The sequence below is a fragment of the Dendropsophus ebraccatus genome, chromosome 8, assembly GCF_027789765.1.
Source record: "Dendropsophus ebraccatus isolate aDenEbr1 chromosome 8, aDenEbr1.pat, whole genome shotgun sequence".
NCBI classification, from domain to species: domain Eukaryota; kingdom Metazoa; phylum Chordata; class Amphibia; order Anura; family Hylidae; genus Dendropsophus; species Dendropsophus ebraccatus.
This window is the reverse complement of record NC_091461.1, coordinates 30850731-30980579: the sequence shown is the minus strand read 5'-3', so window position 1 is coordinate 30980579 and position 129849 is coordinate 30850731. Positions and strand designations below refer to the sequence as shown.

Genomic DNA, 129849 nt, shown 5'->3' with positions numbered 1-129849 from the left:
AAACTAAAGAATACTAACCTTCCCCCAGTCCCTCCCTGCTGCCATTCTGACAGTCTACAGTGCTCCCTCCAGGAACTGCCTGCCTAGCCAATCAATGGCTACAGTGGTGACCTGCCTAAGTCATTGATTGGCTAAGCAGGAAACTCCTGCAGAGCCTTCATGTCATTAAAAGCAGAAGGAAATGGAAAGCAATGGGTTGTGCAATTTCTGCACAACGCATTGTCTTTTGTTAAAAGGTTGTCCCATCACAGTGAAACCTGAGACTTCTGAATGATTTTGTAAGTAGAAGGTTCAGCCAGCTAAGCACTATTACACTTACGTACTAGAAGGTCAACTTGCTGGACTATAGCTCTGAACTGAAAGATTCTCCCTCAGGAAGATTCTTCTTTATTGTAATGGACGGCAATTAAAAGCATAGTAATGCTCTGATAATAATAAGAACTTGCAAGGGTTTTCTTCCTGTAGCAATTGTGAGTTATTTCCTCCAGAGTTGTTGAGATTAAAGGGGTTTTCCCATTAGATCACACTGAGTCCATCAAAGCAGGAGCCTGTCTCTGGAGTGACTCTTACCTGAAGTTCTAAATATCCAAATATTTAGATTTGTGGTTATGCCACATTCTCTTAAAGGAGAAGTCCAGTGATTTAAAAAAATTGTCAGGTGGCAGGGGCAGGGGGAACATAAAGAAAACATGATTGCTTGCCTCTCCTGAGATGCGCAGCGTGACAGGCTCAGGGACCCCCGCCAGAAGTGACATCATCACAACTCAGGGGCAAATACTTGACTCGGCTGTTGGATTGCCCGCTCAGCCAATCAGTGACTGCTGTGTCATCCCTCCCAAATCGAGCAGGCAGTCCAATAACCAGGTTGTGATGTCAGCTGTGAAGGAGATTCCAGAACCCTGGAGAGGCATGGGGAGAGGTGAGTAATGATTGTTTATTAGGTTCCCCCCTGCCCCTGCAGTTTGAATTTTTTTTTTAAATAGTTGAACTTCTCCTTTAAACTATAGAATTGTTCAAACATTGAGTTTTCTGTAAAGTGCTGGAATAAATAAATGTAATAAATAGCCCAGTAAAAATGAAGAAATGATGTGAAGCATATTTAGTTGGGTCAATCTGGTTCTCTAACCGTTTTTTTTTTTTTTTTTTTTTTAGATTTTAGTTACATATTTAAAATAATAATTCTAAGATCAAGGTGCTCTACATTTAGAATATATATAGAGAGATATAAGCACACTGGCAACTTCTTGGGGGATCAAAGAACATTGGAGGCCACCCTAATCCAAGACCAAATCTTTCCAGCCCTAGAATAATTGCATACATTTTACAGCTATGTTCACACTTAGTAAGAGACCGGCCGTTCCGTGACCCGGCCGGTTCACAGAACGGCCGGTCTCTGAAAAGATCATCCCGGCCGGTACTGCAGTACCAGACGGATGATCTTTGGGGCCGCAGAGTTCTGATGTGAGCGCATCCTTGCACGCCTGCATCAGAACTCTCCACTGCACACTATGGAGCGAGCGGCCGGAGCTGCTCGCTCTATAGTGTGCACTGACAGGGTTTTCTGCGGCTGCTATTCACTGAATAGCGGCCGCAGAAAACTGACATGTTAGGGATCCCGGCTGGAGCGTATACTATGTGTATACGCTCCGGCCGTAAGCCATAGAAGGCAAGGTAACGTATATTCTCGGAATAATCACAGCCGTTGTACAACGAAATGTTGTATACGAAAATAGACCTTGTGTGAACATAGCCTAATAGTTTACCACCTGCTTTAAGACAACCAGATAGCACTAGGCTAAGCATGTGTTGAAAATTGTTTCTTAACCCTGATGTGAAGCTTTGCAAGGGGACATATCATGTCTCCCAGTCTTCAGACCAGCAGCACCTCAGCAGTCCGCAGACCAGCATTGCCTCAGCAGTCCCGCAGCGCCTCAGCAGTCTGCAGACCAGCAGCACCTCAGCAGTACGCAGACCGGCATTGCCTCAGCAGTCCTGCAGAGCCTCAGCAGTCTTCAGACCAGCAGCACCTCAGCAGTCCGCAGACCAGCATTGCCTCAGCAGTCCCGCAGCGCCTCAGCAGTATGCAGATCGGCAGCACCTCAGCAGTCCACAGACCAGCAGCACCTACGCAGTCCGCAGACCAGCAGCACCTCTGCAACCCCAAGCCCTTTTGTCTTTCCTCCAGACGCTTGCATCCTACTGTACCAGCCTCAGGCCTACTTGTTTTCTACAATGGCCTCTGCATTCTCTATTAGACTTTATTGTGCTGGTACAGTTCATCTTTGTCCCCACGTGTCCTTTTTCTGACTGCCAGCCCAGAATTTATTTTTCCTTTTACTAAGCTATAGCAATCTAATATGGATTTTCATGTACATATTAATTACTGCTTACATTGTTAATATAACATCTACCTTTTTCTAGGGTCTCTACCTTTTCAGATGCACATGTTATTTCCTTCTTATAATATATAGTCTGATATGTTTGTAACTGTAGGCCGGAACCAACTACTAAACTGAATATATATGATGGCCTCTGGTACCATTTTTGAAGAAGACCAGTATATCTTTAGTTTTACCCTAAATTGATACTAGAAGTATATTGGGAATTTATTCATGCAATTCTATACCCATTTAATTACTTAGTGTAATTGAATGGTTTCCATGCTGGGTCTCGTAACTGTACAGCAGCTGGTGAGCCATCAGATAGAGACCTTGCTGTATCATGTTACCTGTAGGCCTTGTCCTTAGTACAGAGACTGTATTAAAGGTACGGTGAGCAGATTGTGGTGTGTAAGCAAGGCTGAAAGTCACCTAGCAACATGTCCGCGGAACCTACAGCACAGGAACACAATAGAATTAACCATTCCCTCTCTGGATAGAAAGCGTTACTATATAACAGACCTACTGTGGTACTGTACTGTATGTACATTTCCTCGAAATGGAGACGGAGGTGTAAATAAAAGTGTTACTGTTCAGCACAGAACAAGAACGTCACATAGAGATGACGGCCCTCCTGGATAAGGCCTTGACCTAACATACCGCACAGCAAACAGGTTCACCCTCTGGATTGTGAAACCATGGGAAACTACAGATAGAGGGAAATGCCTAGATGCAAAGCAGCCAGGCTGACTCACGTAGCAGTGACGTAATACTCTCTTCACAATTCACAATGTATATTCATGTGTTTCAGTCATCTGACGACTTTCCTTATATAGACTCATGGATCACCCTTATACACTAGTCATAGACATATACACAGTGTTGGACTGGCCCACAATACTGACTGAAATATACGTAGTGTGAACCTAGCCTAAGGCTGGGTTCACACACAGTATATTTCAGGCAGTATTTGGTCCTCATAGCAACCAAAACCAGGAGTGGATTGAAAACACTGAAAGGCTCTGTTCACACAATGGTGAAATTGAGTGGATGGCCGCCATATAACAGTAAATAACTGCCATTATTTCAATATAACAGCCGTTGTTTTAAAATAACAGCAAATATTTGCCATTAAATAGCGGCCATCCACTCAATTACAACATTGTGTGAACAGATCCTTTCTGTGTTTTCAATCCGCTCCTGGTTTTGGTTGCTATGTGGACCTGACATGAGGACCAAATAATGCCTGAAATATACTGTGTGTAAACCCAGCCTAACTCTGTATTATGAAATGCAAAAAAATTTATGAAATGTAGATACAAAATACGCTGGTGTGAAAGCAGTTAGTTTTGCAGATCCATAATTTTCATGGATAAAACATCTGTAAGGTCTGCAAATCCGTAAAGAATACAGATGAGTAATCATATTAAAAAATTCCATCTTATTTAACACCTTCCCCTTTGAGCTAGTTGACAAAACATACAGATTATGGATGCATTAACCCCTTCCCCCATAATCACCTACCGGCACGTCCATTTCTGCACAGCGTTCCGGCAGATGGATGTGCCGGCACGTCACAGGGATGACACGGCCGCAGGAGCTGCACCCGTGTCATCCGTAGGGAGGCCTGGCTATCGGGATAGCCGGGCACCTGCTGCAACTGCCGAAATCCAAGCCGAGCCTGGATCTCTGCGGTTAACCCTATAGGTGCTGCAATCAGTGCGATCACAGCACCTATAGAGCTGCAAGAAGGGAGAATCCTTCCTTCATCCCCCATCGGGACTGTGCAGTGAGATCGCACAGCCCTGACAATTGTACAGTGAAGTCCCCATGGTGGGACAATAAAATAAAGTGTAAAAAAAAGCAAAAACACTCACCAAAAAATTATTTATAATAAAGTTAAATTCATATATAATGCATATCCACATACTCAAATGGCAGTAACCCCTTACTACTACTGCACCTGACTCTCCTGATTCATCCTTTTCAGGATTGAATTCTGATCATACAAGCAACACTTTGCCGACCACAAGAGTCCGACCTCCGTGCTCCCAGGGATCTCTAGACCCACAGCTCCATTTTTTCTCTATGGAGCTGCTGAAGACAGCTGAAGACTACTAAACTTGGTCTTTAATGATACTTTCTTCCTATTCCAAAACCAATCTTACCTCCAATTGCTGGGGACCGCTATGGGGACTAATTTAGCCCACTTTACGCAAATTGTTTTATGGCCAACTTTGAAGAACTCTACCTTTACAACAATGCTCTCTTCACTGACCACATAAGCATATGTAAAAGATATATCGATGATATCTTCTGTGTATGGGAGGGACTCCAGGAAACATTAGATACCTTCCACAATGTTCTCAACTACATTTTAGAATTCACACTTGACAAAGACAAAACTAGCTTCCTAGACAGCCTCTTTTTGAAGGGCAGGGATGGCAACCTCACCGTAGACCTTTTTTTAAAAAAAAAAAGTATCACAAAAGCCTTCTTTTATGCTACCGTCACTACATCTAGGGGGACACGCATTTCAGAGATGACAGACAAGTTCAAGGCTTCTTTTTGCTTTCTCAACATAAATCATCCATTCAGCCCCCACCATTTTCACCAAGCACGCCACTCAAGTGCTGGACCATGTTCTCCTTGCAGAGGTGATAACTGCCTGATCTCACTCATGAGGAGGGAAGCATATTGGATTCATTTGTTGCAGACCATGGAAACCAAATGGTCTGAATTGAGAATAGGAAGTGAGTTGTTTTCTGTAAGTGTCTATGTAATTCTTTCCTAGGACTGAAATGTATGTTTACATTCTATATTATAGGTGATGCGTATGTCCACATTCTGTATTATAGATGACACGTATGTTTATATTCTGTATTATAGGTGACGCGTAGGTCCACATTCTGTATTATAGGTGACGAGTAGGTCCACATTCTGTATTATAGGTGACGCGTATGTTTATATTCTGTATTAAAGGTGACGCGTATGGTTATATTCTGTATTAAAGGTGGTGCGTATGGTTATATTCTGTATTATAGGTGATGGGCATGTTTACACTCTGTATTACATGTGGCGAGTATGTTTACATAGGAGATCCTACAGTGACCTCCTTCTGTGTTCCCCCCTTGTTCGTGCCTCACACAACCGCCTCCAAGACTTTGCCCGAGCCTCTCCCATACTCTGGAACTCACTACCCCGACACATCCGGCTCTCATCCACCATCAGGTCCTTCAGAAGTAACCTGAAAACCCATCTCTTCAAAGTAGGCTACAACCTACAATAACTCTGCATCACACTTGACTGGCTGCACTTTACCTCCTGTTTCTCTCCCTATACCTTATAGATTGTGAGCCCTCGCGGGCAGGGTCCCCTTCTCCTATGTACCAGTCTGCCATTTGCCTTCATGTAATGTGTTTTTGATTTTGTATTGTTCTTGTTTGTTACCCCCTATCTCTTGCATAGTGCTCTGGAATTAAGGGCGCTCTATAAATAAATAATAATAATTGTAGGTGACGCGTATTTTTACATTCATTGTTGTCCTTTCCCTTTTCGTTTTAGCTCAGATAACCCGGATCTTCTAGTCCTTTCCTCCAGACAGGTAGCAGCCTCCCCCCTTCCTTCCTTCCCTCCCTTTCTCTGCCTCTGCTCCTCTCCTCACTACACACAGTTATCATTGCAATGGTCAGGCCCAAGGGCGTTCCTCTCAGCAGTGTCTGTGAGCACACTGGCAGCTGTCCCCTCCCTCCATGCTCTCAGCCTTACACAGAGCTCTCTGCCCCCCCACGTGCGCTCTGATCAGGTGACTGCGACGTCACACACGGCCACTTTTTCCAGCACCGGTGCCTTCCCTGTCACTGCGCTCTTTGCATGGGCACAGCACACTCTCTCCAATGATCTACACTACAGCACTAGCAATCTGGTATGTATCCTCCACAGCTTACTCTTCTTCTCCTGGACATCTATAGCAGCTGCCTCTACCTTACACTACATCTTACCTTATACTACAGCCGCCTCAACCTACATGGCATCTCCCTCTATACTTAAAGGGATATTCTCATCTCAACTAATCGATGAACGTGTAGGACCTACCAAAGTAAATATTTTTGCAAATACAATCATTTAGAAAACTTGTCTCCTTCTCCTGATAGGCTGCTCTTTCCTCTTATTGTTGACAGCTCATTGTCTAGGTTACAGACCACCACTCTGCTCTAAAAGCAGTGGTCCAGGTATATATAGATATAGTTTACACACACATATATATATATATATTATACAGTAGCTATTCATTATATCTATATACATCTACAATATAGATGTATATATTATATACACCATCCAAACCACTGCTCTCAGAGCCGAGTGGTGGTCGGTAACCTAGACAATGAGCTGTCAACAATAGGAGGGAAAGAGCAGCATATCAAGAGAAGGAGGCAAGTTTGCTAAAAAATTGCATTTGCAAAAATATTCAACTTGGGGAGCCATAGAAGTATAGCTATATTTGCTGAGATGATAATATCTCTTCAAAGGGGTTGTTCACCAATTTTTTCTTCATTCAAACTGGTGCCAGAAAGTGCCAGAGATTAGTAATTTACTTCTATTAAAAAAAATCTCCAGTCTTCCAGTACTTATCAGCTGCTGCATGTCCTACAGGAAGTGGTGTATTCTTTCCAGTCTGACACAGTGCTCTCCGCTGCTACTTCTGTCCATTCCAAGAACTGTCCAGAGCAGTAGTAAATCCTCATAGAAAACCTCTCCTGCTTTCCAGACTGGAAAGAATACCAGGACATGCGGCAGCTGATAAGTACTGGAAGACTTGAGATTTTTTAATAGAAGTAAATTACAAGTCTCTAGCACGTTTTGGCACCCCTATATATGACATCTTATGTGTAGTGTATCTATAGTATATCAGGGTATCATACATATTCTAATACATGGTATCTGCATTGATCCTCTTTCTAATTTTGCTTATGTATATGCCGTGCTTCTTCCATAGATATTCATTGATCTTTATGTTCATGTTTACAGAACGATGAACGTCTTCACGGCCGAAACATCATACAATATATAGTATCGTGATTGCTTTTATGGATAAATCTCACAAGCATCTCCTTCTATATTGACGGGCTCATCCCTTCTCCTAAACCTACAACACGGGCCTATCTTCCGTGGATCCATACTGATCCATATATACAGCGCAAAAACCAGGATGTTCACACTCAGCGCATATACACTACCGGCGTGACACAATCCTGGAGCCACCATGGGCAGCGATGACCGGGAAGTTAGTGAAGAAGAGCCGGAGATTATAGATTTAGAGGGCCAGGGTACTCTGGATAAAAATGGCTGCCCGCGGAGATCTATGTGGGACGGTGACGGTCACTGTGAGGTGTATACAGAGGAAAACAGTGCGGATCCAGGCGACAGCCCCTTCTCCTCTGGATATCCCCCAAGTGGAGACGCATCAGACAGCCGTCCCTGCTGTCCCTGCACATCCTGTGCTGCCCGTCTGATGGCGAAAGATGAGAAAACGGGTGAGAGGCTCTCTGTATAGTATTATATAGTCTGCTGGTGTGGGCCTATAGGACATTCTTCACACCTGGAACTGAAATGAACAGTATATAGGGGGAGATTTATCAAACATGGTATAAAGTGAAACTGGCTCAGTTGCCCCTAGCAACCAATCAGATTCCACCTTTCATTTTCCAAAGAGTCTGTGAGGAATGAAAGGTGGAATCCGATTGGTTGCTAGGGGCAACTGAGCCAGTTTCACTTTACACCATGTTTGATAAATCTCCCCCCATAATAGAGTATACAGGGGCGTATGACTAATACAGAGTATACAAGCATATAGGACCAATGTAGAGTATATAAAGAATTAGGACTATAATGTTGAGTATACAGGGAAATAGGAATGTTATATATAGTATACAGAAGTAAAGGACTGTATATAGTGTATACTATAATGTATATAGGGAAACGAGTATAATGTAGATAGAGAAAGAAATATATGGCTAATATAGATTATAGAGGAAAAAAGAACTATAGTATGTAGAATAGAGAAGTGTAAATAGGACTATAATATACTACAGGAATAGGAATATAAGATATAGTATACAGAATATATAGTAGTAGAGTATACAGGGCGAATGGACTATAATGTAGAGTATACAGGGAAATAGGGCTAATTCTATATATATAGTATACAGAAGTAATGGACTGTAATGGAGAATATATAGGGAAAACAGAGCTATAAAGTAGAGAAACAGATATATGACTAATGTAGAGTATACAAGGAAATAGGACTATAATATAGGATATACAGACTATCGTAGTCTATAATCGTAGGCTATAATGTAGCATATAAAGGGAAACACAACTATAATGTAATGTATACAGGGAAATAGGACTATAATATATAGTATAGAGCAGTATATGACTATAATGTAGAGTATAGAGGAAATAGGAAGATATTAGATAGAATAAAGAACGTACCTCCCAAGTGTCCCTCTTTTAGAGGGACAGTCCCTACTTTTGACTCACGTCCCTCTGTCCCTCTTTGTCCCTTACATGTCCCTCTTTTTGACCTAGTAATTACATTTGCATTGATAAACTTTTTATGTTGCTCTAGAAAGTGTCTGGTTTCTTATTGTATAATAGACCCAAACTTGCATATTATTCTATCATGTGGTGCACGATGAATCCTAAAGCATGTGACATTATGGCCCCTGTCACACATCATATTACACATGCAGATGATATGGCCCCACACACATCTGTAGGTGTTACAGATCCATTTTGGGGACATGATCCATACCACAAAACAATGATTAAGCCATAATGTGTCCATGTCACCTATCTGACAGTGGTCCCTGCAAATGCAGAGAGTAAGGCCTAGTTTACAAATATCTGGCGATCCGGCAACGTTTCCCTCCGGTGTAGTAGAAAAGCACTGGAGGGAAACACATCTCTGAACTGGTCCCATTGTTTTCAATGGGACAGTTTGGATGATGCGTTCTCACATTAGTGCCGCAGGACTGACTGCGCGTGGGAATGCTGCTTGCACATCCGGCACCACATCTATTAAAGTTTATGCAGCTACAAGAAGAGCTATCCCTGTCCCTGCCCCCCCCCCCAATTAAGACTTGTGACCCTGGCCCTTGAGCAGAGTGTCCCTGCCCCCAGTTCCTTTATACAGTGCAGCACCCTTTAGGAAAGGAGTAGGGAACCTTGGCTCTCCAGCAGTTGCAAAACTACAACTCTCACCATGTCTGGGATATCCAGGCATGATGTGAGTTGTAGTTTTGCAACAGCTGGAAAGCCAAGGTTCCCTACCCCTACTCTAGGAGATGTCCCCATGTCCTGCTGCCCACAGTAGAGGGCTGCCATGTGCTGCTGCCCCCTAAATAGATCGCCCCCTGTAATGCCGTAGAGGGAAAAAATCATGACAACTGATGGAATAAACGTATAGCAACTGATATTAACTGATAGCAACTGATAGTTTTTACTGAAAAGAGGATCGAAAACCTGATGACAACTGATGCCTTTTTGGCATCAGTTGTGACATCAGTTCTGGTAAATTTTATACAAAAAAAATTGAAACAGATGCAATTTATGGCCATGTTCACATGGCGTATGAGACCGGCCAGGTCACGGAGTGGCCGGTCTCTGCAAAGATCATCCCGGGCGGTACTGCAATACCGACCGGATGATCTTTCGGGCCGTCAGCACGGGCCCGCCTGCATCAGAACTCCTCATGGCACACAACGAAGCGAGCGGCCCGAGAAAACTGACATGTCCATTGTTTGCGGCGCCGCTTGGAATCCCCGCCGGACCATATACTATGTGAATATGCTCCGCCGGCATCCCATACAAAACTAAGCACCATTGCAACAACGGCTGTACTTTTACGTTGTGTGAAGATAGCCTATATATGTAAACAAGGCCTTACTGAAACACATTTCTAATCCTGTCCGTGGTTCCGCAATGACAGACAGGGTTACTGATGTGTGAATGGAACCCAAGGCTGCATTCACACATACAGGATCTGCTGCAGATATTAATGTAACTAAATGTATCAATCTGCAGCAGGTCCTGGATGTGTGGATACATCCTTGAATTAAAAAGTATAGAAAGGTCTGTAAAATTTTCCTAGAGTGAATCACAAGTGTCCCTCTTTGGCCGTCCAAAAAGTTGGGAGGTATGTAAAAAAGTATATGACTATAACTATAATGTAGAGTATACAGTGAAATGGGACTATAACATAGGGTATACAGATTATAGACTGTAATGGAGAGTATATAGGGAAACAGGACGATAATGTAATGTATACAGGGAAGTAGGACTATAATATATTATATTCAGAAGTAAAGGACTGTTATGTGTATAGGGTAACAGGGCTATAAATTAGAGTATACAGGGAAATATTACTATGATATATAGCACAGAGAAGTATATGACTATAATATATAGCACAGAGAAGTATATGACTATTATATATAGTACATAGAAGTATAATGTATGACTATAATGTATATACGGAAAACAGGACTATAATATAGGGTATACAGAAGTATATGATTATAATGTAGGGTATATAGGGAAAACAGGATTATAATATAGGGTATACAGAAGTATATGACTATAATGTAGGGTATACAGGAGAATATGACTATAATGTAGGGTATAAAGGGACATCGGACTATAATGTAGAGTATAAAGGGACATGGGACTATAAAATAGAGTATACAGATGCATTATGACTAGACTAGGCTAATATAACTACAATATAGCATATACAGAGATACATGATTTTAATATATTTCATATGAACACATAACTTTTCATATGTTGCTGCCCATATTGTTATTATCAGTCTCCCTCTCCCAGTTCTGAGCTACTGCTTTCTGCTGAAGACACAAAAATCTGTGTGTGAGCTTTTCCCTCCCTCTCCTCACCCTCTCTTCTGAGATGGCTGATGTAAACATGACCCTGGCAGGCTTTATCTAGCTTTGTTTACATGAGCCGTCTAGGAAGGGAGGGTGGAGGAGGGTAAGACGTAGAGAAAAGCTCACACACAGTTTTTTTGTGTCTTCAGCAGAAAGCAGCAGCTCAGAACTGGGGGGAGGAGACTGAATAGATAATAACAAGTATGGAATGAATTGTTAGTCTCACCTGGGCAGCAACATATCTAAAGTTATCTTTGAGCAAAATACCCCAGATTGTCAGAGTAAGATGTACCTAATGTTTTAGTAGACACCACTTAAATGGGAACTCCGGCTTTTTTCTTTCAAATTAACTTTTTTCAGAAAGTTATAGAGATTTGTAATTTACTTCTATGTAAAGATCTCAAGTCTTCCCAAACTTATCAGCTGCTGTATGTCCTACAAAGGAGTGTTTTCTTCCCAGTCTTATACAGTGCTCTCTGCTGCCACCTCTGTCCGAGACAGGAACTGTCCAAAGAAGGAGAGGTTTTCTATGGGGATTTTCTACTGCTCTGGACAGTTCCTGCCACAGATAGAGATGGCAGCAGAGAGCATTGTCAGACTGGAAAGAATACACCACTTCCTGCAGGACAGACAGAAGCTGATATGTACTGGAAGACTGGAGATTTTTAAGTGAAAGTAATTTACAGATCTATATAACTTTCTGAGTATCTCTTTAATATATTTGACACATCTGTGCATAGCAAACTAAAATACAATACTGACCTGCCGAAATCCGATAAAAGTACAAAACACACCTAGCTAAAACCAGGAATGGCTCCAATACACAGGAAAGCGGCAGAATACAGTGTTTTTAATACCTCAGACTCCCTGTAGGCACAGTAACTAAGCAGCAGTCGGCTCTGCCCCAATGGAGCATATAACCTGAGATAACAGCAGTATGGTCTACGTCACTTTCATTCCTAAGCTGAATATGTGAATAAATGTTCAGAGCAGATATACTGTAACCGGCATGTATCTGACCTAAGGGCACCTGTATTGTGTATCCAGCCGGGGCTGTAGAAACCAGATATAAGGGAAAAATAGAGTATCAGAGTGACTGTGCATAAAACTCTCCTTATGCAATAATACAGCAATCCGTGTGGAAAGTACATGTGATTCTCATTGCTCACAATCCAAATATTCTGTGTCATTGACTGATCTTATCTGATACCATTAGTACGGGACTTTCACCATCACCGACTATTATATAACCTAGTGCAGCCCTCAGTACAGAGCATAGACCAGTGCTGCAGACATCATTCATACATAGATAAGTCAGTGTGTGTGGAGTTTCCTAGAGCTGGAGATAAGTAAGATAAGATAAGATAAGTAGGAATCATGAGGGCAGATATATTTTGGATTTTTCGTCACTCTTTTCCAGTACTACAGTCTAAAATTTCTCACTGCTGAGAACAATAGGTTTTATTCATCCATTTAGCTCAAGCAAATGGACTGTAATAGTAGTACCTGTAGTCTGAAGTGTAATATATGAACAAAATATTGCAATCACCTCGCTGAGTCAGACGGTCACAGTGTGTTTAGTCCCCATCAGGAAAGCAGCAACATTGGTGCATCCTCAGGGGCAACAGACAGAGACAGCATGGGTGAACTAAGTACAGGTGCAGGGACTCCTGTCAAAAGGCATACCCTGTCTGGGGTTGTCTGGAGGTAAGCCACAATGCTGTATGGGTCACCACTTACACTCATTACATAGCTGGGTGCTCTGCACCACCCAGAAAAATGTACATTGTATGCCTGGATGCTCAATGTACAGGAGAAGGGACTTCTGTCTTTTGACAGGAGTCCCTGCTCCTGTAGGAATCTGATTGAATTGTCCAATCTGCATTGAATCTGACTGATTTAAAGGGGAACTATCAGCAGGTTAAATGAGTGAGGAGGAAGGTATGTCTTTTCCCTTCCTCCTCGGCGCCGGCGTAAGTTGGTGTAATCTTCAGGTGGGAGCACTGTTAGAAGCACTGCTCCACCCCCACAGCGTCGTCTGGCCCACCCACTCCATTCATAGTCATGGAGGTAACTCCATGGTTCTTGCAAAACTGATAATAGGGCTCCTCATACCTCCCAACTTTTGCTGAGAGGAAAGAGGGACAGTCACGGCAATGCACCACGCCCCCTATAGCCACGCCCTCCCCATAACCACGCCCCCATAGCCACACCCTCATATCCACGTCACCTATTACCATTATATAAAAAAACAAATATCACCACATCATGACTTATACCCCCCATACCATTACTACATAACATCCACTACACAAAGACCAGTATCTCCCCATACACTGACCCATATGGAGGTAGATACAAATGCTGCACAGGCTCCTTAAACCACATACATGATTACAGTACAGCTACATTCAGTGACTCACAGGGGGGTCTTCTCTGATCGGAATTGCTCACTTTTTCTCTTCTTCTCCATCTGGTACAGTCCATCATGAAAACCACTCCTGGCAATGCCTCGTCCCTGAAGAATCTGCCAGACAAATATTTTAGGTTTTTTGCTTTTGCACCATCCTCACCATCTATACTAAGTCCCCATCTATATTGCTCTGCACTGTAACAGTGCTCACTCTATGCCACCATGTAGTGTTTAGGCCTAGTATGGACCCTCAAATAGAACTTAGGCCCCTCTGTGCCCTCATATAGTAGATACACCACCTCTGTGCCCTCATATAGTAGATACACCACCTCTGTGCCCTCATATAGTAGATACACCACCTCTGTGCCCTCATATAGTAGATACACCACCTCTGTGCCCTCATATAGTAGAAATACCACCTCTGTGCCCTCATATAGTAGATACACCAGGATAAGCACAGGGGCACAGAGCTGGTGGAGATAAGCACAGGGGCACTGAGAGCTGGTGGAGATAAGCACAGGGGCACCGAGCTGGTGGAGATAAGCACAGGGGCACTGAGAGCTGGTGGAGATAAGCACAGGGGGCACAGAGCTGGTGGAGATAAGCACAGGGGCACAGAGCTGGTGGAGATAAGCACAGGGGCACTGAGAGCTGGTGGAGATAAGCACAGGGGGCACAGAGCTGGTGGAGATAAGCACAGGGGCACAGAGAGCTGGTGGAGATAAGCACAGGGGCACCGAGCTGGTGGAGATAAGCACAGGGGCACTGAGAGCTGGTGGAGATAAGCACAGGGGGCACAGAGCTGGTGGAGATAAGCACAGGGGGCACAGAGCTGGTGGAGATAAGCACAGGGGCACAGAGCTGGTGGAGATAAGGACAGGGGCACAGAGCTGGTGGAGATAAGCACAGGGGCACAGAGCTGGTGGAGATAAGCACAGGGGCACAGAGCTGGTGGAGATAAGCACAGGTGGCACAGAGCTGGTGGAGATAAGCACAGGGGCACAGAGCTGGTGGAGATAAGCACAGGGGCACTGAGAGCTGGTGGAGATAAGCACAGGGGCACAGAGCTGGTGGAGATAAGCACAGGGGCACTGAGAGCTGGTGGAGATAAGCACAGGGGCACAGAGAGCTGGTGGAGATAAGCACAGGGGCACAGAGCTGGGGAAGGAGAGGGGATACGCACCATGCACAGCTGAGGGACACCTGACAGACCCCCCTCCCCGGAGCACTCACCTCTGCTCTCCCTCCCTCCAGGCTGATGCAGGTCATGTGCTCTGGACCCCGGCAGCCTCCTCCTCCAGCCCCAGCTGTCACTGGCAGGTACTGATGGTGTATAGGGGGCGCACCACAGAGCTGTGATAATCCGGCCCTGGGAGCTATGGGAGAGAGAGCGGCCTCATGTGGCTGGAGGCAGAATGACGCCTTCGGCCACAAGAGTTTTAGCAGAGCAGAAAGCTGATGTTTCCTGCTCTGCCAGTGTGCGGGGGGGGTGGGGGTGGGGCGGGACACACGGGGGCTGTACCGGGACAGCGGGACGTGACCCCAAAATCGGGACCGTCCCGCTGAATCCGGGACAGTTGGGAGGTATGGGGCTCCTCATCTAAAGGTGGCCCATGCTGCCTACAATAGCTGTAGGCCAAACAGCCAATAACTTTTTCAATCTCCCCACACATATGAACATTCAGTACAGCTAAACCATCATGTGTTAGGGAAAAGAGGGATGGCCTGCTATTAGGTGGTTTTGACACCAGCTTATCTCTCCAAGAACAAAAGGGTTGGGTAGTTGATATCCAACATGTCCAGTCCTATCTCCCTAGACACCATTTGTCGAGGAAAGTCAGAAGGCTCCCATATACTTTAGAAAGTTGGCCAGCCACTAAAGTGTATGAGGATCATAACATTAAGGGGTACATTTATCAAGCTTTGTGCCTAGCGCAAACGTAAAAATAATTGCAAGTTTTCGCAGAAAAACATCCTATGTGCAAACATGGGGGAGATTTATTAAACTGGTGTAAAATGAAACTGGCTCAGTTGCCCCTAGCAACCAATCAGATCCCTCCTTTCATTTTCCAAGGAGTCTGTGAAAAATTAAAAGTGGAATCTGATTGGTTACTAGGGGCAACTGAGCCAGCTCTACTTTACATGAGTTTAATAAATCTCCCCCATGGTGTTATTTTTTTAATTTATGCCTTGTGCACCGTATGGACAGAGATGGGGCATGGCGTGTTCTCCCCATGTGCAAAATTAGCATTTTCGCCCATAATAGACCAAAAAATGTTTTGCTTCGACAGCAGAGAAGGGAGAGAATACAAGAACATGTATTAAGAAATTCATCATTCTGTAATAGTGCCAGACCTGTAGCTACTGTAGTTTGGCTGTTTTATTGAAATTCATTAGAATTTGATTCGCGAATCTTAACGTGTTTGACCCAAAATTCGCAAACCTGGAGAAACAAGTTTTCGGCTGCTCATTCGCTCACTCTAATTAGAACCTAAAAACTGGAAAAAAAATTTGGGCAGAGCAGTTTAAATCCTTTTTTTTCAGCAATTCTCAAATGCAATTGTGGGAACACAGCTCAAGGCTAAGTAGAAGTAAGATTCTGTCCTTAAAATATATTATTTTATAACCATATGAATTATAATAGTTTAATCATTCATAACCATAAAAGTGTGTGCCAGGCTGCCCTACCTTATTTCACGCGCGCTAAATGATTATACCTGACATCACCACCTTCCTAGTAAAGGGCTGTAAATCAGAGCTCGTAACAAGGGTCACATACAGGTAACCAAGACCACAAACAGCAGCCTGTATCCTGCTAATGGATTTGCTGTAAGGGCCAGTTCACACTGACTAAAGACAGTGTAATTCCGCGGCGGACCTTTCCGCCGCGGAATCGCGCCATGCTCAGTGTGCTGCTGTAAGTGAATGGAGAGGCCACGAGCTCGTCCGCTGCCTCCGCTCTCCACTCAAAGAACTAACATGTTAGTTCTTTGAGCGGAGAGGAGAGGGAGCAGACGAGCGCGTGGCCTCTCCATTCACTTACAGCAGCACACTGAGCACGGCAGGATTCCGACGATCTTGCTCAGTGCGAACTGGCCCTAATAGTCAAATCAATGAACCAGGTACTATAGTGGTACTCCAGACAAAGGTTTATAATCCAGTGATGAGCAAACCTGATGATCAACCTGGAGACAAGTGACTGTGTCAGAATAATTTATTTAAAGGGAATGTAACACGTTGAATATGCAGTTTAAGGGGGAAGTCCCGGGTCTGCCTTTTTTTCCCCAAAAGATCAGAGGAGGAGATGGCTAAACATAACAACATGCACCTACCTCCCTGGTTCCAGTGCTGGGGTCGGTTGTCCTCTGCTCCAGTTTCTGGTCCCCCGGCCGCTTCCTGGTCTAAGCTGGGACCCAGGTTGTGATGTGTTAGGCCCGCTCAGCCAGTCAGCGTCTGTAGCGGGGTCCTGCCGGACTTCTCCTTTAATTTGTAGACGGTATGGTATAAAGCAGGAGGAGCGGAGTAGATTGATTTATATCTTGGTGAGAGATCCAGGATAGCCATAAATTATCATTTAAATCTGTTCTTCTTTTGAGATTAGGAGTCCAGTAGGTGGAGCTACTTTGTGATATCCATTGAGAAGACTGCTATATTACTAGTAGTACAGAATCCAAGCCATCCCCCCCCCCCCCATGCTTACGTCCCACAGAGATTCCCTTTACATTTTCGTGTATTGATGTGCAATATTTTGAGGGTAAGTTCATGAGTCCTTTTCTGTAGTGTATTTTGCTGCATATCCCCTCTCCCCTGAAAAAAATCCAACATGTGAACCCTCAAAAGTACTAAAACTACACAAGTACTTAAACTGCACATAAAATACACTAAAATTTAAAAGATACCATGTAAGTGAAAGTCTACCAGGGAATAGGTCACAAACACTGATAACATTCCAGCAATTGGGGACAATACAAAGTCATGTTTACTGATAACACCGCCTCTGCATTTTGCATCACCATTTACTTATTGTTCCACAGGTCAGAGTGATCGCTGCTTTCATAAGGTTGTGTGAGTGTATAGTGTAAACTGTTCCTTTAAGATATTTATAATGTAATTGGCAACTAAAAGCAAAAACAGTTAAGGAAGTACTCTAAAAAAAAATGTAGTGTACATAATAAAAACAAAAAAAGATACCTGGGCCGAGTCTTGTGACTAAGTGCAGTCTATTTACAAGTATAAACATTTATTTATTTTTTATTTTTTTGGCGGGACTGCACTTTCATGTACTGTAAGAAAACTGCATAGCCTGAAGTATCTCACTTTCCATTAATATCAATGCTGCTTTACCTTCTTACAGGGAAATGGAAGTGCATATGTCCGGGCCTTGGCTTACTCTACACCGTTTTCTCCGCTTTCTTCTTCTCATCCAGCCATGTGCTTGTTAAGAAAATTGAAGATATACATTCTGTGGAAATCAGTGCCATCCGCTGTGTTTTCCAGATGCTCTTTGTGCTTCCAGGTTTAATTTATTACAAGTAAGTTACAGGATATAATATACATTATACATAGAGCATAGCTTGAATACACTTTGTGGGTGGACCCCTTCACATGACATGTTAGGGAATAGAATAATAACTTAAAGAGATTTCTTAGATTTCTTTAAGAAATAGCATGGTGCATATTGCACTTACCTAGCCTGGTCTGCCCCAATCCACTTACCCTGATGATGCGCTGTCCTGGCTCTCATGATGTTCCAAACACCCTGCAGTCTTAAGCCCCTATTCCACGGGCCGACAGTGAGGAGCAAACGAGCGCTGTCAGCGCTCGTTTGCTCCTTGTTCCCCGCTCGCTGCCACCGCCATTACATGCGGCGGCAGTAAGCTGGTGAGTGCGGGAGGGGCCGCGGGGGGGGGGGGGGGGGGGGGGGGAACGGGGGGGGGGACTAGCGATCACCCGGGCAGCCCATAGAGGATAGCAACAGTCTGCTGCCTCCGCTCCTATTCCACAGAGTGACAGTCGTTTGTTTTTTAACATTTTTGAAACACAAACGACTGCAACGATTTGCCGACATGAACGATGACGGCCGATAATCGTTCCGTGGATTAGGGCCTTTAATGACAGGAGTGATACAGTAATGTATGGCTGCAATGCTGGAGCCTCAATGGCAGCGTAAAAGCAAGTGCCAGATTATATATTCCACAGCCTAACCCAACCCTTCTTATTATGCCGCTAAATAGTAGTGGTCACAGCAGACTGCCACCTTGTTTTTATTACTGCCAACATAATTACTGACATTTTTTTCCTGGACCATTTTGGCTTTGACAGGACATGGTTTGGTTAGGCATGGCTTACTTGTAGGGGTATAGGTTGCCATACTGCAAGTTTTGGAAAAATACTACTGTCTTCCCTATGAGGACCTTACATAAGAACAGTATATAGGAGGTTATTACCCACAACAGTGGGAAATCAACATTTTCTAAAAACTTTGATAACTGGATTAAGTTCAGATGCCAGTACCAGATCCAAGTACTCAGACCAGTGCACACGAGACCCAGACACGACATGGGGCAAGAAATAACGAGATTGGCGCTGGTTAGCAGTGCCTTTACACGGCACAATTAATCAATTGGTTGATTTAATAACCAAAACAGAATTGGTGGTGTATTTAAGGGGGGGATAAGGGGGCAATGCCAATGTTCCTCCTAAATCCACCACTGTGTTTGCAGAACAAATAGCTGTCAGGACATTGTGGACTATAAGTGCACATTAGTGTTGAGTGAACTTCCAGTTTCTGTTCAGGTTTGGCAAATTCTTGAACACATGGCTACATGGGAACATATAAAACATGGCTACATATTCATGTTTTCCATAACTCCCGACTTTTCCAGAAGCGGTGAATCGAATGCTGTGTGTTCACGTTTGGAGAATTGTTCACTTTGCAGAATCCAAACAGAAACTGGAAGTTCACTAGTGCTTAGTGTTCTATTTTTGAAAAAGTTTTGGCCAAAGTCTACAGTTTTTATGTTAATATTCTATTTTTTCTCATTAACAGACTTGGATTTTTAGGACCCAAGAATCAAAGGATTTTTCTTTTCCTAAGAGGGTTTCTAGGCTCCACTGCCATGATACTGCAATATTACGCTGTCCAGTCCATGCCCTTGGCAGACGCCACCGTTATCACGTTCAGCAGCCCGGCCTTCACTTGCATATTTGCCTGCATATTCCTCAAGGAGAAGTGTACAGTCTGGGACATTGTGTTCATGCTCCTCACTATAACAGGAGTCGTTCTTGTAGCTCGGCCCCCATTTTTGTTTGGATCACTCAATGACGGCCTTGATGAGGAGTACTCCAACCATATGAAGGGAGCTATTGCTGCAGTGGGCAGTGCTGTCGGTGCTTCATTAACCATTGTGGTGCTGAGAAAAATGGGCAAGTCTGTGCATTACCTACTGTCCATCTGGTACTATGCTATCATTGGCCTCATCGAGAGTGTCATTGCCATGTTTGTCATTGGTGCCTGGAGTTTACCTAAATGTGGACTAGACAGATGGCTTCTGGTATTTATAGGCCTTCTGGGCCTGGGAGGCCAAACCTTCTTGGTAAAAGCGTTACAGATTGAGAAAGCAGGGCCAGTAGCCGTCATGAGGACCATGGATGTGGTTTTTGCATTTATTTTCCAAGCCCTTATCCTTCACCGTATACCGTCATGGCTGACAATAGGTGGAGCGCTATGCATTGTTGCCAGTACAGCTGGAACTGCCATTGTCAAGTGGTATACAAGCTCAAGGGAAGGAAAGAAGAGTGAGTTATAGATTATAAATTGCAAAGTTCCTCTAAATATGTAACTCAATACCATAATCCACATCTACAATAGGCTCAAAAACAATATGTAACCTGTGATGAAACTGTAAAGAGCAGATGTATCCACGTGGGCATTTATAGCAACTAACCCAGGGCTGTATGACGCTACATCATTGCAAGCACACAGTTTTATAACCTGCAATTAGGAAAGTACCATTGATTTTCATGTGAGTTATATATATCATTTATAATAACAGGTTTTCTTTCAGGGCTGAACATAGACATTAGACAGCTGTATGTGATCCCTGATGCCCCTAGCAACACGCACATTGAGTCTGGGCAGATATGAATGTTTTCTCCATACAATAGGGAGGAGAATCCCTTTTTTAAAAAACTTTAAATATCAATAAAACACTTCAAATCTGCCAACAGAATTATAAAGCTATATTTTAGCAATAGGTCAGCACCCAGAATGCTGACCCTGGCCATTTAACCCCCTGGATGCCACAAGCTTAGTGATCTTTGCATCTAGTTGGTTAAAGAGAAGGAGCACTCACTCAGGCCCCCTATTATTGCACTGGCAGGTTGTCTCACAAACAGTACGGTATATAATTCTGATATATTATCCATGTTTTGGTCAAAGGCAAAGGAAAAAAATGATTACAGAATGTATTGTGCGTCTTTTATGTAATATTGCTTATAGTAGATTAGGTTAATGAATAGATTTTATATATATTTTACATATTTGTAGGTTTTGGAAAGAGGATCCTGTACATTTCTAGTCACCCAATATAAACAAGAGCCCATAATAACCCCCCCCCCCCAATAAGAAAAATAGCTGCTGACAGAATGAACATTCAGCTGCTGCCTCCTGAAGCTGGATGGGCTGATGAATGATTCTGATGACCTGAGGGGCCCATGTGCCCCATACACTAACTTATTTATTAGAAGATGAACTTATTTCTTATTTTCCTAGATGTTAAATTGGATCTAAAAATCTTTCATTTTGAAAATGTGCAGTCTTTAGAAACTACTAGGATAGCTTGGTCGTTCCCCCCCCCATCCTAGTGTTTTATTGATACAGTATGTATCAGTATACAGTTTGTAATTCCTTCGGGGGAAGGAAAACTAAGGACAACTCATTTAATATTTTGAGTGCCTTGGGTTTTCCTTAAGATTTCCTTAGGTTTTTGTTTATAATAATTTATATATTTTTAAAAAACTGTTAAATTAATTTATTTTATTATTATTGTGATACAGATTGCACGGCCTTTGGGCCCATCATACCAGGTTCAGTTTACTATCTCTTTTTTTGACTTGTGAGATGAAAGTGCAATTCTATATATGGGGAAATGATGTGTATTGGTGGTTGGTTTAGAAACATTTCTTGAATACCCTATTAGGGTATGTGCACACTATGGAACGCGTGCAGAGACGCCAAGCGGATTCCTATGCTTTAATTACGCCCGTCCCATAGACTCAATTCATTGGACGAACAGCGGAATTAACCAATCAATATCATTGAGTCTCTGGTACATGCAGAACTTCAAGTGGGGGCCGCACAGCGGAATCCGCTTGAAGACTCTGCGCATATTCTGTAGTGTGCATGTACCCTTAGGATATTTTAAGCTAACATAGTAACATAGTAACATAGTAACATAGTAAACAAGGTTGAAAGAAGACAAGAGTCCATCAGGTTCAACCTAGGAAAATCCTACTGTGTTGCTAGTGTGTGTGTGTGTTAGGAGGGGGGCTTTAATTGAACACTATTATTTATTATCCAAGGAAGGGAATAGCTACAAAGAAAGTCTCTTTTCCTATGGAGGATTAGCACTTACTTGCATTACATGGACAGCCCACTCATTTAAAAGAAACACCTGCAATGCATCATTTCCCCTGTGGTGGTGCTGCAAGGGAATCAAACACTTGCTGTTAGAGTCCACCACACTGAACGCTGAGGGTCCCATCAGTAAGTTTTAACCAGCTTAATATTTGGGGATCCTTCCAATTAAAAATGTTGGCCCCCTTAGGCTATGGTGCCACTTCATAATACCGTAACATGGGCAGAAGGAGGCCATCTTGTTAAATAGACGGCTGCTAACAACGATGATTATTGGTGGTCATCTATCTTACAAGACGGCCGCCTTCCCCAATATTTTCCCGAAGTGGGAACATAGCCCTAAACTGAACAATAAATGTAGTCAGAGTTCCCCTCTGAAGCTCTTGGCCCCCAACCTAAGATATGTTCCAGGGCCCCTCTATGGCCCTTATACACCAGGCCTAGGGGCATCTACAGCTCTGACACCGTGTAATGGAAGTAGTTGAATTTATTGAATTGGATTTTGACTTGAAAAGGTCTCCTAATACTTTATGCTCTATACATGGAGCCCTGCAGTTAGTCTATGTCTATGGCATAAGCATTTATAGCTGAATATTATAAAGGGTTGTGTTCACTGTTACAGTACAGTGTCTACATTGTAGCAGCCAGTGCTTGCTATCTCGATGACATATCATGTGTCACACTTTGTCTCTCTTGTTCTTTCACTATGAGTAAAGGCTTCAGTAGGCGACTATACAAGTAACATGCTAACTAAGCTTCTCTACAGATAAGCTAGAAGGATCTATTATAGAGGGGGCTAATAAAAAACTGGGTGTTGATAGACTTTTATTATATGTTCTATCATTATTAGTCATCATTAAGGATGAGTTGAACTTCGGGGTCGACATTTTTCCAAAACCGAACACTTGGCATTGAAATCACCACATCTGGAAAGGTTGGCAGCCTATGGATGTATCCATGTTTTCCAGGACTCCCGGGCACGGCAACCAACTTTTTGTGACTAGGAGACTTAAATGCAGAGACGTTTCCGAACACAGACTTAGGCCGGCTTCACACTATGTAAGACACTGGCCATTCTGTGACCCAGCCTTGTCGCAGAACGGCTGGTGTCAGTGAATTCTATTGAATTGGGATGTGGGCGCATCTGTTTGCCCCCGCATCCCAATTTACCATTTAACACAATGCAGCCACATATTCCATTGCGCGACCTGTTAGTGATGTGCGGCCGCTATTCAATGAATGCGGCCACAAGGGATCCCGTCCCGGAGCGTATACTGGGGGGATATGTATAAAAAGGCGAAAATTCCTTTTTTAGGCTCAGATGGGGCAGACCGGCGTAAAAATATTCGCAAATGGTATTTTTGAAAATTTATTTTTTGCATCTGCCCCATCTGCGCCACCTTCGCCAGTGGGGTGGAGAGGGAGTGTTGTGGGGGATGCGGCTGTACGCAGAGGGGGCACAGCCTCTGCATGCACCGCATTTATCATTTTTCCAGTGGAAAAATTATACTGAAACCTACGCCAGCTCTGAGCTGGTGTAGGCTTCAAAATTTTTGCACGGACGGGCTCTGTGCGATCGGGATTTATGTAGAGGCAATGTGCCTCTACATAAATCCCGTGAGTTCCTGGGACATTTGTAAGCCCGGCGTAAATAACACCGGACTTCATAAATGCCCCCCTATGGGATCCCATTGACTGCAGTGCAATATAAGTTTCGTATAAATCACGTAATTAATACAGAACTTACATTGCGTGGACATGGCCTTAAACGCTGACAGCTCACACTATGGAAAGTGCGGCTCCAGTGCACTCTCCATTGTGTGGTAAGGTGAATTGGGATGCGGGCGCAAAAGTATGCGCCTGCATCCCAATTCAGCTCAAATAAAGTTCATCCGGCCAGTACCAGTTGGATTAACTTCACTGACACTGGCCGTTTTGTGACAAGGCGGAGTCACAGAACGGCCAGTGTCTTACGTAGTGTGAACCCGGCCTTAGATGGGTTATCCAGGCTTAGAAAAATATCATTCTAATGGAGCTAAACTGTAATACCACACACAACCTGAGGACAGAGGTGGTGCCGTTTTTTCAAGAAAGTATCTGTGCTTTCTCTAATCCTGGATAACCCCTTTAATTTCATCATACCCGGATGTCCTCCCCCAGATCCATCAGTCGCCTACCTCAACACTACATTGTGCTACAGTATACTCTCTCGGTAGTGTACCAGCTGGCCTGTACTACACTTCTTAGATGCTTCTTAGGAAAACTCTACATTTCCTCTCTATGAGAGCAGATTTGTGACTTTTATAGAACTGACTCTCCTATTTGTATTTTGTCTAGGCTGCGTTCTATGCCTAGTACTGTTCTAGTACTGTTCTAGATCAGGCGATTTTTTGAACCAGATTACTATTTTTTAATTTAATTTAAAGCAGATGTCTATTTATGAGTAAGTCCTATTTGTCTGTTTTATGTTCTGGTTATATTGTAACGCACAAATTAGTATTTTTCTTCTTCTTAAATATATATTTTCTTACAAATCTGACGTGGCATTAGTTTTAATAAAAAGCTCCAACCTGCTCCAGGCTTTACTAGTGATTATTTGGCTGTATGTTGTGACAGTAATGTCCAGTGATCTTGGTGATCGGTTTGTTTGGGGGGATCTCGGTATGTGTAAGCGTATATGTGTAAACGTATGCTTTCCAATACAGGTAAGGGGTTTGGGTAACATACAGGAGCACTGAAGACAATGGCTTCAAAACAGGTTTAAGCAAGTTGTCAGAACTAAATAAGTTGACGGCCTTCATCTTTTTTCCACCAAATCATGTAACTATGTAGGAGATCTGCCTACGATGATGATGATACTTATGGGTGGGCCACCTACAGGAGGACACTAGCTATAGGGGGCTACATACAGGAGGACTTAGTGACAGAGGATAATATCTACACGGTTAATACTACCTACAGGAGGTATATTATTGATGGGTGGGAGGGGGGAGGATCTACCTACAAGGAGGCTTACCTAGAGAGGGATCCTACATGATAGGGGCCACTACCTACTGCGGAAACTTGTCTACCAACTGGAAAAACCTACTGCACAAGATGGAGAGGAAAAAGAAAAGTTAATGACTGCTCAGAGAAGACAACTCTGTCACTGGATGTGACTGCACTGTAATCTTTTATACAAACTATCGTCTGGAAAGGTAGTGATAGGTTTCATTTAGGGCAAGTAGATATTTATTATGAACTCCTATAAAGATCTTACTGAGGGCCCTTATACACAGGCTGATTATCGGCAATGAGCGTTGCTAGTTGCTTATGACAACTAGTGACGGCTCCCTGCCTGTCAGCACGCAGTGTGGGGATAATTGACAGGCAGAGAGGCTACTAACGGGTATCTCTACCTGTCAATCATCCTTGCACTGTGCATTGAGAGGCAGAGAGCCGTGACTAGTTATGAGCAGCTCCCCGCCCAGATGACTAGTTGTTGCCCCTCTCCTGGCATAATAAAACATCTTTTCTCCCAATGTAAAGCTACTGCCACAGATGCGGATGTTAGATATATACTGTGCTGATGGGAACAATGTCTAATTGGTTTCCTTTAAGCCAATAATCAGCCAGTGCCAGTGATCAGCCGAGGAGCAGAAAAACGTCTGTTTGCCGGTTGATCACATCTTTTGTCCAGTCCTATAAATCATTATTTACCGGCTGCAGATCTCCTTGTGTAAACAGGGGATGTGCAGCCGATAGCAATTTATTTAAAAGGCCACTTGAACGATACAGTAGGGCTAAAAAAGTGGAAAGGGCGCCATAGGGTGATAACGTAAACAACAGATTGTAGGTCGAACAAGCTGATAATAAAACTGCTCACCTGATGGTGTTGTGCTAAGAACACAACACCTGTATGCACTATCAGTGAGGAAAGAGGTAGTAGCCGTAGCAGCCAGGCTCCAAGGGTAGATGCCGAGATCCCAAGCCAGGAGATCAGGGAATGGAGAATGGTAGATGAAGTGTCGGATCCTCGGGGTAGGCGGGGACCACAGGAGCCAGAATGATGGCGCTTCACGGCTTCAGGTTTAATGAAGTAAAACAATGAATTTTAATGGTCTCATAAACAACGCGTTTCGAGGCATAAATTTCCCCTTTGTTAAGTAGGAGATACAGGGATCGTTCGTGTGGCCCGACCTCTTCATTAGCTGTGCCTTGTTAAAGCATTGCAAACAAGTGCTGATCTGTGCTGTTTGCTTCCGTAGACAGCTGCAAATCACCCTGTGTAAAGAGGCCCTAAGTCTCTGGGAAAAGGTGCTTATTGTTAATGCATTGAAGCTATGGCAATGTTATCGTGAAGGTTGATCCCCCTTTGAATAAACAGAGTATCCTGTAAAGACAGTAGAATGGGGTTATCCCTGATGCACAGGATAGGTGATTACTGGCTGATCAGTAAGGGGTCGACTACTGTTACCCCCTCACTCATCACAAGAACAGAGGTCATTTGTCCCCAAGTGGATAAAGTGGAAATGCTCCATTAACCTTATTAGACTTACAAACAGCAGAGTGCAGCTTTTGTCAATGTTTATAACTGTCATAGAGAATGAAATGAGCATGTGCGCTGCTGTTCTAGTCACTCAGGGAACAAGGGGTCTCTGTGTTGGTGAATGGTGGGGGTCCCATGATCAGCTAGTTATTCCCTATCCTGAGTATATATTTTAATCTTAGGATAACCCCTTTAAGGCTAGGACTATAAAGGTTATGTTGCAGTTTTGTTCTTAAACTGTTCTAAGAATCATGAGCTGTATTTTCCTTGTAGTCACTCACACATGACCTGAGGGGGAAGAAAGAAAAAAAAAAAGATCACGCCTGATGAATCCTTCCATAACTGATATAACTTGTTGTTTAGGAGCTGTGCAATAGTGACCTCCTCTGGGAATCAAGTGGTACTACAACACATCTAGTGGATGCAGTATGATCGTGGCTGTTACTTTGCATGAGAAGCCTGATCTGAAGGAATCCTACATTTCCAAAAAAATCATGACTCTACCCCACCCCACCCCACCTTTAATAAATTCTCCCTTTTACCCCACCTTTCCCATTCTAAACAGATCCCACAGAATCAATGCACAATGGGGTTAACAATGGGGTAAATGGCCATAACAGCCTTTTTATTAAAGTAGCTGAACAGGCATATAAATACGGTATAAATAACATAAAACATATCAGAGATCCAAAAAATAAGGGAGGCCTGGCAGGGCACCATCTAGCAGCACCAGTACTGCAACTTTTCCCCTAGCCGCACTGCTCTGACTCAGGAACTGACATGACTCGGTATTGCTGAGTTCACTCCACCTATTCTTAACCCTCTTCCTTAAAGGGGTAGTGCGGCAGCCCCCCCCAAAAAAACAAAAACAAAACACAGACACACAAAATATGTTACTTACCATCCCTCCGGTGACGATCGCCGTTTGTTTTTCCCAGCTTATTAACACACATTACAAAGTTATATAACTTTGTAATGTGTGTTAATTAAGCAGAGAAAGAAAAACGCAGCACTACTACTTTAATAACCCCCTTTTTCTGCCCCCATCCTGCCCTCCTTCCCCCATCTTATGGCTATCCCTATAACCTCTTTATTAAAGTGAATAAACAAAACAGGATATAAATAACATAACAATAAATAACATGTTGAAACCAAATCTAGGGAGGTCTGGCAGGGCGCCAGCCAGTAGCCCCAGTAGCTAAACTTTTACCCCCAGTGGCACTGTGCCAATTCGGGAGTAGAGATGATCGAACAGCAGAAAGTCGTAGGTTCTGTAGAACTCGAACCTTGTAAAACCTTCCACATCTGAATCCCGATGCCTTCCTGGTCTGCGGGAAGGAGGAGACAGCCGGGTACCACCTGGAATTCCGGAATTCAGCGTAGGTAATAGGCTGTATCCCTGACCTCCGCGCTCCTTGCTCCAATACGAATATAGGAATGTCCCATGATCCATGGTAGACCACCACCACCAGCTAAACGAAAGCGCATAAGGAAAATTTTGGTTAACAGCACACAAAACAAGACAGAAAAGAAGACCTCATTCACACACACACACACACTAAGTGAGGCCTAACAAACGAGTGATACTACCTAGATTCCCACCTCCCTATGCCCATCACCACATCCTCTGGTAAGCTCCAACTTGCCGCCTTCGTGGCCGCTCCAATCCTAAAGAAATAGAAAGGAAATTACTCATCGTAACGGAGCCACGCAGTCCCGCCATACACCACACCATGTACGCCATACATAGGTTGGGTTTCAGTTAGGCTTAACTTGATTTGGTTGGGTTTTAGTTCGGCATGACATGTGGGGCTAAGAACCTACCAAGAGGCCTTGTCTAGTTGGTAACAGTACTCTGCCAGGATGACTTGACTTGTAGGAATCTTGATAGAAGATACTCGTACTTACAGTTTAGGATATATTGCCTTTTGCCAGAAGAGACGACGCAGTGCCAGGTCTGGTAGCACAAGCCCCTGGATTGCACGACTGGGCAAAGCTAACCACTCAAGGTTACCCCGAGATGGCCCAGCAAAATCATTGGAGTCCTTCGGTTATGTCGCACTTTGCTCCACTGCAGACGAACCTTTCTTTCTTTTGAAATGTCTTGACTAGGTATAGAACAGGCACCCCTGACATAGACAAGGTTGTTCCTTTTGAGTAGTAACCCCAATTTGGGGTTTATCACTGCATAGCTTTGATAGCGTTCTTAGAAGAGCAAGGGAGCAAGGAAAAAAAGCGGGAAGTGGGCGGAGCTCAGGTGATGTGGCCACACTGCTCCAAATAAGGGCTGGAGATGAGGGGAGGAGGAGGCGGCCATGAGAGAGCTCCGCCCCTGCACTATGGACCTGCTGATCCCCTGCCATCCTGCGGCTCTGGTGGCTGGCAGCAGCAGGGTCTACAGCTGTGGGCTGAGGTGGAAGGGAGGGGAAGCTGTCCACTACAGCCCACCACAAACCAGACCAGAATTCCTGGACAGTTAGAGACCCCAAAAATTACAGAGCTCACACCAACCCCCCTAAAATACAGATTCCAGACAGGACCAGACCCCAGTCTATATACTAGTCTTTTGCAAGATCTCTTTTTTCCTGGAAAAATTGTCAGGTCTCCCATTCTCCTGGGGCCACCACTGCGTGTTACATGTAACAATGTGCCATGTGTCTGTGCATCATGACATGACTATGGATATGCCCTGATGGCACATGATAAAAAAAGAATGAACTGTGGAGGACCCAGGGGTCCTATATGTTCTCCCCTGAGTATGTAAGGGTATGTGTTTATGTACTGTATACACTGTGTATTTTACGTTGTGTAGATATAAATGAGCAGTCAATAAAAATTCTGCAGTATATACTGTATGTGCGAACTCTAAATGTATAAGCCTTTGAGTAAGTAACTGTATCTGCCCACAGAGGATTGGCTGGACTATATACATACATATATGCAGCTAGTGGATGTGTTGTAGATAGATTTCAATAATGGTGGTTGAAGATGGACTCCCTAGGTATTCTAAAGATGGACAATCGTACTTGAGCATGTGTTGCGCTCATTTCTAGTTATAAAAAACTCCTAATTCCTGTTGCTTTTTGCAATACCAAGAGAACAATGCAAAACTGTTTAATTTTTTGGCATTTTTTGTAAAACTAATCAAAATAGATCCGTCATAAATAAAAAGAATCCTGCTTTTAAAGTTCCATCCTTCTAACACTGATACAAGTCGGCATTGTTCAGGAGCTGTGCTGTGTTGGCGGCCCCTACTGGGTATCACAGTGTACTACAACACATCTATTGGCTGCATAATAAATATATACAGTTCACACTGTTCTATTGTGTATAAATAAGTCCACTTGTATACATGGTCCTAATACAAATGAGACAAGAGACATGAGACAAGATTCATGTTAGCAGGACACATTCACTTTATTAAGAGGTTGTTTATTAGACAAAGAATTTCATGGTGTATATGACCAGATGCTCTGGTCATTGTCTATTTCTTACGAGGTTGCTGGTGTAATGGGACCCTTGATCAGTAATTCTTTGTCTTCTTAAAACCTATAAAAAATAGAAATCTTTGTTTAGAACAAATACATTTGATTAGCCCTTTCTTGTATAATCTATACTTATTGTATAAGCTAGGATTTAACTGGTCTTTTTTAACATATAGCTGGACATTTATATAGGTCCCGCCTGAGGCGTATGCCAGGGAGAAGGCGCAGATTCCCATCTTCTCCCTGGTGTACACCTGCCGTATCCCCCGCTTGGCCGATAAGGCGTGGCCATACATAATTGCTACTGCACATACCCCAAGCAGTAGGAAAGTATATATACGTTCCTGAATTCAGGGGGTTTGATGTGTGCGGGACCGCTGCAGTGAGAGCGGCCCCGCACACATCAGAGTCCAGGGAGCCGAGGGTAAGACACTGCAGTACTGGCCGGATGATCTTTCCTGCCGCAGAGTTCTGATGCGGGCGCATCCGTGTGTGCCCGCATTAGAACTCCCCATAGCACACTATGAACTTCATAGAATGCACTGACAGGGTTTCCTACGACCGATATTCACTGAATAGCGGCCGCAGAAAACTGATATGTCAGTTCTTTACGGCGCTGCGAGGGGTCCCAGCCGGAGCGTATACAATTTGTATATGCTACGGCCGGGATCCCATAGAAAGCAAGGTAACGTATGTTTTTATACAAAGTACGGCCGTTGTTGCCGATAGCAAGAACGGCTGTACTTTTAAGAAAAATGTTATGTGAACATAGCCTAAAAGTGTAAAAAAGTGTAATAAGAAAAAAGTTTTTAAAAGTATAAAAAAAACCTTATAAACCCCCATCCCAATAATACCCCCTTGCCCTTTATAAAAATATTCAAAATAAATAAATAAACATATTATATATCGTAGCATACGGAATCGTACGATCTGTTAAAATATAACACTATTGTTCCCGCACGGTGAACCGAATAAACGAAAAAGAAAAAAAAACACCAAGATTGCTGATTTTTCAAAATTATATATCAGTGAAAGAAGGCGAGGAGGAACATTGCATTAATTTGACCCGGATATCCGGGCATCAAAGGGCTTTGTCTTGAAGGGGTTAAATCACCAATATTCAAAATAGGATGGTCCAGTTTTACTATTGATGTTATTGCTAAAACCGCTAATATTGAACCCAAAGACAAAATGATTAGGAATCATTCCTTACCTGCACTGCATGGGGCGCTATACTCAACCACAGTGTGCTCATCTGGAATAGAAATATAGGTTAAATATAATTCACGGGCAGAGAGTTGTTAGGGTCTAAATACCTATTCCATCCAATAGAAAGGAAGAAGAATATTGGTTGTGCACCCTGCATGAAGGCCCTTTTATTACTATTATATCAATTTGTCAATCCCAGTTACAGGGGAAATTAGCAATAACAAAATGCCCCCAAATGTCTTTTATGACCTTAGGAGGGGCACAATGTATAAAATACACAATAAACACAGAAAGAAGGAATAAGAGGAAGCAATAGTCCAAACCATAGCTTCCGGCTCACCAAATTAAAAAAAAAAAAAGTGAAACAGCACCACTATTGTCCTCAGTTTGGGTGGGGGGTTTTACAGCTCTGTTCCATTTAAAGGGGCTGTCCAGCGAAAATCTTTTTCTTTCAAATCAACTGATATCAGAAAGTTATATAGATTTGTAATTTACTTCTATTTAAAAATCTAAAGTCTTCAAGTACTTATCAGCTGCTGTATGTCCGGCATGAAATGTTGTTTTCTTTTTCAGTCTGACACAGTGCTCTCTGCTGACACCTGTGGCCGAGACAGGAACTGTCCAGAGCAGCAGCAGCAAATTCCCATAGAAAACCACTCCTGCTCTGGACAGCTCCTGTCTGACAGATATCTTAGCAGAGAGCGCTGTGTCAGACTGGAAAGAAAACAACATTTCCTGCAGGACATACAGCAGCTGATAAGTATTGGAAGACTTGAGATTTTTAAATAGAAGTGAATTACAAATCTATATAACTTTCTGACACCAGTTGATTTGAAAGAAAAAGATTTTCTCTGGACAACTCCTTTAAGAGAAAGGAGCTAAATTGCATTGTAGCCTGAGAAAAGGGGTGGTGCTGTTTTTGCAAGAAAGTAGCTATGCTTTCTCTAAAGCCCCTATTCCATGGGGCGACTGGAGGAGCAAACAAGTGCTGTGTCAGTGCTTGTTTGCCTCTGTCTCCCTGCTCGCTATTACCCGGTGAGTCCTGGGGGGGGGGGGGGGGGGGGGGTGGCACGGAGCTGCGGGGGGGCTCAGTCTTGAACTGGTTAAATACTATACGAAATATTTTTTGTTTGTTTTGGCACTGTATTGCATTATTATTTTTGCAACAGTATTAAAGTGTTATTTGGGCCACACACTGTGCTGTTACATGTCAGCAGAGAGCACTGTGTCTGAATGTAAATAAACAACACTTCCTGCAGGACATACAGCAGCTGATAAGTATGGGAAGACCAGCGATTTTTAAATAGAAGTAAATTACAAATCTATATAACTTTCTGACACCAGTTGATTTGAAAGAAAATTCTTTTTCGCTGGACAACCCCTTTAATTAAACCTACAAATCCACTGTATAACATTTCAGAGTTTGGGGGTTAATGACAAGAGAATGTACTTAAAGGGAATCTGTCGCTAAGTTTATATTGCCTTAAATGAAAGCAGCATAAACTAGTGACAGAAATGCAAAACAGATCGGTGTATTAGTTCTATATTTCTGTTCAGCCCTTCTCCTAATATGCAGGAAAATTGAATTCTTGCCACAAGCCCTCCCCCACTCTCCAGCTGCTGATTGACAGGTGACTGCCTATACACAGCATGGATAGATAACTGACAATCAGAAGTTGGTGGGCGGAGTTGCCTGCTTCTCATGAATATCCAGGACTACTGGGCTCACACACATAATGGAGAGGACTACTTATTGTCCATGTTACTCAGGAGGATCAGCTGCACAGAACAATGTCAGTGACACATTATCCTGCTTGACTGTCAGTAGTTTATGCTTCTCTAAGGGCCCTATTCCACTAGACGATTATCGTTTGCATAATCGTTAACGATTAACGATCTCAAACGACCGCTATTGCAAAAGACCTGAAAACGTTCACTCATTTCCATGAAACGATAATCGTTACTTATGATCGTATTTGCGATCGTTTTTTCTTCGCTATTTATTCGCTATTGCGTTCGTATCTATTGCAAACGACCGAACGACATCTTATTCAATGCGAACAATTTGCGAACGTTTTGCGAACGAGCAACGATAAAAATAGGTCCAGGTCTTATAAAGCGATCAACGATTTTTCGTTCGGTCGTTAATCGTTAACTGCATTTCAAATGAACGATTATCGTTGAGATTCGAACAATTTAACGATAATCTGAACGATAATCGTCCGGTGGAATAGGGCCCTAAGGATCCTATTAGACGAAGCGATTTTTAACGGTTAACGATTAATGAAAAACACAAACTAGATTGGCTGGTGACAGGTTCACCCACCCTTATGCCCCTATTCCACAGGTCGTTAATGCCCCTATTCCACGGGTCGTCAGAGGAGCAAACGAGCGCTCTCAGTGCTCGTTTGCTCCTCGTTCCCCGCTCGCTGCCGCCGCTATTCAGCGCGGCAGCAGCAAACGGGTGAGTGTGGGAGGGGGCGGCGGGGAGCTGCGGGGGGGGGGCTGCTCGGAGGATCGCTAGATCGTCCAGGCAGCCCATAGGATATATCAGCGTCTGCTGCCGACGCTACTATTTAATGGAGCGACGGCAGCAGATCGCTGCTATATCAGTCGCTTGTTTTTCAACATGTTGAAAAACAAGCGACTGCAACGATCAGCCGAGATGAACGATGTCGGCTGATCGTTGCACTCTATTCCACGGGACGATTATCGATCGTAGCGGCCGATATCGGCCGAATACGAACAATAATCGTTCCGTGGAATAGGGCCTTTAGAGGAGCAAACGAGCGCTCTCAGCGCTCGTTTGCTCCTCGTTTCCCGCTCGCTGCCGCCGATATTCAACGCGGCTGCAGCGAGCAGGTGAGTGCGGGAGGGGGCGGCGGGGAGCTGCGGGGGGGCTGCCCGGGGGATCGCTGATCGTCCGGGCAGCCCATAGGATATAGCAGCGTCTGCTGCCGATGCTCCTTTTCAACGGAGCGACGGCAGCAGATCGCTGCTATATCAGTCGCTTGTTTTTCAACATGTTGAAAAACAAGCGACTGCAATGATCAGCCGACATGAACAATGTCGGCTGATCGTTGCACTCTATTCCACCGGACGATTATCGTACATAGCGGCCGATATCGGCCGAATACGAACGATAATCGTTCCGTGGAATAGGGCCTTTACTTGCACTGCCTTATTTATAAAGATGGCCGGACCATAAGAACAATGATGCACTTTTCCCCTCTGCCATTCTGTCTCAAACCCCCTCCCGATAGTGTGTAAGCTCATGCATGCGAGCAGGGTCCTCACTCCTCTTGTATGGATAACTATATGTATAGCTCTGTAATGTCTGATTTCTGTCTATGTATGTACCCCCAGAATTGTAAAGTGCTGCGGAATCTGTTGGCGCTATATAAATAAAAATTATTATTATTATTATTATTGTTCATCGTTAACTTGAAATCGTTCACTATATTACACAGAACGATAGCTGTTAGTTATGATCTTTACAACGATCGTTACTGCAATCGTTTACTCCATCTAATCCCAGCAAAAGAAGTAATGATTTGGAATTATGCTGCGTTTACACGGATCGATTATCGTTCGAATTTTTGCAATAACGATGGCATTTGAGCGATAATCGTTCTGTGTAAACACAGCAAACCATCAAGCGACGAACAAAAAATCGTTCATTTTGATCTTTCAACATGTTCACAAATCGTCGTATATCGTTCGCGAAAAATTCGCAGATCGCTTCGTGTAAACAGTCTACCAAAGATTCACCCTATGTAAAAGATAGGCTTAAGCGATCTTAAAAACGATCGCAATAACGATTTTTTTTATGAATCTTCCTAACTATCTAAACGCTGACCGTTTTAAAAACCAAATCGTTGTTTCAAAATCGTTAGACGATCGATTGGGCGAATTATCGCTTTGTGTAAACGCAGCATTATGCTACGTTTAAATGGAACGATAATTCGCCCAATCGAACGATTAACGATGTCGGAGTAAAAATTTTTTTTCATAACGATCAGCGTTTATACGGTACGTAAGGAAAAATTCGTTTTGCGATCGCTTTAAGCCTATTTCACACATTGGTTAAATTGGCGAACGACTCTTCACACGGAACGATCTGCGAATTTTTTGCGAACGATCAACGACGATTTAAGAACTTGTTGAAAGATCAAAATGAACAATTTCTTGCTCGTCGTTTAATCGTTCGCTGCATTTACACGTACGATTATGGTTCGAATTTGCACGATAATCGTTCCGTGTAAACACAGCATTACAGCGAACAATTAGCGAATAATTAACAATGTACACGAGTGTCAGATGTAAATCAATGATCAAAGACACTTGAACGATTTTTTAATCGTTGCCTGCAATTACACTAGTCGATTATCATTTAAATTTGAATGCTTTAACGATTTTCTGTGTAATAGGGCCCTTACAGTAAGAGGTCTATTGAAATGATTGTGAAATTAATCTGGTTAACAGTATTCTGGGAAATCCTGTGTGTAAGACTAGAGTGATTTGCTTTATATTCCACATACCTGGATCATAGTAGTCATATACCTCTGCAGTGACCGGCTGCAGATTCTCTACCAGAGCTTCTTGTTCCAGAGTAAAGACAAAGCTCACAGGATCATGTGTGAGCTACAAAAGAGCCAAATGGAGAAAATAAAATGTCCATACATACAAGAGAGAGTGCAAGATGTTAACACTGGCAATATATTGAAGGAAGATATACAAGTATATACAGTTGCCTTGTAGCAATGAGATCTAGTTTGGGCGATTACGCACGCGGCGATACCAAACATGTTTATTTATTTATTTCTTTTCATTTATAACATGGGAAAAGAGGGGTTATTCAAACTTTTATTAGGGGAGGGGGATTTTTATTAAAAACAACACTTTTATTTTTACTTTTACACTTATACTAGAAGCCCCCTGGGGGGGGAGCTAAAGCAGCCGGAAGCAATCGAGTGCCGAGCCGGGATCAGCGCCATTACGTGTGGATCGCTCCTCTGGGACAACATCCCGGAGGAGCGATCCTCCCCACTAGACACCAGGGAACGGCTGCATCAAGTAATCGGATGCAGCTGTCAACTTTGACAGCTGCATCCGATTACTGTATTAGCGGGCACGGCGATCAGACCATGCCCGCTAATAGCCACGGTCCCGGGCTACGAGCGGCATCTGGGATCGCGGCGGTTCAGAGCGTGCGCGGCCCCGCTCTGAACACATGGAGGCAGCCCTGGACGTACGGGTACGTCCAGGGTCGCCTAAGGGTTAAAGATATTAAAAAAATCCCCCTTAATAAAAATTTTAATCCCCTCCATGGCCCCTTTTTTTTTTAAATTGAGGAAAGTGTTATATGCATAAATGTCCAAACTGTTCAAATATAATGTTACTGATCAAGCATGGTGAACGGCATACACACAAAGGGGGAGATTTATCAAACTGCTTATCTAGGAACTTGCTGAAAGATTGCAGGGTGTTGTGCTGAGCAGGACTGATATTTCTCTTCTCTGTGCTCACTCACTCCTCTCAACCCCTCCCTTCTCCTTAGAGCATAATAGACACAGAAATCCTGCTTTTTCTGAAGTCAGGGGGGAGCTAGCAAAACAGCTTTTTAAGTACAGAAATAAACTCTTTTGCTAAATAAAACCTATTACAGAGTTCTTAAAATCGCTTTTACTATTGATATTTATTATTTCCAGAAAAATGACATTGAAATGACAGTAACACTTTAAGTAGTAAAACAAGTATAAATAAAAAAACAGCTATGTAAATTGGGTATTGTTTTTATTGTACTGACCCACAAAATAAAGTCAATGTAAAAATAAAACCTTCTAAATTGATAAAATGTATTCTTCATAATCTCACCCCACACACTTTTTGTTTCGTAGCATATACTAAGATGGAATACACAGTACAATTGGTCATGTGAAAATAAGCCCTTACGTAGCTGTCATGATCGTGTCTGAAAAGACATCAGTGCCACTCTCTGCGTGAAGATCTGACCTCTGCGCCAAAGACTGCGCTTTTGGCATTAACCCTTTAAGGACCGGGCCAATTTCGATTTTTGCGTTTTATTTTTTTCCTCCTTGTGCTTAAAAGGCCATAGCACTTGCATTTTTCCACCTAGAGACCCACATGAGCCCTTATTTTTTGCGTCACTAATTGTACTTTGCAATGACAGGCTGAATTTTTGCATAAAGTACACTGCGAAACCAGAAAAAAATTCAAAGTGTGGTGAAATTGAAAAAAAAAAAGCCTGGGGTAAAACTGATTTGTTATATATGTTCCTCAAGTCGTTACGATTAAAACAATATGTAACATGTATAACTTATATTGTATCTGATGGCCTGTAAAAAATTTAAACCATTGTCAACAAATATACGTCACTTAAAATCGCTCCATTCCCAGGGTTATAGCACTTTTATCCTTTGGTCTATGGGGCTGTGTGAGGTGTCATTTTTTGTGCCATGATGTGATCTTTCTATCGGTACCTTGATTGCGCATATACGAGTTTTTGATCGCTTTTTATTACAATTTTTCTGGATTTGATGCGACCAAAAATGCGCAATTTTGCACTTTGGGATTTTTTTGCGCTGACGCCGTTTACCGTGCGAGATCAGGAATGTGATTAGTTAATAGTTTGGGCGATTACGCACGCGGCGATAGCAAACATGTTTGTTTATTTATTTATTTACTTTTATTTATAACCTGGGAAAAGGGGGGTGATTCAGACTTTTATTAGGGGAGGGGGATTTTTACTATTAACAACACTTTTTTTTTTACTTTAACACTTGTACTAGAAGCCCCCCTGGGGGTCTTCTAGTATAAGTGCTTTGATCTCTCATAGAGATCTCTGCAGCATAGATATGCTGCAGAGATCCATGAGATAGGCACTCGTTTGCTTTCGGCTGCTGCAGCCGGAAGTAAACGAGTGCCGAGCCGGGGACGGCGCCATCTTGGAGCGGTCCCCGGCCGGCTTCAGAAACGGAGATCGCTCCTCCGGGATAACATCGCGGACCGCCGTGGTTCAGAGCGGGGTCGCCGCGCGGCCCCGCTCTGAACTCCCTTACCGGCATCAGGGCGTAAATTTACGCCCGATGTCGTTAAGGGGTTAAGTCCGTGCCTGGTTTTGTTCCGTTCTTTGCTTATGTCTTCTGTGATCCAGTCCATGTTTTCTTAGTTCTCCCTTAGACCCCTTTGCTTGTTTCTTGCCTTTCTTTGTCTTTTGGTTCAGTGTTCCTCGCTTAGTCCTCAGTGTTCCTTGCCTTGTCCTCAGTTTTCTTGCTACTATCTCTGGCTTTTGTTTCTCAGTTTACCTTGTTGCATCTCTGGCTTTTGTCCTCCATTCGTTTGGTTCTCCATTCCTTGCTGCCTTCTTGGTCCGGTCTTTCTGTGTGTGTTTGTGACTTTTCCTTGTCTACTGTCATTGTACCTTGTTCGCCTGTACTGCGTCTTATCTGTGTTTTGCACTTAGTTGAGTGCAGGGACTGACGCCCAGTTGCGAACGGTCAGTTAGGACCTGCACTGCAAGTACGGACAGTGTGGGGGGTGTTAGGTGAACTACCCCTGTAACTCCTTCCTGCATCAGAACGTAAATGTAAGTTCTGATGTGGACAAAGGGGGTTCAGAGAGGGGTAACGCAGCGACCTCGATTTGAACCACTGAGATCCCGCCCACTATTTGCAGCCTAGAACCGTGGCTATTATTAGGTGCGGTCCAATTGCTGCACCCGCTAATTAGACATTTAAATGCAGCTGTGAAAACTGTAATTATATAAGAGATCAGTGCTGTTTATATAGACGTCCCCCAGGGGGACTAAAAGTTAAATCAGAAATTAAAATAATAAAAAAAAAAAACAGTTTTTTCATTAATAAAAATCCCCTTCCTTAATAAAAGTTCGAATCACCCCCTTTTGCCATTTTATAGATATAAAAGGTATCGCCGCGTGCTAAATACCCAAACTATTAAATTATCACATTCCTGATCTCACACGGTAAACTGTGTAAGCGCAAAAACCTGCCAAAAATGCTGATTTTTTTTGTCACATCAAATGCAGAAAAATTTTAATAAAAAGTGAACAAAAAAGTCACATATACGCAAGCAAGGTACCAATAGTAAAAAAAGATCACTGCACAAAAAATGACACCTCACACAGCCCTATAGACCAAAGGAAAAGAGTGTTATAAGGATGGGAATAGAGCAATTTTAAACAGTTTTTTTTTTTTTTAAACGTTTGCAGTCTACGGCCATGTTCACATTTAGTAAAACACCGGCCGGTGATCATCCCGGTACTGCAGCATACTTGGAAAAATTCAAGTCTACCATCAAAAGAAAACATCCTGGACTCTTTTTTGCTACAGCACATCTATTGCACGGCATTCTAATATTACAATTCATCAAGACTGTTGTACCATGAATCCACCATCTATCGTCCAGATCCATTTTACCTTCTCCACTGCCGTCCCCTCTAGCCCAGTGTAAAGATAAAAGTTATTTGTAAAATCAATAAAAACTTGTTAACATTTTTTTAAAAAAACAATTCTAAAAAAAAATTCTAACTGACATGGAACATTAGAACATAATATTTAATATAAGAACGTAACTCAAACAACAAATCCTTTTCAAAAATACATTACCCTTTTTTTTGTTTTTTACCTTTTCCAGATACATGTAGATTTTGCCCTCCGATACTTCTGTTCTCTCTACCAGAGGATTTTTCTTCAGCTAACAAAAATAAGAAGAGATTTTATGTGTAGTCACTCCTTAAAGGATAGCAACTGATAGAAATGGTGACAAAAATTCTTTAAAGCTTTTTATAATCACTTTTGGTAAGAAATTATTATGCTTAGAAAAATATTAATCGGGACATGTAAGCAGGTTTGAGCTGACAGACATACATAGGTGGAGGGGAGTCCATTGTAGAAAGTCCCGGCTGCTGCTGTAAGTGCCCAGGGGATACAATCCTCCTCCTAGATGGCCACAGCATGCTGTACTGAGATTATTCCTGGTCCCTCCCCCTCCCTATGACTGATAGCTCTAGTGGCTTTCTGATTGGACACTTGAGCTATCCACCATAGGTGAGAGTAGAGACTGGGAAAGTCTGGGCACCTAAGCAGGAAAGCTTGCCTCCTGGGCACTTGTGGCCCATTAGCAGCTTTGCTAGCTCAGAACCAGTGACAGGTCGGTCCACTTTTAAGTTAGCAATTATTGTGTAAAGTTTTGCTATAAAGATAGATTGCTAGTGACCGCTGGTGATTTAGTTGGTAACGATTCTGAGGTTATTACATTCACCGATTGCTGTTATAAATGATCATTTTTGCATCACCCACACAGCATGTTTTATCTGGGAACCACTGACAGAAATGTGAACGATCGGCAATGACTTTTCAACATGTTGAAAGACAACAATTAACGACTTTTCGTTCTACGTTTGATGGAGCCCCGATCAACAATGGGGGCCTGATGGGGGCCCCATCAACGATGTAAACGAGCGCTGATCTGCTAGATCGCCGCTTGTTTACTGGGCCTATTCCAAGGCCAGATGATCGCTGAGCGAGGGCTGCAGGGACATCGCTACCGATGTCCTTGCAGCATACATTACCTGTCAGTTCTTCTCCTCCGCTCTGTCTTCCTCCCCGGGTCCCACGCGCTCTAGCTTCAGAATGGCCTGTCAGCTGACAGGCCACTCAGCCAATCACAGGCCGCAGCGGTCCCGGCCTCTGATTGGCTGAGCGCTCCGTCAGCTGACAGGCCACTCTGCAGCTAGAGCGCGCGGGTCCGGGGAGGAAGACAGAGCGGAGGAGAAGAACTGACAGGTAATGTATTGCCCTTCTAAAATCGGTCGCCCGCCGCACACCGCTATTCCACCGTAGCGATGGACAGTGGGGGAACGATGATTTTAGGTCTGGCCCTAAATGAACGATCAGCCGATGACACAATCATCGGCTGATTGTTCTCTCTATTCCACCGAGCGATAATCGGCCGAATGGGGCCGATTCGGCCGATTATCGTTCCTGTGGAATAGGGCCCTAAGCGTAGGGTCTGGGACTAGGGGTAGCAGGAGCCGCCCTTTTTAGGGCTTACACTCTGAGCAAGTAGGGGTAGATTGGTTGTCATGGCCGCGGCGGCGTCCCGTGCTCCGGGCCGCCGCCGCGACCGCCCTCTATCCCACGCAGCTGCCGGGGTCCCTGTGCAGGGACTCGGCGCTGCGGTCTGTTCGGCCCCGGGGGGCGCCTCACCTCGTCCCGCTCCGGTCTCCGTCTGTGCCGGCCGGCGCGCGCGTCCCCGCCTCCTAGGGCGCGCGCGCGCCGGCTGTCTCGGATTTAAAGGGCTAGTCCGTCCCTAATTGGTAGTTGCACCCAATCACTCCCTATAAATCCCAGCATGCCCTGTCCCTCGTGTTGGAGCCTCTACATGCTTCCCATAGCGTTTGGCCCAGCTCCCTGTTGTTCCTGATTCCTATCCGCTACCTGGTCCCTAGTCCTTGTTCCTGGTTCCTGCTCCCCTGTTTCACCATTGCTCCTGTGTTCAGCCTGTCACCTGCGGTTACGCCTACAGACCTCGGCCAGCACCATCTCCTGCCTACTGCTCCTGTTACGCCTTGCCTGCCGTCACTAGCAACCAAGCCAGGGGTAGCGACCTGGGGGTCGCCTGCCGCAGCAAGTCCATCCCGCCTAGCGGCGGGCTCTGGTGAAAACCAGCGGCCCCTTAGACTCCGCTCCCTGGTGAGGTTAGTGCCATCGCTGGTGACGGTCCAGTGGATCCACTACTCCAGGCGTTACAGTAGGCTCCAACCATGGATCCCGGCGAGGTGCCTGATATCCGCGAAGTAGCCCGAGTGGTCGCCCTACAGGCTCAACAGATCCAGCAACAGTCACAGCTTATCCAACAACTGACTGCAGCCGTACAGTAGCATACCACAGCTCAGCAGTCATCACCTCCGGCAGCCTCTTCAAAACTACGACTGGCTCTCCCAAGTAAATATGGGGGTGACCCCAAGTTGTGCAGAGGATTCTTGACCCAATGCACTATGTATATCGAACTTCTAAGCAGTCAGTTTGCCACCGAGCGCTCTAAAGTGGCCTTCATTATCAGCCTATTGGAGGGTAGAGCTTTGGCCTGGGCCACGCCACTATGGGACCGTAATGATCCGGTTGCTGCCAATCTCCGAATCTTCCTGGACGAGTTCCGCTCTGTCTTTGAGGAATCTGCCCGTGCGTCTTCGGCTGAGACTGCTCTCCTCAATTTATCCCAAGGGACTTCCTCCGTTGGTGATTACGCCATCCAGTTCCGCACCCTGGCTGCGGAACTAGACTGGAATGAGGCCGCTCTGATTGCCACCTTTAAAAAGGGCCTGTCCAGTCAAGTGAAGGATGTGCTCACTGCCCGAGACCTGCCTACCTCTTTGAACGAACTCATCCTACTGGCTACCAGAGTCTACACCAGGTTTTCCGAGAGAGAGGAGGAGGTCCGGCAAGAACGGCGTCTGAGTCTGCCCCGTCGCCATCCTCGGCTGGCACCGGTGTTCCAGAATCCCGTTGCTCCCATGTCCCAGTCGTCTCCAGAGGTTCCTATGCAGGTGGAACGTGCTCGCCTGACAACTGATGAGAGGACTCGTCGACTGAACCTGAATCTCTGCCTCTATTGCGGTGGTGCTGATCACTATCGGCAGAGATGTCCCCAACGTCCTCAGCGTCCGGGAAACGCTCGCACCTAGGTCCGGTGGGAGAGGCCTCCCTAGGTGTGAATGCCACCTCTCCAAGGTTGACTGTCAGTCTCCATCCAGACACCCTCTGGGCAAGTTCGTCAGACCACTGCCCTCATCGACTCTGGCGCTGCTGGCAGTTTCATTTCTGCTTCCTTGGTCCAAAGATGGCGGCTACCCGTGATCCAGCTAGCCCAATCCCGGTCTATCTCTTCGGTCACGGGCGAGATTCTTAACGAAGCGGTACACTGCCAGACTGTACCCCTAATCCTCCAGATGGGCGCTTTACATCAGGAGAGGATCTCCTTCTACGTCTTGCGCCATTCCTCTTCTAACATCCTGCTGGGTCTTCCTTGGCTGCAATTACATACCCCTAAGCTTGACTGGAGAACTGGGGAGGTTCTCAGTTGGGGCCAGGACTGTCCAAATAGATGCCTGAGGTCTCCTCAACCCAAATGTTCTACGAGGTCACCTGCTTACGCCAAGCCTCTGTCTGGACTACCGGAGGATTACCAAGACTTTGTTGATGTCTTCTCGGCTAAGGAGGCGGACTCCCTACCACCTCATCGGCCCTATGATTGCCCTATAGACCTTCTTCCAGGAACTTCTCCTCCATGGGGTCGAGTATATCCCCTCTCTGTGCCCGAGACTGAAGCCATGTCCTCCTACATCCGGGAGAACTTACAGAAGGGCTTCATTCGTAAATCCACGTCTCCCGCTGGCGCCGGATTTTTCTTCGTGCAGAAGAAGGACGGTTCCCTCCGCCCATGCATTGACTACCGGGGCTTAAATAAGGTGACTGTCAAGAACCGTTATCCTCTTCCGCTAATCCCCGAACTATTCGACCGCCTTCGTGGAGCTAGGATCTTCTCCAAGCTGGATCTCAGGGGAGCGTATAACTTGATCCGTATTCGTGAAGGAGACGAATGGAAGACCGCTTTCAACACCAGGGATGGGCACTACGAATATCTGGTCATGCCATTCGGCCTATGCAATGCCCCAGCGGTCTTCCAGGAATTTGTGAACGATAACTTCCGAGACCTCCTCTATGTCTGCGTCATTGTCTATCTTGATGACATTTTGGTCTTCTCCCCTGACCAGCAGACTCATGTGGCACAAGTGCGTCAGGTCCTGCGAAGACTACGGGCCAATCATCTGTACGCCAAGCTAGAGAAGTGCGTTTTCCATCAGCGCAATCTTCCGTTTCTTGGCTATATCGTCTCCGACCAGGGTCTACAGATGGATCCGGCCAAGCTCTCCGCTGTCCTCCAGTGGCCACGCCCTGCGGGACTTAGAGCTATCCAACGTTTCCTTGGATTCGCCAACTATTATGGGCAATTCATCCCTCACTTTTCGACCCTGGTCGCACCCATAGTGGCTCTCACCAAGAAGAAGGCGGATCCCAGACGTTGGCCTCCTGAGGCCGAACAAGCCTTCAATAGCCTAAAGTCCGCCTTTGCCTCTGCTCCTGCTCTAGTCCGTCCGGATGTCACCAGGCCGTTTTCGCTTGAAGTCGATGCATCTTCTGTGGGCGCAGGAGCTGTCCTCTCACAAAGGGACGGATCAGGCAAGACCAGAACCTGTGGGTTCTTTTCTAAGACTTTCTCCCCTGCCGAGAGGAACTATACGATTGGGGACCGTGAGCTCCTGGCTATTAAGTTGGCACTGGAGGAGTGGCGTCATCTCCTAGAGGGGGCTAAACATCCCGTTAACATCTACACGGACCACAAGAACCTCCTCTACCTCCAATCGGCTCAACGCCTCAATCCCCGGCAGGCCAGGTGGTCTCTCTTCTTCTCTCGGTTCAACTATACCATTCATTTCCGTCCAGCTGAGAAGAATATTAAGGCCGATGCATTATCCCGAGCATCCGATGTCATGGGGCAAGAGGAATCTCCTCATCATATAATACCTCCTGATCGCCTAGTACCAGTTGCCACCTCTGCTCTGCAGAGGCTGCCTCCCGGTAAGACCTATGTGCGCCCCACACTCCGAAAACGTATCTTGAAGTGGGGGCATTCCTCTTTGGTGGCCGGGCATCCAGGAGCTCAAAAGACCGGGCAATTGATCTCCCGTCACTACTGGTGGCCCAATCTCCTTCAGGATGTCAAGGACTTTGTGGCTTCCTGCGCAGTCTGTGCCAGGAATAAGTCTCCCCGTCAAAGACCTGCCGGCCTACTTTTGCCCTTGCCAGTCCCTTGCACCACATTGGGATGGATTTCATCACGGACCTACCCCCATCTGCGGGCAATACAGTCATTTGGGTGGTGACGGACCGCTTCTCCAAAATGGCTCACTTCGTGGCCCTTCCTGGACTACCCTCTGCTCCTCGTCTGGCTCAGTTGTTCTTCCGACACATCTTCCGCCTGCATGGACTGCCTCTTCACATTGTGTTCGATCGAGGCTCTCAATTTGTTTCCAAGTTTTGGCGTGCCCTCTGCTCGCAGCTCCAAGTGAAGCTGGACTTCTCATCGGCCTACCATCCCCAGACCAACGGGCAAGTGGAGAGAGTCAATCAGATCCTGGGTAACTACCTACGTCATTTTGTGTCCAGCCGCCAAGACAACTGGTCCGATCTACTTCCATGGGCGGAATTCTCCTATAACCATCTGGACTCGAGTTCCACAGGCAAGTCTCCTTTCTATGTGGTCTACGGGCATCACCCTCGTCCTCCTCTGCCTCTCTCTCCATCCTCTGGGGTCCCAGCCGTGGAGGAGTTGTTATCTGACCTGCAGTCGATCTGGGAGCAAACTCGACAGTCCTTACTCAAAGCCTCTGAACGCATGAAGGACCAGGCTGATAAGAAGAGGAGACCTGCCATGAATTTTCTTCCAGGTGACAAAGTCTGGCTCTCGGCCAAATATGTTCGACTCAAGATTCCCAGCTACAAGTTTGGTCCTCGATTCCTTGGTCCTTTCTCGGTGCTAAAACGCATCAACCCCGTCACTTACAAACTCCGCCTACCCCCTACGATGCGGATTCCGAACGCCTTCCATGTCTCCCTCTTGAAACCAGTGGTCCTCAACCGGTTCTCCGATAAGACTCCGTTCTCTGTTCCACAAGCCGTTTCTGACGACGTCTACGTTGTTAAAGACATTCTGGTCATGAAAACTGTCAGAGGGAGACGATTCTTCCTGGTGGACTGGAGAAGATTTGGTCCTGAGGAGAGGTCCTGGGAACCCGAGGCTAACATCCTGGACAAAGACCTCATCAAGGGGTTCCTGCAGGCTAGAAAGAGGGGGAGGCCAAAGGGGGGGGGTACTGTCATGGCCGCGGCGGCGTCCCGTGCTCCGGGCCGCCGCCGCGACCGCCCTCTATCCCACGCAGCTGCCGGGGTCCCTGTGCAGGGACTCGGCGCTGCGGTCTGTTCGGCCCCGGGGGGCGCCTCACCTCGTCCCGCTCCGGTCTCCGTCTGTGCCGGCCGGCGCGCGCGTCCCCGCCTCCTAGGGCGCGCGCGCGCCGGCTGTCTCAGATTTAAAGGGCCAGTCCGTCCCTAATTGGTAGTTGCACCCAATCACTCCCTATAAATCCCAGCATGCCCTGTCCCTCGTGTTGGAGCCTCTACATGCTTCCCATAGCGTTTGGCCCAGCTCCCTGTTGTTCCTGATTCCTATCCGCTACCTGGTCCCTAGTCCTTGTTCCTGGTTCCTGCTCCCCTGTTTCACCATTGCTCCTGTGTTCAGCCTGTCACCTGCGGTTACGCCTACAGACCTCGGCCAGCACCATCTCCTGCCTACTGCTCCTGTTACGCCTTGCCTGCCGTCACTAGCAACCAAGCCAGGGGTAGCGACCTGGGGGTCGCCTGCCGCAGCAAGTCCATCCCGCCTTGCGGCGGGCTCTGGTGAAAACCAGCGGCCCCTTAGACTCCGCTCCCTGGTGAGGTTAGTGCCATCGCTGGTGACGGTCCAGTGGATCCACTACTCCAGGTGTTACATTGGTGCACCATGCTCAGGGCATAACAGGATCAAATAGCTCCTATACCTATCTACATTGGCGTGCATCCCATCCCAATAAGACCATCTATATATTTTGCAATTTATGCATCCTTTACATTGACATAAGTGATATATACATTATGGTACTTTGATGCTAATTGTGAAATATTGGATGATCTAATTGTGGCCTATATATGTATATAGTTCATGTGTTCTGGTTTGCTGTGTTCTTATACGTACTGTTAGTACTTTTAATGCATATTTATTAAAGGTTATATTTTAAGGAATGCCATTTTGTTAATATTCTTGAACCCCTGGTATGTTTTATGAGTTGTGATTGGATACTATTGGTCTGTGCATAATTACATTGCATATTCGTATTGAAATGCACAAATCATATGTCTGAAGATTCCATAACATTTTTAAGAATAGTTTCAGGAAAATAAGCATGGACTTATGTGTACTTTATCAAATTTATTCCATCTCTTTTCCTATTTGATTAAACCTGATGTTGTTAAAAAAACTACGTTATATTGAAATTCTTGAAATCCAAATGTATCTGTTGCTTTTTCTGCTGGATGGGCTGCTAACCTGTGATTCCACACCTTTAAGGATTTTTGATTTTTCATCAAATGGTGTGTTCACCCCCGTCATTCTGACACCACTTGTATTCTTCTAGATCATTTACATTTTCAGGCTATGTTCACACAACGTATCTTTTGAATTAATCACGTCCGTTGTTGCACGTCTGTTGTTACTATGTGTATACACATAGGGGGGCATTTATTAAGTCCGGCGTTTTTTACGCCGGACTTATAAATGCCCCCGCAGCTCCAGCGCTACGGGGATTTATGTAGAGGCGGACTGCCTCTACATAAATCCCGTGCGCGCCGGTGCGCACCACCGAAAACCTACGCCAGCTGAGGACTGGAGTAGGTTTTCGGCGTACATTTGGGCAGAACGGATAATAAATCGCGCGGACTCTGAGTCCGCGCCCTCCGTTCCGCCCACTACACGCCCCCTTTCCGCCCCCCCTGGCGTACTCGGCGGAAAGTGCCGATTTGCGAATATTTTATTCGCAGATCGGCCATTTGCGTATAAAAAAATACGCAAATCGGCACTTTCCGCCGAAAATCATCCGTTCGCCGGATGATACATGTGGCCCCTAGTATACACTCCAGCCAGGATTGCAAGCGGCCGCACGGAAAACTGACTTGTCAGTTTTGCGTGGCCGCTATTCATTGAATAGGGGCTGCACAGAACTGTCAGTTCACACAATGGAAAATGCGCTCTGGCCGCACTTTCCGTTCTGTGCTATGGTGAATTGGAATGTGGGTGCACATGGATGCGCCCACATCCCAATTCAACATAAATGAACTTCATCCGGACGGTACTGCAGTACTGGCCGGGTTGATCTTTATGACACCGGCCATTTTGTGACTCGGCCGGGTCACAGAACAGCCGGTGTTTTACGTAGTGTGAACCCGGCCTTAATGTCATCAGTGTTGGCCACAACAACCAATCACTGACAAATCGTCATGACAAAACTTGTCTTGGAAAAAAAAAAGTTGGAGTCTGGTCTGTACTACAAAGGTTAGCATTAAACATAGAACAACAGTCATATTTCCTATATGCAAATTAGTATACAGCCTGATAAATAGTTGACTTGTGATTTACATATCTCACCTTTTTCACACTGTCCTTATCAGGAACATAACCAGAAAAAGACGCTACTTCAATAATTGCCATATTGGTGTTTTCCCGTTTTCCTGAATAGCTAAATAAAAATGAGTAAAATGTTTAGGGGAAAAACACCATATAGTAAAAAGTATAGTATTACAGGGATACATTTACATTATTTTACATAAATCACCCATAACAAATAACAGTACACCAAAATCAACATTAAAAGTCTTGTCTTAAAGAGGTTATACAGCATTTACATTTTATGGACATTGCTGTTGTTGGGTGAACATAATAAACATGGTATGCTAACCTCTCTGTGCTCCCCAAGTGTCCCGATGCAGCCTCTTCGTTGTCCCCCCTGGCTGACAAGTTAGGCTCTGCATTATGGGAGCTGCAGTCAGCAGAGTACACTGGTGAGGCCTCATCGGGACTCTGGGGGAGTGCAGGAAGGTGAGCATACCATGTTTATTATGTTCTCCAACCAGGCAGGAATATATATAAAAAAATTCTGGGGCCAGTACTCTATAGGGTTTCTTGTCAAATTTCCAAAGGGAAATATATAGCATGTTCGAAATCGCAATTTTGGTGCAGATGTATTGAGGATTTGCTACTGTATATTTGCTTTTGGATTCTGAAAGAAAAAAAGGCACTGGGTCTGAAAATAACTTCATATTTGCTGTATATTTGCAGAAAATCTGCAGCTACAAATTTTGACTTTGTGACTCTGTACCCACAATCTGACCCCCCCAAACCACTTGTACCTTCAGATAGCTGCTTTTAATCCAAGTTCTGTCCTGGGGTCCGTTCGGCAGGTGATGCAGTTATTGTTCTAAAAACAACTTTTAATCCTACAGCGCTGTGTCTAATGGCCGGGGCTTACATTTGTATATGCATTAGGCTGGCACACCCTCTCTGTCCTTCCTCCCCACCCTCCTCATCATTAGGAATGCTCCAGGCAGATTGCTTCCTATTCCCCACCTGTGTGTATAATGAACATTGGCTGGATTGTTAATACACCTGTGCAAAGCTCAAACAGCAGAAAATGTTCCTGGATCATTCCTAATGATAAGGAGGGTGGGGAGGAAGGACGGAGAGGTGGTGCCAGCCTAATGCATATACAAATGTAAGCCCTGGCCGTTAGACACAGCGCTGCAGGATTCAAAGTTGTTTTTAGGACAATAACTGCATCACCTGCCGAACGGACCCCAGGACAGATCTTGGATTAAAAGCAGCTATCTGAAGGTACAAGTGGTTTGGGGGGGACAGATTGTGGGTACAGAGTCGCTTTAAGTCAGTGGAGAACATCTCCAACAAATTTGCCCCAAACTCACCTTCTTTTTTGGCATGTAATATACATGAAAAATTTTAAGCTGAATACATGGATGAGCTGGGTAGAGAACAGCAGGACCTGTTCTTATTTAGGGACTCTTGGTTCCGATGCGGGAGGTGGTCCCATGGGGGGATTCCCCTAAAATGTAGGTTGTTTCGATGGCATGGGGACAAAATTGTCCCTGGAAGAAATGAAGCACACCATGTGTGTGATGCCACTGCCCTATTCACTCCTATGGGGGATGATGAACATTTCTGAGTTTGACATTCAGTAATATTTGGCAGCCCAATGGAGAATGAATGGAGCAATAATTCCATCCCCATTCTCAGGATTGGTGAGGATCCTATGGATATGGGATAACAAGCTGATATAGGAATACCCCTTTAGTGATCAAGAATGATATAACAAAAAGCATGGCCCTGGGCATTAAAACTAAATGCAGTTTTATTGCACTAATTTTGGTCATGTGACATGTCACCACTATGTGTAGGGTCACCCTTCCAGGCATCTTTCAGCTCACCTGACATCGATATGCACATCAAACCTTTTCTGAGAAGCATGGCTGCAGGTAGACGGCTCAGTGCTTACATTGAAGGAGAAGTATCCTTTTTCTGATTCCTCAGGCAAAACATTGTAATGTAAATGTGACTGCAAACAGGATGACATATCAAAAGTCAACATTTTTTTTAAATGGAAAACTGTTTTCCGTTATCTTCCCCACAATATGATCTGATGGTTCATTTAGTAATATTGTTCTTATGTATCTTAATTTTATAAAATTCTAATGAGTTGTTTCTACCTGTACACAGACAAAGCCGTCGCCTGTAGCCCTAACAGTATATTCTCCAGGGATTTCTGGAAGGTCGACTGTTTGTACAAGGAGACTGTTGCTTTTGTCCACATGAACAATCTTTTCGAAACCGGACTTTGACTTTATTGTCACTGTTGAATCCCCCTTCTTGTGGCTAATGGCTTTGGCGTATTTAGCTAGAGCTTGAAGAGCTATGGTTGTGTCCTAGAGAACCAAAGGCAAGAGGAAGAGACAACAGTAAATTTTTATACTTTGAAGCAAAAATACAAGCAAATATAAGAAACTTTGTAATATAGCTTATCAGAAGAAACATGCTATTTTCTCCACTTTGTAGGCACTTATACTAATATAACTTACTCATAAAACCAGGTTATATCTTCCTATACAGGTCTGATCTGCCAATTGTTGAAGGAACTCAATTAGTAGGATTTAGGGTTCCTAGTTACAATAATCATGAAAAATGATGAATTATTTCCTACCATATGAATTGCTCATTTGCCGTTGTCCCTGTCTCCCCAAAAAGTAGTTTTTTTTCTCCCAAGCTGTATACAAACTAGTCATGTGGGCAGCACCTCTCCTTCAACTAGTCAAGGTTCCCGGCTGTAGTCACGGCTCCCACACTGTAATCACTCCCCTCCATGCTGTAACCCCGCCTCTCTGACCGTAGTTCACAGGCCAAGAACCTGCTACATTATTCCGAGGCTGGGTAACAGCACCTAAGGGAGTGATTATAGCCGGGGAGCCGTGACTAGCTGAGAAAGAGATGCTACCTAAATGACAGTTAGCACTTATTTGCATACATGGTGAAAAGGAATAAACTACTTTTTTGGGGAGATGGGCATAACGGCAAACAAGCAGTTAAAGGGGTAGTGCGGCGCTCAGAAATTATTCACAGAAAAACACACATCACAAAGTTATACAACTTTGTAATGTATGTTATGTCTGTGAATCGCCCCGTTCCCTGTGTCCCCCCACCCCCACCCGTGTACCCGGAAGTGTGGTGCATTATACATTACCTGATCCGTGTCGAGGGCCGTCCGCCATCTTGTGCCAAACGTCATCTTCGGATGGACGGCCGAGTCACTGCCGCCCGTCCCCCCTCTGCCGCGTCACAACTGTGCTCAGCCGCGATTGGCTGAGCACAGTTATGCTCAGCCAATCGCGGCTGAGCATCGGATGACGCTGCAGAGGGCGGCCGGCATTGGGATCAGTCGGAGCTGTTCACTGTCCGCCCGAAGAAGACGTCACTGAATGATGATCGAAGACTGGTGTCGGCACGTAAAATGTGAGTATAGCGCACCACACTTCCGGGTACACGGGTGGGGGTGGTGGGACACGAGGAAGGGGGCCATTCACAGACATAACATACATTACAAAGTTGTATAACTTTGTAATGTGTGTTAGTCTGTGAATAATTTTTTACCGCCGCACTACCCCTTTAATATGTGTGGAAATGCTGTAGCATTGTTCAAAACATCATGATTGTAACTTTAAGCCCTTCATTTTATGATTGGTTTCCTTTAAAGCATACCTATCATTTCATGCTGGCGGTAGAATATGCTGTAAAGAAACAACCAGCATACTCTCTGTTTAGTTGTGCACCAGAGACGGAATTCTTCTGGAAATGCCCTTGACTGCAGGTGTATGCAGTCAACAGCGTTTCCGGAAGCATTCCGATTCCCGAGTGTCTGAACAGACAGTATACCAGCAGGATTTCTATAGCGTATCCTGGTGATCCTCCTCTGAATCACTATATGACTATGACCAATGCATCCTTGAGGATCCTCTCTAGCATGCTCCAGCTGAACGACTACTGTCGAATGAAGATTTCAAACCCCTGAACAGAGGTAAAGTATATGTAAAGATATTTCATTATTGTGGCATATGAGCTCAAGTAGATTTTTTTGAGAAGTCAGATTAAATCACCTGCTAATATGTCTCTCGTGTCCAGTCTCATGCCTTCTCTTGCACTGAAATGCAAAATGTAATGGGGGCCATACACCTTCAATAACTAGAGGTTGGGCCATCAGTTATCTCTCCTGCCCGGTTCCAGTCCTCCCCACACACAGGAATATTTAGCACGGCTGAGTGATCCTGTGTTCTTTATGGGAAGGGTTAAGCCACAGCCAGAGAGCTCTGGCTGCGTCTTATCTCTTTCATAATGGATTTTCCATCACACCCGACCCTAATCTTCACAGACATCATCTGTAGGTGGTCGGCCGGTGTGAGCCCCATACACCTTATGTTGATGGCCGATCTCGCCACGAGCAGTGCACACATACAACTAAAGGATGAGGTTATGGGGACATTTAGTCACTTCCTGGGACAATTGGACAGAGGCCAACGTAACATTAGCCTGAGAGAAGCACCCAAGGTCACCATGTGTCGATTTCAAGGCCATGCTAAAAGCCATTTTACCCCATACTAGAAGAATCCCTTACCACCAAATCCAAACGGATGGAGGTATTGCAAAAATGTTTGAGGAAGTCATGTCCACTTTTTGCTAAATCAAAATACAAAAGTACCTAATGCTTTATGTTTTTTTTAGCTTCCTGTTAATAAAATAGGAGAAAAGTGTTTAAGATTTAACAATCCCATTTTATCCCAGTCCTCTCCCATGCCCTGATTGAACCTGGTTGACACATTCTTCCTTTATCGTTATGTAAAATTGTTCCATTGTGACATATCTAGTGGACAACTAGTAGTTGCCAAAAAGGAAAAAAGGGAGACTTGGAAAATGAGGTAACCTGAGAAGAGTAGAATCCGCCCCATGGATTTTGCTGAGACACAATCCAACGGAGGATTTCCACGCTGTCTTGCAGATTCTTGATGGTTGTTGTCTTCTCAGAAAGTAGGGCCAGAGCAACATATGAGGCTGTCTCTATTTCTCCTTCCGTATATGAGTTTGTTTCCCAGTGCTTCAATCCTTCTACATGTAGAATCAGAGTGAAAAATATTATACTTGTAGACTAAAAATCTTTAATTATTAACTTAATTTAAAAAGGTTCTCCAGCATCAGTAAGCCATCCCTTATCCAAGGATTGGGGGATAGCATGCTGATTAATATTGACCACTGGGACTCTGTGATGTCACGTCAGGGGGGTACAGTGATCCCTTTCTGAGCCCAGTCCTCTGTCCCTGCCTACTTGACCTGCTCTCCTTAGTAGCAGAGCACAGCTGGGTGACCTACACTATTAAGTACTGGGGCCATCAAAGGAGATTAGTCAGCAATCTAAATCACAACCAACTGGGAACGTATGAGACATCAATCAGAACCAAAACTAAAGTCAGATAACAAGCCAGGAGTCAAAGTCAAAAGAGCAATAACAGTACCGAATCAGAACCAATAGCTGCTCATTTAAATTTTTCATCCTTCCGTTGCAGAGAGTGTCAGGCCGTTCATGATTGGCCCAACGCTTTTGCAAACTTAATTTGCTCTATGGATATAAGCCAAGTCAAAAAATCTCTCAAAAAGGAAATAAAACCCATCTGAAGACAGCTGTTTCGGAGTTATTGCCCCTAGTCAGTACAGAGTAGGGTTTTGGCTGGATTTTGAGAAGCCTATTGTGTGGGATCAAGAGTTGGTTTTTAGAGGTTGGCTGGGACCCCTTTGTTTCAGTGAAGGGAAATTTTATACCAATACATTTTGGACAATTTTAGTTTCCAACTTTGTGGGAAAAGTTTGGGTTTGGGCATTTTCTGTTCCCGTATAACAGTGCCCCAGTGCAAAAAGCAAGGTCCACACAGGCATGATAGGGTGAATTTGTTGTGAAAAAATTGACTAGCAGGACAGAACTCTGACCCCAACCACAGACCTACAGGATAAACTAGAACAGAGATCAAAGACAGATTAATTTGTTCATGATCAGTGTCTAACCTCAAATATCCTCTTCTGGGTGAATGTGCAAAAATTACCAGATACCTACAAAACACTGTAATCAAATTGAGATAGATTTGGACTCCTCACCTTGCTTTTTAGCACTCTCATCAAGTTTCTTCAATATCTGATCTCTCAGTTCATTTTCTCCAGATAAGGTGAAGACATATGCCAGGAGAGCCTGGGTGTGCACCGATGTAACACTGTCCATTGATTTCTTGAGACAGCTTAAGGCATTTTCCACAGCACTTCCCTAAAAATTCAAACAACAAAGCACAATTGTCATAGACATACTATCAGTCATATAATAGCACTAATTACCAGTGGAATCTTCGGCAAATGTGCAAAGGCAAAATCTTCAGTGCAAAGGCATAACACAAGCCAGAATCTGTGTGTTTGGGTACTTAGATATGAGCACAAACTTCATTGTGGAAATCCTTGTTCGGCCCAATGTTCAGCTACTAAATGGATCATAGTCCAGCCCGCACAGGGGTAAGTAACCCCCAGGGGGCCAGACTGCTCTCTGTTAGGAGGGGGTGAAGTTGTACTTACCCTCCTGGTCTCCTTTATTTTTCTTAAGAAGTTTCTTTAGATCTTCCTGTGTGCTGGTCTAGCTCCTGCAATTTCCACTCAGGCAATCAGCGTCTGCAGCCATGTCCTGCCTCAGCTGCTGATTGGTTGAGCGGAGATTGCAGGACCTGGCCTGATACACTTCAAGTGTATGCTGGGTCTGCTGAAGAAAGAAAACCAGAGCCAAGAAAGGTAAGTATACAAAGGTGGATCACAATGTGGGTGACCACCTGGTGCTGAGACTCCTGGGGGAGAGGGGGTAGGGCACTGCCATTAAAAACGCCCACATCTTATCTCGTCCTTCAGCTGTACATCACTAATGGGGCCCAGTGAAGAATCCTCCGTCAGATCCCTAGTGAATTGCGGCTGCAGGGCCATCCTTGAGCCCACATACTACTCAACTGACAGTTCACCAAAAGCTGACAGAAGGCCAGGACTCCTGGTGCAGGCAGCATCTATAACACACCCTGCCTTTGTTGGAAGACAGAAGAGGAGGGCAACACGTGCTTGGACAGCAGCAATGACAGGGGAGCATGTGGAAGGTGAGATTCCCCCCCCCATTGTTTAATCTCTTATTATCATCATGGGAGGCATGTACTACAGGGGGACAACAATGGAGGGGGCCATCTAACAAAGGGGAAACTACACAGGAAGGGGAAATTTACCAATGGGGGGCCTACACTGGGACATCTACTATAGAAGACTTCACATGGGGCCATCTACTAAAGGGGGTCTATTCTTTGGGGGGGGGGGGCCTCTACTATAGGGGAGACCTACACAGAGGGCCTTCTACTAAAGAAGGACATACACAGGGAGGCATCTACTAATGGAGGGCTGTACAGGGGAGCATCTCCTAAAGTGTACAGATGCTGCATATTGTAAAAGAGCAGAACACCTGCCAAAAGGATGGGTGTTCTGATCCTGCCTTTTTTTGGTCTCTCCTTCGGTATCCTAAGGACAACATTGGATTTGATGGACTACATTGATGAACAGCAGATTGTTATTTTTAACATGGTCAATTGTTTTGATCTCAATTAAAAAAATTCCAGTGTTTATGCACTTTAAAAGCTTAGCAGGGGAAGCCTTCTAAAAGCCTGGGATTAGTGTTAACTCATAAAATGGCTAACACTAACCCAAACATTATTAGCCCAACACCCACCACCACAGAGGTACTGGGAAAAGCTGGGTACCAGTAGTCCTGAAGCGTCATAAAATGCCATTCCTGGTCTGACTTGTTAAGGAAAAGTGGGGGCTCCTACACATTTTTTGTAAATTATTTATTAAAAAAAATTAAAAAAGCATCTAGAATCTCCCCCCTATCAGACAGCTTACATGTCTAAGCCTGTAAAGTGCATAAAAAAGGCAATACACACTAGGATTTTTTTTATTGAAATAAAAACACCCTTATTAAACATTTTATTGAAAATAAAAGTCCGCTGGCCATAGACATAATCTGCCAAAATGTTGTAAGGACTACATTGGATTTGGTGGATGTTCTGCTCCCTTCAAGAATGTAGCATCTGTACAGATAGCTGCTCACTGTCAGGCTCCCATGAGGTTAATTGTGGATTCTATGCATCTCCACTTAACTCCCCTGTGGACCAGACCATTTTTGATCTGCTTTGCTGAGCACACTGCACCTGCCCCAACAAGTAAGGGGCTTTTAATGAACCCCTTCCTTGGGTCAGGTGCAGTGCGCTCAGCTCAGTAGATGGAGTGCAGTCTGGCCCCCATGGAGATAACTGGGGATGCTATGCATCTCCACTTAACTTAACCCCACAGGGGGTTCAGTGAGGATACATAGCATCCCCACTTGAAGGCCAGACTGAAGAGTCTGTCCACCAGAGGGTAAAGTATAATAACCCCTCTCCTATATTGAATGAGGTTTGGGCGAACCTGTACTTTCAAAGGTCCACTCATCTCTAAATACAAGTACAAATAAAGCAAATATTTCATCTATTATAATGAAATTGGGGCAATGAGCATTTTTATGGCGGCAAACATGCAGCCTCAACCCAATGGCCCTTTTAGGATTCATAATTTATTCCATAGGTTTGATATATGTGTTATGTCAATTTTAGACCCTAAGGGTTTTTTCTAACATAAAATGTGTCTTTTGTGCCACTTACACCACTTTTTTTTTTTCCATATTAGACTCCTTTTCTGTGTCTAACCTTTGCTTGTACCCTTGTTTTATGAAAAGATCTTGATAAAGACAAGTACACAGATCTCATAAATGAATTCAGAAAGTAAAAGAACATTGAATGACTTACATTGTATACAACACCATGCTCCAGAAGAGCAATTGTGACATAGGCCGTGCGTGTTACCAGATGATTTGCCTAAAGTAAAGAAAAAAAGGAATGTTTTGTTGTGTCATAATGGTGTAAGATTTTAAAGATTAGTCAGAATTGAATAGTTATATTGTCCTTAATAGAGACCGGTGAACCCTCTAAATGTTCTATTCAGACCAAACTAGTTTGGCCCAAACTTCACTAATGACCCTAAAACCTGTATAATGACTCTAAATTTTTATCTGTGCCAAAATGTGTGTCAAAAAGCCCTATATCCCAAGGGACACATCTAAGTAGATGTTTCAAAGGCATTTTCCAGGAAAATATTAAAAGTTTAGCATGTGTCCTCCCATAATAAAATTATAAAAGCCAACGAAAGTGCTGAGCAGGGGAGCGGGATGTCGCTGCAAGTTGGAAGTTTTGACAGCATGTTAGGCCCCCATGTATTAGGGTCCCTAGGCTCTTTTTACAACGTATTTTTATGTTGTCCAGCAGGGGGAGGGGGTTTGGGTCTGGGGGCTGCACCACACTGTATATTGAACTATGTGTGTTCGTACATATACTTGAAATATATATTCACCTCTAGTTCATTGTTGAAGTAATCTCCCTCCTCGCTAAAGCAGCCATCGGGTAGTTGTTTGCTCTGAAGCCAGTTCACGGCCTGCTGAATGTGGTCCTCATCTATGTAGATGAACTTCTGAGCACCACTGAAAGCCTTGACTGTGAATGCTGTGAGCCTGCAGAAAGAACATTAAACATTCAAAAGGCATTCATCTTCTGAGACAAGAGGGAAGTGAGCGCCAGTGGGGATCGTGACGTGTGGGCAAAGGGCCAGCACACAATATCCACTAACAATGTTGCAGATATTGCAGTGACATTAACAGCTCTTAGACATTTCAATGATCTTGACACCCCCCATCCAGTCTAAGGCTGGGTTCACACTACGTATATTTCAGTCAGTATTATGGTCCTCATATTGCAACCAAAACCAGGAGTGGATTAAAAACACAGAAAGGATCTGTCCACACAATGTTGAAATTGAGTGGATGGCCACCATATAATGGCAAGTATTTGCTGTTATTTTAAAACAACGGCTGTTATATTGAAATAATGGCCGTTATTTACTGTTATATGGCGGCCATCCACTCAATTTCACCATTGTGTGGACAGATCCTTTCTGTGTTTTTAATCCACTCCTGGTTTTGGTTGCAATATGAGGACCACAATACTGACTGAAATATACATAGTGTGAACATAGCCGGGGCCCTAAGGTATTCTTCAGCGATAAGATTCAGCAGATGGAGGAAGTATGGGCTAAAGAGCAAAGGAGGTAAAACGTTTTCTGCTTCCTGGACAACTAAAAACATGGCTATATTTTTTTCCACAAAAACGTTGTCACTCTCACCTTCAGAAACAAAGGGGGATGGGACCAAGTCATGATCGTTGGGTTCAAGGGATGTGAAATAGCTGCAGTGTTGCAGTGATATTACAGAGACATTGTGCAGCTATTGGACATCATTTGCAGGTGTGTTTAATGTAGCTCGCACGTGATGATTGCAACTTAAGCCTGCCCCCAAGTCTTTAAAGGGTAACCAGTAACCGGATTGGGGGGGGGGATTTCAAGCCCGGCAAGCAGAAGGCTTGGCAGTGACTCAGGGATCATATAACAAGCAATACAAGTCTATGGAAGGGGAGGAGGAAGATGTGGGGTGCCTAGGAAAGATAGCTCAATGACAAGAGAGAAAGGCAGCTGAATGACAAGAACGACAGCTAAATGACAAGACAAAAAGACAGCTAAATGACAAGACAAAAAGACAGCTAAATGACAAGAGAGAAAGACAGCTAAATGACGAGAACTACAGCTAATGACAAGAAAGACAGCTAAATGACAAGACAAAAAGACAGCTAAATGACAAGAGAGAAAGACAGCTAAATGACAAGACAAAAAGACAGCTAAATGACAAGAGAGAAAGACAGCTAAATGACAAGACAAAAAGACAGCTAAATGACAAGAGAGAAAGACAGCTAAATGACGAGAACTACAGCTAAATTAAAAGAAAGACAGCTAAATGACAAGAGAGAAAGACAGCTAAATGACAAGAACGACAGCTAATGACAAGAAAGACAGCTAAATGACATGAACGACAGCTAAATGACAAGAGAGAAAGACAGCTAAATGACAAGAACAACAGCTAAATGACAATCCTGGCTGTGGGGTACAGCTGAGAAATATGGGCAGCCCCTCCAATTGTGATGTGAATCCCCCAAAGACTGACACTGATCCCTGATTGTGCAGGGATTTTGAGCACAATTTTTCCCTCCAAAATCCTGGCCAGTGATGTCACTCAGAGGAGGCTGATCCCATGGTAATGAGGGGCACTCCTCTTTTTTAAGAATTTATCCTGTGGCGTATTAATTCCACACCAATCACTAGTTTAGAGTATAGGGACCACCTATAAATATGATATAATCAATCATCCAGGCATATCCCAAGCAACCAGTGGATACCAAAAATGAATGCATACAGTCCACTTTATTAGACAATATCTAATATCACCTGGTTGCTGTGGGCATATTGCTATGATTTTGACATATTTATGGTAATTACTCTCCCCAATCATAAATACTAAGTTTGGTAGCTCCAACTATGAATTATGACGAGAATTCTTTTGATATAATATTTTCTCTTTGAACTCTCTGAGGGGCATTTATGAAGACCGGCGTACAAGTAAGCCGGTCTAATATTAGGCCCTGCCCCCTTTCCCCTGGCAGTATTCACTAAGAGGCGCATGCCTCTTAGTGAATCCGGCCGGCCGGGCGCCCAAATCTGCGCCCGGTGTACAAAATCTACACCTGTGAGCAGGCGTAAATCATGATAAATGAGGCGCGGGAGGAGGCCACGTCTCCTCCCTGCCTTATCACGCCCCCCTAAGCCTACCCTTTGGGCAAGCGGGGCTTACGGGAGGCGTCAGGGAGAAGGGGCGAATCTGCACCTTCTCCCTGGTGTACGCCTCTGGCAGACGCTTCGTAAATGTCCCCTTCTGTGTTCAATCTCAATCAAGCCATTGTTAGCTCAGGAATGTGGGTGAGAGGCCAGAGGTGTGAATCTTTGTCCCTAGTGTAGGTGCGAATATTATCTTGTGTCACATAGTGTTTACAGGAGAGGAGCTGTATTTAAAGATTTGGGAGTTAAGTCTAACACCTTGGCAGAGGCCAAATGTTTCCCCTGCAACAGTTAGAAATAGGGATAATCAAACAGCAGAAAATCTTAGGTTCTATCAAACTCGAACCTTGCCGGACCTTCCGCATTTGATTCCTGATGCCTTCCCGGTTCGTGGGGAAGGAGGAGACAGCCCGGGTACCACCTGGAATCCGGAATACAGCCTATTACCTAGGCTGTATCCCGGAATTCCAGGCAGTACCCGGGCTGTCTCCTCCTTCCCCACGAATCGGGAAGGCATCAGTAATCAAATGCGGAAGGTCCGGCAAGGTTTGAGTTCGATAGAGCCTAAGATTTTTCGCAGTTTGATCATCTCTAGTTAGAAACAGGTCAATAAATAACTCCCATTCCCTCTAGGCTGCATGTCATATCACATATATTATTTGGTTAAAGCTCAAAATAATGAAACAAGGGAGTGACACAGAGTAACTAACTTCACTATGGGAAATGATATACTCATTGCTACAAAGTTACAGACATACCATACATTTTCAGATCCACCTGGAAAAATGACATAGGATCCATTTTCATCCTTGAATGTGAGCTGTGTTTGGTAACCTGGAGAAGTAAGATTACAGTGGGACAAAAATAGTTTACAGGAATTTTCAAAACTTTCTCCATCAGGAATTGGTTAAAGGAAATTTTAAAAAAAGATATCGGATTAGATAAATGTGACAACTTAGATAGGTGTAAGCTCTCCTGATATGTCTCTTTTCCCAATTATATCCTATACCCAATGTGTGCCAATTATATCATACAGCATTGTGACAAATTTGGTAAATTTCCAGACTGCCTGGTCTTAGTTTAAAAGGGTACCCTAGAGATTTTTATTTTTAATCAACTAGTGTCAGAAGGTTATACAGATTTGTTATACTTCTTTTTAAAAATTTTAAAGCGACTCTGTACCCACAATCTGACCCCCCCAAACCGCTTGTACCTTCAGATAGCTGCTTTTAATCCAAGATCTGTCCTCGGGTCCGTTCGGCAGGTGATGCAGTCATTGTCCTAAAAAACAACTTTTAAACTTGCAGCCCTGTATCCAACAGCCGGGGCTTAGAGTATCTGTGCTCTAACTTTGCACCACCCCTCTGTCCCTCCTCCCCACCCTCTTCATCATTAGGAATGCCACTGGAACATTTTCTCCTGTCTGAACAGGTGCCTTAACAATCCAGCCCATGTTCATTATTCACACAGCTGATGAATAGGAGACAATCTGCCTGGAGCATTCCTAATGATGAGGAGGGCGGGGAGGAGGGACAGAGAGGTTGTGCCAGCCTAATGCATACACAATTCAATTGGGACAATCCTTTGGGCATGGGGCTGCTTGTTTAAAAGCTGTTTTTTTAGGACAATAACTGCATCACCTGGCGAACGGACTCCAGGACAGATCTTGGATTAAAAGCCACTATCCGAAGGTACAAGCAGTTTGGGGGGGGGGGGGGGGGGGGGGTGTCAGATTGTGGGTACAGAGTCGCTTTAAGCCCTACAGTGCTTATTATTTGCTGTATCCCCTGTATGCCCTGCTCTCTGTTTTCACCTCTGTCCATGTCAGGAACTGACCAGAGCATTAGCAAATCCCCATATAAAACTTCTCCTCCTTTGGACAGTTCCCATCACAGACAGAGGTGGCAGTAGAGAGCACTGTGTCAGACTGGAAAGAATACGCCACTTCCTGCAGTTTCTTTTTAATAAAAGTTACTTGCATATCTCTATAATTTTCTGACACCAGTTGATTTAAAACGTTTTTGTCCCCCAAGAGAACCCCCTTTAAACTATCAAATGTTGGGATTAGTAAATTCACCCCATTATGTCTCAGTCATGTCACTCACCTTCAACTAATGATTCGATAGCCTTGGCTTTTGTCTCGGGCATCAGTTCTTGTATGCTCTTGAGATAGTCCAGGGTGAAAACATATCTGGAAAACTTTGCTGCGTTCTGTTCTCCACATCCATCAGGCAAATGGACAATATCGTCCAAGTTAGCAATGATATTGGCCATGAGATCACCTGGCAAAGCATGGTATAAATAATGTATACATATTATTGCACAGTGCTTTATTTTTCTGTAAGGTAAGAATTCCTGGCCTATATTTTTAGTGCATAGCATTACTCACCCAGAATGATGATGTGCGCACGTTCAGAGCCGGCTACTAGTCTCTCTGGGGCATCAATATTTATAGTAATTGCCTCTATGTAATCTTGCAAAAAAAAAAAAAAAAAAGTTAGTCCTGATCTACCCCTCCACTTCTACTGATGTGTAGAAGGTCAACTGGTTCTTGTTTTTATATTCTACATCACTGCATTGTACTATAGTGTAACCATCAACAACAATGAGAAGATGGTAGAAGAGAACAAATGTGAGCCTCACATCATTCAATGATAGGTACAGACTACTTTCCGTTAAAAATATATATTTATTAAGCCTGTCCAATGTTTTCTCACACCTCTTGAGCAAAGAGATGTCCCTTCAAGTCAAGTGTCGCTCAGTCAAGGAGCCTTAGAACATTGAAAGGGGATTTTATGCCAAGCCAATCTCTCCAAAAGGAAAGATTTCCCATCTGCAGATAGATATTTCGGGGGTTTTGCCCCTCATCAGTGCAGAACAGGGTGTTGGCTGGCTAGTGAGAGGTCTATCGTCATGGGTCAAAGGGGTAGTGACTAGACCTCTCACTAGCCAGCCAACGCCCTGCTCTGCACTGATGAGGGGCAAAAGCCCTGAAATAGCTATCTGCAGATGGGAAATCTTTCCTTTTGGAGAGATAGTTTGGCTTGGCATAAAATCCCCAGTCAATGTTCTAAGGCTCCTTGACTGAGCGAGACTTGACTTGGAGGGACATCTCTTTGCTCAAGAGTTGTGAGAGCTATTTTGCATATCCTTTCTTCGCAGGATTCTCAGTGGAGCAGCAATGGTCTGTAAGTCTCCACACTTCTTTATGACGGGCTCTCGTTAAGGAGAGTCAATACCCCTTTGACCAATTTTTTTCCCACCAATACTTCCAGGTTATATGATAAAAAAAGTTGCATGATCATAGAGAACACCTTTCAGATATGATTCACATTGGTTTTGGTTCCTGGGATCCCCCACAGAAGACAAAGGACTTTATCAAAGCAAGTCACAGCTGGTGAGGCCCTTTTTCTGCAGTAAACTTTGCGTGGAACATGTCTGAAGGTTTCTATTTTTTTGTATGAATTCTGCTTAGTATTATACCATACACTCCAAACAGCAATAGAGAACTAGTAGAGAAGAACAAAGATTGGGACCTCAGCCTCTTTCACATAGAGGATTTACATTGGTCTTAAAGAGAACCTGTCACCTCCCGTGCCGGGGCAGAGCAAAGTCCCGGTCCCGGAGCCCGTCCTGCCGCCGAGAAATACCTGTCCGAAGCAGCGCACGCGCGGCTTTGAACGGAGATTTCTCGGTGGCAGGACTGGTTCTGGCACCAGGACTTAGTGGAAGCGGTAAGTGAATGGGTCTGCACCGGGGGGGGGGGGGGGGTCGGCCGGGCTCTGTTCCGGCACAGGGGGTGACAGGTTCCCTTTAAATTTTGTGATCTCTTCCAGCAGTTATATTTGTTATAAGAACAACTTTTTCCTGTAGCGACCATCCATAGATGGCTCAAGCCCACCAAAGGGAGAGCTATTCCTTTTTTGGAGGCTCTTTCTAGCACGGAGAGGGACTGTCCTGAATAAGGCACCACTTTCTCTGAGGCCTATTTACCCTGATATGACAAAACTGGTAATGAATTACCAGTTGGTAAAAATTTTAGCCTATGTCCTTGACGTCAGTGCAGGGCTGTAACTACCACTGTAGCAGCCATAACAGCTGCTACAGGGTCCACTTAATCAGAGGGTCCCGTGGCCCGCTTCTGCAATACATTGGACCCTCTTGAGCTGTCATCATTTGCAGCACCATGTGTAAAAGCAGGCCTCCTGGGTTGTGCAAATGTCCCTTTAACTGCAACCACTCATGACGAGCACTTTGGAAGAGTGTGTGTGTGTGTGTGTGTGTGGGGGGGGGGGGGGGGGTGCAATCACATGTTTGCAAATGGGGCACAGCCATTTCTAGTTATGCTCCTGCATCAGTGGGAATCTAGAGTAGTAATACCAGATGTATAAACATGCTGTATGAAGACTAGAATTGTCTGAGTGTTAGTGATAATAAAGTGTAGTCCAGTCAACTTTTCCATACAACTATATATACTTGGTTGGGTCAATGGTGCTACGTAGCACAAAAGTGCAAAACACATGTCGGGCGGTCCCAGGGATACGTTCGTCATTTCATACACTGTGTGCATTGGACGTCTATCAATCCATTGACTTCAATGCATTGCGTTGAAGTCAATCACATCATGGCAATAACGGATGTCCTTTTATTTACGCCCTATTGCTGGTAAGGGCGGTCAGAGCGGTGCCACGCGGCGACCCTACTCTGAACTGCGGCGGTGCCGCTTGTAGCCCGGGACCGCAGGTATTAGTGGGCACGGTCTGATCGCTGTGCCGGCTAATACAGTAATCAGATGCAGCTGTCAAACATGACAGCTGCATCCGATTACCGGATTCAGCTGTTCCCTGGTGTCTAGTGGCGGAGATCGCTCCCCCGGGACATTACCCCGGAGGAGCGATCTCCGTTTCTGAAGCCGGCCGGGGACCGCTCCAAGATGGCGCCGTCCCCAGCTCGGCACTCGTTTGTTATCGGCTGCAGCAGCTGAAAGCAAACGAGTGCCGATCTCATTGATCTTTGCTGTATATCTATACAGCAAAGAAATCAATGAGAGATCAAAGTGTATATACTAGAAGTCCCCCAGGGGGGCTTCTAGTATATGTGTAAAAAAAAGAAATAAAGTGTTGTTGTCAATAAAAATCCCCCTCCCCTAATAAAAGTCAGAATCACCCCTCCTTTTCCCAGGATATAAATAAAAGTAAATAAATAAATGAACAAACATGTTTGGTTTCGCCGCGTGCGTAATCGCATTTTTGGTCGCATCAAATCCAGAAAAATTGTAATAAAAAGCGATCAAAAAGTCGTATATGCGCAATCAAGGTACCGATAGAAAGAACACATTATGGCGCAAAAAATGACACCTCACACAGCCCCAAAGACCAAAGGATAAAAGCGCTATAAGCCTGGGAATGGAGCGGTTTTAATTGACATATATTTGTTGACAGTGGTTTGAATTTTTTACAGGCCATCAGATACATACAAGTTATACATGCTACATATCGTTTTAATCGTAACGACTTGAGGAACATGCATAACTAGTCAGTTTTACCCCAGGGAGAATGGTGTAAAAACACATTTCCCCCAAATAAACAAAATGCGTTTTTTTTTTTCAATTTCACCACACATTTATTTTTTTTCTGGTTTCGCAGTGTACTTTATGCAAAAATGCAGCCTGTCATTGCAAAGTACAATTAGTGATGCAAAAAATAAGGGCTCATGTGGGTTTCTAGGTGAAAAAATGCAAGTGCTATGGCCTTTTAAGCACAAGGAGGAAAAAACGAAAACGCAAAAATCGAAATTGCCTCTGTCTTTAAGGGGTTAAATAGAAGAAGCGGCCACCTTTTCTCTATTTTTTGGTGTTGAGTGAACATAGCCTATAAGTGAAAACAATGAAATACACCTATAAACTCTAGAATCTGCTATTGAAATCAAAATCCAAAGGGTCTCCGAATAGCCACTACTCATGAACTATACACCTATAAATGTATTCGGCGCCAACATAACAAAACATATCATAGAAATTCATATATAATTAACAAAAGCTTTATTAGGAATTATCGCAAAGAGAAAACGTTAAAAACAAAGACCTGGGAGGTGGGAGACCATATATGAGGACAAGGTATATGTTGCCAAATAAAGTGCAAGTGCACATATAATAATAATAATAATAATAATAATAATAATAATAATAGTAATAATAATAATAATAATAATAATAATAATAATAATGTCCAGTGCCTCATTGCAGCATGGTTACATAAGAGTAAAATAAAGTGCAAGTGCAAAACAAATTAATGAACCACTAGGCTGTATATCTTTTTGCGATAATTCCTAATAAAGCTTTTGTTAATTATATATGAATTTCTATGATATGTTTTGTTATGTTGGCGCCGAATACATTTATAGGTGTATAGTTTATAAGTGAAAACACTTGAGCTCGTATGTAACCGTAATATGACATTAATTGTCTCACAAGTTCACCTGGGAACTCTTGCAGCGATTGGCTGCTGCACTTTAGCTTCTGCAGTTGTCCCTGTCCTTATTCATGTTATCATTGTTCATTACCTGATGGAAAAAGCAGGAACGTCTTTGTCGCTTCATCTTCGTGTCCTCTTGGCTTAGGGGAAACAAAAACATTTAAATACAGTTTGTATATATTTAACCACAGTATTATAGTCCTTATAGTATTAAAGTACTTATAGTCCTTACACAGTAATTGGTAACCCGACATGGTTGTATGAAGGTTTGAAATGACAAAGCTCTAGAGGATCTAAATACTTAATCAGTGCATTCTATATACAGTCACGGCCAAAAGTTTTGAGAATGACACAAATATTATATTTTCACATGATCTGCTGCCCTCTGGTTTTTATGTGTTTGTCAGATGTTTTTATCACATACAGAAATATAATTGCAATCATATTATGAGTAACAAAAGCTTATATTGACAGTTAGAATGAGTTAATGCAACAAGTCAATATTTGCAGTGTTGTGCCTTCTTCTTCAGGACCTCTGCAATTCTCCCTGGCTGCTCTCAATCAACTTCTGGACCAAATCCTGACTGATAGCAGTACATTCTTGCACAATCAATGCTTGCATTTTGTCAGAATTTGTTGGTTTTTGTTTGTCCACCCGTCTCTTGATGATTGACCACAAGTTCTCATTGGGATTAAGATCTGGAGAGTTTCCAGGCCATGGACCCAAAATCTCTATGTTTTGTTCCCTGAGCCATTTAGTTATCACCTTTGCTTTATGGCAAGGTGCTTCATCATGCTGGAAAAGGCATTGTTGATGGCCAAACTGCTCTTGGACGGTTGGGAGAAGTTGCTCTTGGAGGACATTCTGGTACCATTCTTTATTTATGGCTGTGTTTTTAGGCAAGACTGTGAGAGAGCCGATTCCCTTGGCTGAGAAGCAACCCCACACATGAATGGTTTCAGGATGCTTTACAGTTGGCATGAGACAAGACTGGTGGTAGCGCTCACCTCGTCTTCTCCGAATAAGCTGTTTTCCAGATGTCCCAAACAATCGGAAAGGGGATTCATCATAGAAAATGACTTTTCCCCAGTCCTCAGCAGTCCTCTCCCTGTACCTTTTGCAGAATATCAGTCTGTCCCTGATGTTTTTTCTGGAGAGAAGTGGCTTCTTTGCTGCCCTCCTTGACCAGGCCTTGCTCCAAGAGTCTCTGCCTCACAGTGCGTGCAGATGCACTCACACTTGCCTGCTGCCATTCCTGAGCAAGCTCTGCACTGCTGGTAGCCCGATCCCGCAGCTGAAACACTTTTAAGAGACGGTCCTGGCGCTTGCTGGTCTTTCTTGGGCGCCCTGGAGCCTTTTTGGCAACAATGGAACCTCTCTCCTTGAAGTTCTTGATAATGCTATAGATTGTTGACTGAGGTGCAATCTTTCTAGCTGCGATACTCTTCCCTGTTAGGCCATTTTTGCGCAGTGCAATAATGACTGCACGTGAGATAACCATGGTTAACAGAAGAGAGACAATGATGCCAAGCACCAGCCTCCTTTTAAAGTGTCCAGTGGTGTCATTCTTACTTACTCATGACAGATTGATCTCCAGCCCTTTCCTCATCATCACCCACACCTGTGTTAATGGAGCAATCACGGAAACAATGTTAGCTGGTCCTTTTAAGGCAGGGCTGTAATGATGTTGAAATGTGTTTTGGGGGATAAAGTTCATTTTCTAGGCAAATATTGACTGTTAAGCTGATCACTCTTTATAACATTCTGAAGTATATGCAAATTGTCATTTTAAAAACTGAAGCAGTAGACTTTGTAAAAATTAATATTTGTATTATTCTCAAAACTTTTGGCCATGACTGTACATTGAGGTTAATATACCTTACCTTGACCAGAACAGTTTTCTCTACAGAGTCCTTTCTGCGATCTTCACCTATCAGAAAAGCATCTTGGGAGCACTCTCCTTCCACTTCTAAAGATCCACTGTCAACATGAATCTTAAGTGTTTCTGAAAGGTGAATGTAGAGTCTTATCACTTTAATTACATAACAATGAACATAATATGGAGTACTTATCAGGCTTTTATATATGCCAAGTTTCTAGACTGTCTATTATAGACTGGTTATTATAGTTTTCCTCTATGTACTGTCATTTTACTTGTCTCATTGCTAAATCAGCATACCCTGTGGTATTTTGGTAATGCAAGGGTTAATATTGTTGTGTATTTACTACATCCATTGCCCAAATGTAAGGAATTAAAGATTTTGGTCACCTGGCACTTCCAATGGCAGCTTCGATGTGATGTGTGCAATGTGTGCCCAAGTCCACCTAATTCCAAGTGAGAACCAATTTCTGCAAAGCTATGTCCACCCCTCTCTGGAACTTTCTAGCCAGCCTAGGTCTTTTGCCACAGCCCACAGCACAGCTTGTGGAGGACAGACTGGCTCCCAGAGAGTTAATAGGGATGCACAGAATCCCCACTTAACCCCCTGGGGCAAGACAGTAAGCAGCTGTCAGGAATTTGCACGGATCCTGGTGTGAACTGGACCTGTCTTTGCCTTTTGTTTGACACACCCGCATTTCTTTCAGCCTCCTGGCAGTGCAAGGGTTACACTGCTCACTACTGGCCTTGATTGTTGAAGCTGAGCGGTGTTCTTTGACTGACAGTTTCCTCTGCCTCTCTGGAGCCTGGGGATCAGAGCACCGGTCCAATGAGGATCCGGACCGGGCACTTGGTCAGCATAAAACAGAGCTGAGGCAGAGTCCCAGCGCTGGCTATTTAGGTTAACTCCTGGTCCCAGCTTCCCTGTCTATTCCTGCCAACCCCTCTCCTAATCCCTCTGTTTGGTTGGACTTGTTATCTGACCTTCTGCCTGACTATTTGACGATCCCTTTGCCTACTGATTTTGTACTGTGCTGCCTATTTGATTTTGACCCGGCTTGTAGACTATTCTTTTATGTTTGTTTGTCCGTCTCATTCTTTGTGCACGTAATCAGCGTAGGGAACGTCTACGTGGTTGTCCACGGGCGCCTAGGGCCGATTGAGGCACGTAGGCAGGGACAGTGGGTGGGTACAGACCTAGGGCCCACTGTCTTGTCGTATTTGTACCTTCCTGTCCTGACAGCAGCTTTCTGTACAAATGATGCATAACGAAGTAAAGCAGAACACCTGTCAAAATGATGGGTGTTCTGCTCCTCTGCAGAGAGCACCTGCTCTTGGCTGTGTCTTTATTTGTACTTCAGCCTCTAGTAATGGTCACATAATAACTAGAGGCTGCAGTGCAGATGAAGATGCCATACAGTCAGGAGAAGGGAGGGGTAAGTGTTGGGCTGTGTTCCTACATTACGTCAATATTAAAAACACAGTGTAGAAACAAAGCCTGTCAGGACACTGAGTGTTCTTCCTTTCCGCGCTAGGCATGGTGCCAAGTATACTGTAAATGTTTTTATATCACACGGAGTACCTGGACTTACAAGTCCTGGTCCCACCTGCAGTTCACAAGTGCATGTGGTAGAGGCATCCATTACTAAGCTGGGGCTCAGTGTTAGATCATAAAATGGCTTATGTATTATTACCCCAGTACCTACCGCCACAAGGGTACTGGAAAGAGCCAGGTATCAGCAGTCCCGAAACATAAAAAAATCCTCGCTGCGTCACTCATTATAGATATTGAAATGTTCAAACTCTTCAATATATAAATACACATATATATTTTCATGTCACTCTTTTCTATTTTAATTTCTACACCACTCATATTTATGTTTTTCCAAAAGAAAATGAAATAAATAAAATAATAAATAAAATTTCTTTAAAAAAATGGCACTGCTGGTCTGGGTGGTAGCAGGCTAGTATTAGGCTTGGAAGGACCAAAATAAATAGCCCTTCACACACAACTAAACTGCTGCTGTATAGTTTTTTACCTGGTTGGTTATGGAAAGAGGGGGGACACTGCACACTTCAATTATTGTCAGCTAATAGGTGAAAAATACAACACCCCCATTTTATGAATAACAGTACATGAATATCTTTTTATTATATTTCTCATATAATAATTGATAATTTCAGTACTTGGATTTAAGGCTGAAACATCCCAGGAGAACCTGTGTGAACGCCCCTCACAGACACATCTGGCCTGCTCCTTATTGTCGGCTGTTATAAGATCTTCTGAATCAGACAAAGACACCACAATCTGTTATGATGGTAAGAAGAGAAACAAAATTTAAAAAAAAAAATCTTGTTAGATCATCTAAACATATCACCCCTATTAATTAATTTACTAAATTAATATATAATGGTACATAAGTTTTTTTTTTTTTTTTAATGTGGGGTAGGTTATAGTAAAAAAAAAGAGAAAAAAAAAAATTAAAAAGTGTTGCCGGGTGAAATAGAAGTGGCTGCATTCATGGCTAGTGCCCTGTACATGAGACAGGAAGTCTTTTACAGAATGTATTGGGTATAAACAAAGTGTTGGGCTGAAAACAACTTGAAGTCCTACAAATTTAAATAGACGGGAGTAACACTTTTTGATTTTCTTTACCAAAATACATTTCTTTATATAGTTGAAGACCATGGCTTGTATTGTAAATTTCTCTCCTTGTACAACAGAGTAGGGGACAATCAGGTCAATGAAGTAAGGCTGGAATGTGGTGAGCTCAACATCCCTGACACTGGCAAAACCGGATGAACCCAAGCAGAAGGCATCAGTGACCCACTTAGTGATACTGTCGGGAGTTGTACGATTTAGGACAGTGTGTCCCTCTGAGCTGTAAAACAAAAAGAATATTGTGATAAAAGAATATAAGAATTATTGATCATATACAATAAAAAAGGGTGCTTTACTCTAACAATCACATACAAATTTAAAATGTGTACATTTCAGATACAGTATATGCTAGCTCTATAGTATATATATATATATATATATATATATATATATATAGTATAATATATAACCAGCAGCGCTTAGGCTATGTCCCCCTATTACTCTAAGTTCTACAGCCCTACTTATTTTTTAAGACTTGGTTTGTCTGGTGTAAAAGGGAAAAAGTTGAAAATATTTGCACAAATGTGAGCGTAACTTTTTATAACTTTTTCTTGCTTAACTGCAGGCACAAGGAGTTCATAATTACACACACACACACACACACACACACACACACACACACACACACACACACACACACATTAACTATAATTGTTTTTATTTATACCACCACTGCTTTTAGAGCTAGCCAAAGTTTGCTAAACAAATAAACTAAATAAATGTATTTATTTTTTATTTTTATTTTGTACCTGTACCTATTTTACCCTGTGGTAAAAATAATGTTATCTTCTGTGAGTTGTTATAAAAACAGTGATACCAAATACTGTAGTTTTAATCTGAAAAAATTAAAAAAAAAATTATATATGTATAAGGGAGAGCCCTCCCTTTTTCTCCTTTTCAAAACATAATATTTTTTTCTCCTCCTCTCTAAAAACATAGTAGGGTTTTTTTAATATGCCTGACACACAAATATGTTTTTTTAAATTTTTTTTTTTATCTCATACAGATAGCAACCAATCACAGCTACTTACTGACAAAGATGTATTCACTACATTATCTCTCTCTCTCTCTCTATCAAAATTTAAAAAAATATATATATATATCTTAAAACTACGGTGTTGATTTTACTAAAGTGTCTGCATACTCACCCCACAGGAACCAGCTCATATAGCCAGGTATCTGGGAAGTAACTTCTCGTAAATGTTTTTTTGATCTTTTTGTCAGTGCCTACAAAATGTAAATATTAGATTAAAAATAAATATATGCATTAAACCAACAGATACTTTACTTTCCTTATAAAAAAAAAATAAAAAAAAATAAAAAACAAATGGCACAATCTTGCTACTCAAAACCCTGCTCCTATTGACTTCAGTGGGAGCAGGGGCAACACATTGAAAAGATGTGGCATTTCACTTGTCATCTACGCTGTTCCTCACAGAAACCGCTATTGAGGTGTATGGGAGCTTTAGGGTTGGCCCTGCTGCACTGTGCTTCACACAAACACTTCCTTAAGCACATGTTTTTTTCTGAAGCCTCATTTATGAACAAAGAATGTGTTAGGATAGCGACAGGAAGACACACGGACAGGTGAGCCCTAACACTGGCACCCTCCCCCTGTCCCTACCTACTTGCCTCAGATGCCCTAGTGGCAATGGACAACTGAACTAAAACACAGTACAATACGAGACAGACAAAACACAATAAGGAGAAGTAAAAAGTCCAAGTCAAAAAACAAACAGGCAGCGCAGTACAAAGGGGTAGTCAAAGGGTCAACAGCAAAGTCAGACAACCAGGAATCAAATACAGCTGAAACACTAGGTCAAGTAACTCTAGGATGAACCAGGTACTATCGCAGGCGGGGAATAAAACTATGGCAGATATTTATGGAGCCTGGAGACTGAGGCTGAGGCTCCAGGTCCTGCCCAGATACAGATAGCTGACTGGTGAGTCAGCTGTCAATCCACAATCAGCAAACACACTACACCTTGTCACTGCTACAACAAGGAATAGCAGAGCAGAGTATAGCAAGAGTATAGCAAAAACATGAGAAGCAGTCCGGCTGCTATTGACATTGAGCTGAACGCACGGCCCGAGTCCTAACAGAATGGCTTGGTATAGGAGAACAGAGTACCTGCTGCCATACATTTTGGAGATATACATGGGAAGTATTTCCTGGTATACAGATGTGTCCATCCTTACCTTTCACTTAGTTTAGTTAATGACTACAATTTCTCATCAAATCAGTTAAACACATTATCTTGGCATACTATCAAAGCCGTAAAAGGGCTTCATAACTTACTAATATAGTGTTATCACTAATAGTACTGGCTTCATTGTGCTTTTCTGTGCTTCACCACTGACAGGCACTGATTATACATATAGGGGGAGATTTATCAAACATGGTGTAAAGTGAAACTGGCTCAGTTGCCCCTAGCAACCAATCAGATTCCACCTTTCATTCCTTACAGACTCTTTGGAAAATGAAAAGTGGAATCTGATTGGTTGCTAAGGGCAACTGAGCCAGTTTTACTTTACACTATATTTAATAAATGTCCCCCACAGTCTCTGCGTCAGGACTGTGCCTCGGCGCTTCTCGGTTTGGGCTGTGCAGCTGAGAAAGCGCTGAGTTTAGTGTTTCTGTGCATTTTCCTGGACCCTGTCTGAACACAGGTATATCCTAGGTTTGTTCAGCCTCCACCGCCTTGCTTGCTATGCCTTTGGCATCTTCAGGGTTAACCCTGCTACTGTTTAGGTGATCTATGTTGAGGATCAGGGTCCGGTCCGGGCTATTAGTGTTGCTTGCTAGGCTAAGCGTTTCTCTGCTGTTACCTGTAGTTCTCTGACCCTTTGCTGTTCACTGACTTCCCTGTTTTCTGCCTTCCTTGATTGTATTGCCTGACCCTTCACTACCCGACTGCCTCTCACTTTGTACTTTGCTGCCCACCGTTGCTGACCTGGATTGTCTACTCTAGCCCATTGTGTTTGTTTCGTCTGTCCCTGTTTTGTGTTACACTTTATCAGTGTAGGGAGCGTCCTTGTGGTTGTCTGCAGCCGCTTGGGGCTGTCTTGGGGCTGTCTGTGGCTGTGTCCTGTCTGACTGCCTTATACCAATACCCCACACTAACACTCTGTTTAGAAAGCTTTTCATCCATGCAGAAAGGTTATGGTGGTGTTTAGAGGTGTAAACATTTCGTTCCTTTTAATCCCCTTAAATAGTATAGTGTATTGCTCAGTCTCTGCATGGGAAGTGAACACTTTCTTTTGGGGGCTGCATGACAAAAGACAGGTGCAGCCCTGACGCTGGCACCCACCAGCTGCCCCTGCCTGTTTGCCTCAACTGCCCTAGGTGGCAGCGGACAACTGGGAAACAGCTCCTAACTTTAATAAGTGAACACAGAACAAGAAAAGACTGACAACTAGATTTGCATTTCCAGGGAAATACATAGTGCTTGAAAAGAGTGCCCCTTTAACAGTGAGTTCCCTTTAAGAGAAACTTTAACCCTTGATACCCTTCCTTTAAGAGCGACTATTGTACAGTCCCTTAAGGAACAACTATGGTGCCAACTCTTTAAGAGTGACCTATATACTATTCCTTTAAGACCAGCTTATTTACTGTCCGTTTAAAAGCGACTTAGGTAACACCCTTTGAAGAGAAACTTTAGTGCTGTCCCTTTAAGAGTGACTTTGGCCCCAGCCCTTTAACAACTTTAATACTGTCCCTTTAAAAGTTACTTTAGTACTGTCCCTTTAAGAGTGATATATGTACTATCCCTTTAAGAGTTACTTTGGTACTGTCCTTTTAAAAGCTTCTTTGGTACCGCGTTTTTAAGAGCAACTTATGTAATGTCCCTTTAAGAGCGAATTTGGTACCGCCCTTTTAAGAGCGACTTTGGTACATCCCCATTAAGAGCGACTTTGGTACCGTTCCTTTAAGAGCGACTTTGGTACTGTCCCTTTATAAGCGAATGTGTCCTGGTCCTTTAAGAGCGAGTTTGATACTGACACTTTAAGAGCGACTTTGGTACTTCCCTTTTTAGGCTATGTTCACACTACGTACAACTACGGCCGTATTCCGAACCACAAAACTACTAGTTTTGAGGTTTATGCCTTGGCTGCAATATATACGAACTACGGTTGTACAAAGCACACTACGTATCAGACAACGGCCATTGTTTTCACGGCTCCGTGAAAAATAAACATGTCATTTATTTCCGGCCGCTAATGTTCCAACTACGGCCGTGAATTTCAATGCGGCCGCGTACGAAATATTTATTTCTGCAAAATTAAACTTGATTTTGAAATAAAAAAAATTCTGTGTGGTTTATTGGGCTGGGCGCAGTATTCAAAATAAATGACCTGTTTCATCCCGCTCAGAAACAAGCTAGGAAGCAAAATTATACAACGGCCGTAGTTTCACGACTAGACCGTATGGCCATATTTCTACAGCCGTAGTTTCAAGTGCACACGTCCGGCCGGGTGCAAACAACGGCTGTTAATTTACGTAGTGTGAACATAGCCTTAAAGTGACTTTGGTACCATCACTTTTAGAGTTAATTTGATTCACCGCTGCTACATCACTGGCTCACTTCTGCTACATCACTGACTCACCTCTGCTACATCACTTAGTGAGACAAAATCGTTAAGGCCAATAGTGGACATGTGACTGTGTGGATGTTGTAAGGCATTAACTGACAAGACCTTAGGATTTCTATTGGCTGCTATATTTCAGCTATTTGCATACGTGCTGTGATTGGCTGTTAGTGCTGTACAGTGTGGCCATTATTTACTATGGTCCATTATTTACTATGGGAAATTAGGGGTCTTTAAACGTAAATTTCTAACACCTACTAACACCTTGTGCCAATTGGCCAGGGTTGGTGAGGCCCTGGCAGGAGCTTCATCAGAAGGAAGCGCCGCCATGCCCCTAGCAACTGACTGGGCCGGTTGCCAGGGACGCTGTCGACACGCTCCCTGCATCTGGCTAGGCCGGTTTTCAGGGACTCCGTCGGCAGGGGGCCAGGCAAGTTGTTTCCTAACAGGATGATTTTAAACTCTTCTAACATGAAAGGATTGTCCAATGCCTGATATAGAAATACCTTTATGTTGAGTTTTCTTTTTTGCGATACTAGAGCGGACAGTAAAGTCTTGTGGGACACATTTCACTGGTTCTTTTATCTCAGCGTTGGTAAAAATTTGAAGGTTGTGCGTCTGTAAAAGAAAAAATAGCAACATATTCTTGCCCTAGACATGCACTTAAATCACAAACAGCATATATGACCCCTTTTAGCTAAAGGTAAAACGTACGTAGTCATATCAAAGAAAATTTCGAGGGAGAATCACCTTAGAAAGTAACTCTCTCCGACAGTACAATTTGTAGAGTTTCAACTGAATTTGAGAAACCCACACAGTTTTGGAACTGCTAAACTTGGACGTAATCAAAGGGGGGGGGGGGGGGGCTCATTGTTTTCAAGAATGCACGGCGGTTCAGTTCATACACTACACATTGCACCTCTGGAGAGAGTTCGTAGATCAATTACTTTTTGGATCTAATTTAAGGACGCATTTTTAATATAAAATTTACATTTTATTATGTTATTGCCTCTTTTCCTGCTGTTATGTTTAGTTAGCCTAATTATACTAATGTATGCATGCTTCAACTTATGGCCATTTTTTACACTAAGGAATTGATTATGCCGGTCATATGTGTTTATACTTCATTTTGCATAGATTTATGTGGTGCCATGCATATGGATCCTGGGCTTTTGTGTATGGATTCTGGGCTATTGTGTATGTCCAATTCCAAAAAAGTCTAGCTAGTCCATTCAGTCTTCCCTTGTAATATCTCATTACTTTTTATCTTATATTTATCTCATGAAGTACCCATGTTTCCTGTATGTCTCGTCTTCCTTTCTGTTTCTTCTTTTCCAATCATATAATATTGAATTTGGTGTTAAGGAGTGTCTCACCCCTGCTTGGAGAGTCTACCTGATAAATTTGTGAATTTTTGTATTCAGATTGTTCCCTTAAGATAGTGTTTTCTGGTGCTGTCCAGCTGCTTGTCCAACCCTTGGCTATTTGCCTTCTATGTGAAGCATCCTGAAAATTAATACTGCTGGTTTCTGTTACCTAAAGGTGAGTTACCAACATTTTGTATGATTGTATGACATTGATGTGTAGTTGTATAATCTCCTAATGCAGCTGCTGGGTGGTCATCCTATTCTGCCCTATTTTGGGGGTACCTAAGTACTGAATTGGGCCATTGTTGGGGCCCAGGATAAGTGACTGCTATGGCTTTATTTATTTATTTTTTGTTGGTGAGGTCTCCAGAACAGGACACAGTATTCTAGATTTGGCATATATAGAGCATGATCTGTCTGTTAGTACTGGTTGTACCTCTAGCTAGTATGTATGTACTGGTACTGGTTGTACCAGTATGCTAGTATGTCGTGACTGTGCACCCCATCAGCTTAATAGCAGTGCATATTCATTTCATTGTATTTCTGTATACTTCAGGCTATGCAGCCTTCTGCTTTAATTTTTTCATCTACAGGAATAGTTGGGGTGTAATGTTTTGTGCAATGATCTCTAGTTTTTATTGGTATCATTTTGGTGTAAGAGAATTTTTTTTTTTAATAATATATCATTTTAAAAATGACCAATCCTGGTGTTTTTTTTTCACTTTTCATTTACGCTGTTCACCGTTCAGGAAAAATATTGTTATAGTTTAATCGATCGGACAATTCCGCGTGCTACGATATCTAGTATGTTTATTTTTATTTTTTTTGTATTTTTATTTTTCTAATGCGAAAAGGGATAATATAAATCTTTATTGGGGCATTTTATTAGTTTTTTTCCCCCAAATATGTTTTAAAACTTTATTTATTTATTTATTTTTACACATTTTGCATTGCATATAAGTTCCTTAGGGGACTTATATATTCAATGTGCTGATTGCATATACTGATGAATGCTATGCCATAGCATAGCATGCATCAGTATTATCAGTGATCTGTTCATAGAGTCTGCCTAAGAGTAGACTCTATAAACAGACTGAAGATCCAACATGACCTTGTCCTGTCACTGACTACCTTAAATGCTGCGATCACTCTGCATCACAGCAATTAAGGGGGTTAATGACAGGCAGCTGCGGGACCACGGCTGCCTGTCATTCACAGGTGTGAGGGCTGTAATGTGTGCAGGGCTGATCGCATTAAAATGGCCCCAGCCAGGAACGTTTATATATGTTCCTGCTGCACGAAATATGTGCAACAGGAACGTATATAGCCGCATGAATGATGGGAAGGGGTTAAAGGGGTTATCCAGCGCTACTAAAACATGGCCACTTTCTTCCAGAGACAGCACCACTCTTGTCTACAGTTCAGGTGTGGTTTGCAATTAAGCTCCATTTATTTTAATGGAACTAAGGGTGCCTTTACACAGAGAGATTTATCTGACAGATCTTTGAAGCTAAAGCCAAGAATGGATTTGAAAAGAGAAGAAATCTCAGTCTTTTCTTTATAACTTGTTTATGACCTGTTTATAGTATAGGATTTGCTGAAGTTCAGATAGTTAATACTAGCTGGTTTTACTGTCTTGTATTTCAGCACTTGACAATTGAATTTTACCTTTGTCACATTATTTTAATACTAAACTCTGTATTTTTTTTTTACATTAAAAGCCAGTGACCTAACAAATAATACGGGGGTGTACCTATATTGATATTTCCTATTCCAAATATACAAACTTCTTAATGTTAACAAAAGGATACAAGAAATGCAGTATAGAGGAAATTAAGTATTCAATAAGTTTGCCATACCAGAAATAACTTTTGCATATCCATCATTTCATCCCTTTCCGCTGAGGTATTTTCAGGGCACTGGGGTGCATTGAGGTCCGATAATATATAGGGATTGTGAATATATTGAACTCTATCCTTTAATGCTTTAGTCTGCAGGCAAGATCAGAACCAACATTGATTTATCATCTATTAATCATAACTGTAATAAAACAAAAGTCTAGGCTAAAGTCAATATGATAAAATAGCCACTAAAGATGGAGATTGTTATACCTAAAGTAGAAAAACAAAACAAAAAAGGAAGCCAAAGAAAACCCCTGTAATATACAAAAGAATTAAGACTCACCACATCTGTTAGCGCATAACTATCAGCATGTATCAGCAAGTATCCCTTATCTACAGAGCGCACAGAGCACAAGGACCCAGCCTCTGCTGTAACTTCCAGGTTCACTTCTTCTCCAGGGTGGACTTGTTCTTCAGAGAAGCTAAGTTTTACCTATTTGTATAAAGTATGTAAATATTACTTCATTTTACTTCAACAAAAGAAAAGAAAAAAAAAAAAAGAATGATGCTTTACTGCACATGTAATATTTGAAAGTTTAAAATTTAGGTTAACCCCGTGAAGCCAGGCCAATTTTCATTTTTGCACTTTTGTTTTTTTCTCCTTGTGCGTGTGCTTTTTTTCACCTAGAGACCCACGAGCCTAAATTTTTTGCACCACGAATTGTACTTTGCAATGACAGGCTTATTTTTAGCATAAAATGTGTTGTGAAACCAGAAAAAAATTACATGTGCAGAGAATTTCAAAATAAACACAATTCTTAAAACTTTTTTAATTTGGGCGGGTTTTGTTACACCATTTGCACTAGGGTAAAACTGACATGTTACACTATATATATATATATATATATATATATATATATATATATATATACTTTCTATTGCGTATATATGCGACTTTTTGATCACTTTTTTATTACAAATTTTCTCGATTTAATACAAAAAAAAGTGCAATTTTGCCCTTCGGAATTTTTTGCCCTTATGGCATGTACATGCAAGATCAGGAATGTGATAGTTTAATAGTTCGGGCAATTACGCACATGGCAACACAAAAATATATATATTTTTTATTTATAAAATGGGATGGGGGGGGATTCAGACTTTTATTAGGGGAGGGGATTTTTTTTATTAATAAAAACACTCCTACTATAACTGCATTGATCTCTCAGTCAATGCAGTTATAGTAGGAGTGTTTTTATTAATAAAAAAAATCCCCTCCCCTAATAAAAGTCTGAATGTACTGCATAGATCATGAAAGTACACATGTACTGCATAGATCAATGAAATCGGTGTGTCTATTGCTCTGACTTGCTGCAGCCCAGAAAAACAGTCGGGATCAGTGCAGAGCCCCAGCCGGGAGGAGGCAGGGATTGCTTCTCTGAGATTGATTGCAAGGGGGGGGGGGGCATTCCCGCCACTTTGACAGCTGCATTAAATGCCTTATTAGTGGGCACCGCAATCAGACCATGCCCACTTACTGCCGCGGTTCCGGGCTGCAGATGGCAGTAGCGCTGCGGTTCAGAGCGGGGTCGCGGATGTATGGGTACGTCCTGGGTCGTCAAGGGGTTAAAGCGACTCTATACCCACAATCTGCCCCTCCCAAACCACTTGTACCGTTGCACAGCTGCTTTTAATCCAAGATCTGTGCAGCTCTAGGCTTGCACAACCTCTCCGTCCCTCCTCCCTGCCCTTTTCACCATTAGGAATGCCCCAGGCAAGACTTCTATTCATAAGCAAACCAATTCCAATGGAACAGCACCGGCTAGAGTCAGTAGAAAAATCATGGAATGGAGTGCTCGCCCTCACTGAAGAGTCCGTCCGGATACAAATCCAGAATTCTGCAGGAGACAGCACCTCTCAATGAAAACGTGATTCTTTATTCACATCCTACTTCCGCAATATTTCGGCTGGTTCTCAGCCTTTCCCAAGCGTGACCTTGAGAAAAGCTGAGAACCAGCTGAAATAAAGGAATCACGTTTTAATTGAGAGGTGCTGTCTCCTGCAGAATTTTTGTGAATTCTATTCATCAGCGTCCTGTCAGCGTCCTGTCAGGCGCTGCAGCAGGGGGTGGGTGAGCATCAGGAGGCCCAAGATGGCGCCGGACCTCCTAGCAGGCATATTGGCGAGCGGACGGCGAGCAGGAGGACCAATTTGGCCGTGGTGGGTGGCACCGTGGTGGGTGGCCGGAGAGCAGAAGGCCCAAGATGGCACCAGACCTCCTCTTGGCAGGCATGTCGCGGTGGCGGTGGGGTGGACTGGAAAGCAGGGAGGCCCAAGATGGCACTGGACCTCAAGGCAGGCATGGCGGCGACGGGGTGGACTGGGGAACAGGAGGCCCAATAGGGTAAGCAATGCTGTCGCAAACTTGTATGTTGCAGGGAAATAATCCCTGCTAAAAAGATTCTAGTAGCACTTTAGATGGATCTAACCTGCTGTTAGATTCTAATAGGGCAGGCAATGAGGTTTATAGCTAAATGTTTATTTTTTTTCTGAATAAGTAAATTAGATGGTTCTTTTTCTTGGGTTGGTCCTGTAGCGCTTGCCAGCTCATGCAGCGAGACTGTATGAATATTTATAATGGAGTTCTATAATGATGTCAGTCTAGAACTGCTCCCAGTGCACCAGACCTCATTTACACATTCTGAAAAAGTAACATTATCAATGGCACAGTGGGACATCTAAATAAAGATATAGGTGCTTTCCAATCACCTGCCCTAATCATTTTTCAGTTTAGATCCTTTAGATTTCATTAAAGGGGTTTTCCGGGATAATTACATAAATTGCTATGCACCTGCTGCTGTCAGTGTTTTTACAACATCTGCTGATGCGCCGCTCCCACCGGAAATGTCTGCTCAGCAACCTCTATACTATCCCTGCTGAGCTTCCTGTGGGAATGTCACCAGATTATTGTGCCCGATCATTGTGCAAATGAAGCACTCCTAATTCCCCATAGATTATAAACTCTTGTGATTAGGGAGCTCACTCCATCTGTATGAATTGTTAGAAACACAGAAACGTAGAAGATTGTTGGAAGTAAAAGACCACTTGGTCCACCTAGTCTGCCCTTGTAGTATTTCTTTCTCATTATCTTACCCTGTTCCCCCCAAAATAAGACAGTGTCTTATATTAATTTATGCTTCCAAAGATGTGCTAGATCTTATTTTCAGGGGATGTCTTTTTTTTCCTTGAAGAAGAATTCCCAATTATTGTTGAAAAAAATTAACATTTATTATATACTGTACAGTAGTTGTCATCAGAAACCGGTATAACCAGACAACCCACCCCCTCACCTTAGCAGCATGGTGGCAGCAGGGGTCTTACTTTTGGGGGATGCCTTATTTTCAGGGGGATGCCTTATTTTCAGGGGGACGCCTTATTTTAAGCTATCCTGTAAATCCTCCCCTATGCCTTATTTTTAGAGGATGTCTTATTTTTGGGGAAACAGGGTAGGATAGAAATATGTGTATCCCAGGCAGTTTTACATTCAGTTATTGTAGATTTACCAACCACATCTGCTGGAGGTTTGTTCCAAGCATCTACTACTCTTTCAGTAAAGTAAAATTTTCTTGTGTTGCTTTTGATCTTTTTCCCATGTAACCACTGACTGTGTCCTCTTGTTCTTGAGTTCAGTTTTTTTCTAAAAACACTTCCATCCTGAACCTTATTTAGTCCTTTCGGGAGCTCTGCCCCGTCCCCTCTCTCCCCTGCCACTGTCACAAGATTGTAACAGCGGCAGGGGACAGAGGAGAGGGGGCAGTCACAGGGAAATCAGCTTATGGGATCATTATGATCCCATAAGCTGATATCCTAAAATGACCTGGGCATTAAGGCATCAATGACCCCAGGTCATGAAAGGGTTAACATACTTAAAGGTTTCAATCAAATCACACCCTGACACCCTCCACCATTTTTGTGGCCCGTCTTTGGACCCGTTCTATTTTATCAATATCCTTTTTCAAGTGAGGTCTCCAGAACTGCTGGAAATTTCTGATTTTGTCTGTACATATTCCCTCAATCTGTATTTCAAAGTCCTGCGGAATATTATTATTATTTCGTTTCTTACCTTGTTCTGTGCACATGGTGAGACGGTGTAATCTGTAGACCTTGCAATAATCTCTCCATTAGGCAGAACAGAGATAACAAGAAGACTGAATCTAGGAAATAAATCTTTATCTACATGGATATTTAGAGGGAATGAACCCTGCACACCTAAAAACAAGAGAAAATAAATAAGTTAACTGATCAACTGATCAATTAATCAGACACATATGTCAGAGCTGCAAAAGAACACTGCAGAGACACAATCATGTGTCTCAATGTCAGTGAACTAGCCATACCTTCCTCCGGGAAGGAACAACCAAGCCAAGGAATGTCTCCAATCAAGGAAACCATCCAAGCAAGGTATCCATCCACAGACAGCTGTTTCGGGGTTTTTGCCCCTCATCAGTGTGGAGTAGGTTTCTGGCTAGTGCCTAGTAAGTGCATGCAAAAGGACACTGGTTGACCTCAGGGAGATCAAGCAGAACACCGCAGAGACACCATCACGTGTCTCAACGTTAGCGTATTCTAGAACCTTGCCCCCTGGGAAATCAAATATGCAAAAGAACACTGCAGAGACACCATCACGAGTCTCAACATCAGTGAAGTAGCCAGACCTTCCTCCGGGAAGGAACAACCAAGTCAAGGAAACCACCCAAGCAAGGTATCCATCCACAGACAGCCGTTTTGGGCAGCTGTCTGGCAGAGCTGTCTGGCCAAGGCTTATTCCTCATGTTTAGGTATGTTACATCTGTCCGACATAGTTAGGATCAAGCCTTACAGTATATACACACACAGCTATGCATGTGGTGGCTGTACAGTGGAAGCTTGTATCTCTGAAACTGTGCATTCTCTCTGCTTCTCTATGGCATAATATGATACCTGACAGAACATGGCCTAGTATTTCTGTAGTTTTTACAAAAGCCCTTATGATGTTGCAAAGCCTAATTGCATATTGCATATGACATGGGCCCTGCTCCTATATCAGTGTCATCTTGTAGACATATTTTACAGTTTGTGGTATGGGACCATTAAAATGGACATACCGTTACATCCATGTGCAGAAAAGTGGTCAAATAAAAATAATTATATACACTAAGGCCAGGTTCATACAGCGTATGTTGCTATTAAACAACGGCTGCCGTTGCAGGGTGCACCAACTACGCCCGTTGTATTGAACACTGGCCGTAGTGTATACATACTGCGGCTGGTGTTCTCTGTGGTTACACAGAAAATTGACCAACAGCCACACAAAATAGCCTGTGCACAAAATGTAAAGTATGGTTCCTGGACGTACTTTACATTATGTGTGTATTCAAATACAGTGATGTTCACTCGGCCGATACTGCATTATCTGCCTGTTGAGCATCTCAGACAGTGGATGTTCTGTGATACGGCCATGTCACAGAAAGACCACTGTTTGTGCCATGTATGAACGTGGCCTTAGAGTGTGACATACATATATACTTTACATTTTATAAGTTAAGAAAAGAAATGCTTCCATTTTCACACAAATATTACTATCATGTATGATGGGAATAATCAGTCATTCATGGCTTCACCTGTGACTTTCTGAAAACAATGAGGGAAATAAATAAAAAAACGTATGTAATTTTTAGTTTAGACTACACATTCTACCAGCACCCTCTTTTATGGACAGCCATGCCTACTTTTTGCTAAGCCTTGTCCAACTACCAAATGGAGTGCAAAACTGATTTGTTTAAAAAAAAAAAAAAGCTGATATAAATAATGAACATCAGATATGTATTCCCCCATTGTATACTGGACAAAGAGAGAGGCAGAGATTTTCAATATGTTCAGAATGAAGATGACCATGGTACTTACTTGGGCTGTCTGCCTGGTCTTTAATGTCTACTATATGTTCCTTGTAAGAGAAGATTCCACTTTTTGTTATAAGCTGTGAAAGATGGAGACACATATATAGGAACAGGGAATAATTTGTTCTCAAATATCTGAACTACTATAACAAAAGGAGTCATAGGGTCACTTTAGCTGAGATATCAAAGTCTAAGGGTCCATTTACACAGAAAGTTTATCTGACAGATTATCTGCCAAAGATTTGAAGCCAAAGCCAGGAATGTATTTGAGAAGAGAAGAAATCTCAGTCTTTCCTTTATGACCTGTCCCTCTTTTTAGCCTGTTTCTGGCTTTGGCTTCAAATCTTTGGCAGATAATCTGTCAGATAATCTTTCTGTGTAAATGGTCCCTTACACAGAATGTCCCTTCCATAGCCCCCCTCCCTGCCAGACTAAATGTATGTATTCTTTGCAGACCATTATATAATCATGTAATCATCCATATCTGGATGATGGTTCTATGGTTCAGTGACCTCTATTAATTCTCCCATTTTGTCAACCATTAGTTCCCAACACCCTTCCTCTTACCCCATTATCAAGTTTGGTATGAACAATACTCACAATGTAGAAAAAGTGGAGGTGATCAGTATCAGACTCGAGGTTCTTCTTGTGGATGTCATATTCCACCCTCACTGACTGCTCAGAATTACACAATAAATCTTCTCGATGCTTTTCTATAGACAGTAAGCTCTCACTTTTAGAATAAAAGAGTGCAAGATGGAGCACATCCTCGGGATATCTTTGACCATAATACCAATACCTAGGCTCATCATCATCATTATCACCACCGTCATCGTCATGATCATCAGATGAGAGACGTGCCTTAGGAGAGAAGTCATAACAGGATTTTTAACCCTTTTCTGCATTTTTTTTGTATTTCAGCAAATATATTGATTCTGACACCACTTTGTTCTATTAATTATGATGCTCCAGCTCATGGATCCCTTATCAATTTACATATGCACTGAACGGAGAAGTCCGGCGAAACATTTTTTTTAAAGTATTGTGCTTTAGTAAAGTATAGTGTTTTTTTTTCCCTGCACTTACTACTGCATCAAGGCTTCACTTCCTGGATAAAATGTTGATGTCACTTCCTGGATAACATGGTGATGTCACTTCCTGGATAAAATGGTGATGCCACTTCCTGGAGAACATGGTGATGTCACTTCCTGGATAACATGGTGATGTCACTTCCTGGATAACATGGTGATGTCACTTCCTGGATAAAATGTTGATGTCACTTCTTGGATAACATGGTGATGTCACTTCCTGGATAAAATGTTGATGTCACTTCCTGGATAACATGGTGATGTCACTTCCTGAATAAAATGGTGATGCCACTTCCTGGATAACATGGTGATGTCACTTCCTGGATAAAATGGTGATGCCACTTCCTGGATAACATGGTGATGCCACTTCCTAGATAACATGGTGATGTCACTCCCTGGATAACATGGTGATGTCACTTCCTGGATAACATGGTGATGTCACTTCCTGGATAAAATGGTGATGTCATGACCCTACTCCCAGAGCTGTGCGGGCTGTGGCTGCTGGAGAGGATGATGGCAGAGGGATGCTCAGTGTCCTTCCAGTGCCCTGTGTCCCTCAGTGTCCCCCTGCCATCATCCTTTCCAGCAGCCACAGCCCGCACAGCTCTGGGAGTTGGGTCGTGACATCACCATGTTATCCAGGAAGTGACATCACCATGTTATCCAGGAAGTGACATCACCATGTTATCTAGGAAGAGAAGCCTTGATGCAGTAGTAAGTGCAGGGAAAAAAAACACTTTATAAGCATTTCCCGTAATACATGTATATTGTTGATTTGTATAACTTTTGGGGGGGGGGGCATGTAATACTTTCATAAAAATTTTCGCCGGACTTCTCCTTGAAGTCCTACTTATGGGCAGGAATACTTTGCATTTATATGTAATAATCAAACCTACCTTTAACATTGCATGTCTTTCTAATTTAGAGATTTTGATTGTAAAATGTGCAACTCCATGTGAATCAGTCACCAGATTCATACGGGTCTCAGAACGGTCAGAATTGTTTATTATATATAAAGTTAAGGCTTCATTAACCATGGGTTGATTCTTTTCATCACTCACTTTAACCTGAGAAGAAGTAAAGAAAAAAGAATCATCATATCCAGACATCAAGGCTATAAAGTATCTCTGTATGTATCCTTCATAGTATTCCCCACTCTTCCGACCCCCTAAATGTACTTCACCAGTCAATATCTAAGCTTCTATTAGCTCTGGTGGTCACACATTACAAGGTTATAATTGATGTGATGCTGTCTTAGCACTTTATCAGAATTCATAGCTGTCTATGTTAGAGGAACATATTGAGAAATAATTTTAGGTTAATTAATGTACTATACAGTAATTGGACAGTAGGGAATCCCTCAAAATATCCCTCACCTGTAAAGTTTTACCTTACCTTGCCCTGATATGGAAATCCTCTCTCAAAATATTTTTCACATTCCACAAATTGAATTGTTTTCTTTGCTTTAGTGAGATGTATATTACTTGACTCTGTCTGACTATGACCTGAAAGAATTAAGACATATTTATGGAGGGGAAAACAAATAAGTTATAAAAAAATATATATATATATATTAAATAAATATATAAATATATATATATATATATATATATATATATATATATATATATATATATATATATAAAATAATTGGACACACCTTCTTATTCAAAGAGTTTTCTGTATTTTCATGACTATGCAAATAGTAGATTCACACTGAAGGCATCAAAACTATGAATTAACACATGTGGAGTTAGATACTTAAAAAAAAAGTGTGAAACAACTGAAAATATGTCTCATATTCTGTGTTCTTCAAAGTAGCCACCTTTTGCTTTGATTTCTGCTTTGCACACTCCTGGCATTCTCTTGATGAGCTTCAAGCGGTAGTCACCGGAAATGGTTTTTTGCTTCACAGGTATGCCCTGCCAGGTTTTATAAGTAGGATTTCTTGCCTTATAAATGTGGTTGGGACCATCAGTTGTGTTGTGCAGAAGTCAGGTGGATACACAGCTGATAGTCCTACTGAGTAGTCTGTTAGAATTGGTATTAGGGCAAAAAAGAAAACAGCTAAGTAAAGAAAAACGAGTAGTCATCATTACTTTAAGAAATGAAAGTCCGAAAAATTGGGAAAACTTTGAAAGTGTCCCCAAGTGCAGTTGCAAAAACCATCAAGCGCTATAAAGAAACTGGCTGACATGGGGACCGATCCAGGAAAAGAAGACCAAGAGTCACCTCTGCTGCGGAGAAGTTCATCCGAGTCACCAGTAGAGATGAGCGAACCGGTTTGGCCGGTATGGGATCCGGTTTGGATTTTTCCAAAAGTCCGAGTCTGGTTGGATTCGGATTTTTGGAAGTCCGCTCTGAATTTTTTTTCTTGCTTTTTTAAAATGGCAGCCGCCATTTTAGAAAGCGGGAAGTGATCGGGAAAAGCGTTTTCCCATGATGCCCGGAACACATCCAATCAGCAGGGATCTTGCACTAGCCCACCCCCTTTGTGACGTCGGTATTGCTTTAAGAGGAGCGGTCACATGACCGCACCACGCAGTCTGCACAGAGAGAGGAAGGAGACTGTTAGCAGTGCACAGAGCTCATCAGTGACAAAATGCTGCTGCTGTACACTGCTGTACTGACTACTGAGAAGATATTGTACAAAAGCAAAGACCAAAAGATTATTAGGAAAGCGGAGAGGAGAAACATATAGTGATTGAGAGAGAAAAATAGAGAGGGCGAAAGATAGATTAGGCATAGGAGAGCAGAGGGTGCACAGAACAAAAACGTGCTATATAGATATACAAGTACTAAACTGTCACCCTTGCGACAGTGTATATGACATAGGTGTTATCCTGAAGCACAAATATATACCTTGTGCATAAAACTCTAAAAAAAAAGTGCTATACAGATATACAAGTACTATAGTTGGACCCTTGCGAGAGTGCATATGACATACTTGGTTTCCTACTGCTGCTCCTGTACTGGCCTCAAATGACTATTGCTGGACCTCCACTTGCCTCCAATGAGTACTGCTGCTCCTTCACTGCATTTGTGACCTTTTTCCTGCATAGACACTGTAATGGTGAATTTCCTGCATAGACCCTGTAATGGTGAATATTGAAGTCTAAAAAAAATTGACTTGATTGAGATTTGAAAAGATAATGAAGTTACTGACATGTAAAGCCCTAATTTCAACCAAATACACAACCCTCGTATCATATAGATGCTTTAAATTATGAAATCCAAAGAAATCCGAAATTTGGTCGAACCGAACTTTTAAGAAAATCAGGAAGTCCAGTCGGAACGAACTTTTGAAAAGTTCACTCATCTCTAGTCACCAACCTCAGATATCACAGGTTACCAGCAGCTCAGATTAGAGACCAGGTCAATGCCACACAGAGATCTAACAGCAAACACATCTCTACAACAACTGGTAAGAGGAGACTTGTGCAGCAGACCTTCATGGTAGAATAGCTGCTAGGAAACCACAGGCAACAAGCAGAAGAGACTTGTTTGGGCTAAAGAACACAAGGAATGGACATTAGACCATTGGAAATCTGTGCTTTGGTCTGATGAGTCCAAATTTGAGATCTTCGGTTCCAACCACCATGTCTTTGTGCGTGCAGAAAAGGTGGACGGATGGACTCTACATGCCTGGTTGCCCCTGTGAAGCATGGAGGAGGAGGTGTGATGGTGTGGGGGTGCTTTGCTGGTGACACTGTTGGGGATTTATTCAAAATTGAAGGCATACTGAACCAGCATGGCTACCAGAGAATCTTGCAGCTGCATGCTATTCCATTCAGTTTGCGTTTAGTTGGACCATCATTTATTTTTCAACAGGACAATGACCTCAGACACACCTCCAGGCTGTGTAAGGGCTATTTGACCAAGAAGGAAAATTATGGGGTTCTACAAGAGGGTTTGGGGTGAGCTGGACCGTAGAGGGAAGGCAAAAGAGCCAAAAAGTGCTAAGCATCTCTGGGAACTCCTTCAAGACTGTTGGAAGACCATTTCAGGTGACTACCGCTTGAAGCTCATCAAGAGAATGCCAAGAGTGCAACGCAGTAATCAAAGCAAAAAGATGGCTTCTTTGAAGAACCTAGAATATGAGACATATTTTCAGTTGTTTCACACTTTTTTAAGTATCTAATTCCACATGTGTTATTTCATAGTTTTGATGCCTTCAGTGTGAATCTACAATTTTCATAGTCATGAAAATACAGAAAACTCTTTGAATGAGAAGGTGTGTCCAAACTTTTGGTCTGTACTGTATATACATTAACATTATCTTGTCTATGCATCACTAGAATTGAAGTATCCTGTGAACAATTACATACAATATTTTCTGACATATAAGGCGACTGGGTGTATAAGACAACCCCCAACTTTTTCTGTTAAAATATAGAGTTTGGGATATACTTGCCTTATAAGACTACCCCACTTACACACTAAAAAAAAAAATCATAAAAAACATCAGACAACAGCGAGATCTGAGAGGCAGAGAGGGAGGCACAGTAATACCGGTAAGATATGGTAATGTGGGCCAGACGGGTGAAAGAGGTGTGTTTTTTGGGCACAGCACCACTTTACTGTATCTCTTTATTCCATACCCTGAACGCCTGCAGTTTGCTCTGCTCTTCATACAGTCACCGCATATGGCGGGGATGTGGCCATTTTTTATCTCCCCTCACCGTATGCAGTGACTGCAGATTTTGTAGTCTGGTTCTAAAGTTTTTATATACCCGCACTATAAGATGAAACCCGGCATATAAGATGACCCCTGGCATTGGAGAAGATTTTCCTGGGTTAAAAAGTAGTCTTATATGCAGGAAAATGCAGTAATTCCATCCTCATTGTAGCATATTTGCTCATGTGAGCGGCCTTGTCTGTTCATGTGATCAAATAGTACTAGGCTGCTTATGTAAATATCAGAGGGAAAACACAATTAGGCTACAAACACACTTGGCGTATCCGCAGCTGCGGATCCCGGCCCTGTGTACTCAATGGCAGGCAAACATGCAGCAGGGATGTACATCCCTGCTGCAAGTTTGTCCGCAGCCCGCCCAGTTAACCCCCCAGCCACTGGAGCTTATACTTTCAGGTGACGTATAAGCTCGGGCAGCTGGGGGGTTAACGGGGCGAGCTGCTGTCAAACTCGCAGCGGGGTGTACACTACCGTTTAAAAGTTTGGGGTCACCCAAACAATTTTGTGTTTTCCATGAAAAGTCACACTTATTCACCACCATACATTGTGAAATGAATAGAAAATAGAGTCAAGACATTGACAAGGTTAGAAATAATGATTTGTATTTGAAATAACATTGTTTTTACATCACACTTTGCTTTCGTCAAAGAATTTTCCTTTTGCAGCAATTCCAGCATTGCCCACCTTTGGCATTCTAGCTATTAATCTGTTGAGGTAAGCTGGAGAAATTGCCCCCCACGCTTCTAGAAGCAGCTCCCACAAGTTGGATTGGTTGGATGGGCACTTCTGGCGTACCATACGGTCAAGCTGCTTCCACAATAGCTCAATGGGGTTCAGATCTGGTGACTGCGCTGGCCACTCCATTACCGATGATAGAATACCAGCTGCTGCTTCTGCTGTAAATAGTTCTTGCACAATTTGGAGGTGTGTTTAGGGTCATTGTCCTGTTGTAGGATGAAATTGGCTCCAATCAAGCACTGTCCACTGGGTATGGCATGGCGTTGCAGAGTGATAGCCTTCCTTATTCAGAATCCCTTTTACTCTGTACAAATCTCCCACCTTACCAGCACCAAAGCAACCCCAGACCATCACATTACCTCCACCATGCTAACAGATGGCGTCAGGCATTCTTCCAGCATCTTTTCATTTGTTCTGCGTCTCACAAACGTTCTTCTTTGTGATCCAAACACCTCAAACTTGGATTCATCCGTCCACAACACTTTTTTCCAGTCTTCCTCTGTCCAATGTCTGTGTTCTTTTGCCCATCTTAATCTTTTTTCTTTTATTGGCCAGTCTCAGATATGGCTTTTTCTTTGCCACTCTGCCCTGAAGCCCAAAATCCCGCAGCCGCCTCTTCACTGTAGATGTTGACACTGGTGTTTTGCAGGTACTATTTAATAAAGATGCCAGTTGGGGACCTGTGAGGCGTCTGTTTCTCAAACTAGAGACTCTACTGTGCTTATCTTCTTGCTTAGTTGTGCAACGCGGCCTCCCACTTCTTTTTCTACTCTGGTTAGAGCCTGTTTGTGCTGTCCTCTAAAGGGAGTAATACACACCGTTGTAGGAAATCTTCAATTTCTTAGCAATTTCTCGCATGGAATAGCCTGTATTTCTAAGAACAAGAATAAACTGTCGAGTTTCAGATGAAAGTTCTCTTTTTCTGGCCATTTTGAGCATTTAATTGACCCCACACATGTGATGCTCCAGAAACAAAATCTGCTCAAAGGAAGGTCAGTTTTGTAGCTTCTGTAATGAGCTAGACTGTTTTCAGATGTGTGAACATGATTGCACAAGGGTTTTCTAATCATCAATTAGCCTTCTGAGCCAATGAGCAACCACATTGTACCATTAGAACACTGGAGTGATAGTTGCTGGAAATGGGCCTCTATACACCTATGTAGATATTGCACCAAAAAACAGACATTTGCAGCTAGAATAGTCATTTACCACATTAGCAATGTATAGAGTGTATTTGTTTAAAGTTATGACTAGTTTAAAGTTATCTTCATTGAAAAGTACAGTGCTTTTCCTTAAAAAATAAGGACATTTCAATGTGATCCCAAACTTTTGAACGGTAGTGTACATCCCACTGCGAGTTTGTCACACAGAGACAGGGCACAGATCCACAGCGGATCTCGCTGTGTATTCACAGCGAGAAACTCGCTGCGGATCTGTGGCGTGTGTTTGTACCCTAAGGCTATGTTCCCACTATGTCAAAATGATGGCATATTTTTTAGAATGAATATCATTTGGTGCAAGTAACAGTTATTATTTTGTAATAACCGCCATTATTTGAACTCATTTTTACGTAGTGTGAACATAGCCTTAGAATAGGTGATCAGGCTCAACTGATTCTCATTAACATCAAATGTGAGCTGAACCATCAACCATGTGACACCTTTTTAAATCATTGAGATTGGGGGTGTTACTTTTGGAAAGATGGATGAATCTAAGTTTTTAGCTTTTCATGCAGGTGACTAGGAGTTAAAGGCTATGTCCCCACTATGGGATAATAGTGGTGGAAGGCGATCATCTCTTATTATTGATAGCCCAAAATATAGCCTAATATAGCCAAACATAGCCTATAAAATAAAAAATGATAAATATCTTTGATTCAATCAAACTTTTTGCCTTTATCTTTGCTAACATTTATGTATATAAATGTCAGCATTGTTGCAGTGTTTCCAGTCTGTCACTTACCTGTACCGTCTTCTGTCAGCTTAGAGTTAATCACTAAATAATTTTCTTCTATGCTTGAGAAACTAAAATCTCCAAGCTGAATTTCTCTGGATACACATCCTTTACTGTCAGGCTACAAAATAAATAAATAATAATACTTATTAAATGACAAGTAATATCACATCTATTCAGCAGCATCCAGAAAACTGCCAGGGTTACCTCTTGAGTCCAGTATTATTATTGGCTGTAATTTTTACTGGTGTACACAATTCTGTGCTATGCTAATGGATCCTGACTACAAGTAGTGTCTTCTGTAGTCAGATTTGCACCAATTTTTTTTAGGCTCTAAGAACACAGCTCTGTCTTAGGCTATGTTCACACAACATTTTTTTAGTGCCATATAATATGACGTCCATCATTTTGAGTCTAAAATGATGGACGTCATTTAGCTGTCTGGCCTCCCGTCAGTGCAATGACGGCTGTTGGCACATTATTCTAATGTGTGTTCACTAATTGGCCTTTGGCTGTGTCCCTAATTGAAAAGTCCATTAAATTTAATGGTAAAAAACGTAAAAAAGGAAGGTGAAAAAAGAAAAACTGTGTGTGAACAACTAAAAAATAACGTCCGCTGTTTGCCATAGACGTCCAACAATTATTCAAATGTTCACTATTTTGACGTCTGTGTAGACAATGTCTGTCATTTTATACACTGTGTGCATTGGACGTCCGTCATCCGATTGACTGCAATGCACTGAAGTCGGTTAAATTGCGGAAAAAACAAACGTTGTCGTTTGTGTGAACATAGCCTTATGCTGCATTCCTTCTCTGATGTTACTGAGAAGAACCTTCTTACCAAGAACAGGGAGAAAGGGAGGACTGAAGAGGCATTGCAGCATAGCAGGCAAACAAAAGGAAGTAGTGTAGAAGTGCATCAATGTAGGTGTGAGCAATATGGACAGCCTTGTCTTTATTTATGGATATGGAAAGTGAAATTATATGCGGTGTGCTTTTCTATGTATTTTTGCAATGCATATATTATATATTTGTTTTTTGGTGCCGGGTGCCGCAGGGGGGGCTCGGGGTGCCGCGGGGGGGTTTGTGTTGGGTGCTCGGGGTGCCACGGGCGGGCGCGGGTATGCGCTGGGGGTGTCGGGTGCCGAGGGCGGCAGGGGGTTGCCGGCGATGCTCTAGTCCAGGGAGGGGAGGAGGAGGCAGTGGAACTCCGGAAGCTTTCCTGATGTGCATCAGGAAAGCGTCCGAGGCTCGGGCGCTCCCATAGACTTCTATGGGGGCTTCTGGGCTGGAATTCCAGATGAAAATAGGACCGGTTCTAAAAAATCCAGTCCTATTTTCCGGAACGGACACCCTTCCAGATTTTTCCGGAAGGGTGTCCATTCCGGAAAATAGGACTGGCTAATGATAGTCTATGCGTCCAGAAATCCGGCCGGTTTTTCCGGATGTGTGAAGGGGGCCTTAAGAAACGTTTAAGTGTCAAAAAGTTGGGGATCCAATCGAATTGGTTTCTGCACCATTTTCTATGCCCACAGAGTTTCATAGCAGGCGGCATAGCGGGCGGCATAGCATTGACTTCAATGCAATGCCGCAGTGGCAGAAAAGGACGGAGGCTGATTTCATTACAATCAGCACCCGTTCTTTTCAATAACAAAACTTAGTGGGAAAATAGCCAAATATGGCAAAAAATAACTTTTAAAACATTTAAAAAATTATTTTTATGGTGCAGATACTTTATCCAAAAATGTATGTTTCAAGCATAAAAGTTAACCTTCACCTTTAGGCTATGTGCACACACAGTTAAAAAACAAACAAACGAACGAAATACAACAGTAAATTAGGTATAAGATGTGTGTGCCTTTTGAGTCTAAGCATAGCCTTAAAGGGGTACTCCAACAAAAATCTTTTTCTTTTAAATTAACTAGTTTCAGAAAGTTATATAGATTTGTAATTTACTTCTATTAAAAAAATCTTAAGTCTTCCCATACTTATCAGCTGTTGTATGTGCTGCAGGAAATGTTGTTTTCTTTTCAGTATGACACAGTGCTCTCTGCTGCCACCTCTCTCCGAGACAGGAACTGTCCAGAGCAGTAGCAAATTCCCATAACCTTCCCAAAACCTTTCCTGCTCTGGAGAGTTCCTGTCTCGAACAGAGGTGGCAGCAGAGAGCACTGTGTCAGACTGGAAAGAATACACCACTTCCTGCAGGACATACAGCAGCTGAAAAGTATTGGAAGACTTGAGATATTTCTTTCTGAAACCACTTGCTTTGAAAGAAAAATATTTTTCTGACACAGAGTTTCAAATCTTGCTGTATATCTACCCCTAGAGGAAGCTTAGAAGCTTACTACATACATCTGCACATTGAACACAGTAACACAACCATAGGCCCTGGATGCTGTTGAAAAACAAAATTGGATCATTTGAAGGCTGGCACAACCTCTCTGTCTCTCCTCCTTACCCTCCTCATCATTAGGAATGTTCCAGGCAGATTGCCTCCTATTCATCACCTGTGTCAGCACGGGACATAGGCTGGATCGTTAAGGCACCTGTGTAGTTTTCGCTGCAGAGGAATAGGAAAAATGATGAAGATGGTGGGGAGGAGGGACAGAGGGCTTGTGCCAGCCTAATGCATACACAAAAGAAGCCACGGCCAAAGGGCACGGGGCTGCCAGTTTAAACGTTTTTTAGGACAATATCTGCATCACCTGCCAAATGGACCCAAGGACAAATCTTGGATTTAAAGCAGCTATCCAAAGGTACAAGCGATTTGGAGGGGTCAGATTGTGGGTACAGAGTCACTTTAAAGAAATATTGATTCTTATACAGATCTTACTCTCACCTTCTCTCCTTTAATATAAATGCATTTTTTGTCATCTGTTTCTTGTTCATCAGTGGAATACAAATTGCAGTACCAACTATCTTCACATACTTCGGCACATACTGAAAGATCAATTACACCTTCTACTGGCTTTCCATATGTATAACTGGAAGAAAAGACATGAGTTACTGATGCTGTCAAACTCTCATGGACATCCTCCCGTGACCCACTGGCAGCCAGACCATAACCCTCGGTGAAGGTTCAGCTTTTTTTCCCCAAGTTCGACCAAAACTGTTGAACCCAAACTTCCATGAGTCCACTCATCCTTAGTCATTCTTAGACCTAGGCTCCCGGGGTGGAGCGGCCTAGAGCTGACAAAGCTCTCCGCTTCCTATTATTGTAAATTTACTCGTCTCTAGGTATAACCCTTTTTTGTCTTATGTGTGGCTGTATGAAGCTTTTGGCTATGTTGAAATGATGTTTTCAGTTGCCCATTTTTAGGCCATCTTTTTGAATGGCCGTCATTGTGAGACAGAAATACTGTCCAAAACTTTCCATCAGTGTAGCTGTATGACTTGTTGATACCATTTGTTGACAATCAGCATTATAAGAAATGTCTAGATGTACTAGATGTGATGTGAACTGATGCCTATAAAGAACGTTCCCTGGTCACTTTTTTTTTTTAATAGCCGCTATACTTATCTTCTGCTGCATCTACTGGTGGACTCTAATGATACGTACTAGGGATGGTCCGAAACTGCCGAGGTTCGGGTTCGTATGAACCCGAACGCTCAGCATCAGATTCCCGCTGTCTGCCCGCTCCGTGGAGAGGGTGGATACAGAAAGAGGACCGCCTTGAAAACTGGGATACAACCTATGGCTATGGCTGTATCCCAGTTTTCCAGGCGGTCCTCCCGCTGTATCCACCCTCTCCACGGAGCGGGCAGACAGCGGGAATCATTACCGAGAGTTCGGGTTCGTACGAACCCGAACCGAACTCGGTTCGGACCATCCCTAGTACGTACCATTCAGTTATAATATTGGTCTTACCTGCCACATGCTTTAAGTTGAAAGGATTTATCTGTCATTGCTATTTCAGATGGCATATTGAGATTAAACTCAAACCTCTTCAGCACTAAAGAGAATAGAAATGTCATTGATTATTGACCTTTTTTCAGAGTCATCCTTACCACACTAGGTGAGATCTTGCATGGAGCCACAGACCAAGAAAGTCAGTCATCTTGTGTTTTTGTAATAATTGTGCCAACAGCTGTTGCTCTCTCACCAAGCTGCTTGCCTATTGTCATGTAGCCCACCCCAGCCTTGTGCAGGTCTACAATTATGTCTTTGGTATCCTTAGATTGAAGTTTAGTCTCGGCCATGGTGGTTAGGATGGAGTGTGATTGATTATGTGTGTGGATAGGTGTTTTTTATTTATTTTTTATTATCCAGGTAACAAGTTAAAACAGATGCAATTAATACAGGTAATGAGTAGGAGGAGCTTCTCCTGCTCTGGACAGTTCCTGTCTCGGCCAGAGATGTCAGCAGAGAGCACTGTGTCAGACTGAGAATAAAACATTTCCTGCATGACATATAGTAGCTAATAAGTATGGGAAGATGAGATTTTTAATAAAGTAAATTACAAATCTATATACCTTTCTGACACCAGTTGATTTGAAATAAAAAGATTTTCACTGGACAACCCCTTTAATTCTGCTATTAAGTGTCATAGAGGTGAGGCCAGGGCACTGAAGGGCACATGTTCTGTATCAAGACACTCCATGGACTCCATGATGTACCAGATTCTCCCATAGAAGCAGTCTCCTGATATGAACCATATCTGCATAATATAGCATGCAATGTAGCATACCATGATTTGTTCTCACCAGGATTAATTTAAAAAACTTCTGGGTGCCTCCATATAAAATCAGAAGAACATACAGGTATACTGGTATAGAAATGGTCAGTAATAGGCTACAGGTGCTGTACTTGGTAGAGCTATAATAGGTGTGTGTGTACAGCCTTTACATATTTATTTTATCTTCATTTAATTAGAAGTCAATTATTTTTTTTCACTTTCACCTCAACTTACCATATTCATCAACCAAAAAAACATTTTCACAGCCACCAGGTATATTAATCTTGTAAGTTCCAAATGTTAATTCATTGGCCAGATGGAAGCTAAAGTCTGCAAACCCTTGCTTTGTAGACACATCCAGCCACTGGGCTATGCGGTTTTTATTTGGATTCTGTGAAAAAAAAAACAATGTACATAGTGTGATTTCTTATGGAAGTGAAGTCTCATTTAGGGTGCCTTTACACGTACCGTATCGCTGTGTTTTTATGGCTGCGTTTTTTCAACTCTTCGTTTTTGGTGCGATTTTTACATGCGCGTTTTGATTTTCACATGATTTTCATGTAAAAATCGCACCAAAAACGAAGAGTTGAAAAAACGCAGCCATAAAAACGCAGCGTTAAAACTGCAGCGATACGGTACGTGTGAAGCTACCCTTAGAGTTAAACATTCAGTGTCCTGATACCTGTATACTATCTCTAAAAGTAGCTGTTGCTGTGCATCATTTTCCCTTATTTCTTAAATAAAAGGTTGACCTGAGACTTTCTACTGTATAGTTTACCCTGAATATTTTTTTATTTATACTTCTTAAGTGGCAGCAGAAAGAGTTGACAAGAGCCACTCCGCTGCTGCCAACGTCTCTGTCAAATACTGGTCAAATACTGCAGAGCTGTCCCCTCCAGAGACTTATTTGTCACTATGCATCTGTGGTAGGGAGCCTTGGGCGGCAGTCTGCGGGGAGGGGGGGGGGGGGGGTGCTCACGCCCCCCACCAGACTTTTTCCCCCTTCTTTCTCCCACCCACACATACACTTACTAGGTGGGGGATGTATACACAACGGGGGAGGTTACAAGAAGGGAGATTCACCTACAGGGGGATTGCCTACTGGGGGCTTGATTGCCAATAGAGGGATCATTGCCTATGGGGATCATCTGCAGGGTAGGGGGCTTGCTACAGAGTGATTACCCACATGTGAAGGATTGCCTACATGGGACATGCAATTTACTGGGGGGAGGGGCTAACTAACATGGGGATCTCTATATAGGGGATCTGTGACGGGAAAGACCTACACAACCCTAGCACAGGGTCAGCCCCTGCTGTTGTTTGGGGACGCCTAAACCAGGGGTCCCATTTCAGCAATAGGCAGGGTTAAACCAGGGGTAACCTATCTCATACCTTTACCCCTTATATCTTTACCTACAATCATCGAATCATAAAACCTGTTTTTCATGTTTGTGTTTAATGTACATATTAATAAATACATGCTATAAGACGTATTATAGCATTTTCACCACAGTCCCTCCACTTTGTTTATTTATTTAAAAGCCTAGGACTGTGGGAACTCTTTACCTAAGTTCAATCATTAGGTTCCTCGACCCAACCGCTAAGCGCTGTGGGAACATAGCCATATTGTGGATCCATATTACTTACATTTATCATTCATTCATAAACCTGTGCAAGTAAATGTAATAATAAATAATATTATGTCATAAGTCTCTTGTATACTTGTTATACTTACTATTATTTCAAGCAAATGATGCTAAAAGTAAAAAAAAATAAAATAAAATAAAAATAATGTTACAAATAAGATACAAATAGATCAAAGATGAAATTCAATGAATAAGTTATGAATAGTGACTATTATACAGCATCATGTAAAAACTACATTGAAGCCCTGTGTAGTCTTAGGCCATGTTCCCACTGCATAAGTTTCCTTATGATCACGACCGTTGTAACAACGGGCATTATTACAACAGAACTTACGTAGTGCTGCCATCTATGGCCTAGTGGCATGTCAGTTTTCTGTGGCCGCTATTCATTGAATAACGGCCGCAGAAAACCTGTCAGTTCACACAATGGAGCATGTGGCTCGGGCTGCACGCTCCATTGTGTGCAGCGGAGAATTCGGATGCAGGCACGCACGGATGCATCTGAATTCAGCAGCAGTGAAGATCGAAGACACGGGCCGTTCTGTGACAACTTGACCACTGAGCAGCATTGCCATGAGTATCCTTCCGCAACTTTCTACCACTGTAGATAACATTTATGCTATGTCCCCTCAACGTCTTTTTTTTAGGTCAAATAACGGCCACTGTTTTTATAATAACGGTTGTTTTTTGATAATATCATGAACATTATAAACATTATATGCGTCTGTTATTTACTAAATGACAGATTTCACGTTGTGCGCAAATAGCCATCTAGTAAAAGTGACAATCCAGTGCTGCTTGATGGTCAGCTCAGGCTTTGGTTGTGGTCTAATAAAGGACATAAATCATCTTAGAAATAACATCATCAGGTATCTGATACTTTGTGAAGACAACCATGCATGTTTTAGGAAGCTAATTGGAGCACAGAGCTCTGCTACTGATATGCGTTGGAAATTTTTATGTTAAAGGGAATCTGTCAGCACCCAGGCGCTGCCCAAGGTGTTGACAGTGTGCTGTAGCTGGCAATCCACTAGTGAGCATGTAACCTTTTGGTAATTTGTCCGTGCAGTGGATTATGTGCAATCTCGGGTCTCCTACTATATTGAAGAGTCAAAGAGGAGTTGTGTCTCAGCATTTGTGCCACACTCTGGCACCACTGCTTTCTCCTCTCTCTTCTTCATGAATAATCTCTGCTGTCCGGTCTCCTGCTTGCTCACGCTGTCAGCCAGTGTCAATGAGTGTTGATTTGAGTCATAAACTGCCTTCAAAAGTCTCATCTGTAATTAGATATAGTTTAAATCTCCAAACCTAACTGTGGTCTAGGGGTAAATCATCAATCTAGATACTAACAACGTTTTTTGCTAGGTTTAATTCCCAATGGAAATTAAATATAGTTATTTATTTTTTTCTCATCATTGTATAAAAAAACTGAATTGTAAAACTAATTTGAACCTTAATGGGGATTCTTTGCACTTTTAAAAATAGTGAGAAAAAAATAACTATATTTTATTTCCATCAAGGGAATTGAACCCAGGGGGGAAAAAAGTTGTTGTTTTTTTAAACAGGTTACTATATCTGATTGCAAATCAGTCCTCTGTAGGCAATTTATGTCTGAATTAAGAGACACTAATGCTACGTTTACACGGAACGATAATTGGCTCGATCGTACGATTAACGATGTCGGAGTAACGATTTTTTTTTTTCATAACGATCAGCGTTTAGACGGTACGATATATCGTACGGAAAAATCGTTTTGCGATCACGTGCCCGCAGCCCGCCCCGCCCGCAGCCCACCCCCCTGCTCGCAGCCGGGCCCCCCGCTCAACCGCAGCCCGGCCCCACGGTCAACCGCAGCCCCCTGCGCCGCCCCGATCGCCACCCCCGCCGCCCCGATCGCCAGGAGCCGTTTGAAATTCCCGGAGCCCCTCTTCAGCCAATCAATGCAAGGCAGCACTGATTGGCTGAGAAGGGGAGCCGGGAATTTCAAAGGGATCCTCTTCAGCCAATCAGTGCTGCCGTGCATTGATTGGCTGAAGAGGGGAGCTGGGAATTTCAAACGGCTCCTCTTCAGCCAATCAGTGCTGAAGAGGAGCACTGATTGGCTGAAGAAGAGCCGTTTGAAATTCCCGGCTCCCCTCTTAAGCCAATCAATGCACTGAAGAGGGGAGTCGGGGATTTCGAAGACCTGCTACGCGGAGCAGGTAACGTATGCTCGTGGCCGGGGTGGCGGGGGCGATCGGAGCGGCGGTGGCGGGGGGGGGGGGCGATCAGAGCGGTGGCGGCGGCAGCGGTGGTGATTGGGGCGGCGGCGGGGGTGGCAATCGGAGCGGCGGCTGGGGTGGCGATCGGAGCGGCGGTGTTTCGCCGCATTTACACGTACAATTATCGTTCGAATTCGATCGCGAAAATTTGTCCGATAATCGTTCCGTGTAAATGTAGCATAAGGGTCCATTTACACAGAAAGATTATCTGACAGATTATCTACCAAAGATTTGAAGCCAAAGCCAGGAATGGATTTTAAAAGAGGAGAAATCTCAGGCTTTCCTTTCTGACCTGATCTCTGTTTATAGTCTGTTTAAGGCTTTGGCTTCAAATCTTTGTCAGATAATCTGTCAGATAATCTTTCTGTGTAGATGGGCCCTAACTGACAGCATGAGGGAGCAGAATATTGGGCAGCAGAGAATATTTCTGAAGAAGAGGGAGGAGGAAGAAGTGGTGAGGAGTGCCATTGTCACAACTCCTCTTTGTCTTTTTTTTACAGTAGGAGAAGGGAGATTGCGTATAAGCCACTCCACTGGCAAGTTACCAAAAGGCACCATGCTCACAAGGGGACTGCTAACTACAGCACATTGTCAGCACCCTGGGTGATGCCTGGGTGCTAACAGATTCCCTTTAAATGTTGCTCTTTAAACCATTACAAGGGAATACACAGAAATACATTCTCACCTGTTCATTTATTGGTTGAAAATCAGGGTTTACAGATATCACCTGAAATTTTACTAGAATAAAAGGAGACAGGGAAACAGGAATTATTAGTTTACACTTAAGACTGTGTCACACATGGCTTTTTTTAAAATTATTGATGCATTTTTGCTGCACTTTTCCCACTATTTTGCGGCGAGTTATGCAATTGTAGTAAAATAGCGTTTTTGGGGGGGGGGGTTTTGCAGGGATTCGGTCAAAATCATAGCAAAAATTAAAATAGCAGGAAAATTGTGGTAAAAAGACAAAAAAAATAATGCCAAGTAATGTAGATACACTGAATTGTATTTGTGTCTACATTCGGGTCTTCCATTTTTTTGCATAGCTCTGTCTCTCTACCAGGAATCATATCAGGAAACGGCAGTCCTCTCGTTATACAGTGGTGCCTTGGATTACGAGCATAAATCGCTCTGGGACTTTGCTTGTAATCCATATCCACTCTTAAACCAAAGCAAATTTTCCCAAAAGAAATCAATGAAATGCAGAAAATTGGTTCCACGCCCCAAAAATAATGATTTTTTTTTTTTAATTCTAAACATGTAAAACAAATGAAAGAAACATTTAGAGCTGAAGATGTTATAAGTTACTGTGCAGTATATCAATCATCATGTGGAGTATAATGTATAGTAAGGGCTCCTGAAAAAACAGCAGTAGTTTGTAGATACAGGATGGAACTGCTTATCCCCATAATGCAGGAGCGTCCTTCAACAGGCTAGAATGGAGAAGCAGGGCTGCTGTCAGAGGTCTGTGTGGTCACATGACAGCAATGTGGAATGGGCGGTATTCAGCATGGACCAATCAGGAAGTGAGAATCACAGAGCTGTGCAGGAGGACAGTGACAGAAACGTTTCTTTACAGCAGTGTGAATGGCTTAGTGTAAGTGTAGGCACATTATATGGAATGGACAGGGAGCTCTTAAACCAAAGCAACGCTCTTAAACCAAGTTACAATTTTGAAAAACTGTGAGCTCTTCTTGCAAAGCGCTCTTAATCCAAGGTACTCTTAAACCGAAGAACCATTGTATAGACGGCTGCAAAAAATGATCATGATCATTATTTTCTGTCGTCTATTTAAAGAGAGGGCCACCTTTGCCTGATATGTTACCAGAGTAGGGACATAGCCTTACAATAAAGTTGTTGCAACCAATCAGATTTCAGCTTTCATTTTTCATAGACCTATTTAAAAAAAAATTAAAGTAGCATCCTGGTTGCTATGGAAAGCAGCTACCATGTTGCTACGCACATGTTTTGAGAAATCTCCCCATGTTTTTCTAATGGTCTACCGCCTTACCTATGTCACCTGGCTTGTAAACGGACTTATCTGTCTGAATGATGCACGCATCATCTCTTTCAACGATAACAACTTTCTTGGTGTCATCCACATTGATATCTTCTCCATGTACAGATACGTGTAAGAACCAGATTTGCTCATCCTTTTTTGTTGCTGGGACCTAATAAGAATACAAGTCAATGTTTTGACCTATGCGTACATGTATGCGTGTATTTTTTACTTGAGGATTATAATCTGTCCTCGTCATGTGACGGACACACTGGTACATGGCTTGTCACAGAACAGTTATCAGAGCTCTGTCCTGTAGGTCCATAACGTGACCAGGACAGACTTTTTCCCCCTAAAGTTTTTACCCAGCATAAGTACCCTTTGCAAACTAGAGATGGGAAAACATATGGTAAATTTCGGATTTGCGCAAACCCAATGGCTCCGCACTTCAATCCCACAGCCTGGAGAAGATGGATACAGTCCTAGGGCTGCATCCATCTTCTATGGGTTAGGGGGTTCAAATGCAGAGCTATTGGGTTTGCGCCAACCTGAACTTACCGCTAATCTTTATGGCAAACCATATAAATTACAAACGTCATAAAAATCGCCCTATAAAAGTGTGAGGCTGCATAGTATAGCGTACATCATAATAGACACTTGAGCTGAAGATATTCTTATTGATGAGAAATGGGGAGTTTATAGTATGGGGAGTTTTATATAGTATGTACTGCACATTGTTTTGTCACATCTTAGCCCTTATTCCCAGATTCCAAGCTTCACAGAAGCTACAGAGCGTCAGGTGCTCCTGGCATTAAAATGATACATGATGCTGGGAGGTCTGTGATTCTACCTCATGGCTTTACGCTCCGTAGCTTCTGTGAATCACAGAATAAGGAAATAAAGTCTGACTTTGGAAACATATACAAACCTGGAAGCTATAGCACTCAGAATGAGCAGCAGTGGTTACTTTATGTTCAGCTAAAACATGAACTTGTTCTTGTTGCTTCAGCTCTATTCTAAAATCGACCGGCCCCTTCAGGTCAAGAAAGGTCACACAGGCTTTCTCTTTGGTCCCCTGCTCTAGTTCTGCTGGAACTGTGATTACATAATGGCTGTAAGAACAGGAAAAACAAGAATTGTTAATATATACATATAATATATATACAGTGGTGCCTTGGATTACGAGCATAATTGGTTCCGGGACCGTGCTTGTAATCCAAATCACTCTTAAACCAAAGCAAATTTTCCCATAAGAAATCATAGAAATGCAGACAATTGGTTCCACACCCCAAAAATAATGATTTATTATTCTGAATAACATGTAAAACTAATGAAACAAGCATTCAGAAACAGCAGAATATGTGATATTATAAGTTACTGTACAGTAATGGAGAGGATGGGAAACACAAGTGCTGACAGAGACTGCAGGGAGGAATGAGCAGGGCAGATGTGGGCACATACATGCAGCACTCTCTGTACGGGAAGAGAGGGGTTACAGCCATGGAGAGATTACCTCTACAGTCCTGTCCCCTGATGTGAGCCCCAGCCTGAAGTGGATCTGCTATGATTTGGAAGGTGAGGGAGACTTCCTGGGTCAGAGTACAGTGCTGTAGACCCCGCTATGCAGACCATGCCCCGCCCCCACTCCCCCTCCCATCCAGTACAGAGAGCTCTTAAACAAAAGCAATGCTCTTAAACCAAGTCACAATTTTGAAAAACTGTGAGCTCTTAAACCAAGTTACTCTTTACTCTTAAACCAAGGTACCACTGTATACATATATCTACATTGTGACCCAGTCAGGCGGTTGTTGCAGGATGGGAGGTATCTTCCTCTCAGCTTGTCTTGCTCATAGGGATGCAGAGAGCTGTACTCAAGGACCGGACTAGAGTTAATGGGCCATTCCAGGTTTTTAGGTACAATGCAGCAGTTTCCTCCCACAATATTTATATATGAGGAATAATGTTACAATTATATTGTTATTTGCTACTGTTAACATCAGAATATTATCTTAAAACACTCAGTGCCATTTTGCTCTTGTGCACCAGCTTAGTGTGACAATATCCCCTCCCTGTAGGTTCTAATGGAGACATGTTACTGAACAGAGGGGCCCGTCTCCAGTGCATACAGCCGGGCCGGTGCACAAAAACAAAATGGCACCGAGTGTGCCTATTGGGCAGCGTTTTGGAAAAAGGGCCACATCACTGCTGACAGGATAATGTAAAAAAAAAAAAAAAAAGGCTCCCCTAATGGTACATTTGCTTTAATCCCTTAAAGCGGCACTATCAGCAGATTCTCCCCAATGGACCTGCTGATATGCCGCAGATGTTCTTTCCGTGATGACTGCAGTGATGTTAATGAATCTTCTCTTCTCCTCAGCTTTCTTTAGATATTCCCTAAAACCCCCTTGGCCCGCCCAGCACTCCCCCTCCCATGCTGCTTAGCCCACCCCCTCCCATGCCGCTGGTATGACAGCCGATCAGGAGCCCAGGACAGTATGCTGCTCACTGCCACAGTTTGCAGCATGCAGCTGGCAGGAGTGTGATCAGTGCTGGGAGCCTGGGTTGAGCTGGATGGTAAAGCTCAGCCCAAACTCCCAGCACTGATCATGTTCCTGCCATCTGCAAACTGTGACAGTGAGCAGCATACTGTCCTGGGCTCCTGATCGGCATTCAAGCCCCAGCCATCCAAGCAATCGTGGCAGCCTGCCATTAACCCCTTAAACGCTGCGATTGCGGCAGCATTTAAGTGTAAGTGACAGGAGCAGCTTCTGTCACTTACCGATCATGACCCCTGAAGCAGGTCTGCAGGGGTTCGGATCGCATGGCTTGACTGCCAGAGGTATACTGCTTACCTCTGTGTAGCATGATCTTCAGTCTTCTGATAGAGTCTGCCACAGGCAGGCTCTATCAGAAAATCACAGATTACACTGCTCAATGCTATGCTATGACATAGCAGTGATCAGTGTGAGAAATCTGATATGTGTGTGTAATAGTCCCCTGGGGGGAATTAAAAAAAATGTAAAAAAATAAATAATTGTTTTTAAAAATGGCCCAAAGCCCCTGCCCTAATAAAAGTCTAAATCACCCCCCTTTCCCATTTTATAAATAAAACTAAAAGTAATAAAATAAATAACCATATTATATATCATAACGTGTGTAAACGTCCGCTCTATTAAAATAAAACAATATTATTACCAACAGCGAGAACAAAAAGCGGTAAAAATTGCCAGGATCCCAAATTTTTTATCACATTTGGCATATAAAAAAATTATTAAAAAGTCATCAATACATCCTATCTAAACAAATATGGTAGTAATAAAAAATTGCTTTTTTTTAGAGATCATGGCCCAAAAAATGACATCCCATACAGCCCCATAGATGAAAAAATAAATGCGCTATAGGAGTTACAATAGGGCCATTTTAAATATACCTAGTTGCAAAAAATAAAGTCTTACTGTTAATAACAATAGTAAAATATTAGAAAAGCTATGCAAACATGCGTATCACTGTACTCAGACTGACCTATAGAATAAAGATAAAATGTCCTTTTTACCTTAAAGTGCATTACGTAAACACGCCCCCCCCTCCCCCCAAAATTGGCGTAATTGCATTATTTGTCTCAAATTCACCCCATAAATGATATTTTGGGGTTCCATCATTAGTTTTATGGTAAATTGAAAGGCTGCATTACAAAGTACATCTGTTCCTGGAAAAACCAAGACCTTACATGGCCCTGTAGATGGACAAATAAAAGAGTTAAAGCTTTTAGAATGCGAGGACGAAAAAACGAAAATGCAAAAATGTAAATTGGCCCGGTTCTTAAGGGGTTAAAGGAACAGTAGACATTTACTGGTTTAGTTTATCATATATTAGAAATTAAACTGAGAACTACATAAATAATAGTGATGAGCGAGTACTAAAATGCTCTGGTGCTCGTTACTCGAAACGAATATCTCCCGATACTCGAGTGCTCGTTTCGAGTAACGAACCCCATTGAAGTCGAGACTCAAGCATTTTTTGAGGGGACTCAGGTTCGGTAGAGGGAAGGTCGTGTGAAAACCTGTCAACCTCAGAGATTGATGGAAACACAATGGAAATGGACAGGAAACAGCAGTGGCAGCATGTATGCATGCCTCTGAGGCTGCCTAATGGCACCATTATGCCTAATTCTGTGCAACAGCCTGGTTAAAACAGAGGTAGGCACATGGACCACCCAAAAACTCAGCCTGACACAGCATGGCAGTGAGAACACAGGGAACCATTAAAACAGAGGTAGCATATCATGAACCATCCAAAAATTCAGCCTGACACAGCATGGCAGTGAGGACAGAGTGAACAAGGTAGAAGCGGTAGCCAGTCAGCCTTCCAAAAATTATACCAGACCTAGCATGGCAGTGAGCACACAGAGAACCATTAAAAGTGAGTGAGGAAGCAAGTGAGCCTCCCAAAAATTAGGCCAGACACAGCATGGCATTGAGCACACAGAGAACCATTACAAGTGAGTGAGGAAGCAAGTGAGCCCCCCCAAAATTAGGCCAGACACTGCAGGGCAATGAACACACAGAGAACCATTACAAGTGAGTGAGGAAGCAAGTGAGTCTCCCAGAAATTAGGCCAGAAGCAGCATGTCATTGAGCACCCAGAGAACCATTACAAGTAAGTGAGGCAGCAAGTGAGTCTCCCAAAAATTAGGCCAGAAGCAGCATGTCATTGAGCACCCAGAGAACCATTACAAGTCAGTGAGGAAGCAAGTGAGCCTCCCAAAAATTGAAGTGAGTCCGGGTGCTGGGATATGTAGTGGACATGAACCCGGGTGCTGACAGCTAACTGGCTAGGCCAGTTGTCAGTCAGCACTCACCATCAAGGGTACACTTAATACCTCTCGACCGGGGGTGGTGAGGCCCCAGCCACGGCTAGACAAAAAAAATAAAATAAAACAGCTGGCCGGTTGGCGGGGGTGCGATCGGCGGGCCCCCGGCAACCAGTCCTGCTCCTCCGCAGACGTAGTGTGACTTCAGAGCATGGCAGTGTGGACACAGAGAACCATTAGAAGTGAGTGAGGAAGCAATTGAGCCTTCCAATAATTAGGCCAGACCCTGCATGGCGGAAGAAGACTTGGCAGTTGGCTGATAAATGTAGGAAGAGGAGTAAGAGGAGGAGGTGGAGAGGAGATACCAAGAATCTTCATGTTCAGCAGCTTTCCCCGGGTGGACAGTTGAATTCAGGTGAAATCCAGGCTTTGTTCATTTTTATAAACGTCAGCCTGTCAGCGCTGTCAGTGGACAGGCGGGTGCGCTTATCAGTGATGATGGCACCAACTGCACTGAAGACCCGCTCTGACAACACGCTAGCGGCAGGGCAGGCCAGCACCTCCAAGGCGTAAAGGCGCCAGTTGGGGCCACGTATCCAGCTTTGAAACCCAGTAGTTGTAGGTAGCAGAGTGATCAGGAAGGACGGTGGTATGGTCAGCAAGGTACTCCCTCACCATCTTCCTGAAGGCTCCCCCCCTACTCTGTCTAGACTGGGGACGGTTGACATACAGTAGTCTTGCTGGGGTGCCATGAAACCGTCAAAGGCCTTGGAGAGTGTTCCCCTGCCCCTTTACAAGCTGCCTGCTCCATTGCTCCTCTCCCCCGCTCTTTGGCCCACAAAACTACGTCCTCTGGCGCTAGTGGTGTCAGATGGGAAGTACATTTTCAGCTTCTTCCCCAGGGCCTGTTGATATTGATTCACTCTTATACTGCGTTCCTCAGCAGGAATGACAGTGGAATAGTTCATTTTCTACCAAGGTTCCAGGAGAGTGAAAATCCAGTAATCTGTGTTGTCCAAAACCAGTAGTCAACATGGATGCCAGTTAAGGCCCAGCAGTAGTCAACATGGATGCCAGTTATGGCCCAGCAGTAGTCAACATGGATGTCAGTTAAGGCCCAGCAGTAGTCAACATGGATGCCAGTTAAGGCCCAGCAGTAGTCAACATGGATGCCAGTTAAGGCCCAGCAACAAGGATGCAAGGGCAGACACACCAGTAGTCAACATGGATGCCAGTTAAGGCCAAGCAGTAGTCAACATGGATGCCAGTTAAGGCCCAGCAGTAGTCAACATGGATGTCAGTTAAGGCCCAGCAACAAGAATGCATGGGCAGGCCCAGCAGTAGTCAACATGGATGCCAGTTATGGCCCAGCAGTAGTCAACATGGATGCCAGTTATGGCCCAGCAGTAGTCAACACGGATGCCAGTTAAGGCCCAGCAACAAGGATGCAAGGGCAGGCACACCAGTAGTCAACATGGATGCCAGTTAAGGCCCAGCAGTAGCCAACATGGAGGCAAGGGCAGGCACACCAGTAGTCAACATGGATGCCAGTTGACTTGCGGAAATGCGCACAGATGCGGTGCACCTTGTTGAGCAAGTCAGCCACATTGGGGTAAGCTTTAAGGAACCACAGCAACATAAGGTTGAAGACGTGGGCCAGGCATGGTACATAAGAGAAACAGATTCCTGTACTCAGGGAGACCAGCCAAACGACAACACTGCTGGCTGCTAGTGAAAGCGCTCAATGCAGTGAAGTCCTAGGTGCATTGCCCCCCGGGAATGGTACACGTGTGAGGCTGCCGAGTTGCAAAGCCACCACAAGGTTCCGCCCCTTGTCACACGCAACCAAGCTCACTGCTAATTACACACAAACCCGGGTGCTGACAGCTTACTGGCTAGTCCAGCTGTCAGTCACCATCAATGGTACACCTGATGCCTCTCGACCGGGGGTGGTGAGGCCCCGGCCACGGCTAGACCAAAAAAACAAAAATAAAACAGCTGGCTGGTTGGCGGGGGCACGATCGTCGGGCCCCCGGCAACCAGTCCCGCTCCTCCGCAGACGTAGTGTGACGTCAGAGCATGGAAGTGAGGAGAACTATTAAAAGTGAGTGAGGAAGCAAGTGAGCCTCCCAAAAATTAGGCCAGACACTGCATGGCATTGAGCACACAGAGAACCATTAAAAGTGAGTGAGGAAGCAAGTGAGCCCACCCAAAAATTGGAGTGAGTCCAGGGGCTGGGATATTTAGTAGACATGAACCAGGGTGCTTACAGCTAACGGGCTAGGCCAGCTGTCAGTCACCATCAAGGGTACACCTGATGCCTCTCGACCGGGGGTGGTGAGGCCCTGACCACGGCCAGACAAAAAAAAACTAAAATAAAACAGCTGGCCGGTTGGCGGGGGCGCGATTGGCGGGCCCCCGGCAACCAGTCCCGCTCCTCCACAGACAAAGTGTGACGTCAGAGCATGGCAGTGAGGACACAGAGAACAATACAATCTGCTTAAGAGGCCACGGAAATTGATCAAATACACTTTCAATCCTTTAAAGAGTCTCTAAGAGACGGCAAGTGCGGTAGCCTGTGTATTAAAAAGACCTGGTCAATCCTGCCTTCAAAAAGGCTACTACAACATCCAAGGAAGGAAAGAAGCTACTGGTAAAAGGCCTGGTCAATCCCGCCTTCAAAACGGCTAAAACATCCAAGGAAGGTAGAAGGTGCTGTTCAGCAGTTTGAGCACCGCCTGTTGGCGCTTACCCACGGCAGTGCTGCTGCGTCTAAAACTAAAATAGCCGGATTATGGCTAGATTTAACCTCACACCCTCATGCAGTTGTTTGTGATAGGCATCTCTTTGGGACGAAGAATAACAATACATTCTTCTTAAGAGGCCCCGAGCTAAAAAATGAAAGCGAACACCCACAAGTTGACATCCACAGATTATATGGTTCGAAATGGACAACACAAGGATGCTAAATTAGGATCCACCATTATCACTGTCTGTTCCTTTGAACAGTGGCGTGTATCTTGGAGATACAATAGATGACCAGACAGTCCATCAAGTTGCAATTGAATAGAAGTCTATTTGATTTTAAAATTTAAATTGAACGTTAGAAAATAAAAAAAACATAAAGTGGCCATTACCGGCCTTTAGATGAGGCAGGCGTGGAACCTCACAAAAATTAGGCCTTACACAGTAGAGTAAGAGTAAAAAAAAAAAAAAATAGCTGGCTGGTTGGCGGGGGCGCGATCAGCAGGCCCCCGGCAACCAGTGCCGCTCCTCCGCAGACGTAGTGTGACGTCAGAGCATGGCAGTGAGGACACAGAGAACCATTAAAAGTGAGGTAGCAAGTGAGCCTCCCAAAAATTAGGCCTGACATGGCGGTGAGAACACATGGAACCATTCAAAAACTGGTAGCATATGGACCACCCAAAACCTTAGCCTGACACCACAGACCCAGACCAAGATGGACAATACAATTATGGCTAGATTTAGCCTCACACCCACATGCAGTTGTGCGTGAGAGGCATATCTTTGGAGGTAGGGACGAAGAATAACAATACAGTCTTCTTAAGAGGCCCCGGAATTTGAATGAATGAATACACTTTCAATCCTTTAAAGAGTATCTAAGAGAGAGCAAGTGTCTTTTAAAAAGACCTGGTCAATCCTGCCTTCGAAAAGGCTACAACATCCAAGGAAGGATAGAAGTTACTGGTGAAAGGATGGCAGAGGACACCCCTAAGATAAGATGACATCCATAGATAATATGGTTCATAATGGACAAGACAAGGAAGGTAAATTGAATTTGACTATGAATTTGACTCTAGCAGTTGGCGTAACATTCCCTGCATCATGTGACTCCCAACTTCTCCCCCCACCGTTGTTTTGAGTTTGAATTTGACTTTGAATTTGACCGTAGCAGTTGGGGTTAGTTTAACTGGTTGACCAGTCAACATGGATGCCAGTTGACTTGCGGAAATGCGCACAGATGCGGTGCACCTTGGTGAGAAAGTCAGCCACATTGGGGTAAGTTTTAAGGAACCGCAGCAACACTAGGTTGAAGACGTGGGCCAGGCATGGTACATGTGTTAGGCTGCCCAGTTGCAGAGCCGCCACCAGGTTCCGCCCCTTGTCACACGCAACCAAGCTCACTGCTAATTACACACGAACCCGGAATGCCAGTTAAGGCCCAGCAGTAGCCAACAAGGAGGCAAGGGCAGGCACACAAGTAGTCTACATGGATGCCAGTTAAGGCCCAGCAACAACGAGGCTAGGGCAGGCACACCAGTAGTGTACATGGATGCCAGTTAAGGCCCTGCAACAACGAGGCAAGGGCAGGCACACCAGTAGTCAACATGGATGCCAGTTAAGGCCCTGCAACAACGAGGCAAGGGCAGGCACACCAGTAGTCAACATGGATGCCAGTAAAGGCCCAGCAGTATCCAACATGGAGGCAAGGGACAGTTGCTGCAGGGACAGTTGAACGCTGCGCTTGGACACCTTGCTGGAGGGTGTGGAGCATAGTGGAGGTGAAGGGGTGCGTGTAGGGGGGGAGGCACTCGTGCCTGGAGCCTGGGCGGGGGGACTGACAAAGCCAGCACATGACACAGGGGAAGGAGCAGGGGTGCGACTTGCAGTCACTGAACGGCCTTGGTTCCACTGAGTGGGGTGTTTAGCACCCCACTCAGCTTCCCTGCTGATCCTGGCGTGGCACATGTTGCACACTACAGTCGGCACATGTTGGCCACCTCTCTTCCTCTTCCAACCGGTCCTGCGGGTGAACTTGCCTCCCCCTCAAAAGCACGGTCTTCACTAGGCTTATCCACCCAGCTCGGGTCAGTCACCTCATCCTCATCCACCAGCTCCTCACTTTCCTCCTCACTTTGAGTTACATCCATGACAACAACCTCACTGTCTGACAACCGGGTCTCATCGTCATCATCAGACACCTCTTCCACATCGATTGCAAGTCCCCACTTTCATCACCCACTGACTGCGTGAGCTGCATAGTTTGGGCATCAGGACAGATCGACTGCTCCGGTTGCTCTGACTCAGGGAAGGGTCCAGAAAAGAGTTCCTGGGAGCATGGTGGTGGATCTGAATCCCTTCTTTCCCTGGAGGGGCTAGGCTGTGGGGAAGGAGGCTGAGCTAATGGAGCAAGGGTTCCACTCCCTTGGGTGGCGTGGGCGGACTGCGTTGAAGACTGGGTGGTGGATAAGTTACTGGACACATTATCCGCTATCCGAGTGATCACCTGTTCACACTGCTGCGGTTTCAATAACGGTCTACCTTGAGACCCTGTAAGTTGGTCAAAGTAGCTAGTGAGTGGACGTCTGCGGTGTGACACTACTACCTCCTCAACAGGTGCTGCTGTGTCACCCTGCCCTGAAACACGGCCTCCAGCAACCACATCACTTGGAACCCCACACCACCGCCCTCGACCCTTACCCCTGGGGTTCACTATTTTATGGACACTGCACAGTATGGAACTGAGATAGGCCTTGCGTATGAAATACAGATATATGAAAAAATAGTTGTAGTAACCAATGGTTTGGTGGGGCTGTACGGTGCAATCTGGTATGGGCACCAACTGTACACACTTTCTGTCACCCCAATACAATGAGCAGTGAAGTTCTATGCAGGATGCACTACAAATCCCAGCAATACAGTGTAGTACACCAGGACCACCAGCCCCAAAATCAAAAAGGAGTACACTGAGCACTTCTTAGGGGTGTGTATGCAACACCTAATGTCCCCTTTCTGCCAGCAGCCGATCACCACAGTGTGCTGGTTAAATCGCGGTAGCAGCACTGAAACTCCCAGCCAGCAGTCTGTAGTAATAGTATTAATAAAAGCTTTTAAGCCCTGAAAAGGGCTGTTTGTTTATATTGCTAGTATATACCCTGCCTACTGGAACGCTAAATCCTACACTGATGCTCTCCCTGACCAGCAGCAGCTCTGTCCCTGATCTGTCACAGCATGCGCTTGAAGCGAGCACTGCCGGTGCCTAGTTTTTTATGGCAGGGTCATCTGATCTGGCCAACCAATCGCTGCTATTGACATGTATGGGTCCCACGTCATCGCAGGATGTACCAAAGAGTCTCCTGCATGTTTATTGGCTAAGAAATAGCGCCCAAACTTACAGGAAACGGATGATGAGATTTCCTCGAGTATCACGAGATGCTCGTCCGAGTAACGAGTACCCTAATACTCGATCGAGTACCAAGCTTGGACGAGCACGTTCGCTCATCACTAATAAATAACCATTGTCTGTCTATTCCAGGAAATCAGCCATGTCCTCCTCCCCCTCACTGTCCTGCATCTGACTGAATCAGGGGCCACACAGGGTATATAGGGACCTGACAGATCAGGGGCCACACAGGGTATTTAGGGACTAGAGAGGATCGAACATCGGAACATGTAAGGTTCGATCGAACCTTCAGCATTTGATTCCCAATGCCTTTCCGTTCTGTGGGGAGGGTGGAGACAGCCCAGGTACAGCCTGGAAAACAGAGATACAGCCTAGGTAATAGTCTGTATCCCTGCTTTCCAGGCGGTACTCGGGCTGTCTCCACCCTCCCCACGGAACTGGAAGGCATCGGGAATCAAATGTTGTATGTTCGAGAAGGTTCGAGTTTGATCGAAACTGACATTTCCCGCTGTTCGATGATTTCTATTAGGGACCTGACAGATCAGGGGCCACACAGGGTATATAGGGACCTGACAGATTAGGGGCCACACAAGGTATATAGAGACCTGACAGTTCGGGGGCCTTGTTTTTGTTGCCATGTTTTTGTTGCGCTAGATAACTCCTTTAACCCTTAGACGACCCAGGGCGTATAGTTACGCCATGAAAGTCTGTCCCCAGATGACCTAGGGCGTAACTATACGTCCTGGCTGTTTCTCCAGCTATGAAGCACGCTCCGGAGCGGAGCACGCTTCATAGCAGGTGGGGGCCGGCTGCAATCAGCAGTCAGGACCTCACCGGTAATGACAAGCTGCAGCGACCGCGGCATTTAAGTGTAAGTGGCAGGGGGAGTCCCCTGTCACTTACCGATCGAGTCACACTGCGGGGGTCCCGATCGTTAAAACAGACTGCTGGAGGTCTCTTACCTGCCTCCATGCGGTCCGATCGGCGATCTGCTGCACTAAGCCTGCACAGGCAGGCTCAATGAGCAGATCGCCAAAAACACTGATCAATGCTATGCCTATGGCATAGCAATGATCAGTGTAAAAATCAAAGTAGTGTATGTACAAGTCCCCCAAAGGGACTTCAAATGTGTAAAAAAAAAAAAGTTAAAAACACTAACACACTACCCCAAAACCCCTCCCCCAATAAAAGTCTAAATCACCCCCCTTTCCCATTATATAAATAAAACATATAAAAATACATAAACAAATAAACATATAATATACCGTAGCATGCGTAATTGTCCAATCTATTAAAATATAACAAGCGTCATTGCGAACAGTAAACGGCGTACGCGAAAAGAGGGAAAAAAGTGCGCAGATTACCGATTTAATGTTACATTATATATAAAAAAAAATTAATAAAAAGTGATCAAAACGTCCGATCTTCACAAATATGGTATTAATAAAAACTAGACATCATGCCGGAAAAAATGACACCCCATACAGCCCCATAGGTGAAAAAATAAAACTGTTATAAGCGTCACAATAGGCCCATTTTATTTATAATTAATTGCCAAAAAATAAAAAAAAAGATTTCGTTCAAAAAATATATACTGTATATATTAGAGAATCTGTGTAACCTGCATATGTCTGTGTTCGGGCTGACCTATAGAGTAATTGTATCATGTCGCTTTTACCATATAGTGTATTACGTAGACACAGGAACCCCCCAAACATTACCATATTGCATTCTTTTTTACGATTTCACCAATTTATATCTTCATAAATTATATATTTGGGATTCCATCATACATGTTATGGTAAAATGAAAGACGCCATTACAAAGTACAACTATTCCTGTAAAAAACAAGCACTTACACGGCTTGTAGATAGAAAACTGAGAGTGCTGGAGCTCTTAGAAGGGGAGGAGGGAAAAACGAAAACACTAAGATCAAAATTTGCGCGGTCATTTTGGGCCTGGTCCTCAAAGGGTTAATGCACTTCCACAACACATGTACAGCAGATTGTGTTAAACCGAATCTGTGACCCCCTGACCGTTTACCAAGCTGGTGTCATCACAGGATAGATATCAGAAAGCATTCCGAATGTATCTTTGTTGCCTGTGTCTGTGTTCCTATTGACAAAAAAGTACCTTTATTCTTTATGTGAATGGTATAAAACAGGCGGAGCCCGTTGTTTCTTAGGCCCTAGAACTGCTACAACTTACTGGTATTGAATTCACAGTGTACATCACTGATTATGCAAGGGCCAGGCATTCAGCATGCCAAGGTGTAGCAGTGCAGTAGCAGTGCTAGCGCCCAGGGAATAATAGTCTTTTTTTGTGAAAATAAAAACACAGACACAAACAACACTGGTATGTTCAAAATGCTCCCATTCATATCTACCCACCAGCTCAGTAAGCAGTCAGGGGGTCTCAGATTGCCTTTTTTTAAATTGGACTTGGACATTGGCTTACATGCGAGCCACCGATAGATGGCACTAGAAATACAATATTCTTCCATCCCGCAGGAGAGTTGTATGGCATACTTTTTTCCTACTGAGTATACAGTAGAATATCCATATCTAGTGAGAGTAACATCTAACATAATATCTATCAATGACTCTTTTGGTTCCTCAATCTAGGCAAACATTACTGTAATATATTATACATTCCCTAATTTGCGTTAGAAAGGATAATCTGGGTCTTACGGTTTTGATGCTGATGTAAGGGATGAGCTGAAGATTGCTAGGCAGACGGGAACCAAAAGAAGCCACATGTTGGATCACACGTCACCTCCACCAAGTCTCCAAAATGTTCTCTCTTTTATAATGTTGAGAGGTGGAGGAGGATTCCCAATACACCTCAGCCCCTGGATACAAATATCCAAGGACAGTAAACTTCTGTGGGAGAATTTTAGCTACTAAGCAAGCAACCTATGACCTCTTATGTTCTGTGGAATTTGTACTGGAAGCAGGCCAAAGTAAATAATATTCCTTACATACACAAGGCATGTGAAATATAAACTAAGGCTGCGTTCACACGTTCAGTGATTTTCCAGGTCCGTGATTGGGGTCTGCTAGCTACCTTCTTAGCCGTGCAAAACAGTCCGTTTTTCATCCATGTCCGTTTTTTTCACGGATGTGTTTTATAGCATTTTTAATTACATTGATTACATCTCATCCGCGCCTTTCACGGATGAACACGGATGTCACATCTGTGTACATCTGTGAAAAACACGGATCTCATTGATTTCTATGGGGAATCCATTCCGTGCTTCCGTTCCGAGTTATAACATGTCCTATTTTTAAACGGAACAGATCACGGATCCGTGAAATCGCAGAACGTCTGAATAGCCCAATAGAAAGCAATGGGCTATAAAGTTGTCCGTGCGCACGGATCCGTGAGCACGAACAACTTCCCGTAATGTTTGAATGCAGCCTTAGTGACTTACAGGGGTCAGGGCCCTACACAGAAGGGGAATCTATTTAGGCTCATCTCGCCACCTATACCGAACAGGTGCATGTTCAAGGGTTACCAAGGCTAGACATCCATCCACAGACATCTGTTTCGGGGTATTTGTCCCTCATCAGTGTGGAGCATGATTCTGGCTTCCAGGGGCAATGAAAAATAGACCAACAAAGACATCCCTTGGCAACAGTTTATCCTTCTCTGGAGAGAGGGATATCTGTCTATTCCTGTGTTTTAAGACTTGCAATTGAGGCTCCACAGACTCTTTCTTTCCATATTCAAATTTTGTAGGAAGCAATCAGTGAAGACTCTTAAATGAGTACTTCATTAGATTTTTTTCACTGATCTCCCTAAGCTCTGTGTTTGTTGTGTTTTAAAAGATTTGATCAATCGGGGTATGATTGTTCAGACCCGTACCGACATGGGCAACGATCTGGGAGAGGACCACACTAAGCACAATCCTCTCCTGGCTATAGGTCATGTGATCAGCCGGGCTTTGTCTGACTGCCTATGTAAGTCTATGGAGCCCTGATATTATGTGACACAGAGTCGGGAGAGGATCGCATTTTGTACAATCTTCTCTTGGCTCGTTCTCCCCATTGGTACTGGTCTGAACACTCAGACCCATCAAAATTTTTGGTATATTTCTATGACATACCATAAGAAGAAGATCCAACAGCACCTGAAAAACTCGTAGAGATGCCTTTTCAGTGTAGGAGAATTTGGACGCCCGTTGGTTGGACTCCAATCCTTGAAGGAGGCTGTATGGCATTAAGAAGAAAGCTATCCGACAGCATCCAGTGGCATGAATATCAGTGGGATTTATTCAAGCAATATACACAATAGCAACATTTTAACCCCATGGGTGTCAAAACATTGCCATTATGTATGTCGCTCGAATAAATCCCACTGATTTTCATGCCACTGGATGCTGTCGGATTACTTTCTTCTTGTTGTCTCTATGACGTCAAAAGATTTTACAAATGATAGTGACACTTTAATCAGACCTTGGACACCTTAATTTAAATATAGGGGTGGAGGGGGGTTTATAACATAGTTTACATTGGGACTACTAGTTCTAATCTACGCCTCTACTTAAAGCCAACAAAATCTTTAAAGGGTTTACCAGCGAAAATCTTTTTCTTTCAAATCAACTGGTGTCAGAAAGTTATATTAATTTGTAATTTATTTTAAGTCTTCCCATACTTATCAGCTGCTGTATGTCCTACAGGAAATGTTGACACACTGCTCTCTGCCGACATTTCTGTCCAAGACAGGAACTGTCCAGAGCAGCAGCAAATTCCCATAGAAAACTTCTCTTGCTCTGGACAGTTCCTTTCTCGGACAGAGATGTCAGCAGAGAGCGCTGTGTCAGACTGAAAAGAAAACATTTCCGGCAGGACGTACAGCAGCTACTCAGTACGGGAAGACTTGAGATTTTTAACCCATTCATGACCGAGGTAATTGGTGCCATGATGTCTGGGTCAAATTAATGTACTCCCCGTCTTCTGAGAGCCATAGTGCTTTTATCTTTCAACCCACAGAGCTGATTGGGGTGTAATTTTTTGTTCCCTGATCTCTAGTTTTTATTAGTATCCCGTTATACCGTTCACCGTACAGGAACAATAATTTTACATTTTAATAGAGCGTACAATTAAGCATGCTAGGATATGTAATATGTTTATTTGTTTACATATTTTTATGATGGGCAAGGAGGTATTTTAAACTTTTAGGGGGGGGGGGTAAAAGAGGTTTTTAATACTTTTAAAAACTTTTATTTTTTTAACTACACTTTTTTTTACACATATTTTACTGTAAACTGTATACTGATCTTTGCTGTGCCATAGCATAGCATAGATCAGTGTTATCAGTGATCTGTGCATAGAGCCTGCCTGAGGGCAGACTCTATGCACAAATGGGCCATCTGACAGGACGGAGGTAAGTGTCTTAACCCCACCCGTCGGTACGAGTGAGTCAGTCAGTGACTGGTGCGGAACCACAGCTGCCTGTCATTATCTCTGGCCCCAGCTACACTGATGTGTGCGGGACTGCTCTCACTGCTCCTCACACTCAGGAACACTCAGGGACCCATGTGTATCAGATACCTGCACGATGGTACATGGGGCAGTATGGCTTGATCAGTTCATACACAAAATTCTGATGTGTTTTTTATTTAGCCTAGGGGCACTAGTATCAGCCATAGGTGTGAGATGCAGCGCTCTTTTTCTTCCCTGAACCGCATTTTGTTTCTCTCTTTTCTCCGTGTTTTGCACTCCTCCTGTAAGACCCACATGACCGCAATTAGCAGGAGACACCTGAGTGCACATGGTTTTAATCCCTCCTGTCTTTTCCCATTCTGTCTGCAGCAGCTATGGTGAGCGCAATACCTCATCCAGACTTGTGCTGTTTGGGGGTGACCTTCTCCGCCAGCGGTGCTGGCCGGGTTCTGGTGTGGTGCTTTTGGGTCTGGTCCTGTAACATGGGGGTCGCAGGGCCGTCCCATGGCCCCTATTCCCTGACTGTGCACGCCTGAAGGGTTGGTAGCCACTGACTGGCATGGTGTGGACTTAGTGTAGGGACCCATGTGTATCAGATACTTGCACGATGGTACATGGGGCAGTATGGCTTGATCAATTCATACACAAAATTCTGATGTGTTTTTTATTTAGCCTAGGTGCACTAGTATCAGCCATAGGTGTGAGGTGCAGCGCTCTTTTTATCCCTAAACCGCATTTTGTTTCTCTCTTTTCTCTGTGTTTTGCACTCCTCCTGGTGAGACTCACATGACCGCAATTAGCAGGAGACACCTGAGTGCACATGGTTTTAATCCCTCCTGTCTTTTCCCATTCTGTCTGCAGCAGCTATGGTGAGCGCAATACTTTATCCAGACTTGTGCTGTTTGGGGGCGACCTTCTCCGCCGGCGGTGCTGGCCAGGTTCTGGTGTGGTGCTTTTGGGTCTGGTCCTGTGGCATGGGGGTCGCAGGGCCGTCCCATGGCCCCCGTTCCCTGACTGTGCACGCCTGCAGGGTTGGTAGCCGCTGACTGGCACGGTGTGGACTTAGTGTAGGGACCCATGTGTATCAGATACCTGAACGATGGTACATGGGGCAGTATGGCTTGATCAATTCATACACAAAATTCTGATGTGTTTTTTATTTAGCCTAGGGGCACCAGTATCAGCCATAGGTGTGAGGTGCAGCGCTCTTTTTCTTCCCTGAAACGTATATATACATTCCTGCTGCACGGGGCATGTGCAGCAGGAATGTATATATATATATATATATATATATATATATATATATATATATATATATATACAGTATGTATTGTGGATGTGAAGGGGTTAAATAGAAGTAAATCACAAATCTATATAAAACTTTCTGTAACCATTTGATTTAAAAGAAAAAGATTTTCCCTGGACCTTTAATGGTGTCATTTTGATTTGCTTTTTGCAGTATGTCAAGGTTTTGGTGAGGAGTTTTTACATAGTTAACATTTGACCAATATTTACTGAGCAGAGACTTTAGACCGGTTGCGTTATGGTATAGTTAGCTTTTAGCATATAGCTGAAAGTGAGTGTGTTACGAAATAGTGTCAATATGTTATTTATGTGCATCCCCCATGTGGGAATTGTTCTCAACATTGCCAGATGATAAAATCATCATAATATGCAGTTTCTGCAGGAAGAGAATAAGCAAAAGCTCTTTTGGGTCAAATATAGGAAAAACAGCAATCTTTCTTCACATGAGGCGGCATCACCTGCTTACTTTTGAGTTGGGGCACAGATTTTCTAGGTCATACACAGAGTTCCTGGTCCAGGGAATCTATTAACAGTAAACCAGGCATGCACAAAGCATCCTGAAGGCTGGTGAAAATGTATATTTCCATATCGTCCTACGGTAGCACAAGAACAATTGGGTAATCACATGTTTCCTACTAATAGGCAGAAGAAACAAGAATTAATTAATTCATTACCCCCCTAAGGTGTAATTAGAGGCCTCCATAAAGCTCCCCTGAGACAGTAACCAGACATGTTTTTGTTTCTTCTGCAGGCAGAAGGTCTGTTCATTTTGTTATTTTACATTTTCTGCATATTCTGAGGGCAGGGAGCTCTGACTAGGTGTTTCCCATGTCATCCTTTCACGTCCAGTTGTTAGAGCTATGGTGCGGTTCCCCGACCGAATATCAGCTGATTCGGGGGTAAGGTTTTTCAGCCCTCATTACCTTATAATCCCACCAGCTCCTGGATGAAGCAATGTCGCACCAGTCTGGCATATCATCGTTCCTGGCCACTCTGCAGTCCTACAGTGGGTAGGAGTCTCCGCACGCTGCTCGTCGAGGTCGCGGCACTTCCAGCATGAGAGTGCGTTCCCGGCCACGCTGCAGTCCTACAGGGCATAGGTTTCTCTGCACACCACTCGAGGACGCGGCACTTCCGGCATCAGGGTTGGCATGGTGTGTGGGCAGAGTAGGCCGCGCGTCATCTAGAGGAGGTTCTTTCTGCGGCGGCTTGGTGCCTCATTGGTGAGTACTCCCCGCCAAGGGTGTTTGCCTAAAGTTCATTCGCTAACCAATATCAGTCAAGACATCTTCCTTCCAGCCCTCTGTGAAGATCCTTAAAATGAGGAGGAGGAGAAGTTACACCATCTCGACGTTAAGAGAACAATTCTCTCTTATCTGGACAAGACTAAACCCTTCAGGCAATCAAATTCTTTATTTATCCAGTATCAAGGCCCTAACCGGGGTAAAGCGGCCTCAAAAGCCTCACTTTCTCGTGGGCGGAACTGGCGCAGGTATCCTTAGACGACATATGCCGGGCAGCTTCTTGGGCTACGCCGAATACCTTCATCAAACACTACAAGTTGGACGTTATCACCAATAAGGAGGCGTCCTTTGGCAAAATCCATGAGTCCGTAGGCAGCACAACATCCCACCCTATTAAAATATTTTTTGTTATTGCTGCAGAACTTACATGTCTGGTTACTGTTTTAGGGGAGCTTTATGGAGTCCTCTAATTACACCTTAGGGGGGGTAATGAATTAATTAATTCTTGTTTCTTCTGCCTATTAGTAGGAAACATGTGATTACCCAATTGTTCTTGTGCTGCCTACGGACTCATGGAAAGAAGAAATTTCGGTGAGTAAATTTAGACTGTCCATTGTATAGCTAAAAATAAAAAAGGTTCTTCTTAAAATTAAACTACAATTGCACTCCTTGTTGCTAGTCTTAGGCTGGGGAAATTGTTTATGTCTACTGTATAGCCCACAAAAAAAGGTTCTTATTTCAAACTACAAGTGCACTCCTTGTTGCTAGTCTTAGGATGGTGACATAGTTGGGTTCTCTGTATTCTAAAAAAACAAAGGGTTCTTCTTTAAATTAAACCATAGTTGTGCTTATTGTGAAAAGTCAGAGGCCAGTAACATAGTTGGATTTTCTGTATTCAAAAAAAGAGAATCCAAGTGTTTTGCAAAAAGAAAAAAAAATAATAATAATTTTTGCTGCATGACAGTAACACAGCTGGGCTACTGGAAAATAGTTAGGGGCCACTTACATATTATTGTCATGTGTATTACAAATAAAGTATGTGGTGGAGGAAAATAATACAGCTGGGCTAATGGAACATAGCTGGGGCCCACTTAAACTGTGTTGGTCAGTTTATTGAAGAAAAAAAAAAAAAGTCTTTACTGAATAATGGGAATACTGTGTCTAGTGACCGCAATAGTGTGTCTAGTGACCGCAAACTTTTCTCAGTCTTGGCTAGTTTTTAATAAAATAAACAAGTTCTTCTTGCATTAAGTGAACCAGAGTGGGTCTAAATTTGTCAGAGACCACAAACTTGTATATCTTGGCTAAATTCATGTGCTATATATGCATATTTTTGTCTTGTTATTTAATGTATACTGAAAAGCCTGAAAAGTCTACCAGCTGACAGTAGTGATGATCGAACAGTAAAATGTTCAAGTCGAACCTCGAACAGTAGGTGCGTTCGGTTCAAGGTTTGAGTCGAACTTGAACCCCATTAAAGTCAATGGAAGATGTTTGGGTTAATTTTTATACCTATACAGGCAAGTATAAGTTGGAATTACCATCCAGAAGAGTAAACTGGATACATGGGACAATTTAAAGAAGAAAATTTGGTCCTTAGAACGACAGCCTTCAAGTAAAATTCTGAAAATATTTAAATGTAAAATTAAAATGAAATTATTCGAGGTCAATACTATTTTTTTCTGAGGGTCCCACTAGAGATGAGGGAATAGTGAAATATTTGATTCGATTGGGTTCGATTCGAATAGCTCCCGATATTCGACTATTCGATCGAATATCGAATTCCATTATAGTCTATGGAAGAAAAATCCTTGGGACCTGGAAATCAAGATTCGACGAATCGGAGGTCACCAAGTCCAAGACATCTTTAGAAAGTGATGCAAACACCTCTGGAATAAATCTGGGAAAGCAGAGGAGCAATAATACAGGGCACGGTATTACTGGCAATTAGCAATTGCCGGCAATAATGCCGATCCCTGTACTAGTTAATATTTAATTAATAAAACAAAGTTTCGTTCTAAAAAAGTTATTTTCGTTGTACAATAGCTTATTTAAACTGAATCAATGCTTTTGCAATTAAATATACTGTTAATAAAAAATAAATATATAAATAAATGTATATATATATATATATATATTTACAGTATATTTAATTACATAAGTATGTATTCGTTTTAATTAAGCTATTGAACAACGAAAATAACTTTGTTGGAACAAAAATGTGTTTTAATAATTAAATATTAACTATTACAGGACGCTGTATTATTGCCGGCAATTCCTAATGCTGGTAATACAGCTCAATGTAATAATTAATACTTTACTTTAATTAAAACAGCAAATGTTTCTTCTAATGATGCTATTTTGATTTATATGTCTGCCCAGCTCATTGGCTGAGCGGACATATAAAGAGCCGGTCCCTGTCACACTGAGCTCAGTGTGCCGGGGACCGGCGAAGAGAGAAGATAGAAGACAGAAGAGAGAAGATAGAAAGCTCTCCTCCCGCACTGCACCCATCCCAGCAAGGAAGGGGGATCACTTAACCCCTTCCTTGCTGGTATGGGTGCAGTCTGACATCAGTCTGGCCCCCAAGGGGTTAAGTGGGGACCCTTACTTAACCCCCTGGATGCCAGATGGTTAAGTATGGCACCCAAAGGGTTAAGGAGGATGCAATGCATCGTCCTTTACCCCTTGGGTGCGACACTGTAAGCAGTGATCTGTAAAGATGCTGCATACTGTAAGGTGCACAACACCGCTCACAATGATGGCTGTTGTGCTCCTGTTTTTTGTGTGTTTCTCCCTTTTTGTTTTTCAGATATCGGTATCCTGTGGATTACGGCGGATTCAGTGGACTATGTCGATGATCAGCGGTTGTTTGGATTTTTTTTTTAAATAAAAACGTCAACGAGGGGTGTGGGGGTGTTTTTATTTGAATAAAAAATATTTTTCACTTGTGTCTTGTCTTTATTTATTTCTTTACTATATAGACTTAGTAGTGGAAGCCGTCTAATAGACGGAATCCATTACTAAGTCAGGGCTTAGTGTTAGCCGGTATAAAATGGCTAACACTAACCCCCCATTATTACCCCAGTACCCAATGCAACCAGGGGTACTAGGAAGAGCCGGGTGCCAGTGGTCCTGAAGCGTCAAAATTGGCGCTCCTGGACTGGGCAGCAGCAGGCTGGTAATATTAAGGCTGGGGAGGGCCAAAGCTAATGGCCCTTCCCACCCTGGTATTACTAGGCTGCTGTTGCTTGGTTTTTAACCCAGCTGGTTATGAAAATAGAGGGAACCCTATGTGTGTGTGTTTTTTTTAAATAAATAAATAGTTAAAATTATTTTTTTTTTTCTGAGGGTCGCCACAACTGGCCTTGCATGTTATCCACCCCACCCTGCCAAACTGTTTCTTCTCACTTAAACATAAATACCTTTACAACCTTTGTCTGGATTATGATATCATTAACTGTCCTGGCAGATTTCTCTTTCAAATCATTTACCAGCAGGTAGAAATTTCCCTGTCCTTTCCCTCAGTCAGTCCATTGCAATCTATTTTTATTTAAGCTCATGTGGCCTTGCACGGGATCGCCAAGCAGGCAGGGATAGAGGCTGTGAGAGGATAAGGATTTAAACTCTTGCCTTACTTTACAGTACATTAGTACCTTGTCTCCTCATTGAGGCAGTGGGATGGTGGGACTTCCGCTTGTTTATTTTTTGACATTTTGGACAGCTGCATGTCCACGTTGGCTGTGGAAAGGCAGATATGCTTGTCCGTGATGATTACCCCTGGCTGGTGAAACACACATTAAGTGTTAGGAACCGGACAGCAGGACAAGACAAGACAGTGAGCCCTAAGCTCAGCCCCGCCCACTGTCCTCTACCTACTTGCCACTATCCGCCCTAAGATGGCGGCGAGCAACTGGGCGGCGGTCCCTGCACTGGCTAGGTGGGACACAAATACAAAACAGACAGACAAACACAATGAAGAATAGTCCACAAGCCGGGTCACAACAGTCAGGCAGCAAAAGTACAAAATCAGGATCCAAAGGCGTAATCAGAAAACAGGCAATATGATCAGGGGCAGGCAGCAAGCAAGGGAGGTCAGAGGTACAAAGCAGTAGTCAGGAGATGCAAAGAAACAGAATTCACAAGCAGGCAGAGACTAAGTCAATAACCGGCAAGGCACAGGCAGAAGCTGAAATCTTAAATAGGACACCAGGAACCAAGTCCAGAAGATGATTGGAGGGACCAGCTGTCAATCACTGAGGCAAGGCAGGTTAACTGTTCCATGACCAGAGGAAACTTAGCAGCACAGACACGGGTGGGGCAGGGAAAACAATTAGCAGACCAGAAGAAATAAGACACAGTTCAGACAGGGCAAAAACAAGGCAAACAAAACACAGAATAAATGGAAGATTATGGCCAAAATCGCAGTCTTTGGCGCAGAGGTCTAATCTTCGCAGCAGAGGGTGGCACTGATGCCTTTTCAGGCGAGATCATGACATTACCCCCCCTTTTATGAGGGGCCTCTGGACCCTCACCAGACCTAGGAGGGAAAGGACCTCTTACAATGCATGTCTCGATGTCACTGGAAATGTCATCGTCCGTCTCCCACTCATCAGAATCAGACTCCAAGAGATATGTAACCGGTCTGACAGATCTCCCATAACTGCTCAAATCAATACCAGACACAGATCCAAATTCTGCCTTACATGAGGACACAGACCTAGTACCATCACCAGGACATACAGAGCCAATTTCCACCTTACACAAATTAGCAGACATGGTATCCTCGGCGGGACACACAGAGCCAACTTCCATATTGCCCGAACTTATTGACTTGTTATCAGCGGGACAATGCACAACAACTACACCCACCTGGGCGCCCAGATGACCCTCCTGGTAGTCATCTGGACGCTGATGATCTGGCCTTGAAGGACGCTTGGCACAAAAGCTGATGAAGTGTCCACTTTCACCGCAATAAAAACATAGTCCGTTCAGTCTTCTGAGTTCCTTACGGGCCAGGGAGCTTTTAATTTTGCCCAGTTCTGAAGGTTTCTCTATGGTGACCAGAGGACGAGACATAGTATGCAGAGGTTTGGAGGGGACAGAAGAAGGAACATTAACGACACAGGAGTGGTCTGGGCGTGGTCTTAGCATGCGATCAATGGTAATCGCCAGGGAAATGGCCTCTTCAAGGGAGCTAGGGGTGGGGTGACTGACCCAAGCATCTCTGAATGTCACATATGTGTTCAGGTCCCCAGAACACTTGTCAGGCTCCTTGAGTGTGACCACTGGGGTGGCAGGAGTGGTAGCTGGTAGCTGCTGGGCCAATAGCTGGACCTGTTTGGCAAGCTCAAAAACGAGGTTAGCAAGACCCTCAAAACGGACAGATAACTCCTGTGCTGAGTCCATTACTGGCCACAGGTAAGGAGTAAAAAAATATTGTAAGGCCGGTTATTATGTCAGGAACCGGTGACACCAGACACACAGAGACAGAGAGCCCTAAGCTCAGCCCCGCCCACTGACTCTACCTACTTGCCCCCCTAGGCTAAACCCTAGGGCAGCAACTGGGCGGCGGTCCCTGTACTGGCTTGGTGGGACAAAAAGACAAGACAGACAGACAAACACAATGAAGAATAGTCCACAAGCCGGGTCACAACAGTCGGGCAGCAAAAGTACAAAATCAGGATCCAAAGGCGTAATCAGAAAACAGGCAATATGATCAGGGGCAGGCAGCAAGCAAGGGAGGTCAGGGGTACAAAGCAGTAGTCAGGAGATGCAAAGAAACAGAATTCACAAGCAGGCAGAGACTAAGTCAATAACCGGCAAGGCACAGGCAGAAGCTGAAATCTTAAATAGGACACCAGGAACCAAGTCCAGAAGATGATTGGAGGGACCAGCTGTCAATCACTGAGGCAAGGCAGGTTAACTGTTCCATGACCAGAGGAAACTTTGCAGCACAGACACGGGTGGGGCAGGGAAAACAATTAGCAGACCAGAAGAAATAAGACACAGTTCAGACAGGGCAAAAACAAGGCAAACAAAACACAGAATAAATGGAAGATTATGGCCAAAATCGCAGTCTTTGGCGCAGAGGTCGAATCTTCGCAGCAGAGGGTGGCACTGATGCCTTTTCAGGCGAGATCATGACATTAAGACAGCACTATTGCCAAAAATCAGACCAGCACTTTCATGGTATAAAGGTCAAAATCTGCCCAATTTGGCCACCCATAGGTTGAGCAGGGAACACCCATCGCTCTTTACCTGGACAGCTGTGTACACATATTTGTCTAGAATCTTAGAGGTTCCTACTACTCTGCCTCCCACTAG

General features: G+C 43.6%; 2 protein-coding genes across 2 annotated transcripts; one reads left to right on the top strand and one right to left on the bottom strand.

The window, feature by feature from the left end:
• The first annotated feature begins 6222 nt into the window (after positions 1-6222).
• SLC35G1 (solute carrier family 35 member G1) lies at positions 6223-24953 on the top strand. The gene is made up of 4 exons (XM_069980100.1): positions 6223-6303; positions 7410-7915; positions 18097-18274; positions 19792-24953. The coding sequence occupies exons 2-4, from the start codon at positions 7645-7647 to the stop codon at positions 20549-20551; spliced, it is 1209 nt and encodes a 402-aa protein (XP_069836201.1). The 5' UTR covers positions 6223-6303; positions 7410-7644; the 3' UTR covers positions 20552-24953.
• Positions 24954-30300: 5347 nt separating this feature from the next.
• Positions 30301-118373, bottom strand: LOC138799217 (alpha-2-macroglobulin-like protein 1). Its single transcript, XM_069980103.1, has 36 exons — positions 118217-118373; positions 105500-105683; positions 104584-104743; positions 103258-103310; positions 100401-100421; positions 98900-99056; positions 97858-97942; positions 96829-96973; positions 93996-94107; positions 87995-88104; positions 87496-87666; positions 86112-86372; positions 85519-85591; positions 83699-83844; positions 79922-80071; positions 79597-79728; positions 76877-76988; positions 72929-73007; positions 71775-72000; positions 71306-71426; positions 69123-69244; positions 67327-67378; positions 63155-63238; positions 62871-63047; positions 61524-61599; positions 58402-58558; positions 57801-57869; positions 55048-55210; positions 53828-54009; positions 51069-51284; positions 50790-50917; positions 48940-49030; positions 40270-40338; positions 36144-36246; positions 31607-31648; positions 30301-30457 (listed from the first exon to the last, which is right to left on the bottom strand). Exons 1-36 carry the CDS (start codon positions 118282-118284, stop codon positions 30432-30434), a joined length of 4323 nt encoding a protein of 1440 aa, XP_069836204.1. The 5' UTR covers positions 118285-118373; the 3' UTR covers positions 30301-30431.
• Positions 118374-129849: the final 11476 nt, after the last annotated feature.

Bases quoted from the DNA above. Each gene is read 5' to 3' on its own strand.
- SLC35G1 (XM_069980100.1), top strand. From the start codon at position 7,645: ATGGGCAGCGATGACCGGGAAGTTAGTGAAGAAGAGCCGGAGATTATA. The intron at 7,916-18,096 runs GTGAGAGGCTCT...ACCTTCTTACAG, and splicing joins GGCGAAAGATGAGAAAACGG to GGAAATGGAAGTGCATATGT. The intron at 18,275-19,791 runs GTAAGTTACAGG...TCTCATTAACAG, and splicing joins CCAGGTTTAATTTATTACAA to ACTTGGATTTTTAGGACCCA.
- LOC138799217 (XM_069980103.1), bottom strand. From the start codon at position 118,284: ATGTGGCTTCTTTTGGTTCCCGTCTGCCTAGCAATCTTCAGCTCATCC. The intron at 97,943-98,899 runs GTAAGTTGAGGT...TATTCTCTTTAG, and splicing joins TTTTTTGGTTGATGAATATG to TGCTGAAGAGGTTTGAGTTT. The intron at 57,870-58,401 runs GTGAATATATAT...TCTTTACTTTAG, and splicing joins ACTTCAACAATGAACTAGAG to GCAAATCATCTGGTAACACG.